The sequence below is a fragment of the Mus caroli genome, unplaced genomic scaffold (assembly GCF_978045245.1).
Source record: "Mus caroli unplaced genomic scaffold, Mus_caroli_1 scaffold_13, whole genome shotgun sequence".
NCBI lineage: Eukaryota > Metazoa > Chordata > Mammalia > Rodentia > Muridae > Mus > Mus caroli.
In genome coordinates, this window is record NW_028227268.1 from 6,517,332 (window position 1) to 6,639,693 (window position 122,362).

A 122,362-nucleotide genomic window follows, 5' to 3' on the forward strand; every position below is an offset into this window, starting at 1 on the left:
GAAAACCAGAGTGAACGCATGATATTATGAGATGCACAGTAGTGCCCTATATGCCACACTCCGACTGACACATTTAACGTGTGTATCTTCGTGTTTGTTCTGTGTCTCTGCCTGTGTCTACTTGTATACACATACAGCATGAATGTGAAGGTTCCCACGGAGAGGAGAAGACATCACACCAGCTGGAACTCAGGTTCCAGGGTGTTTGTGCGCTGCCTGATGGAACGGAACCCAGGTCCTCTGTGAGAGCAGCGCGTTTCTCTCCAGCCGCCCAGCTGTTGCGTTTAAATGGCCACAAGCTTGGTTCTTCCTGCTGACTGCTGTCGGAATCTTAGGTTTCCGGTCTCTTGTAAGTAGAAGGTTGGAAGGAGCTTGCGAACACCATCAGCGCGCGCCTGCAGGCTTCCCACAGGGCCGAGGACCTAGCACTCTGTATTCCTGCAGTGAGGCAGATTGAGGGCCCCACAAGTCAAATATGCCCAGCTAGCATTCATTCACAAGGTGAATTTATTTATACGTGTTTCCAGGCTGGGGTGTGGGGGAGGGGAGGTCAACGCTCTAAATGGGCTAGGTATAACAGTGTGCACATTTAATCTCAGCACTCAAGACAGGAAGCAGAGCCAGGGGAAATCTCTGAATTTGAGGCTAGTCTACAGAGCAGACTGGTCTACTACAGAGAGGCTGGTCTATAGAGTAGGTTCCAGAACTGCCAGAGTTATGGAGAAAAACCCTATCTCGTGTGTGTGTGTGTGTGTGTGTGTGTGTGTGTGAGAGAGAGAGATAGGATATAAATTGTAGCTGGCTGGGGCTGGAGAGATAGCCCGGTAGTTAAGAGCACTGACTGCTCTTCCAAAGATCCTGAGTTCAAATCCCAGCAATCACATGGTGGCTCACAACCATCTGTAATGAAATCTGGTGCCCTTTTCTGGTGTGTCTGAAGATAGCTACAGTGTACTTACATACAATAAATAAATAAGCACTGTGATAAGGCCCGAAGTGAGTAGGGCCTGGAGCAAGATGGGCTGGAGAGAGCAGAGGTCCTGAATTCAATTCCCAGCAACCACATAATGGTCACAACCATCTGTACAGCTACAGTGTACTCACATACATAAAAAATAAACATCTAAAAAAAAATTTGTAGCTGGTCCTTTCTACTTTGTGGGTTCTTCTTTTTCCCACCCTTAATCCCCCCCATTTGCACCCCCTATCATGGGAGAGCAGAGAAAATGGAAGCAAGGGGACAGAGCTAGAGATCCCTGGATCTACTTCTTTCTTCTTATTTCTTTGTTGAGCATGACTACTAACAAATGGCAGCCAACCCTCTTGAACAATCAAAAAACACCACCCAGCTGGGCAGTGGTGGCACGCCCCTTTAATCCCAGCACTTGGGAGATAGAGGCAGGTGGATTTCTGAGTTCGAGGCCAGCCTGATCTACAGAGTGAGTTCCAGGACAGCCAGGGCTACACAGAGAAACCCTATTTCAACCCCCCTCCTCCAAACCAACACCACCACCCACCAATCATTCCTCTCAAGGTCCTAGCATTTATATAGCCTCTGAAAAGTCCACAGCATTCCAAAAGTCACACAATCGTAGAAATTATCTGCAGCTGGCAACACCATGCCTCTGCTAGAGCATGAGGCAAATCATAGTCAGCTGCTGCAGATAGGCCTAATCAGCCTTGCATCTCACACACACTGGGATTAAAACAAAAACATGTTTTTACATTTCTGTGTTTTGTAAGAAACAAAAATTCCAGAATTTTCAAAAATGTCACTACAATAAATGGCTCTGTAATTCTTGTTCTCTGATCTCTTAATTTCCTTTCATTGTATGTATGTAAGCATGTATGTGTGTATGTATGTATTATGCATGTATGCATGTGTGTATGAATGTTCTTAACTTGGTAATTAGTTAATGTCAGCTACTTCTTTTCTTTTCTTTTTTTTTAAAGATTTCTTTATTTCTTTATTTATGTTATGTATAGGAGTACACTGTAGCTGTACTGATGGTTGTGAGCCATCATGTAGTTGCTAGGAATTTGAATTCAGGACCTCTGCTTGCTCTGGTTGGACCCACTCGTTCCTCCTTGGCTCTGCTTGCTTCAACCTAATGATTTATCATTATACCTAAGTACACTGTAGCTGTCTTCGGACACGCCAGAAGAGGGCGTCAGATCTCATTACAGATGGTTGTGAGCCACCATGTGGTTGTGGGATTTGAACTCAGGACTTTCAGAAGAGCAGTCAGTGGTCTTAACCCCTGAGCCACCTCTCCAGCCTTATTCTTTTCTGTCTTAATTTGCTGCACTTCCTTTTTCTTGACTGTTAGATTCTCCTGGAGCTGGAGTTACAGGCGATTGTGAGTGTGGAACTGAACTTCATTCCTCTGCAAGGACAGCGGCATTTTCAACCGCCAATCCACCTCTGTAGCTCTACTGTGTTATTTTTGTTGTTGTTTATTTTGGTTTTGCAACACAGGTTTCCCTTTGTAACCCTGACTGACTGGCAACTCACTTTGTAGACTAGACTGGCCTAGAACACAGAGATCCACTTGTCTGTGCTGGGGTTAAAGACAAGTGCCACCCTGCCTGTTGGTATTTAGGCAATTCCACTGGCCTGCTCTCAGGGACCTAGCAATCTCTTGCGTTATCATCTGCTGCCATCAGCCGCTGCAGTTGGGCCTGGTGTGAGCTGGGGATGAAAGAACCAACTGGTCCCCTGGTCATGGATGACGATTCAATGTACAGCTTATGCACTTATGCATTCTCATTTCCATCTCCCCTGGGTCTCGGAATGCCTCGGACCCAGGCCTGGGACTGCTCTCCTCATCCATGGAAATGCGGAAATGCTTCCTGGTATGCCTAACGACTAAATCTTTCCAACCTGGCCTCAAGATGCTGCACAAGTGATGGGATAAGGGGGGCATGAAAATTTTCTCCCTCCTTTCCTCCTACAAGTCCTGTTTGTTTCTGTCTGGTCTCCATCCCCACACTGTGTAAATGTTGTGCCTGTAAGTTTGTAACAAGTTGGCTCCAGGTAGAACCTGAAGCTACAACTCACTCCACACTGCACTCTATTCCACTGCAGTATCTGCTCTCAGAACCATGACAGAGGTATATGGGATCATTCATCTGTGATTTTTTTTTAAGATTATCTTAAAAAAATAGTTTCTTTCTTTCTTTCTTTACTTATTTATTTATTTTATGCTTATGAATACACTGTTGCTGTCTTCAGACCTGCCACAAGAGGGCATCAGATCCCATTACAGATGGTTGTGAGCCACCATGTGGGTGCTGGAAATTGAACTCAGGACCTCTGGAAGAGCAGTCAGTTGAGCCACCTCTCCAGCCTTATCTGTGAATTTGATTGCAAATTCTATTGTCCAAGTCTTTAGCCCCCTGTGTCCACTAAGTAGCTCTTTCTTGAAATCTGCCCACGTGGACTGCATGCCCTTCACCTTCCTGGCTTTCTGCAGCCAGCCTTTCTTAAGCTAGGCCCTCGCACCCTCTCTTCCTTCACAGATTCAGATTTTATGAAGTTGGCACACCCGATTTTGAGATTCTCACCGCCAAGGACAAACAATTCCCAAATATCTTATATCCAAACTTGCTCTGCTCTGCACTTAAAGTTCCCCTTCCCCACTCTTAATCTTTATCTCTGACTTCTTTGCACTCTGTTTATAATCATAAGTGTAAATATATGATTCAACTTTTTTTTTTGAGACAGGGTTTCTCTTTAGCTGTATCTTTAGCTGTCCTGGAACTCAGTCTATAGACTAAAGCTGGTCTCAGACTCACAGAGATCTGCCTGCCTCCACTCCCCCAGTGTTGTGAATAAAGGCATGCTCTGCAACCACCTGGCTTATCATTCAATTCTTGTTTAGATATACATATATGCATGTGTGTGTAACTCAAATTCAACTCTATATGTGTGTGTGTAACTTGTATTTAGCTTTGTGTGTATATATGCAGGTAACTTGGTATGCAATGCATTTGAAAATATATGTATCAACTAAAAACACAAATGCTTTTAAACAGCAACCATGTGGTTCTCCTTAATCTTGGTTGGTGACCTCACAGGGATGTAAATGGCCACATGGCTTGCAACCTGACATGTGATTTCACCATCTGTCTTAGATAGGGTTTCCTGCTGTGAACAGGCACCATGACCAAGGCAATTCTTTTTTTTTTTTTTTTTTTTTTGTTTTTTTGGTTTTTTCGAGACAGGGTTTCTCTGTGTACCCTTGGCTGTCCTGGCACTCACTCTGTAGACCAGGCTGGCCTTGAACTCAGAAATCCGCCTGCCTCTGCCTCCCGAGTGCTGGGATTAAAGGCATGCGCCACCACGCCCGGCTCTTTTTTTTTTTAAAAAGACTTATTTATTATTATATCTAAGTACACTGTTGCTATCTTCAGACACACCAGAAGAGAGCGTCTGCACAACAGATGGTTGTGAGCCACCATGTGGTTGCTGGGATTTGAACTCAGGACCTTCAGAAGATCAGTCAGTGCTCTTAACTGCTGAGCCACCTCTCCAGCCCCCCAACCTTCTTTTAAGAGTTATTTATTTTATGTATGTGAGTACACTGTAGCTATCTTCAAACACACCAGAAGAGGGTATCAGATCCCATTACAGATGGTTGTTAGCCACTCTGTGGCTGCTGGAGCAATGCAGCATCCAGGCAGACACGGTGCAGGAGGAGCTGAGAGTTCTACATCTTCATCTGAAGGCTGCTAGTGGAAGACTGACTTCCAGGCAGCTAGGATGAGCATCTTTTTTTTTTTTTTTTTTTTTTTTTTGGTTTTTTCGAGACAGGGTTTCTCTGTATAGCCCTGGCTGTCCTGGAACTCACTTTGTAGACCTGGCTGGCCTTGAACTCAGAAATCCGCCTGCCTCTGCCTCTCGAGTGCTGGGATTAAAGGCGTGCGCCACCACGCCCGGTTTAGGATGAGCATCTTAAGGCCATGCTCACAGTGACAAACCTACACCAACAAGGCTACACCTCCTAATAGTGCCACTCCCTGGGCCAAGCACATACACATATACAAATCATTACACGATCTTAAGATGACCACATGATATAAAGCAACAATTGTAAAACTTCTCAGTTTTACCAAACCCTTATTTGGTTATTGAATCTCCTTTTAGACTAGGAGAGCAACAAGTCTCAAATATTTAAAATTGGTATGGATTTTTGTATGATGATAGAAGGTCAAGGTTATATTTGCTACAACATACCTTATACATGACTCAAATCTGGTTTAAAATATTCTGTATATGATGATGTAACTTCAAGGTTATAAAGGTCTATTCAAATTAACAAAAGCTAATTTAAGATGTATGTCTAATTCCTTATGTCTTTGCTAATTGCTCAACACCAAGCTGCTAGAAAATTTAGGTAAGTAACAGTATATGTTCAGGAAATAAAATATGTTTGATAATAAAATCCTAGGGTGCACTCAGGTTCACACTGATATGTGTCTAGCTTCCTCTGTCTTCTAAGCTTGAGCTGTTTGGATAAACTCAGCCATACAGAAACGACAATGGCCTATAATGGTGAAGGATCAGTAATGTTGCCAGTCTCTCTGCAGACTGTTTCTATGATCAAAAGTTTTATTCTGATACTAGAAGAACTTGAATTCAAAATCCTGATTTTTGAGGCTCAAACCTAACAAGTTAAACCTGAAGCCCTAGTCTTAGGAAAGCTACTATTGACATCTGTTGAGGATAACTAAGAAACGAGTGTTGGTAGTGAGTCACTTATAAATAAATAATTCAGTTTGAAGGAGGTTTTTTTTTTTTTTTTTTTTTTAGACAGTGTGAGAGATGGGATTGCTTCTGCTAAGGAGGAGGATCACGTGGGTTCTTTCTCTGGCTTTCTAAACTAGCAGGCTTTCACCCCAGCATCTGATTCCCAAGTCTCCATTGATAAAATTGAATGATTGTGAATATTTTGTTTAAAAAAAAAAACAATATTTTGTGCTTCAACATGTGACATCACCACAGGGACAGAGAAATCATGCCAGCTGTGGACAAACTGAGAAGCCATAAAATTTGGTAAGACACCTGAGAAGCCCTCAAGGAGAGAGTTATGTAGAGAGAATATCTTGTATATTGTACAGATCCCTTGCTTGTCAATAAAAAAAAAAAAAAAACCTATGGCCTGTATGAAAGAGTAGGGCAAAAGGTGGGGCATCTGATAGGAGAAAGGATTCTGGGATAGAACCAGGCACAGGAGGATTTGGCTCCTGGAAAGGAGGATGCATGGAACCTGAGCAGAGTTAACCTGCCATGAGGCAGAATTTAGATCAGAATAAATGGGATATTAATGTATGAGCTAGTTAGAGAATAAGGCAAAGCTTAAGGCTAAGGGATTTGTAAATATATTTTGAGTATCAGAGTCATTATGCCAGGAGCTTGGGGATGGGAGAAAAACTTGGCTTTTACAGAGTTAAGTAATATTAAAAGGAAAAATATTTCCCCCATGTTACAGATGGGAAATATTTTAGATGGTTTGAATATAGAAAATGAAAAGGTGGGGGTGGGTGGGTGGGGGACTGGGGGGGGGAGTGTATTGGGGACTTTTTGGATAGCATTGGAAATGTAATTGAGGAAAATACCTAATTTAAAAAAAAAAGACCGCCGGGCGTGGTGGCACACGCCTTTAATCCCAGCACTCCGGAGGCAGAGGCAGGCGGATTTCTGAGTTCGAGGCCAGCCTGGTCTACAAAGTGAGTTCCAGGACAGCCAGGGCTATACAGAGAAACCCTGTCTCGAAAAACCAAAAAAAAAAAAAAGAAAATGAAAAGGTAAATGGTGTGACTAAAATTGACATATCAATCAAAATTGATCATATACAATCAGTTTGGTAATTCACATTTTACCCATAGTAGCCACAGTAGGCTTTTTTTCTGCCAAACATGAAAAGTGGATTAATATGTTACAAGTCTTAGAGATAAAAATAATAAAAATAATAAAAATGCTCAGACACTGACAGAGTAATTTAGACAAAAAACCTACCATGCCACCACATGATGAAAACTGAAGAGGGGCAGCTCTAGGTTGTTAGAAAAACCAACCGTCGTTTATCCATTTACTATTCAAGGCCTACCTGCGGATGCTAGGCTCCACCAAGGTTATGAAATTAAGGGGAATAATATAGGCATGTACATTAGAGGAGATTTAAGGAAGCTATTATTTCATATGCTGTGCATTCACCCTATGTGAATCAGATATTAAATTCACAGGTAACTCAGATCAGAATCATCCCCTGAGACTGCAAAGATTTGGCAACAGCAATATTGGAACCTGGTCCTCAATTACAATGGAGAACAAGGTGGAAAGTGGAAGCTAGGACCGTAGAACTAGTAAACGGGGCTCGACGTATTAATATCTCCCAAGAGCAGTTGTTAGGTAGAGGTCAATATGCTGAGTTACAAAGGCAGCTTGAATGTGAGTGTCACACCTCGTCCTTCAGCAGCTTTAAATGCTTGAAACAAGGTTGAAAAATCAAGAAATAAGCCTGGTAGTGGTGGCTCACACCTTTAATCCCAGCACTCGGGAGGCAGAGGCAGGCAAATTTCTGAGTTCCAGGCCAGCCTGGTCTACAAAGTGAGTTCCAGGACAGCCAGGGCTACACAGAGAAACCCTGTCTCGAAAAACCAAAAAAGAAAAAAAAAAAAAAAGCCCAAAACAATTAGGCCTTTAAAGACAAGATCATCACCCATAGAGGAATCGATTAGAAATATGAATGATATTTGATCTCAAATTTAATAAGATGCTACTTTCATAAGGGAAATAATTTATAAAAGTTTTAAGACAAATTAAAATGGCAGATGCGCCGGGAGTGGTGGCGCACACCTTTAATCCCAGCACTCGGGAGGCAGAGGCAGGCGGATTTCTGAGTTTGAGGCCAGCCTGGTCTACAAAGTGAGTGCCAGGACAGCCAGGGCTACACAGAGAAACCCTGTCTCGAAAAACCAAAAAAAAAAAAAAAAAAAAAAAATGGCAGATGCTTTAATTGTGGTAAGGGATTGTAGTCAAGGCATTCCTAGAAACACTCTGGTTTTTTTTTTAAGATTTATTTATTTATTATATGTTAGTACACTGTAGCTGTCTTCAGACACACCAGAAGAGAGCATCAGATCTCATTACAGATGGTTGTGAGCCACTATGTGGTTGCTGGGATTTGAACTCAGGACCTCTGGAAGAGCAATCAGTGCTCTTAACCTGTGAGCCATCTCTCCAGCCCCAACAACGTGTTTTTGGGATAATCCAAAAAGAAGGCCCAAGTGTTCTGGAGTATACAGAAAGTATGGCAAAGGCCTGCACTGGATTTTTTTTTTTTTTTCGAGACAGGGTTTCTCTGTATAGCCTTGGCTGTCCTGATTCTCACGTTGTAGACCAGACTGGCCTTGAACTCAGAAATCTGCCTGCCTCTGCCTCCCAAATGCTGGGATTAAAGGTGTGAGGCACCACACCTGTCTGCACTGGATTAATGAATGCAGATCAACAAGGAATAGGCAAGGAAACTCTTTGCTGTCAGGAAATGCCTCTCACAGGTCTGGAGACCAAATTTGACTCAATAGTTCCCAGTCAGCATCTGAGAAGTTCTTTGCGGTGGTTTGAATATGTTTGGCCTAGGGAGTGGCACTATTAGAAGGTATGGCTTTGTTGGAGTAGGTGTATCACTGTGGGTGTGGGCTTTAATACCCTCTTTCTAACTACCTGGAAGCCAGTCTTCTCCTATTTGCCTTTGGAACTCTCAGCTCCTCCTGCACCATGCCTGCCTGGACAGTGCCTTGTTTCTTGCCTTGATGATAATGGACTGAACCTCTGACCCTGTAAGCCAGCCCCAATTAAATGTTGTCCTTTATAAGAGTTGTCTTGGTCATAGTATCTCTTCACAGCAGTAAAACTCTAAGACACTCATCTTCAGAGCAATTAAAAGATTTAATGCCTGTAGTTAAAATCTACTCTGCTCTGAATGTAATTGAGGACAAAACAGCCTCGGTAGATAAAACAAAAATTCAGGAGGGATCAGAAAAGAAATATTTTGGCAAACGTATATAAGTAATCAGAGACCAAAGCTAAAAATACATATAAATAGCTTTGGAATTGAAGGTTTAAGTTGGACAGTGGTGGTGCACACATTTAATCCCAGCACTTGAGAGGCAGAGGCAGGTGGATTTCTGAGTTCTCAGCTATCCTGGTCTACAAAGTGACTTCCAGGACAGCCAGGGCCACACAGAGAAACCCTGTCTCAGAAAACCAAAATAAATAAATAAATAAATAAAAATAAAAAAGGCCACCTGTGGCCTAGTGGCTTATATAGCCATGGATTCATGGGGGGCGTGGTTTGGTGCATCCAATCTCAGAAACAAACCATAAAATAAAGACGTTTATAAGAAAAACAATAAAAGGTATTATTACCAAGGACAATCACAGATGGCTCGGGTTGAAGTCAAAGGCATTCTTAAATAATATTTTTGAATAATAATTTACCAAAGGAACACTTGCCTTATTGGCACGATATGGGCTCTCTCTCTCTCTTTTTCTTTCTTTCTTTCTTTCTTTCATTCAAAGATTTATTCAACTTAAGTATGTAAGTACACAGTTGCTCTCTTCAGACACACCAGAAGAGGGCATCAGATCCCGTTACAGAGGGTTGTGAACCACCATGTGGTTGCTGGGAATTGAACTCAGGACCTCTAGAAGAGTAGTCAGTGCTCTTAACCACTGAGCCATCTCCCCAGCCCCAAAATGGGTTTTCTAAAACCACATGTCTTAATTTCTTTTTTTTAAAGATTTATTTATTATTATTATTATACATAAGTACACTGTAGCTATCTTCAGATGTAACAGAAGAGGGTGTCAGATCTCATTATGGGTGGTTATGAGCCATCATGTGGTTGCAGGGATTTGAACGCAGGACCTTCGAAAGAGCAGTCAGTGCTCTTAACCACTGAGCCATCTCGCCAGCCCCCCATGTCTTAATTTCATGTTAGGCTATAGATTGCCACATGGCCCTCACCATCTTAGCTTTTAAATTTTCTTAGACAAAAAGAATAGTTTTGATGTTTGGTATTAAAAACACATTATATAAATATAGCCCGGCGTGGTGCACGCCTTTAATCCCAGCACTCAGGAGGCAGAGGCAGGTGGATTTCTGAGTTCGAGGCCAGCCTGGTCTACCAAGTGAGTTCCAGGACAGCCAGGGCTAAACAGAGAAACCCTGTCTCGAAAAACAAAACAAAACAAAACAAAAAATTCAAAGGGTTACTATAATTCAAACTTGTTTTATAAATCTCTAAAAGTTGGAGTGATTTTGGAGCTTAGGTAAAATATTTGAGCAGGGTGGTGGTGGCCCATGCCTTTAATTCCAGTGGATCTCCATAAATTACTTGTTTTCTAAATTCTAGAGTTACCGTGGACATGGTGATGGGGATGCATGCTGTGGTTCCCCCCACCCAGGGAGAAACTCAGATACAGTTCCTATGTTGCACACCAGAGAAATCACTTACTTACAGATTAGTGTAAAAACTCTTTACGGGGTTACTAGAAAGGCAGCTCATGTCCAATGGGGACAGGAACAAAGAGCAGCTTTCTAACCACTGGCAAGCTCATCTCCAAGCATCAACCCTGACTAATATTGAACCAGGTGATACCCTTATTATGGGTATCATATTTATTAGTGAATTGGCAAAAAGGAGTCAACCAACATTCGTCTGTTGGGGTCTACTGCAAATGCTTTCCATATACAGAGAATGAATATTTTCCCTTTGAGAAACAAATCTGGACATTTTACGAGTCGTGGAGAACTTGATACTCAGACATTGCCAATACCGTAGGGTCATAAGGGCGCCCTTACGATGATGGTCTGGGATCTGTTCAGAGGCTTAGCTATGCTAGGAAAGGCATTCCAGTGAAACTGGTACTTATCTGAATTCCTTTGTAACTACGACATGGTAGCCAAGGGGTCTGTGCTTTCCCAAACTGAGGAAATATCTCAGTTGCCTAAACTGCTCACCCCTCCCTAAAAAGAGACACCTATTGAACTGTGGGGACTGAATAATCAAATTCTTCAGTGTGTTCAGAACTATGCTTGTAGTCATGCTAAGAACTGATGCAATTAATTACAGGAACAGATCTTTTTTTTTTTAAGATTTATTTATTTATTATATGTAAGTACACTGTAGCTGTCTTCAGACATTCCAGAAGAGGGCACCAGATCTCGTTGCGGATGGTTGTGAGCCACCATGTGGTTGCTGGGATTTGAACTCTGGACCTTCGGAAGAGCAGTCGGGTGCTCTTACCCACTGAGCCATCTCACCAGCCCCCACAGGAACAGATCTTATTAAGCATACTTAGCCGGGCGTGGTGGCACACGCCTTTAATCCCAGCACTCGGGAGGCAGAGGCAGGCGGATTTCTGAGTTCGAGGCCAGCCTGGTCTACAAAGTGAGTGCCAGGACAGCCAGGGCTATACAGAGAAACCCTGTCTCGAAAAAAACCTAAAAAAAAAAAAAAAAAAAAAAAAAAGCATCCTTAATAAGATCTAAAAGTTTTTGAAACCTACTTTTAATAATGGTTGAACCTCCTTCTAGCCCACCACCCAGCAGAGGTAGTGGAAAAGTTGGTAGGATGTAGGGGAAGTGGACCTGTTCAGCAATGGTTCTTTGGGGGCGAGCTGCTTGGTTCATACTTCCTGATTACGCCTGTAGAATTTATCCTTCTCAGGTCTCTGATGGGTTTGAAGACGGGGCTGGTGAAAGATCTATCAGCTTAACAGCAGACACCAATGTTTCTGCTGCCTTCTCAGGCCTCTTCAGGCCTCAAGCCTCACCCTCCTAGAGTTAGTAGGTCTAGACACAGTTTACCTCCTTACCACACTCAGAAAACAGGTTTCAAAGTAACTTTTTACTATTCCTTTATATAAAAGAACTTCCTGGGACTGTTCCCAGTAATCAACCATCCGTGGTGAATAATTAAAGAAGAAAAAAGCCGGGTGTGGTGGCCCACGCCTTTAATCCCAGCACTCAGGAGGCAGAGGCAGAGGCAGGCGGATTTCTGAGTTTAAGGCCAGCCTGGTCTTCAAAGTGAGTTCCAGGACAGCTAGGGCTACACTGAGAAACCCTATCCCGAAAAAAAACAAAAACAAAAACAAAAAAAAAAAAAGAAGAAAAAAGTGTAAAAGTTTATTTAAGGTCTGAGGATATAGAAGCTTGAGTTGTGAGGGTCTAAGAACATGTTTTAGGACCTAAGAAGATGGTTCAAGGCTGGTAGATGCAAATTAAGAAGGTTGGGGGCTGGGAAAGCTTCAATGGTGATAAAGTGATTTATGGTCTTCTCAGTGCTGCCTTCTTACCTTCCTAGAAGGTGTCTGGGTTCGCTGGGCCTCAGAGGAAGTGAGACAGCAAGCACAGAAGCAAAGCAGTGGGAGGCTTGACTTGGGTGTAGACAGGACACAAGAGGACTGATGAGCTGTGCTTGCATGAGGCTGTGGGAGCAGGCTCAGAGCCTGCACGGGTTCAAGCCAGGAGTCCCAGTGCTGAGAGCAGAATGTGGACATGGGCCCCCATCCCTGACGAAGAAACCGAGAACTCCAACTGATGCCTGGCAAGATCATCCCCGCTCCTGATTGCTGAAGTGCTGAAGGAGCAGGCATCCCCACCTGTGGAGTGGAGAGGGCAGTGAGGGTGAAGACTTTGACCTTTGAGGACATGGGTGTGATCTTCACTTTGGATGAGTGGGCTTTGCTGGATGAAAGTCTACAGAGATGTGAGCGAGGAAATTTTGAGGAATCTGCTCTCTACCAAACAAATACAGGGATGCTAGAACCTTGAAGATAATGATACAATCCCTGCAGACTGAGAAGTGAAGTGATGCCCAGTCTAGACAAACATAAAGGCGGTGAAGGTGGAGAACTCTTCAGCCAGATTGTAAGCACAGTTGTGAACAAGAAACCTCTTCCTGGAGGAAGAAGATTTGAGAGAGAAGGAAAAAAAGTGATTTAAGAGACCTTAAGGAATGAAATGCTTCGGACTTCTTCCCCTCGCTACTCTACTGTTGTATTAAGACTTGAAAAGTTCAGAGTTTTAACATTAATCAATGGAGTTCTGATAAGCCATTGGTCTAACTCTGGTAAAACTGTCTGCTACATGATCCACTGTCATCATTATCACAAGGTCAAGATTTGAAATTTCCTTTGGTTGTCTTCTAAATATAGACTTAAAAGTGCTTCTCAATGTGCTAAATTTATGTAATTGAGACGCCTGGATAGAGGGAATAAACCTGTTTGATTTTCATGGTCTGAAAAATCAAGATCAAGTGAGTGTTTGCTCCTTCTGCTCCATGGAAAGTTTCTGTCTGTCTTCCCAGGCAGAGCTCGCCTTAAAGAGTACTCATATTTTATCCCAAAATTATTTCGCAAGTCTCTGCAAGTCTGTCCCGTCTCAGATTACAAACAATGGTGATTGTGACATCTGAATCTTATCTCTTTCTGTAAGCTTAGATTCTTGTAAACTTCAGGGAATCAACTTGAGTCCATCTTTTATGGGTCAAATGGACTCCAGATAAGGCTGTCAATCAACAGCCTAAAGTCCCCCCACTTATTGCCTATTCCAGAGGGTGGGATTCTTCCCCATTTCCCTGGTTTTGGGATTCCTATCTTCTAACTGTCAAGACCATGGGCCTAAAAGAATGGACACCCAGGAAAAAAACTTTTTAAATTAACTTTATCTTCTGCCTCTATGAATGTATGTTTGTATGTATATATACATCCAGCATCCTGCCAAGTCTAGGTGTTCCCTCAAAATCTGCATCCAGTACACCTTCTTCGGTGGCTAGCCTCAGATGGTCCCACAGAGCCTAGATAGCAAGTGAAATGGCCAGCTCTCCCAGGAATTGGCCAGTATCCAAAATCCTTAGGGTCTCCAAAGATGTTGATGCCCCTAGATGGCAAGAGGCAGTCTAAAGAACACAAGACTCTATTCCTCCCCATCACCCCTTCCTCAATTTTTAATTAATCAAAAGGGGAGGAATGCCAGTATATAGGCAACTCCAAGGGCCTTCTCTCAGGGACATAGCGACTGCTTATGTCATCACCTGCCCCAGCAGCCCCTAGGTACACCAGGTGTGTGCTTCGAATAAAAAAGACCAGCCGGGCGTGGTGGCGCACGCCTTTAATCCCAGCACTTGGGAGGCAGAGGCAGGCGGATTTCTGAGTTCGAGGCCAGCCTGGTCTACAAAGTGAGTTCCAGGACAGCCAGGGCTATACAGAGAAACCCTGTCTCGAAAAACCAAAAAAAAAAAAAAAAAAAAAAAAAAGACCAACCCAGCTCTCTCTCTCTGTGTTCTTTGTGTGGGCCTCTTTCTCCTCTCTCTGCTCCCATGGTTCTCTCCTTCTGTCTGTCTCCAAGTCCACTTGTCTGCAACTATCTCTTTTCCAGGTCCCCACACCTCTCCTCTCTCCCAATAAACCTCTTTTACACCAAATCTGTTGCATGGTATAATTTCTCAGGGGTGCACCTTGGCTAAAGCCCACCAAAGATACCCTCCAACCGTGTTATGCTCCATAGCACACTCCAGCCATGTTTTGTTTTTTTTGTTTGCTTGCTTGTTTGTTTATTTATCTTTTTATCAATTAATTGGGCAGTTTGCACATGTGCCAAATGACAACTTGTAGGAATTGGTTCTCTCCTTCCACCAGATGGAATCTATAGAAACTGGGCCATCAGTCGTAGTGACACATACCTTACTTACCTGCTGGGCCATCTCTCCGGCCTTTTGCAGATATTAAATCAGAAGTTTTTCAGAATGCTATTTTATGGTGCTGGAGATGACTCCCTGGGCATAAGCTATGCTAGGAGAGTGTGCATGAGAGACCCTCCTCCCCAGCCCGTTGCCTTCTCTCTCTCTCTCTTTTTTTTTTTTCCTGAGCTAGGCTTTCTCTGAGTTACCTAGAGTGGCCTTATAAACTCACGTGTAGCCAAGGCAGGCCTCAACCATGCGATCCTCTTGCATCCTTTCAAGTACCTAGGATTACAAGACTTCACTGTATGTCCATGCTCTTTGTGTGTGTGTGTGTGTAATTAGTTTATGTTTTTTACCTGTATGTAGGCTGTGCACTAAGGGCATGCAATGCAGTGCCCTCAGAGGCCACGAGAAATTGATGAATCCTCTTAGGTCTGGGGTTACAGACCGTGTGGGTACTTCTAATTGAACCCGGGTCCTTTGGATGCTGGAACCCATTACCAGTGAGAGCCCTTTACCAGAGAGCCATCTCTCCAGCCTCTCTGTGATTTCAGTAGTTCCCTAACTCCATTTTGCAGAATTCTCATAGGTGTTTGTATGTGTTGCTCACACATATAAATATGCATTTTATATAAACTTCCTCTCTCCCTGAAGGTGATTTTGAAGTTTGTCATAACCTTGGTGGGGATGGGTATATTATAAAGAGATTCCCGTCTCTCTGATATTGCATTTAAACAATCTTTGTATGCTAATGAGGGTAAGCTAAACAACATTTGTCTCTGAAGTTTTACAAGATGTTTGGGGGCAAAAGCCTGAAGTTTAGTAGAGCCTCACAGACCAGAGAAACATCTTTTTCCCTTTCCCAGTACCAGTCAGACATCCACCATCTTCACTTTCTGCCGGCTCTTTGATATTGCACAAAGTATTTAACATTTTCAAGACTCAGTAACAAATATTTGCCCTGTTCACTTGGATGTTTCAGGAAAAGATGCCCATGCCTTTAATCCCAGCTCTTGGGAGGCAGAAACAGAGGCAAGCTTATCTCTGACTTTAAGGCCAGTCTGTTCTCTAAGTTAGCCAGGAGGACATAAAGATATCCTGTCTTGCCGGGCAGTGGTGATGCACGCCTTTAATCCCAGAACTTTGGAGGCAGAGGCAGGTGGATTTCTGAGTTCATGGCCAGCCTGGTCTACAGAGTGAGTTCCAGGACAGCCAGGGCTCTACAGAGAAACCTTGTCTCAAAAAACAAAACAAAACAAAACAAACAAACAAAACAACAACAACAAACCAAAACAACAACAACAACAACCCCTCCTATCTTGGGCTGGAGAGATGGCTCAACGGTTAAGAGCATTGACTGCTCTTCCAGAGGTTCTGAGTTCAAATCCCAGCATCCACATGGTGGCTCACAACCATCTGTAATGAGGTCTGATGCTCTCTTCTGGTGTGTGTGAAGACAGCTACAGTGTACTTATATATAATAAATATAAATAAATCTTTAAAAAAAAAAAAATCCTGCCTTGCGGGCTGAAAAGATGGCTCAATGATTAAGAGCACTGACTGCTCTTTCAAAGGTGCTGAGTTCAATTCTTGGCAACCACATGGTGGCTCATAACCATCTGTAATGGGATAAAATGCCCTCTTCTGGTGTGTCTGAGAAGAGCAACAGTGTATACATAAAACAAAGGAAAAAAAAAAGCCTTTGTCTTGAAAAACAGCAAAACAAAACCATTAAGAAAGACCCTCTCTGTGGCTGGTACACAGCAAGCATCAGAGAGTTGTTAGTGACCTTCACTTTTGTTCCTTCTGTAGCCTGCAGGGGGCCCCCCCCCACTGTGAGTTATTAGAACTTTCATCTTTTATTTGCATTTCTTTGTATCTCAAATGCCATAGGATCTTACATATAGTAATAATTTCTTCCTTTTTTTTCTTTACCATATATATATGGTAAATAGACATTAACTTTTTTTTTAGTTCTTTTTTTAAAGATTTATTTATTATTATACATAAGTACACTGTAGCTGGCTTCAGACCCATCAGAAGAGGGTGTCAGATCTCATTATGGGTGGTTGTGAGCCACCATGTGGTTGCTGGGATTTGAACTCAGGACCTTCGGAAGAACAGTCAGTGCTCTGACCCACTGAGTCATCTCACCAGCCCTAACTTTTTTTTTTTTTTAAGTCAGGGTTTATAGCCCTGTAGACCAGGCTGGCCTTGAACTCACAGAGATCTGCCTGCTTCTGCCTTCTAAGTGCTAGCACTAAAGGCAAGCACCATCACTGCCTGGCTCTTATTGTAACTCTTGCTGACCTGGAAGACATTATATAGACCAGAGAGATCCTCACAGAGAATTCTGCTGCCTCTGCTTTGTGAATGCTGGGATTAAAAGAGGATACCTAGAACTATCTAATGTGAAGTTTTTGTTTTGTTTTGTTGGTGTTTCAAGACGGGGTTTTGTTTCGGTAGTTGGTTAATCTGCTCTAATCTCCCTGGCCACTGGTGGCAGGCGTTCCTTGCTTCTGGCCTAATGTGTGGATTCTTGAATGAAAGACAAAGACATACGCACACACATGTATGTAGCCTTATATTTAATATGACTTAATCCCTCAATGGCTGGGCCATTCCCAAACTTCCAAGTTGCTACCCCCCCATATTCCTGAATTAGTAAGATCTATATTCTATCTTTGCTACCCTAGACTCAATGGGGGGCACCCTGGGGCCCCTCTTTCCAAGTGCTTAGATGGCTGTATGCTTTCCCTTCAGCAGCTCTCCAGCCTGGATCTCAACCCCCTCCCCACCATGGCCATTCTGAGATTCTGTCTCTTTGTCTGTCCCCTTACCTGGGAATCCTAAAGAGTTCCTCTCACCTGTCTCTCTCCCCAGCCATTTGCTGCTGGCAACTTTATTCACCAATCAGAACCAGCTGGAGGCAGGGCCCCTTGGTGTCTCACATGCTGGATTCTCATTCCATGTTGGGAACCCATAATGTAAGCATTAATACAAATCAGTGATAGGGTCTCTCTGTGTAGTCCTGGCTGGCCTTGAACTCAGGCATCCACCTATCACTGCTTCCTGAGGGCTGGGATTGAAGGCCTGGGAGGCACCACTGCCCGGCCAAATGAAGTATTTTAGTTAATTAGGATTTACTAAGTTTGATGTGCATCAGGGACATAGGCATAGAGCTATTTAGAAGCCATAGCTTTGGGGGCTGGAGAGATGGCTCAGTGGTAAAGATTACTGACTGCTCTTCCAGAGGTCCTGAGTTCAATTCCCAGAAACCACATGGTGGGCTTTGTGTCTGAAGCTACCGTGTATTCATAAGCATTCATCTTTCTTAAGATTTATTTATTTATCTAAGTACACTGTAGCTGTCTTCAGATGCACCAGAAGAGGGCGTCAGATCTCATTATGGATGGTTGTGAGCCACCATATGGTTGCTGGGACTTGAATTCAAGACCTCTGGAAGAGCAGTCAGTACTCTTTTTTTTTTTTTTTTTTTTTCTCGAGACAGGGTTTTTCTGTATAGCTCTGGCTGTCCTGGAACTCACTTTGTAGACCAGGTTGGCCTCGAACTCAGAAATCGGCCTGTCTCTGCCTCCCGAGTGCTGGGATGCAGTCAGTGCTCTTAACCTCTGAGCCATCTCTATAGTCCAAAATAAATAAATCTTAAAAAAAAAAAAAAAAAAAGAAGCCGGGTGTGGTGGCACACACCTTTAATCCCAGCACTCAGAGGCAGGCGGATTTCTGAGTTCGAGGCCAGCCTGGTCTACAAAGTGAGTTCTAGGACAGCCAGGGCTACTCAGAGAAACCCTGTCACGAGAAACCAAAAAAACCAAAAAACAAAAAAAGGCACAGCTTTGGGGCTGGTGGGTTACTTCCTTGTCAGAAAACCTGATGAGCTGACTTCAGTCCCTAGACCCAACAAGATGGAAGAAAAGACCAATGTCTACAAGTTACCCTCTGACCTCCAGATGGGCACACAAAGACAGGGTCTCACTGTGTAGCCTTGGCTGTCAGCCTATCAGAATACTGGAATACACACAGATCTGTTTATCTTGCTTTCCTAGTGTAGGGATTAAAATGACTTGTGCCAGATGGGTGTGGTGGCACACGCCTTTAATCTCAGCACTTGGAGGCAGAGGCAGGAGGATTTCTGAGTTCGAGGCCAGCCTGGTCTACAGAGTGAGTCCAGGACAGCCAGGGCTACACAGAGAAACCGTGTCTCAAAAAAACAAAAACAAAAAAACCCGACTTGTGCCACTAGGCCCCGCCCAAAAGAAGTATTTTTTAAAAAATTTTTTTGTTTTTGTTTCTCAAAACGGGTTTTCTTTGTGTAGCCCTGGCTTTTCTGGAACTCAATCTGTAGACCTGTATGGCCTAGAACGCAGAGACCCACCTGCCTCTGCCTCCCTAGTGCTGGGATTAAACACCTATGCCACCACAGACATGCAAGGAGGATTTAAAAAAAAAAAGTTAGAAAAGGAGAGTTTAGAAAGTAGATGATATTGGAAGGGATTCATACATCCCTGTAGAGGAAATATAGTAATTTTTTAAAGTCTGTACTAACTGCAGTGGTGGCGCATGCCTTTAATCCCAGCACTTGGGAGGCAGAGGCAGGCGGATTTCTGAGTTCAAGGCCAGCCTGGTCTACAGAGTGAGTTCCAGGACAGCCAGGGCTACACAGAGAAACCCTGTCTTGAAAAACAAAACAAAACAAAACAAAACAAAACAAAACAAAACAAAAAACAAAAAAAGTCTGTACTAAAACTTCAAGAAACAATTAAAGTTTAATAAAGAAAAAAGATTAAGGTGTGTTACTACTGGCCTAAGGTGACAGAAAAAAACCTGTTTTGTGCCAAGTCGAAGGGAGTTGAGTAGGGGTGAGAAACGGGACATATTACTGGTTTCAGCAAAGGTGACCTTGTGGAGTGTTCTAGTGGAGCTATGAGGACAGCAACAGATTGCAGTGGATTGAGGAGTGAGTGGGAGTTGAGGGGGTGGAGCAGCTGGCATGGGCATTTTTTCAAGCTGTTTGGTCGAGAAGGAGCATTATGGTGGTAATGTAATCGTGGTATTTCCCCCTCTGTGGGAACACAGAAGTAGAAGAAAATACAGGGGTACAGGAAATAAAAACACCAAGTGAGAGCCACAGGGTGGGATCCACAGCACAGAGGGCAGGATTTTCTTCAAATGCGAGGATCCTACTCCTATATTGTACTGGATAAAAGGACGAAATGATTGATGGGCCCGTGAGCTTCAGATTGGGTCGGTTCCCCTGATGGACTGTGTTCTCTGGAAGTTGGGAGGCAGGCCACAAGCGAGGAATCTTTTGAATGGTTATAAGAACAATTTTCCACAGCTAGAGTAGGGTTCCCAACAGGTTGAAAGACATTTGAGGCTTCCGGGTGGGAAGCTGGTTGATGGGGAAGGACGAAGGGACCGGGAAGTTTGATGTGCAGGGGGGGTTGCATTTGACCTACTGAACAGGAGTTTTCTCAGAACCCGCTGCTGCTTTTTTGATGGAGGTGCCCCCTTCTACTTGGAGACCTAGGCTCACCCCACGTCTAAGGCCACGCGCCTTCCTGTCCTCGCCGAGGACCAGCTGGAAGCCATTTTGATTATGCTCCACCAAAGAAGGAGGACAATACAGCCCCGCCCAGAGCCAGGCGCGCCCCCGCGGCGGGACTGGTGCGCGTGTCCGCGCCTCTTCCCGCCGACCTGGCGGGCGCCTGGCCGGGGCGGCGGAGGCGCGGGCCGCGGGGGGGGGGAGGAGGAGGGGTGGTTATGTAAGCGTTGCGCGCTCCCGCGAAGCGGCAGCCAATGAGAAGCCCCGGCTGCTCGTGCTCGCGCACGCAGGGCGGGGGGAGGGAAGCGCACGACGTGCGCGCGCCCTCTGCCTCGTCCACCGCTGCCGCCTCCTCCTGCCGCTCCTGGTGCTGCTTGTGTGCTCCCTCAGTGCGGACCCGGTGCCTCTTTTGTGAAGCGGCAGCTGAGGAGACTCCGGCGCTCGCCATGGCCGACGAGAAACCCAAGGTGAGCTCGGGGCGACCGGCTGCGCCTCACCGTGCGGACCGGTGGGTGGCGCGGCCCGGGGTCCGGCCGAAGCCCGCCGCGGGCTTCCCTGCCTGCCCGGGGCCCCCCACGGGGCCAGCGGCGGCTCAGGCCCGGCGCTCCGCGCCATTTTCCTCTCTCGCTCTCTTCCTCCCGCCCGCGCCCGAGGAGGCCCGGCGCCCTCCCCCGCCCCCAGGCCCTCGGAGCGCGCGCGGCGCGGCGCGAGGCGGGCAGGCGGCGCTTCGCGGGAGCCCGCGGCCCCGCGCTGGCTCCTCGGCGGCGCCCGGCGCGTGTAAGGAGAGCGTTGGGCGCGCGGGGTCTGGGGCGGCGGCGAAGGCGGGAGTCGTGCGGCCCGGGGTTTCCCTCTCGGGGCGGGGGCCGCGCCGGATCGGATCGGTGGTGTGTGCTCCGGCAACCCCGACTGGGGGATTCCGGGGTCGGTCCGGCTAGAGGCCCCAGGGGCCCGCGGGGGAGGGGCTGCGCTCTCCGCCGTGCGCCCAGAAACCCGCACCCTGGCGGGAACCATGTGGCTTGTTGTGGTTGGAGGCTTAGGTGCGAGCAGCGAGACACGGGCTCAACTTGAGAACGCGCCCTCGGAGGCACTGGCTACACTCGGCTGTGGACGAGGGGAAGAGCATCAGTCTCCAGGGCAGGGCACCGTTTGGCCCCGACTCTATTTGGAGGGGGACACAGGATGGACGAATCGAATCCTTGGACATAAACATTTGATTTGCTGAACTGCTGTTTGGGTCGCAATGTACGGGAATACTTGCACGAAGACTGTATTGCAGCCATGACAGCAAAGGAGACGGGGGAAAATAAGCTCTGAACTGAAAATGAAGCAGTTATATAGTCGAACGTTAATCGGAAGATGTAAAAAGGGAGACTCGGGATATCCCTCAGTTGAGTGTGTTCGGTTATTTTTTTTTTTTTTAAAAGATATGTTCATTTGATATCATTGAGCAGAGTTTGCTAACTTTTATCAAGAAGGTAGCAGTAAATTTTGAAATAGAAGGTATGGCTTTCCCACTCTCACCCCAAACCGACTCTAGTAGTTGTATTTATAACGCTTTGAAAAGAGAAAGGACACTGGTGTTCATGGAAAGCGACAAATTTGGGCGATGACAGGAAATAATGGCATTTTAGAAAATTTAACCTCAGAAGCATCACAAATTATGGAAGGAGTTTCTACGTGTATTGTTGCCTTGCTAGTATCAGTGTTTCTGTACCAGACTTGTAACACTTTGTGCAGGGTTTCTGATCTTTGAGTTCAGTGGCTGGGAACAGCTGTATGCTGTTGGAGAGCATGAGAGAAACCTGTTGATTCTGAAGCGTTCGGGCCCGCAGCTTCTTTAAAGGTGTTTGTGTTTCAGTTTCCAAATTACACTCTTATTTTTCTTTCAACAGGAAGGAGTCAAGACTGAGAACAACGACCATATTAATTTGAAGGTGGCGGGACAGGATGGTTCTGTGGTGCAGTTTAAGATTAAGAGGCATACACCACTTAGTAAACTAATGAAAGCCTATTGTGAACGGCAGGTGAGGAATTGATAAGTGTACTTCCACTTAATAATCCATGTACACAGCTGAAGCAGTAGAAAATGGACTATCACAGTATTGCATGACTATTTTTGTTAAGATGCATGTGATTATATTGTATGTACATTTGCAGGTAGGTTTAATATTATGATTCTTGTGCTAACCCAGTAATTCCCTCATTAGATCCATAAGACTACAAGTTCCCAAGGAGATGTCTGCACTTAAATGAGGGGGAAAAGTGGATTAATATTTGGTGGGGGTTTTGTTGTTGTTTTTTCCCTTTTATTATTTAGACAATGCATTCTGTCAAAATATTTGGGTGTGGTAGTACACACCTTTATTCCCCAGGACTAGAGGCAGCCTGGAATACACAGAAACACACCCTGTCTCAAAAGAGAATTTGGGTATTGCAGTTTTTCTGAAGTATGTGGTTTCTAGCTCACACACAAACACACTTTTTTTTTCTCTTTTTCCCCAATAATTGTTGAGGTCATAGTATGGTATATGCTAAGCCAGATTACTGTATCCTAAGGAAGTTGCCTACCCAACCCCAGAGGTTAGAAAATTGTAATCATTTTTGAGAAAAGCATGAACACTTTCGTTTTTTACTATGAGGAAAACTCTTACAGGTGTTAAGAAATAGAAAATTCTGTGTGATTTGGGTGTTGGGTTTTTGTCATTGCTTTGCTGGCTGCCTAGAACATGCTATGTAGACTAGACTGGCCTTGAACTCGGGCCGTCCTCCAGCCTCTCCTCAGTGGGACAGCAAGCCAGGCTCCTCTTGATTGGGACAAATATGGAAAGTTGCACAGGGTTTATTAGAGCGTCCCTTGCAATGCTGAGTTACTAAAGCAAGGGCAACTTTGAAGATGACAGCTCTGTTTCCCACACTGCTTCGTTAGCTGTAGTAATAGCAGCAGTAGGATTTTTCTTGTTTTCTAAGATGTGAAAATTGTGGAATTCATTTTGAGTTTCAAGAAGGCCTCATTTGTGGTTAGATTGGCCTGGAAGGCTGTACTGTCATGTTAGGAGTATAGGCATATTTTCTGTTTTATGCCCCCTTTATAGTACAATAAAAAAACTGCCTCCAGACTTGTTTAAGTTCCTGTGTTAGCATTCATTTTATTTATGTCTGGCCTGAAACTCACAGAGATGTACTTATCTCTGCCTCCCAAGTGCTGGGATCAAAGGTGTGTGCCACCACATTGCACATTTTATATTCTATAACTTTTGGTGAAACAATCTCCCTAAAGAATTAGTCAACAAAGAAGTTTTGGGAAGGGTCCTTTTGAGGTGGCTCTGTGAGCCTGATTGTACCCAGTCCTGAAACCCACAGTAGGAGAGAGCCTGACTTAAGAGTTGAAGTTGGGGGCTGGTGAGATGGCTCAGTGGGGAAGAGCACCCGACTGCTCTTCCAGAGGTCCAGAGTTCAAATCCCAGCAACCACATGGTGGCTCACAACCATCCGTAACGAGATCTGGCTCCCTCTTCTGGAGTGTCTGAGGACAGCTACAGTGTACTTACATATAATAAATAAATAAATCTTAAAAAAAAAGAGAGTTGAAGTTGTCCTGGGAGCTGCCTCCACTCCTGTACAAGACTAGAATCTCACATGCCAGGCAAGCAGTCTACTAATGACCTGTTTGCCAGCACTCGACATGCTTCCACATACACACACACTTAGTCAACATGCTTCCACACACACACACACACACACACTTAGTCAAGTTTAGGGATGAGACTGGGGAATAGCCATAGTGTAGTGATAGAGCATTTGCCCACCATGAGGAGGCCCAGGGTTCTGTTCCCAGTTAGAGGTGGTTACCAAAGGGGTTTATTATGTGGCATCTTCCATTGAACATTCATCACCCACAGGTTTGCCTCTGCCTCCCAAGTGCTGGGATTAAAGGCGTGCACCACCATGCCGGACTTCAAATATTATAAAACTTTAAATATTAGGTCTTAGAAAAGTAATGCAAGGTGCGTTAACTCATTTCAACATTCAGCAGGCTGAGACAGGAGAATTACAGAAAAATCAAGGCTAGTCCAAGCTATATAGCAGCAAGGCGTTGTCTGATAAAAAAGAAAGCAGGGGCTGGTGAGATGGCTCAGTGGGTAAGAGCACCCAACTGCTCTTCCGAAGGTCCAGAGTTCAAATCCCAGCAACCACATGGTGGCTCACAACCATCCGTAACAAGATCTGGCGCCCTCTTCTGGAGTGTCTGAAGACAGCTACAGTGTACTCACATGCATAAAATAAATAAAAATAAATCTCTAAAAAAAAAAAAAAAAGAAAGCAGAAGAAACTGGGTATGCTGGCTTACTCTAACCCAGCACTTGAAGGATAAGGTGGTAGAATTGCTTAAAAGTCATTCTGTGCCAAGTGGTTGTGGCACACACCTCTAACCCCAGCACTCAGGAGGCAGAAGAGTTCAAGGCTAGCCTGTTCTATAGTTCTGGAATATCCTAGAGCTGCACAGAGAAACCTTGTCTCAAGAAACCAAAAAAAAAAAAAAAAAAAAAAAAAAACGGTGTCAGGGTGGGGTTAGGGTGAGAATCTCAGTCTTATTATACCTAGATTTTTATTTCTGGGAGTACTGGGTATTGAACCTAAGGCCTCATGCATACAGGGCTATCACTTTAATTTCAATTAAAAGGGAGTTACATGTGTCCCATAACTGGTTTCTTAAAGAGTTAGGGGTAGAGGCTCGGTGTGGTTTTAACCCCTTTAGTCCCAGCACTTGGGAGGCAGAGAGGCAGGCAGATTTCTGTGACAAGAACAGCCATGGCTACACAGAGAAACCCTGTTTTTGAAAAGCCAAAAAAAGAAAAAGAGGGCAGGCTCAATGTATAAGCCAGAGGACCTGGGTGTAGTTCCCAACACCATATGGCAGCCTACAACTTTCCATAACCCCAGTAGCAGATCCAACACCATCAGACATATGCAGCCCAAACACAATGCATACAAAAAAGATGAATTTTTCTTTCTTAATAAGGGTTTGGCCCTGGGGTCTGTTGATAAGAGTTGCCTAATAATGTGCAAAGCCCTGGGTTCTGATGCACTGAACAAATTTGATAAAGCACTAGAGAGGTGCAGAGTGGGTTAGGAAGTAAAATGACATGCTCCACTATAAAGTGAGTTTGAGGGCTTTCTAAGATCCTGCCTCTAAAACCTGAAGTATCAAAAGTCTAATTTTGTGCTGGAGATAAAATTTACTGTGTTTGCCCAGCAGGCACATAGCCTCAACTTTAGTCCTTGCCACTATGGACTAAAAAATGAGAACGCTAAGTTCCAGGCCAACCAAGGCTTTACAGTTACACGGTCTTGTTTTTTGATTGGATTTCTAATGCTCATGATCAAAGGGGCTTCTGTGTTCTCGTCTCCTAACAGTGAGCTGAGCTGAGCTTCATCTTCTGTCAGATTATGCGTCCCATCAGACCCCAAGCTTGTCCATTCTAGCTACTTTTTAGTTTGCTTTTTTTTTTTTTTTTTAATGATTTTTCAGACAGGGTTTCTCTTGTGTAGCCCCAGCTTTCCTGGAACTCACTCTGTAGACCAGGCCAGGGGATGATCTGCTTCTGTGTCCCCAGTGCTGGGACTGTAGGCACCACATCCCTAGCTTGGAGTCAGTTCATCCCATCCACTTTTCCATGGGTCCCAGGGATTGAACATGGGTTGCCAGCTTTCGTGACAAGCCCATTACCTGCTGAGCCATGCTGCCTGTCCACACTTTAATTTTTACCTCTAGAAATCTTTCTGGAATCCCGGTTCTATACTGTTGAATCCAAAATGCTAGAATCCTTGGTACTGTTGTCAGATCTATCAGCAGATACTGACCTGTACTTCATATCTGTGTTGATAATAGCTAGAAGCCATAGGATACAGTGACTACTTTGCTGTAAAAGAGAATACCCACATTTTGAAAATATAGTTTAAGAAATTAAATGCCTTAATTTCCTCATTTTGTTTTCTTTGGTGTGTTTTGTCTTTTATCTTTTATTATATTTATTTATTTTTATTTTTTTGTTTTTTGAGACAGGGTTTCTCTGTATAGCCCTGGCTGTCCTGGAACTCACCCTGTAGACCAGGCTGGCCTCGAACTCAGAAATCCGCCTGCCACTTGCTCCCAAGTGCTGGGATTAAAGGCTTGCACCACCACTGCCTGCTGTGTTTTATTTTCAAGTGGATGGTGTGTATCCTATGCTAGTCTCACATTTGATACTTTCCGGTGCTGGTACTATTATAGGCAAGTGTGTACCATCTTGGTTTTGAAATAGGTTCATTAAGAAACACAATGTTGATCTGCATAGAAAATGTTAGCATGTTGGGGAAGTTTCATAGATACAAGAAGAGAGATTGAGTTTTTAGTGATTATGTGCTGTTTGCTTTTAATCTCTTGTTAGGGTTTGTCAATGAGGCAGATCAGATTCCGGTTTGATGGGCAGCCAATCAACGAAACAGACACACCTGCACAGGTAAAAATATCTCTACTTTTAGGAAAGTTGTGTTTATGTGTGTGTTTGCACATTTTTACGCATGGGCATGTGTGTATGTGCAGAGGCCGTCCTGCTCTATTGCAGTGTGCTTTAATCTTTTGAGACCTTTTGCTGACCCTGGAGGTTGACTCCATTTGACCATCACTGAACGTGTCTGTCTTGTGAATCCAAACTCCAATCCTTCTACTTGCTAAGAAGCTGCTGTTAGCCACTGGTCTATCCAGCCTTGGTTTTATCTTTTTTTTTTTTTTTTTTTTTTTCTTCAGACAGGACTCTTCTGTATAACCTTGGCTGCCCTGGAACTCTGTAGATAGTCTGGCCTAGAGCTAACAGATCTTCCTGCCTCTACACTGGTCTCCCAAGTGCTGGGATTATTTTTAAAGCAGCTTTGTTTATGAATGTCAGTGTTGGAATATTGAATTATGGCCTCTTCTTTTAATTATTGTACCAAGTGGTGGATTTCATTGTATCCCCCCCCCCCTTTTTTTTTTCTTTTTTTTTCTCTTTAGTTGGTTGGTTGGTTGGTTTTTTTCAAGACAGGGTTTCTCTGTGTAGCCCTGGCTGTCCTAGAACTCACTCTGTAGACCAGGCTGGCTTTGAACTCAGAAATCCACCTGCCTCTACCTGGGATTAAAGGCATGCGCCACCATGCCCGAATGTGTGTCCCCTTTTTAAAGAACTTATTTAATGTGTTGAGTATTTCCTTACATGGATGGGTGTGCAGTGTATGTGCTTAGTGTCTGAGGAAGGCAGAAGAAAGGGCATTGGATCTCAGAATAGAGTTATAACCTGTGAACTACCACGTTGGGGCGGGGAATTGAACCTTGGTTCTGCAGGAGCAGCTTAACCTCTGAGTTACCTCTGCAGCCTGTTACCGGCCTTCGCATATGTATTTGTTTTGTTCATTCTTCCTGGTTCCTCTGTTTTTTCCTTTTGTTAAAGCAAAGTCAGGTTTGACTGTTTTTCAGTCAGGGACTCTTGTCTCAAGCTGACCTGGAACTTGTGTGGCTTAGGACAGCATTGGGACTGATTGTCCTGCTTCTCCTTTCAGAAAGCAGAGATATCAGCCTCCAGCTGCATTTTCTATGTGTTGGGGATTGAACCCAAGGCTTCAGATGTGTTAGGCAAGAACTATCACAGCATTTCTGCTTGTTTTGAGACATGTTTTTGCAGAGAGCAAAGCTGTGAAATAGGCCAGAAGGAAAAGGAAGGACTAGAAATATCTTCAGAACATGCAATGGCTTTCAGTTAACCACTTACTACTGTGTAATAGGTATTCAGTTAGTTGATTCAATTTTTTTTTTATTATTAAAATGAGTTATTTGGCTGGGCAGTGATGATGCACACCTTTAATCACAGCAGAGGCAGTCTGGGATCTCTTGAGTTTGAGGCCAGCCTGGTCTACAGATCAAGCCAGAACTACACAGAGAACCATGTCTCAAAACAAAAGACAAAACAACAAAAAAGAATTTTTTTGTTGATAAGTAAAACTGTTTTTCTTTTTATTTATTATATGTAAGTACACTGTAGCTGTCTTCGGGCACACCAGAAGAGGCTTCAGATCTCATTACGGGTGGTTGTGAGCCACCATGTGGTTGCTGGGATTTGAACTCAGGACCTTTGGAAGAAGCCGTCAGTGCTCTTACCTACTGAGCCATCTCTCCAGCCCCTTTATTGTTTTCTAGAGTGTATTTTGGTTTTTGTTTTGTTCTTTGCTGTTGTAATTCTTATCCAGCTTAGACTTACCAGGCCTAGAAGAGTTCTCCATGGGAGCTGACTGTTTAGCCTGACCATTTAGTTCCTATATTGAAGTGAAATTTTAAATTGATTCTTGTGGGGATATTTTTGGTTCTTTTTTAAATTTTTTTGGTTTTTCGAGACAGGGTTTCTCTGTGTAGCCCTGACTGTCCTGGAACTGACTCTGTAGACCAGGCTGGCCTCGAACTCAGAAATCCGCCTGCCTCTGCCTCCCGAGTGCTGGGATTAAAGGTGTGTGCCACCATGCCAGGCTATATTTTTGGTTCTTATTTTAAACTATATATATGGGGGATGTAGTATGTGCACATGAGTGCTGATGTCCTGGATGCCAGAAGAAAGTATCAGATACCCTGGGTTGGAGTTGCAGATGGTTGTGAGCTGTCTGACATGAATGCTGAGAAATGAACTTGGGGTCCTCTGCAAGAGCAGCAAGTGCTCTTAACCACTAAGCCACATCTCCATCTCAGTTTTCATCTATTCTTTTTTTTTTTTTTTTTTTTTAAAGATTTATTTATTTATTTATTTTTATGTAAGTATACTGTAGCTGTCTTCAGATGCACCAGAAGAGGGCATCAGATCTCATTATGGGTGGTTGTGAGTCACCATGTGGTTGCTGGGATTTGAACTTTGGACCTTCGGAAGAGCAGTCTGGTGCTCTTACCAACTGAGCCATCTCACCAGCCCAGTTTTCATCTATTCTTGTCTCAATGTGTCCACTCTGTTGCTCTTGTTAGCTGTATATGTAGATGACTCTTCAAGCAGGAAGTGTTGAAAGGTAATGCTCTAACTCCCCTAGTGTTTTTATAGATAGCATTGTGGGTCGCCTGCCCCTGTGACTGTGTTGTATATGGTTGTCCACCTAAAGCATTGCATCCTTTTCCCTCTATAGCTTCCCTTTACAACTGGAAGGGAAAGGAGCTTTGGTTCACTGAAAAAAATTTTTTTCTCTTAAAATAGGTTTTCTTTGTATATCCTTGGCTGACCTGGAACTAGCTTGAATACCTGCTTCTGCCTTGTGAATGTTAGAACTAACACGGAATTCTTGAGAGTAGAAACTTAACTTTGATCCTGTGAGCTTTTCAGTTGGGCTAATTTTTTCATTTGTTTTTTGGGTTCTATAGTGATCACGCCTTGACCTCCTTGAATTTACAGGAGCATACTACCAAGCCTCACCTTTTTTTTTTTTTTTTTTTTAAAGATTTATTATATGTAAGTACACTGTAGCTGTCTTCAGACACTCCAGAAGAGGGCGCCAGATCTCGTTGCGGATGGTTGTGAGCCACCATGTGGTTGCTGGGATTTGAACTCTGGACCTTCGGAAGAGCAGTCAGGTTCTCTTACCCACTGAGCCATCTCACCAGCCCAAGCCTCACCTTTCTTTGAGTCATAAATCTATGACGTTTCCTAAGCTGGTACTGAAGAACACTGAGGAGGCCTCCAAGGAGTACATGTGTGATCCAATGGCTGAACATAGTGATGTGCACCTTAATTTAATCTCAGTACTTAGGAGGTAGAGGAGGTGGTTCTCTGAGTTCCAGCCCAGCCTGGTCTACATAGTGATTTCTGGGACAGCCAGTGCTAGATATATCGCTGCTTCAAGCTACCCTATGGTTCCCACACACAACACACAAAATGACTAGAGGGGGAGTGGCTGAAGCTGTGCTCAGCAGTTAACAGCACTTGTTAGTCTTGTACAGGAGACAGGGCATTGCTTTGGCTCACAACCTTTTGTAGCTTCAGTTCTGTGCGATCCTTTTTGTTTTGTTTTCAAGACAGGGTTTCTCTGTGTAGCCCTGGCTGTCTAAGTCTTTTATAAATCGGGCTCAGCAGTTAAGCACATTATCTACTCTTGCAGAGAACCTGGGTTCAATTCTCAGCATCCACATGGCAGCTCACAAATCTAGTTCCAGAGGATCCAACACACGTGCAGCATTAAACAAACAAAAACAAACCAATGCACATAAAAGATAAATAAATTGTTGATAAATTTAAAATGCAGTGTTGGAACTAGAGAGATTGCTTAGTGGTTTAAGAATGCCTTTTATCCCAGTACTCGCAAGGCAGAGGCAGGTGAATTTCTGAGTTCAAGGCCAGCCTGGTCTACAAAGTGAGTTCCAGGACACCCAGGGCTATACAGAGAAACCCTGTCTCAAAAAACCAAAAAAAAAAAAAAGAAAGAAGAATGCTAGCTGCTGGTCTGGAGAGATAGCTCAGCGGTTAAGAGCACTGGCTGTTTTTCTAAAGGTCCTGAGTTCAAATCCTAGCAACCACATGGTGGCTCATAACCATCTGTAATGAGATCTGACGCCCTCTTCTGGTGTGTAGCTGAAGACAGCTACAGTGTACTTACATATAATAATAAGTAAATCTTTAAAAGAAAAAAAAATGCTAGCTGCTCTTTCAGAGGTCTTTAGTTACATTCCCAGCAATCACATGGTGGCTCACAACCATCCTGTATTGGGATCTGATGCCCTCTTCTGGCATGCACCATGTATGCACACAGAACACTCATACATAAATACCTTTTATAAAAGGTAGGTGAATCATAGCAATTAAGGGCCATGGTTATTGTTTGAGAGGACCCAGGTTCCTTCCTTTCTGAGCCACCCACATGATGGCTCACATACATCTGTACTTTAATACTTTAATGATGTATATACACATACATGCTGACAAAACATTGATTCTTAGCCGGGGGTGGTAGTATACACCTGTCCTAGCACTTTGTGGGTGGAGGCAGGCAAATCTCAGTTTGAGGCTAACCTGATCAACTCAGGGAGTTCCTGTTTCAAATACACTCTCTCCCCCAAATTATACACAGAGGTTTTTGTTGTTTTTAAATGAAAATAGTGGAGAGGGCTAAAAAACCTAGGAACATAGTTGTTGGGGTGTGATTTTGCAGGTAGTTGGTTTGGTTTGTTTTTTTTTTTTTTTTTTTTTTTCTTTTTTTTGGTTTTTTTCGAGACAGGGTTTCTCTGTATAGCCCTGGCTGTCCTGGAACTCACTTTGTAGATCAGGCTGGCCTTGAACTCAGAAATTTGCCTGCCTGCCTCTGCCTCTGCCTCCCACGTGCTGGGATTAAAGGCGTGCGCCACCACCGCTCGGTAGATTTTAAGACTTGCCATATCCAAGTTGTAGTCAAGGGAGAATGCTGAAGGATTTCTCATGAGCAGCAGTCTCCAGTTATCTGTTTTAACCATAAGGAGGTACTATGCAATGCCTTCTTGTAAATGCAGGCAAAACTGTGATCTCTTACTCTGGAACTTTGTGAAATTTTCAAGTTGAATTTGAAATTCAACTTAGAAGTGTTCTCTTCTGCTGTCATCCTAAGATTTTAGAAAACTTCTTTTACATTTTTGTGTGTATTTCCAGAATTGAGAGCTTTTGCAGAGCAGTATTGGCTCACATCTTTAATCCCAGCACTTCTGAGGTAAAGGCAGGGGTGAACCTCTGCCAAACCTGCTCTACTGAGCAAGTTCCAGGACAGCCAGAGCTACACAGAGAAACCCTGTCTCAAAAAATCAAACCAACAAACAAAAATACTTGTCCTGGAGTGGCGGTACATGCCTTTAATGTCAGGCAGAGGAGCTCCGTGAGTTCAAAGCTAGCCTGGTCTCATTTGTATTCTCAGAATGACTCTGGGGATGCAATTCAGGTTCTCAGACTTGAGATCAAACACCTCTACTCACTCAGCCATCTTATCAGCCCACCATTTTTGAGATAAGGTCTACTTGTATAGCTAAGCTTGCCTTCATCTTTTAACACAGTCCAGTCTAAGTCTTCCATCCATCCTCTGCTTCAGCCTCAGAATACAGGAACACAAGGTGGTTCCACTGATAAACACCACAGTTATGGTAAGACGATACTTTAAAAAGAGACCAGCTGCTTCTTTTTTCAATTAAAAAAAAAATGTTTAGCCAAGTATTGTGGAGTTAATGGAAGAGTTTCTTATGGGCTGACTATGGTGGCCTGAGTAAGTTGTCCTTTTATGGGTGTCCAGAGGATGTGATTTTTATCTTTTACAAGTTTTAGGATGGAATACGTCCCATGTTCCTTCCCCCACACAGCTCCTCTAGAGCAGCTCATGGAGCCCCAGGCTGGTACAAACATGTCTTGTTGAGGATGATCTTAAATTCTTGCTCCTCTTGTCTGTACCTCCCAAAAGCTGGGATTATCAACCTCCATTGGGATTTCTAAAGCCTGTGTGGCAGGGAGTGGGGGTGGGGGAGTCAGGCTAATTTCAGGCTTCAGTTCTCGATTTACATTGTGTTCTGGAAGATTCAACTCATTGTCAGGTAGTTGGACTTGTAGGGCAAGAGCTGCTACCCACTGAGCCGTCCAGCTTGCCATAAAAAGAACTTCTAAAGAGCCAGTTCACTCTCTACAGTGTTGCTTTCTATGTTAAGACCTTACTCTGTGGATGCAGAGGCTGGTGGATCCATGGGAGTGTGAGGTTTGAGATCAGCTTGGTCTATAAAGTGAGTTCCAAGACAAATACAGATGCAAATACAGTACTGTGTAGTTGGGATTTTTGCTTTTTGAGATGGTCTCACTGTATTCCTGGCTAATCTCAGAGATGAGCTGCTGTGCCTAGCTACTGAATAATTTTAAAAATTTGATTGATTTTGGTCTGATAGTTTTGTTTTGCTTTGCTTTTTTTTTTTTTTTTTTGAGACAGGGTTTCTCTGTGTAGCCCTGGCTGTCCTGGGCTACAGAAATCTTCAAACTCAGAAATCCTCCTGCCTCTGCCTCCTGAGTGCTGGGATTGAAGGCGTGGGCTACCACACCTGGCTGGTCTGATAGTTTCTTTTGAGGCTATTTAACAAATATGCTATTTCCTAAGAGTATTGTGCCTTATTTTAAAAGTTTACATTTAAAAGTTTACATTTCTAGAGCAGAGCCAAAAGCTTGGCCTCCAAGATGGGTCAGCCTCATTGCTTCCAGAGCAGCTGCTCTCTGCACCAAAACAGAGAGCTAACAGTCAAAAGCCACGCCCTCCTTCCCCTGTGGCCCCCAGTCCCCTCACACCCACCTCTTCCTCTGTTGATGGAAAGCTACCTGGTGTTGGAAGTCAGCCACAGGAACCAGGACTTGAGAATTCCCACCATGGTCACAAAAGTGCCGAGGTACGAGCTCCGAAAGGCCAAGAAGCTGGAGGAGCTGATGCAGCAGCTGGACGTGCAGGCTGATGAGGAGGCTTTGCAACCAGAGGTGGAGGTTGAGCAGTTGCTTCGGGAACAGGAAGCAGAGGCAGCCAAACAAATGGCTTCTGTAGAGAGGCTGTGTCCGCCTTTTAAAAGTTTACATGCTAGCCTTTTTTTTTTTTCCAGTATTTTTTTTTTATTACATATTTCCTCAATTACATTTCCAATGCTATCCCAAAAGTCCCCCATACACTTCCCTACCCACCCATTCCCACTTTTTGGCCCTGGCATTCCCCTGTACTGGGGCATATAAAGTTTGCAAGTCCAATCGGCCTCTCTTTCCAGTGATGGTCGACTAGGCCATCTTTTGATACATAAGCATCTAGAGTCAAGAGCTCCGGGGTACTGGTTAGTTCATAATGTTGTTCCACCTATTGTTTTTTTTTTAGTTTTAGTTTTTTTCTGGAGACAGGGTTTTCTCTGTAGACCAGGCTGGCCTTGAACTCAGAAATCCACCTGCCTCTGCTTTCCAATTTAAAAAAAAAATTTTATTTTTTGAAGACTGGGTATCACATATGTTGTAGTCTAGGCTGGTGTCAGAGTCTAGAGTCTCAGTACCCTGGAGTGCTGATTGTGTATGTGTGTGTGTGGTGTGTGTGTAGCCATGCGTGATGATGATTGGGCTAATCAAAACTGCTTTCCAATGCAGTGCTTGGCAGATTGAAGGTAGGTTTGTAAGCATTTGAGACCAGCCTATGGCTGTCACTTTATTCATTTCCCTTTCTTGAGCTCCATAATGCTGGGCTTTTAGACAAGTGTGTTTCCCCATGCTTGGTTTTCCTGAAACGGATGTAGTAGAGAAGCCTGGGCTGGTATGGAACATGTACTTAAATTTAATATGAAAAGTAGACATTGAAATTTTTTCCTCACTGGTCTTATTTGTTTTCTTTTCTGTGCTAGTTGGAAATGGAGGATGAAGATACGATTGATGTGTTCCAGCAGCAGACTGGAGGTGTCTACTAAAAAGGGAGCCTGCTACTTTACTCCAGAATTTTGTTATAGACCAAGAATACATTCTCAATTAGAAAGCCACAATTTGGTCCCACCACATCCTGACTACTACAGTATAGTTTTCTCTTCTTTCATTTCCCTGTCCCCATTTCTTTATTGTACATAAAGTAACTGGTGTATGTGCACACGCATAGTGCTCTTTTTTTTTTTCTTTTCCTTTTTTAAACTAAATGGCCGATGTTCTTTTCTGGTTGACATCAGATGGAGATGGTCTGGGGAAAAATACTGGGTTTGTGAAAATACCCCCTTCTCCATTAGTGGCATGCTCATTCAGCTCTTATCTTTATATTCCAGTAAGTTATTTTGCTCTCATTGTTTTAACAAAAAAACCCAACAACACCAAATCCTTGCATACCTTGTTCGATTGGAGAATTTTAATGTTTTTCATTTATCATTGTAAAACCAAGGACAATTTTATAACTTTTTTGTACGTAGCTGTTACATGTAGGGCAATCTGTCTTTAAGTAGGGATAAATTACTCTTGAACAAAATGATCCTAGATAGTTTTCCCTTCAAGTCAAGCGTCTTGTTGTTTAAATAAACTTCTTGTTTAAAATGAGCTGTTCTCTTTATTCTGAAGAATATTAAATTGAAATGTTTTTTTAAGGCCAGGTGTGTTGGCTCACACCTTTAATCCTAGCACTGGGGAGGTAGAGGGAGGTGGATCTTTTTGAATTTGAGGCTATCCTGGTCTATATAGCCAGTTCCACAACAGCCACGACTACATAAAGAGACGTCTAAAAAAAAAAAAAAAAAAAAAAACTAAAGCAAAGTCAGAGGGGGTGCATTTAGTCCCAGCACCTGAAGCAGAGGTGGGCATATATATAACTCAGAAGCAACCTGGTCTACATGGCGTGTTTCCTACCAACTGGGGCAACGCAGTGAGCCCTTATCCCATAAAATAAAGGGCAGGGGAGGGCTCAGGAGTTGAGCATGGGTTTGGTTCCCAGACCCTATTTGGGACCTCACAGTTCTGGTTGCCAAATTAGACTGGCACCCTTCTCTGGGCTCCAAGGACAGAACAAGGAGTGTACACACAAATCTGTACACAAAATAATATACATCAAGTAAGTAAAGCCAGGGATTTAGATGTGGGGAAAAATGAAGCAGAGTGTCGTGCAACTCACTATGTAGACCTGTTGACCAGGCTGGTTCTGGGATGAAACCCAGCCTTTGGGGCACGTGTCCCGCCGAGCCATCTAACTGGTCCATTATCTTCATGTGGTGAATGCACCTGTAGTCCTAGCTCTCAGAAGCAGGTGCAAATTTTAGGGCTGCCAGGGTTAAACCCTCAGATTATGGGGCAGGGAGTAGGCGGGAGAGCATAGAGCTGGCTTTGGCCTTGGCTCATGTTTGTTTTTTGGTTTCTTTTCAAGTCAGGGTTTCTCTGTATAGCCCTGGCTGTCCTGGAACTCACTCTGTAGACCAGGCTGGCCTCGAACTCAGAAATCCGCCTGCCTCTGCCTCCCAAGTGCTGGGATTAAAGGCGTGCGCCACCACTGCCAGGTTTGGCTCATGTTTGTAAGGAGGTTTGAGTTCAGTCAGAATCAGCCTGGGCTATGGAGTGATAATTTTATCACTTTCTAAAAGTTATCACTGGGTGCAATTTTAAATTTGAGATTTGGTCTGTAGTAGATCACTTAGAACAGGAGGGCCTGCCTAGGTTTGAGCCTCTGTGTTGATCCAAGAATTCAAAGTTTATTTATTTTTTGGTTTTTTGAGACAGGGTTTCTCTGTGTAGCCCTGGCTGTCCTGGAACTCACTTTGTAGACCAGGCTGGCCTCGAACTCAGAAATCCACCTGTCTCTGCCTCCCGAGTGCTGGGATTAAAGGCATGTGCCACCACACCCGGCTCAAAGTTTATAATAACCTCCTGAGATACAGTAAAATCCTGTCTCAGAGTTTTCTGTATTCCAAGTTGGTTTGTGGTTTACGATGTAGCCGATGATGACCACAAATGAGATTTTTGTTGTCTTCCCATAGAGCATCATGGATTAAACTATAGTAGACCTGGTGGCACTGGTCTAAGGCAGGCTGTGTATTTAATCCAGTTCTTAGTAAAGGCCAGGCTATCAGCTGATCTACATTCCTAGCCCTTTCTACCTTCCATTAATCCTTGGGAGGGAGAAGGTTGAGGCAGCGTCTAACTACTATGTAACCCTGGATGGCCTGGAGAATAAATACTGTAGAGCAGCTACCCTTGAACTAAGACTGCCTGATGTTGTGTGACAAAACGCAGAACTGGGGAGATAGGGAACCCACAATAGACCAAAGTATGGAAGCCACCAAAGTCCAACTTGGTGTACCTCGTTGAGTTTTATGGGAGTGAGTTATAGGAGTTTTGGTAAGAGGTTACTCACAGGAGCAGAAATGACTGTTGCATCCCCAAAGCCCATCCCAGCTCACAAACCTGAAATAGTGGAGTAGCACAGCCCAGCCTGCCAGCAGGTTCAAAATGTTTTTTCCAGATGCTTCAGTTGATCTACACCTCTGGGCTGTTGGCTGCTTTTTGCAGGTAGCTAGTGAGAAGGATGCTTTGGAAGGGAGGTGACTACAGGGGTTTCCTGAAGCTATTTTTGACTTGCTTACCTTCTAGTTTAAAAAGCTTTCCAGCTGGAGAAAAGGAATCTCAGAAGAAACTGCTTCAGCCTCGATTGAGTTGGGATTACAGGTGTGAGCCGATTTACCTCAATAGACTTCTTGATGCACTACCAACAAGAATGAGGGATACCCTCTGGTGGGATAGGTTGCAAGAGAACTAAAGGGAATGCTAGTCGGATTTGGTTTTTTTAGCTGGAAAGGGTGAAATGAGGACTGTTTTCTGCTCACATTCAGAGAGAGCTCTGCAGTAAGAGGGCTTGCTGGACGACAAACAGTCTGGATCCCAGCATGCACATAACAGGCTGAGTCCCACACATGCCTGTAACCCCAGCAGTGTGTGTCCTGGGGGATGGAGTGGGGTCGGGGCTGGAGATCGGGCCACTGGAGCTTGCTAACTTCTAGCTTAGCCAAGAAAATGGCAAGTCTTTTGTTTAGGGAGAGGACTTCACAGGAATAGGCGGACCGATGCCAAGGAGGTATCCACAGGGTGCTTTAGCTTTCTGACTATTGATGTGGGGCTCAGAAGGTTGGTGCACTATATGTCAGAAGGGCATGTGTTATGGTGAGACTGGTATTAAGAGCTCCTTGGATGAGACATAATTAGAACATAGTGAAACAGGTTGGAATTTAATCTGTTGTTTGGAATGTGGAGTGTTATTTCCCTGTAAGCAGTGACATGTGACTACAAGATCATTTTAGGATTTAGTATGCTCTTGGGACTTTTATGGAACTTCAAAGTCCAAAAATCCTCATTTTTTTTTTGTCTTTATAATCAATTTTCATTTCTTTGGTTTTTTTTTTTTTAGGACTGGGTTTCCCTGTGTAGCCCTGGATATACTGGAACTCACTCTTGTAGACCAGGCTGGCCTGGAACTCAGTGCTGGGATTCAAGGCGTATGTTGCTGCCATCTGGCCTTGACTTGTGTGTGTGTTTTTTTTTAAATGTGTTTGAGTGTGTGCATGCATACATGTATGTGCACCCCATGCATGGAGGAGCCTGTAGAAGACAGAAGCAGTCCTGGATCCCCTTTAATTGTAGTTATAGAAGACTGTGAGCCACCATCTGAGTGTTGGGAAAACTTAGGTCTTCTATAAGAATATGTGTTTTTGACTGCTGAGCCCTCTCTCTGATTCCTATTTTTCCTTATTGCTCTGTTAGAGAACCTGGGTTTAGCTCCCAGATCTCACGACTATCTGTAACTCCAGTTTTAGGGTATCAGTTCCCTTTTCTGACCTCTTTGGGCACTAGGCATACATGCATTGCACAGACGAAAACACTTTTACACATCAAAGATAGATAGATAGATAGATAGATAGATAGATAGATAGATAGATGAAATAAATAAGTCCCAGCTTGGGAAGCAAGAGACTCAAAAATTCAAGGTTGTCAGGCAGTGGTGGTGCACACTTTTAATCTCAGCATTCGGGAGGCAGAGGCAGGTCTACAGCACAACTGTAGGATAGCCAGGATAGCCAGGGCTACACAAAGGAACCCTGTCTCGAAAAAGAGCCCAAGCTAATCATCAACTATAAAGTGAGCCTGTATTCCATGGGGCCCTGTTTCATAAAAGAACCCTTACTTTTGTAAAGCAGGCTAAATCCAGCCATAGAAGTGCAACAAGATGGGAAGGAAAGGGTTGTTTGTTTTGTTTTTGATGACGTTTAACTCCTGCCTCCACCTCCCAAGTTCTGGGACTAGGCAACCCTCCAGTGCCCTCTGCCCTGCAGCTTTCATAGCTGGAGTCTGCCACTGACTTATTTCAGAGGAAACAGTTGAAACAGGGGCAGTACCTAAAAGCATTGATCTCTGCTTTTGGCGAAGACACAGCTAAGAAAAGGACTGACAGATGGCTACTAAATTTGGCTCTAGCAGTGATGTGTGGGACGTGTTTGAGGAGGGGAGGTTAACAAGTGACACATTTAGGAGATGCCCTTAGCGGGGGATCAAGAAGTATAGAGTGCCAGAGTGGTCTGGAAAACAGCACTAGCCAGCCTGCTCTACAGAGCGAGTCCCAGCCCAGCCAGGGCAACAGAGAGAAAAGCAAAATTCAAAACAAGCTGGTGGTGGAGGCACAGTGGGAGGCAGAAGTAGGCAGATCTCTGGGTGTGAGGCCAGCGCTATGCTACACAGAGAAACAAACAAACAAATAAAGAAAAAGAAAAAGAAAACGTCTTTTATAACTTCTGCCATTACACCCTGTTTACGATACTATTTTAAGAGCCAGACCTTTATGGCACCAGAGAGGGAGAGACAGAGGCAGGATCTCCAAGTTCAAGGCCAGCCTGGCCCACATAGTGAGTTCCACAACAGCCTGAGCAACATAGCGAGACCCAGTCTTACAACACACACACAAATAATAATAATCATAATAATAATACTTCATGTTTAAAACCACTACATCCTTTTTTTGTTTGTTTTTTTGAGTCAGGGTTTCTTTGTGTAGCCCTGGCTGTCCTGGAACTCACTCTGTAGACCAGGCTGGCCTTAAAGTCAGATATCCACCTACCTGTGCCTTCCATGTGCTGGGATTAAAGGTGTGTGCCACCACCGCCCGGCTAAACCACCACGTTCTCTAGCCCATCATGTGTCTCTCGATAACCAGGGAGTTAAGAGGAAAATAAGCAGTTGCTGTGTTCTTCATGACTTCTAACTCAGCAACTGTTCAGTTTTCCCTAGAGCCAACTGCTTTCCCAAGTATTCAAGCTGTCATTTGTAGTGCAGAGACTCTAGCTCACCCAGGTGCCTTCTCTTCCCACCCTGGAACCCAGGACCCTAGGCATGGGCTCTCAAGTTTTGTGAACACCACATTTTTTTTTCAACATTTATTACTTTTGTTGTTGTTGTTTTTCCAAGACTGTTTTTCTGTGATCTCTTGCTGCTCTGGGACTTGCTTTGTAGACCAGGCTGCCCTTGAACTCAGAGACTTGCCTGCCTCTGTCCCCAGAGTACTGGGATTAAAGTGTGCTATCAAGCCGAGCTTATGTTTCCGTATTTTATCTGTGTATATATGTGCATGTGTGGCTGAACCCACGTGTGGATGAAAGTCAGAAAACAAGCTCGGGGAGTCGGTTCTCTCCGTCACTTGGTGCCTGGGAAGTGAACTTGAGTTCTCAGGCATGGTAGTGATACCTCTTCCGGAACATTGAGTCATCTTGCCTGACTCTGAACAAATACTCTTCCTATTCCTTACAACTCAAAACACTAGAAGCAGGTGGTAACTTCTCTTCATTGCTCAAAGGATGTCCAGTTGACAGCGGGTAGCCCTCTATAATGCCACCATCCATGCAGGAGGCAGGATGGCAAGAGTCCAGGTTAGACACGAAGTATCCTTTATGCTACTGGGGTTGACCCAGACATGGGAGATCATATTTGGAAGGAGAAGGGAATTCTGGTTCTCTGTGAAAGCCTAGAGGGAGAGTATTTTGGTAAGACGGCTGAAAACACTACCCAATTGCCTGAAGAGGCGACAGGAAGAGGAATATTGAGTTTTATGGAAATACTGAGGGTACCCAGGACGGGAGACATCTACTTTGAGGGGTTAGGTTTGTCATGAGAAAAGGTTGCCCTTCAGCTGCCTACATGCTTTCACCTAAGGCTTTGCCTATGAAGATCTTTATGCCATTCTCCAAGTCCTCCAAGTGTTGCCTGCATTTGTTGCAGGGATAAATTTACCCAGACAGGTGGAAGAGTCATGACTTAAGAGTTGGAAACAGCTGCCAAGTCTCTGGCAGCTCCGATAGTTTTAGACATGAGGCCATCCCCTTACCAGGCATTAGCCAGCTTTAAAACAGCCTCTGAGCGCAAACCATCGTTTGGACTTGCTCATGTGCCAACCATTGATGCTTAAAGAGTAAGATCAAAGTGGTTTTTTGTTTGTCTGTTTTATTATTTTTTTTTTTTTTAAGTTTTTTGAGACAGACTAGGCTGGTCTTGAACTGAGATCCTCCTACTTCTGTCTTCAGAGTGCTGGGATTAAAGGTGGGCTCTATCACTGGCTGAAAGATTAATATTAAAGAGATTCCAGTCTTTCCCAGAAATGTTGGCACGGGCCTTTACTGGGAGTCAGAGGCAGACAGATCTCTATGAGCTTAAAGGAAGCCTGGTCAACAAAGGGAATTCCAGGACAGCAGGGCTACTTAGATAACATAGAGAACAAAACAAAACTCCCCAAATTTCAGCACTTTTTCTGTTACGGACTCTTTGAGATTGCTTCGTTAGGTGTCCCAATGGAACTCATAGTAGGCCTCTTTTTTTTTTTTTTTTTTTCCAAGTCAGGTGGTAGGAGTGATTTCTAACCCCTAAGAAGATTGCCCCAAGCCAGGCGTGGTGGCGCACACATGTTGGTCAGGTTAAAGAGCGGATTTAAGGTTTTTGTTAGCCATCTGCCCTGCATAGTGGCACTGCCCTATACTGCCAGGAGTAGGGAGGAGTGCTGGTGTAACCAAACACTAAAGCATGGGCAGCCGGATGTGGGGTGATGATTAGCACAGGCTAATCCAGTTAGCACAGGCTAATCCAGGAGTTCTTTTCATTTGTTTGTTTCTGTTTTTTTTTTTTTTTTTTCTAGACGGGGTTTCTCTGTGTAACATCTTTGGCTGTCCTAAACTCTTCTGTCTCCTTAGTGCTGGGATTAAAGGTGTGGACCACCACGGCCAGCAGCTTCTTTTTAACTTTTAAAAAGATTTGAAAAACTGTGTAAGCATGTTTTGCCTGAAAGTGCACTCTGTGGTGCCTGGTGCTCCTGAAATTAGGACCCTGTTGCCTCTCTGGAAGAGCTGCCAGGGATATTAACCTTGGAGTAATTTCCCAGCCATTGCCACCCTCCCACTCACCTTTTTAGTTTTTTTAGAGATAGGGTCTCTATGTAGCACTGTGTGTTGTCCTGGGACAAACACTGTACATGAGGCTGGCTTGAATTCACAGAGATCTGCCTGCCTCTGCCTCCCTAGAGCTAGGTTCAAAGGTTTAGACCACTGTGTGCCCCCCCCCTCCACCACCTTTTGAGGCTAAGAAATCTTGCTTCTGCCTCCAGGGTGCTGGGATTAGGGGTGTGCAGCACCCCGACCTCGAACCTTAAAAAAAAAAAAGATTCCCTCCCCAACACGGTACCTCTGTGTAGCTCTGGCTAGCCTAGAACTCAGAGATCTACCTGCCTCCGACTCCTGAGTTGGTGCTGGGACTAAAGGATTAAAGGCATGTGCTATATTGCCTGGCAAAAGATTTATTTTCTGTACATGTGTGTGCCTGCATGTAACTGCCCAGGTCAGGGAACTGCAGCTACAGTTTGGAGCTGCCCTGTGAGTGCTGGCAACTGAACCTAGGTCCTCTGCAGTACTAGCATATATACCCTTAACACTACATCCCCTCTCTCTTTCCTGCTTTCCTTCTCTGCCTCCCCCTCCTTTCTTTTTGACGCGGTCTCACTGTGTAGACCAGACTGGCTTCAAACTCAAAGTGATCCTCCTGCCTCAGTCTCCCAAGTAAAGGCATTTGCAGGGAAGTGCCGACACATCCTGCTGAGGTAGCTTTTTATTTAGGTAGCTAGGTAGTGTGTGTGTGTCTCAGTGCGCACACCTGGAGGTCAGAGGTTCGAGAGTTGGGTATCCGAAATAATCAAACTCAGGGCTGAAATCAACCAAGTAGAAACAAAAAGAACTATACAAAGAATCAACAAAACCAGGAGCTGGTTCGTTGAGAAAATCAACAAGATAGATAAACCCCTGGCCAGACTAACTATAAGGGACAGAGACAGTATCCAAATTAATAAAATCAGAAATGAAAAGGAAGACATAATAACGAAGTATATCTTAAAATAATTATTCTGCTTGTTGAGTATTAACAGTTGAAAATATTAAAATCATGTTCTACAAAAAGAGAGAGAGAGACAGAGAGAGAGAGAGAGAGAGAGAGAGTTGGGTCTCTTACACGTTGTGGGTCCTGGAGATTGAACTCGGGTTGTCATGCTGGGTGGCAAGGGCTTTTCTTTATGAGCCACCTCCACAGCCCCTCAAGTAACTTTTTAAAGTGACAGTGAACACTCGAGCACCACCAGATTGTCGAGGGCATGGAGGAGGGGAGACCACAGCGGCCTTTCTCTGTACAGGAAGGGGGCGGGGCTTAGGCCGAGCCGTCTCCCGCGCAGCCCGTCCTGACGCCGAACTATGATTAGCACTGTGACCAACCAATAGAAATGAAGAGATCTTTTTAAATTGCCCAATGGCGGCATGTGGAGGGTGGGCCCTATTGGCTCTATAAAATGGGAATCCGGCGAACCCCGCGGCGGTAGAAGCTCGTGGAGCCCGGGTGGTTTAGCTTTTGGAGTCGTCTGCGCCGGTTGGTCCCAGTCCCCCTTGGCGTTTTCAGAGCCAGCCTACCTCGCCCCTTGGCGCCATGACCACTACCACTACCTTTAAGGGTGTGGACCCTAACAGCAGGAACAGCTCCCGGTAAGGCGACAGGGTAGGGCTCGAGCCCTCCAGGGCTTGTGGGGACCGCGGGGCGTTGGTGGTAACGGGCCGGGAGCACCGCGCTCGCGCCCGGGGGAGGTGGCAGAGTAAGGAGTGGGCGCCGCTTTGTGCGGCAGGACTGCCTCGGCTTGTGGCCCCGCCCCAGTCGCCCCCTCTATTCAGTTCTCCCCCGTAACGACGGCTGAGGGGGACTGTGGGTGGCGGCCCTTTGCCGCACGGCAGGTTGGAGTCGGTGAGAGTGTGCGGGAGGATCGTCTTTCAGCCACCCGCGGCGACACTGGTCGGGTCCAGGATGGTGGGCTTGGTCTCCCAGGAGCCCAAGGAGCCTGCAGGGCCCTGGGCCCATTGTCCCACATGAGGGCCATGCGCTCCCGCTTCTGGCTCGGGCGTGTGCTGGCCCCGGCCTTGGGCGCTGCGAGCAAATCTGAGCCCTGATCCAGCTGGTCTGCAGGCTCTTTCCTCGTGGTGGCCCGCCCGGGTGTCCGTGTCTGCGCAGCAGGTGCACCTCTGGTAGGGCGGGGCTGGTCATCCCCTCCCTCCACTTCCAGCCCTGGATCGGAGCCCTCTTATCAAAGTGCCTCCCTGCGCCTAACAAAGGAGAGATCGGGTCTCCTCCCCCTCCCCACGCCCACCTCGGAGTGCGCGGGGCCGTGAGCCGGCTCAAGTGGGTTTTCTGCGCTCAGGTACTCGGACCTCTGCCTTTCCATGTCGCCTTCTTTACTTCTCCCATTGACTTTGGCCGAATGAGTTCACCCCAGAGCAGGCTTCTCTTGGAGGAGGCGGTTGTCTGTGCTTGGGCGGGGCTAGGGAGCCATCCATTGTCTCTCCAGTAGTATGTAGTATCCCTTCCTGGAAGCTGGGATCTTGCTTGTCCCCAGCACACTGCATTTTGGGAGGAGCTCTGTGACTGGACTGGGACCCGTTTCCTACCCCTCACTTAACTTGGTGAAAGGATTGTGTTCTGTGGAGGGAGTCCATCTACATCGTCTCAGCTAGTGGCACACAGTTCCTTAAGTTGGCTTTCAGGCATCTCTTTGATCTTCCCAAAGGCTTGGTTCCTTGTTCTCTGACCATGTATTTTCCACTGATGATGACCCACAGTTGAGTGTGACCAAGCCTTGGGGTCCCGACCAAGTGGCACAAAAGGGAGCCATTTTGTGGGGCTAAGAAGGCAGCGTGGAACAGCAGTGTCTCTCACAGGGGCTTGACAACTTGCTGACAAAAAGCAGCCTCCTTGAGTAGTCTTGTGAGGAAGCTGGCAGGAACAGACTGCTTTCAGTTTCGGGAAGTAGTAAAAGAATTGGCGAGATGGAAGGGAACTGAAGGGGTCAGCGATTACAGGGCGGGGCAGAACTGGAGATTAGACCTAGGAGACCGGGTCACTCCCTCTTGTTGTCATCCTTCAAATGAGGTAATTTGTTACAAAGGACACAGGGACAGAATGAGCCCTGGGTTTTTGTTTTGTGTGATGAGGCCAACTTTTCCTTATCTGACACTGGTTCCTGGCAAGATAATGTGTAATCTGGGTTTTATCTTTTGGGACTCGAGCTCAGCTCAAGGCTTTGTAGAGCATTTCAGAGCCCAGGGCCTTTCATGCGTGCTTGACATGAGACAAATACAAAATGTTTGCAGCCTCCTTTGCCACTGCGTGCCCTCCAGTGTTGGTGCTAAGGTTCTCCCCGACTCCTGAAATCTGACCAATTCTCTTCACCCGCTTTCTTCAGTAATGTGCTTGCTCTGCAGCCTCAGTGGTGAATGCTGTGCTGGAGTGACGGGAGTTGGCATGGAAGAAAGGAGTTATTTTTTAAATTGCTGTCTGTGCTATAACATTTTTGGGTCTTAACTCGGCAACCTTGAAGCAGTTACTATCTATGTGATTCAAAAAGAAAGAGTCCAAAGCACAGCTGAAGTACTTTGTCTTGCAAGCAAATCCTTTGTTTGGGAACCGCTCTCTGTTTCAGATGGTCTCTAGAACGCTGACGTCATTGGGGAGGCAGTACCTGCTATCATAGTACCAGTAAAAGTTGGACTAGGCAGGTTTGGCAGATTTGTAAGCTAGCTGGGTGCTAGTGCTCCCCCACCCTTGTTTTTTCTTGGCCAAGTCCACTAGGGTTCTGAAGAATTCCATGGGCTTTTAATTCCACTTAGCGATGAAAGCCTCCCTCTCTGGGGATTGAGGGGAGGACAAAGAGGCACGTTGGGGTTGATTCTAATATTTCAAGTGTCTTCAGTCATTTAAGGTAAAAATTTAAAACAGTTCTACCCAGTAAGAACCTGTAGAGCTGGACATGTGATGGTTTGTCCATAGCCTGGGCAAGATGCTGGGTTCTGCCCCCAGCAGCTCCCCATTTCCCTTCCCCCCCAAAAAAAATCACCCCAGAATTTATCTATACCTTCAGTAGTAATTTAAACAACTTAATTACCTGGGAACCTGGATGGGGGGTGTGAGCCTGTTATACCAGCACTAGGGAGGCAGGAGTGGGAGGGTGGCAAGTATATACCAAAACACATTTATCTTGATTTATATAATGAATAGAGCTGGTTTTGTCTCTGTGTGTGTGTGTCTGTATAGGATCTCAGCCATGTGGCTTTTCACTAGCCTGGATTTAGTATCCAGCCTAGGTTAGCCTCCAACTTGTGCCCTTCTTGAGTCTCCTGAGTGCTGAGATTAAAAGCACCCACAGACATAGTTTTATATGTTTAATGTTTGTTTGTTTTGAGACAGCATCTCACTGTGTAGCCTCAGCTGCTGACCTAGTATGTAGAACAGGCTGGCCTCAATCTCACTGAGATCTACTTGCCTCTGCCTCTGGTGTAGTGGGATTTAAGGCGTGGTCCTCACAGCCAGCAGACAAGCACATGTGTTTATCTTCAGGGACAAACACATGGAGTTACTTTAAGGTTTTCTTGTTTTCTAGCCCTGGACTGTCTTTCTTCTGTAGGCCTCTGCCTTCTTCCTAGGCTGTGACATTAGTGTCTCAGTAAGATGCAATGCTCAGGCCTGGAGAGTATTCGGTGTATGCATGTCTGTGTGTGGATATGTGTACATGAGTTGCAGATACCTGAGAGGGCAGAGGCATCCAATCCTCTGGAGTTACAGGAAGTTAGGAGCCACTTGATGTGCGTCCTAGGATTTGAACTCTGGTCCCCTTACTGCTGAGAACTCCGTTTCTCTAGTTGATGTCATTGTATGCCCCCATTTCTATTAAAAAACATCTTTTTAATTCATTTTTACTTTATGTATATGAGTGTTTTGCCTGAAACCACATGCGTGCCTGGTCCTCAGAGGCCAGAAAAGGGTGTCAAATCCCTTGGAACTGAAGTTGTAGATGCTCGTGAGCCACATGTCAGTGCTGGGAATCGGATCTGAGTCCTGCAAGAGCAGCCAGGCAGCGTTCTTAACCTCCATGCCATCTCTTCTGCCCTTCTCCCTCCTGCAAAAGAGTGGTTCGTTGTATTATCTGGTTGCTGGAGGGGTGTGGCAGAGTCCAGAAGGTGTTGATCCCCTAGAGAGTTCCAGGTGGCTGTGAGCTGCCTGGCACAGGTGCAGGGAGCTGAACAAGGCCCAACTATAGGAGCAGCATGGTCTCTCCAGGCCTAAGCATTGCATCTTAGTGAGACCCTAATGTCACAGTCCAGGGAGAGGGCAGTCCAGGACTAGAAAACAAGAAAACCTAAAATGTGTTTGGCCCTGAAGACAAATATGCCATTCATTGTTTGATTGCCCGTTGATGGATTTGAAGCACTTGCTACAAGTCTGCCAGGCTGAAGACTTTAGGCCTGCTGTCAGTCAGTGGGCAGCTGCTTGGAGTCTCCTCCATTCTCAGGCTCTGCTCTCCTGACAACTAGTAAACTACAGAGCCTAGCCCAAGCCCAGCCTCAGCTGCCTCAGCCTCCCCCGCTTTCCTAGACAGTAAAGGGTGGGTAGTGTGGTGTTGGGAGGTGGTTGTGGAAACCAGGATTGCATGGCTGGGAGAATCCTGACAGTAAACTTGCCGGTCCCTAAGTCAGGTTTGCTGCCTGCGTCGTCTGCAGGGCAGTGAAGATAAGGAAGACATCCAGGAGTACTCGCGGCTTTACTCGGCAGGGGCAGGAGCACTAACTAACCTGCCTGTGCTCCCTGTGGTCTGGCTGTGTCCTGGGCTCATGGAGGAAGCAGGGGTAGGGTGTGGAAGTGGGGTTTAAGAGATCAGCTGAAGACTAAAGGGCACTGAGGGAAAGGGTGGAGCATGCTGGAGCCTGAGGAGATAGTCCAGGAAGGGCTCCAAGTGGAGATAACATGCAACAGTGAAGGAAGTGGAGAGGAGGGTGGCTGGAAGGATCCTGGTTTGTTTGAGAAGAGGCAGAGGAAAGGTCACAGCTTACTGCAGAAATGGCAGTGCCTGAGTCCAGTGAGGAGGGGCAGTTTCTGAGGACTGAGACCAGGAACTAGCCTGAGGGAGCTCAGGAGCCGGGATTTCTATCAAAGGATCCAGTGCAGACCAGAGAGAAAGTGGTGCTGTGAAAAGTAACTCTGGCCTCCCAGCTTGACAGCACACACGTGTAATCCCAGTCTGAGAAAGTAGAATGGCAGTCTCAGGCTGGCAGAGGCTGTATGTTGAGCTCCTCTGTAGAGAGGGAAAGTATTTCAGAGTCTCACTCTAGTCCAGCCTCTACCACAGAGCCCAGCCCTGCCTCCAAGTGGGTGACCTGTCTCTCTTACCTTGTCTCCCTCAGAAGCAGCCCCCTTTTTTTTAAAAGGTTTATTCTTAAATGTGTACATGTTTGTGCAGATGCTCTTGGAGGCCAGAAGCAGGCATTGGATCCTCTGGAGCAGAAGTCCCAGGGCTCTGTGAGCTGCCTGACATGGGGGTTGGGAACTACACTCAGGTCCTCTGCCCCTCACTGAGCCATCTCTCTGCTCCCTTCACCTTAAGTGTGTGCACACATGCACGCACGCACGCACGCATGTGCAGTTTCTCTGGCATGTGTATGGAGGTCAGAGGATAACTTTCAGGAGTCTGTTCTTTTCACTCACTGTAGGCTGCTGGGATCTAACTCAAATTGTCAGGCTTGGTAGCAAGCATCTTTACCCATCTAACCAGACCAGAAGCAGTCTTTAAAATTTTTGGTTAATAGCAATGCAGAAAAATAGGATGTCATTCATCTGAAAGCCATTAGTGAGAGGGAACAGCCGATAGCATCGTGGTGACATGTAGATGGCTTTAATAATAGTCTGCGTACATGATTGTCATGTTCCAGATGATACATATGAATGATGTTCCTATTAATAACAGTCTGATGGGACAGAAACTACTGCGGGCCCTCATTTTATAGAGGAGAAACCTGAAGCATAGAGAGGTTAGGCAAGTCCCACGGTGTCCCTTGGAAAGTTTGTACCCAGCAGGACATGGTGGCTCTTGCTGTAATCCCAGACCTCAGGAGGCTGGGGAGGAGTTCTGTGCACTTGAGGTTTGTTCAAGTTTATACCTTTATTGATTTTTATACCATTTTGCCCTATTGACCCTTTTGTTCTTAACTTCGTTTATTTTCTAGTCTGGGGAAAACCCAGCCATGTGTTTTCCTCTGATTGCAAACCACAGCAGACATCTGTCACTTGAGGTGTGGGGGCCTTGCTGGTGGCAGATGCCACTTGGGTAGGTGTCACAGTAGGCACCTGCTAGTGTTCTCTAATCCAGTTGAGTTGGGACACCTGGAGATAGTGCTTTGCACACATTTGAGGATGCCCTGCACGCCTTGTTTATGCAGTCCTGGGAATTGAACCCAAATCTTCCTCTAGGCAAATGTTCTACCAACTGAACTATACTTGTAATCACTTTCTTTTTTTACAGCAGGATTTTGTTTCTAGCCTAGGGTAACCTTGAGTTCACTTTAGTCCAGGCTGGCTTTAAATTCACAGTAGTCCTTCTATCTCAGCACCCTACTTCCTGGGATTACAGTCATGAGTTAGTGCCTGGCTTTTAGGTCCCCTGGCCCCCTCCCTGTGCTTTTGACCCACTGGCTGCAAAGCAGGATCCCTGTAACCTTCCCCTAGGTTTGATTAATTTGCCATAAAATTCAGGGAAACCTCCTACATTTATGGGTTGATCATGAAGGGTATAATTAGGTACAGAGTAAGCTTAGAGAAAGGTGCAGGGCTTTGGTGGCCACCACAGGTAAATCTCCTCCTGGAACCTCCAGTTTCAGCCTCTCCCTTTTGGTCAAATGTTTATAAAGCCCAGGCAGACCTTGAATTGTAATCTCTCTGCTTCTGCCTGGTAGCGTTTGGGATTAGAAGTGTGTGACCTCCCAGTATCCACCTGTTTTCTTTCTTTCTGGTTTTCAGGGGGTCAAATGCTTTACCAGTGGTTTTGTTGTTTGTTTGTTTGTTCATTTGTTTTTCTTTTGAGACAAGGTCTCTCACTACGTAGACTAGGCTGGCCTCACAGAGCTCTCTGACCTCTGGGGTGCTGGGATCAAAGGCAATATGCACCCCTATGCACAGCTGCTTTGCACTGTTATCTTCCCGCTCCCATGTAGTCTTTGTGACCAGTGTTAGGGTAGGTAGGATACCAGCTGAATTTTTAAAAAGTGTTTTGGGGGCTGGAGAGATAGATGGCTCAGTCTGTAGGAGCTCTGGCTGCTTTTTCAGGACACAGGTTTGATTCTCAGCATCCATAAGGTGGCTCACAACTGTCTGAAGCTCCAGTCCCAGGAGAGATCCAGGACCTCTGTGACCTCCACTAGTGCCAGGCCCACACAGGGTGTGCAGATACACATGCAGATGAAAACACCCACTCACATAGAAAAGATATCTTTTATTTGTTTTGTTTTGTTTTTCGAGACAGGGTTTCTCTGTGTAGCCCTGGCTGTCCTGGAACTCACTCTGTAGACCAGACTGGCCTTGAACTCAGAAACCCACCTGCCTCCACCTCCCAAGTGCTGGGATTAAAGGCGTGCACCACCACTGATCAACCTAGATAATTTTTAAAAACTTTGCTGTTTAGAAAAAGCCCTCCAGCCGGGCGTGGTGGCGCATGCCTTTAATCCCAGCACTCGGGAGGCAGAGGCAGGCGGATTTCTGAGTTCGAGGCCAGCCTGGTCTACAAAGTGAGTGCCAGGCCTCCAGTTTATTGTAGTCCAGCATGGTGTCAGCAGTGGGTGTGGTAGTGACAGACGTGCCTGCCTTGTCAGTGCTTCAGTGGCTTCCCATGGAGAGGGAGCTATGTCCCAGGTACCACAGACACAACCAAGGGACACAGAAGCCATAGCTAATGACACTGTGTATGTTGTCCACGGTGGTATTTACTTTCTGGACTCCTGACTCTCAGGCCTTAGTCTCCCAGGACCTGAGGCTGCAGGCCTGGCTCGCTGGCCAGCTGTCAGGTTGGAACTTTTCTCTTGTGCTCCTTTTTAGCAGCTTTAAGATGATTTTGTATACCTGTGGTACTGCCTTCTGTCCTGTTGTCTCTTTGCCTACTCTCTAGCTTTGTGGCTGGCTTAGGAAGCCTTCCTCACTCTTTTTCTCTCTCCCACCTTGCCTGTAGATCAGGCTGCCTTCTTGTTTCCCTAGGGCTGGGATCACAGGTGCTCACAGTCACGCCTAACTTCCTCTTACACAGTCTGAGGAGACCAAGTTGGCCTTGAATTTAACTGTGGTCCTCCTTCTCTTTGGGCCTCTTAGATTATAGGCATGAGCCACTAAGCCTGTCAAAGAAGCTAGATCTGGAACAAAACAGACACAGCAGGAACTGGTGAATACAGACTCTTCAAGCACACATGGCTTTATAAATTTGGACATATTAATTAAGCCATTAGGCAAATATCAAAGGATTTTTGTCATGGCACATTTTTACCTGTCTGTTGACTTTACAGCTAGAAATGAATAAGCTAGAAAGACTTTTGGAAACACTTTATTTTTTGGTATTTGAGACAGTCTCAGTGTATCCTTGGCTGGCCTGGAACTGAAGAATTCTCCCTCCCTCCCTCCCTCCCTCAGTTTCCCGAGTACTCGGTCAGCAGCAGGAGCTCTGTACTTCATTGTCTTTTTTTTTTTTTTTTTTTGCCATTCAAATGTAAACTTTTTTTAGATTTATTTTTATGTGCCTTGCCTGTATATATGTGCACCACAGGCATGCCTGTGGCTCTGGAGGTCAGAAAGCCGTCGTCCCATCCTTCAGGACATGAATTAAGACTGGCTGTGAAGCCAGGCAGTGGTGACCCACACCTTTAATCTAAGCACTCAGGAGATAGAGACAGGGAATCTGTACAAGTTCAAGGCCACCCTGGTCTACAGACTGAGTTCTAGGACCATAGGGCTACAGGGAGAAACCCTGTCTTAGAAATCAAAACAACACAAAGAATGGTCATGGAGCCACCCACCATGTGAGACCTGAATTGAGCAGATGCAAGTTCACTTCACTGCTGAGCCACCTCCAGGCATGAGGTCAAAACAAAGATATTTGGTGTGTGTTTATTGTACACACTAATGGGTTTCATTAGGACAGACTTTTTTCTGTCTTGGTTTTGGGACAGGTCTCATGTAGGCGAGGCTGGTCTGAATTTGCCGTGGAGCCAAGGATGGCCTTGAGTGCCTTGACCCTCACGAGTATATTTTGTGCTTCCTTCTGCTCTTGTGGTAAAAATGTAGTTTTATGTGTCTGTGATCCAAGGTCTCACCTCATTTCATACGCTGATCTCCACTTTGAACCAACCATTCTTTAGCAGGTCACCCCTCTCAGACCCCTGTGGCCGGCTAAAGCGCCACAGAGCTTGTTTTATTGTCAAGACAGTTTATGTAGCCCTGGCTGTCCTGGAACTTGTTTTGAAGAACAGGCTGGCCTCAAACTCACAGAGATCCCGCTGTCTCTGCCTTCTGAGTGCTGGGATTAAAAGCATGGATCACCACCTCCCAGCAACTGCATATTCTTGTTTTGCATGCTTTGTTTATGGTGATCACCTGAACAGTTGTACAGTAAACCCAGGTACCTATGCATCCCCATCATGCACCAAGCTCATGCCAAGTGTGTTTTTATTTATATTTTATTTTTCTGAGACAGTCTTACTATGTAGCCCTGGCTAGATTGTAGCTCCATATACACACCAGGCCGGTCTTGAACTCTGCTTCCAGAGATCTGCCTGCCTTTGCCTCCAGTGTTGGAATTAAAGGCACACACATGCTACCACACCTGGCTAAGATATCATTTTTATTTCTAATGAACTGTGTATCTGTGTGCTTGTGCATGTGAGTGCAATGTGCAGAGCTAGAGTTTTAAGTGGTTGTGTGCCGCAGCGTGGTTGCTGATAATTTTAGACTTTTGTAAAAGGTGAGTGATAAGGATCTAGTTTCCTTCCGAAGATGTGGATACTCTGGGTTTTCAGCAACATTTGTGTTGATTTCTTACATAAAAAGATCGTATGTGCCTATGTGCACTGTGAACTTGCCTGGTGCTCGTGGAGCCAGAGTGAAAGCATCAGGTTCCTTGCAATCGGAGTCACAGACGGTTGTGAGCTGCTATATGGATGCTGAGCCTTAGACTTAGAAACTGTAGATCCATCCAGTACTAGACTAGGCCAGGCTGCTGCTGAACCCATAAAGACCCAGATAGTTTCACATGTATGAGTGCTCTGCCTGTGTATGTATGTACAGTGCCAGCAGAGGCCAGAAGAGAGTGCCAGAGCCTCCAGAATTGAAGTTCAGATGGTTGTGAAGCACCGTGTAGGTGCTGGGATCCACTTAAATCTTCAGGCTTAGTAGGCATCCCCTTGTCTGCTGAGCATCACTTAGTAGGCGTCCCTTGCCCTCAAGGGAGCTTTTGGGTCTATATGCTTTTTTTTTCTATTTAGTTGAGAATAAAAATGGACGTTCTGCCGGGCGTGGTGGCGCACGCCTTTAATCCCAGCACTCGGAAGGCAGAGGCAGGCGGATTTCTGAGTTCGAGGCCAGCCTGGTCTACAAAGTGAGTTCCAGGACAGCCAAGGCTATCAGAGAAACCCTGTCTCGAAAAACCAAAAAAAAAAAATGGACATTCTTTTTTGGTGACTATGATGCTGTAGTCCATGGGGACTGGCAGTCCTGACTCAGTGTACAAATTCTGATCACAAGTGTAATAGCATGATGTTCTAAACTTCTTTGCAAATACATTTAGCTAAGTCCAGAGAGACAAGGTTCCTTCGGTCACTTAGCTTTGCTCAAAGGGACAGAGTGTTACCTGTGGTGACGCTGAGCTGATGCAGCTTTCTGGTGTGGTCGATGGTCTTAGTGCAGATGGATAAAGCACTGTTGGTACCCTGACCCTCCAACAGTGGGTTTACGGTTGATGATTCAAGTCCTTCTTGTTAGAAGCAGTCTTGGAGGAGGGGAGGGTCAGAGAAGTGAACATATTTATCCAAGGAATGTTCCAGTGTCATCTGAAATTAACGTCTTACTTACTATTGTTTCTAGGGTTTTGCGGCCTCCCGGTGGTGGGTCCAATTTTTCATTAGGCTTTGATGAGCCAACAGAACAGCCTGTGAGGAAGAACAAGATGGCTTCTAACATCTTTGGGACACCTGAAGAGAACCCCCCATCTTGGGCCAAGTCAGCAGGTGCTTGCTTGTTTTTTGGTTCAAGACATGGACTCTCTGTGTAGCTCCAGATCTTGCCCTGTACACAGGCCCAACCTCAAACTCCGATCCTCCTGCCTTTGCTCCGGAGTACTGAGTTAAAGGCGTGCAGCACCAAACTGTCAGCAGGTACTGGTTTTACCAGGCAATCCTTGTTAAAGTCACAGATTCAGCAGGATGTAGTACTGATTAGCAATGCTGAACCCAAACAAGCAAGAAATACAGTACTGGCTGGGTGTGGCCGCCCAGCCTTAATCCAGTACTTAGTAGACTAAGGCGGCTGGGAGTTCCTGGGCTCTGGGGTCTACATGAAGGCTGGAGTAAGGGCCAGAGGCAGAGTAGCCCTCTTCTATTTTGTGATATGAAACACAATTATTATTATTTTTTTTTTTTTAAGATTTATTTATTTATTATATGTGAGTACACTGTAGCTGTCTTAAGACACACCAGAAGAGGGCATCAGATCTCATTACGGATGGTTGTGAGCCACCATGTGGTTGCTGGGATTTGAACTCCGGACCTTTGGAAGAGCAGTCGGGTGCTCTTACCCACTGAGCCATCTCACCAGCCCCCACAATTATTTTTTAAATGATTAATTTTACATGTCTGAGTGTTTTGCCCTCATGTATGTACCATGTGGGTGCTAGGAATGGAACCTGGGTCATCCATGTTCGTTCTTTCTTTCTTTCTTTCTTTCTTTCTTTCTTTCTTTCTTTCTTTTTAATTTATTTTTTGTATATTTGCAGTTTGCCTGTTTTGGGTTTGTTTTTGTGTGTGTGTGTGTGGTTTTTGTTTTTTTTTTTTTTGGTTTTATGAGACAGGGTTTTTCTGTACTGTAGCCCTGGCTGTCCTGGAACTCACTTTGTAGACCAGACTGGCCTGGAACTCAGAAATCCGCCTGCCTCTGCCTCCCAAGTGCTGGGATTAAAGGCGTGCGCCACCATGTCTGGCTTTTTTTTTTTTTTTTGTCTGTATGAGGGTGTCAGATCCCTGGGACAGGAGTTCCAGCTGCCATGTGGGTGCTGGGAATTGAACCCAGGTCCTCTGGAAGAGCAGCGCATCTCCCCAGCGCCTTACTGTGGTATGTATTGGTTTCTAGGTGCCAAGTCTAGTGGTGGCAGGGAAGATTCGGAGTCGCCCGGAACACAGAGAAGTAGCTCTACTGAAGCAAGCTCTGGAGATTTCTTAGACCTCAAGGTCAGTGTGATAACAAGACAGCCTCGCGGGGTTAGCCAAGGGCTCTGTGCGTAAATATGCCTCCTTGTTTTTAAAATTTTTTTTTCCTGGTTTCTTCTTACTTGCTCTCTTCTCCTTAAGAGAATGTGCTGAGGGGACTGGAAAGATGGCTCAGCAGTTAAGAGCACTGCCTGCTCTTCCACAGGTCCTGAGTTCAAATCCCAGCAACCACATGGTGGCTCACAACCATCTGTAATGGGATCTGATGCTCTCTTCTGGTGTGTCTGAAGACAGCAACAGTGTATTTATATTATATGTAAAATAAATAGATCTTAGAAAAAAAGAAAAAAGGGAATGTCCTGAGCAGTCTTGGTGATGGAAATTCAAGTGTGAGGCCAGACAAACAGGCTGAAGGTGGAGCTTGGTTCATGTTTCCTAGCTCGCCAGAAGACCTGGCTCTCCCCCAGCCCTGCTACAAGAGACCAGTGTGCTGGCTCCCACCTATAATCCCAGCACCTGGGAGCTGGGGCAGCAAGCTATGCAGGGAGTTGATCCATGAGACCTACCTACCTCAGAAAAGAAAGGGGGGGGTGGCGCTTAGGAGGGCCAGAAAGTCAGGCTAGTGAGTTAGCCTGACCCAATCACACATCTCTTAGTGTTGGGTTAGTCTTAACCCTTCAGCGGCTTCTGAAACCCTCCTCTTCCTCTGACCCTCATGTATCTAGTCTTGGAGTTGAAGAGCTAAATCAGTGTCTGAATGTGGGAATTGGCAGCGCTGATGTCACAGTGGGATGTGTCTGCAGAAAAAGCTGCCACTGAGTCCCCTGGGCATGTCTGAGAGGGGCTCACCTGGGAGGAATTCTTCCTGACTTGGTACTGCAGTACCCTGAGGCATCAACTTCTAGGTGTAGGGAGGCTATGTAGCGCTATCCAGTGGTCAGCCCCTAGGCTCACCATTCCCTTTTTGAGAAAAGATCCTTAGCCTGTCTGTGTCACTGTTTGGGGCTGGTTACTGTGCTGGACTGCTGGGTAGCATGGCCCCAGATCACATTGAGGTTGTTGCTAGACCCAGCACTTACCAAATAGATTTTCTTTTTTTCGTTTTTGAGTTAGAAAGAGGATTTTTCTGTGTAGCTCTGGCTGTCGTAGAACTCACTCTAGCCCAGACTGACCTTGAATTTAGAGATCCTCTGCCTCCCAAGTGCTAGATTAAAGGTGTGCACCACCACCATCCAGCCCCAAATGAATGAGATTTCACAGGACTTTAATGTCAGTTGGGTTAGCTTCTCTTGAACTATGATCATTTTATGTGTTACAGAATTAAAACAGGAACTAATTCTGAAATTTTCTTTTCCAGGGAGAAGGTGATATGCATGGTGAGTATATCTTAGCACTGATTGCTGTTTTTATAATGCTGTTAGAAGGTCTGAGCTAACATTCTACTTATTTAAAAAATATATACGTACATGTATACGTACATGTATATGTACATGTATATGTAGTCTCTTCCTCTTAGGCCCAGTCAGCAGATGCTTCGTTTTGCTCTGGATCAGCAATTTGGTTTTTTTTTTTTTTGGTTTTTCGAGACAGGGTTTCTCTTTATAGCTCTGGCTGTCCTGGAGCTCACTCTGTAGACCAGGCTGGCCTCGAACTCAGAAATCCGCCTGCCTCTGCCTCCCGAGTGCTGGGATTAAAGGCGTGCGCCACCACGCCCGGCAGCAATTTGTTTTAAAGTCAGGTAGTGCAGGCCTTTAATTCCAGTACTCAGAAGGAGGAAGCCAAGACAGCTCACTAGTATCAAGGTTTAATCTGCTAGAAATGTACTACAAAAAAAAAAAAAAAAAAAGAAGCCGGGTGTGGTGGCGTACACCTTTAATCCCAGCACTCAGAGGCAGGCAGATTTCTGAGTTCGAGGCCAGCCTGGTCTACAGAGTGAGTTCCAGGACAGCCAGGGCTACACAGAGAAACCCTGTCTAGGAAAACCAAAAAAAAAAAAAAAAACAAAACAAAAATAAACAAAAAAAATCAGGGTCTCACTATATGTTCCTGTCTTGCCTGGAACTCACAGAAACCTGTATTCTAGGATTAAGGGGATGTGTCACACTACCTGGACACTTACCGTTTCTGGTTTTGTATTTCATAGTACAAAGGTTGGATTCAAGGTCCATGTAGAGGAAGCGCTGACTCGGACAGTGCAGCTCAGTGCTTTGAGAACTCTGCACTGTTAGACCAGTCCCTCCCACACACAGCCCACCACCTTGTCCACTGAGCTGTACCCTTAGCCAGCTAGTCTGACTGGGAAAGCCTGGAGAGAGACATGTCCTGTCTTGAGTGGTGGCTGCCTCCTTTCGTTCCTCTACCCTCTGCAGCTGCAGAGTATGCAGGAAAGTCCTCTTTAAGTGGTCCGTCAGCAATGGTCTCTGGTTTTTCTGAAACTTTTCAGCCCATTTGCCATAAAATAACAGCTAATGCCTAGTTGGTTGGATTAAAGGCCCGCTCCAATTCTTTCACAATTACCTTCAAGGGGGGGGGTGCATTCAACATCTTCTAAGTAAGGTAGGCTTTGTTTTGATACAAGGCAAAGTGCCAGGACCTTTGGGTAGTCAGATACAATGGCTACAAGGAGGAACTTGGCCCTGCTCTTAGGGGAGTTCAAGGTCCAGTCAAGGATATAGGCTGCAGAAATAGGCGTTGAGGGGGCAGGTGGTGGCTATGAGCTAGCTCAGGAGCTGGGCGTGTTAGCTTAAGTCTTTAATCAATCAGACTACCTTTATTTAATTTTGGTTTTTAATGAATTGGGTGTGCTAGCCTGTATTTAATCATTTTTCTATATAACAACCCTCTGGCTGTCCTAGAGTTGCTTTGTAGAGCTAGCTGGCCTTGACCTCACAGATCTGCCTGCCTCTGCACCCTGAGTGCTGTGATTAAAGGTGTGCACCACCACGCCTAACTATGTCTTTAATTTTTAGCACCAACACTTGGGAGACAGGCAGGAGGATCTCTCCTAGTTCCAGGCTAGCCAGAGCTTTGTAGTCAAATGCTGTCTCAAAAAAAAAAAAAAGGAAAAAAAGGGGGGGAGGTCAGGGAGTTGAGTCTGGAGGCTCAAGGGTAGTGTTGGCCTGGCCATTGCAGCAAACCACAGGGAGAAAGGACATTTAGGCAGCAGTCTTCCCTCTGCAGGCTAGGCAGAGGTAGTTACAGTCCTACTGTTTTGACTCTGCAGCTTCCTTTTTTTTTTTTTTTTTAATAATTAAAAAAATTTTTTTTTAAGATTAATTCTTGCTTTTTTTTTAAGATTTATTTATTTATTATATGTAAGTTCATTGTAACTGTCTTCAGACACTCAAGAAGAAGGCGTCAGATCTTGTTACAGGTGGTTGTGAGCCACCATGTGGTTGCTGGGACTTGAACTCCAGACCTTCGGAAGAGCAGTCGGGTGCTCTTACCCACTGAGCCATCTCTCCAGCCCAACTCTGCAGCTTCTTAATATGAATCATTCTTTTCACTAGTATCTTGATCAGTTATCTTGTTGATGGGCAGAATAGCAAGTTAGTATACAGTGTTTATTTTGATGTACCAAGGTTTGTTTGTTTGATCTTCAGTGTTACAAAGAAGTATTCATTCCCCTTTAGAATTACTAGTTTGAGCACTGGTATTTATTTTCTTTTTCTTTCTTTCTTTTTTTTTTTTTTAAAGATTTATTTATTGTATGTAAGTACATTGTAGCTGTCTTCAGATGCACCAGAAGAGGGCATCAGATCTCATTACAGGTGGTTGTGAGCCACCGTGTGGTTGCTGGGATTTGAACTCAGGTCCTTTGGAAGAGCAGTCAGTGCTCTTAACCTCTGAGCCATCTCTCCAGCCTCTATTTTCTTTTTCTTTTCTTTTTTTTTTTTTTTTTTTGAGGCAGGGTTTCTCTATGTAGCCCTGACTATCCTGGAACTCACTCTGTAGACCAGGCTGGCCTCGAACTCAGAAATTTTCTGCCTCTGCCTCCCAAGCGCTGGGATTAAAGGTGTGCGCCACCACGCCCAGCTGGTATTTTCAAATTGCCATAGAAGTAATACCTTATGCTTGCTTTTAGTTCCTCCTCTTTTTAATTTTTTAAATGATTTTTAAATTTTATGTACATGGGTGTTTTAGCCACATGCATGGCTATGCACAATGTGTATGCGTGTGGTTCAAGGAGGCCTGGTGCCCTGGAGCTGGAGTAAGAGATGGTTGTGAGCAGCTGTGTGGGCGCTAATCTGAACTGAACCTGAAGAACAGCCCATGCTTTTATTTGTTTTTTGTTTTTTTTTGTTTTTCGAGACAGGGTTTCTCTGTATAGCCCTGGCTGTCCTGGAGCTCACTTTGTAGACCAGGCTGGCCTCGAACTCAGAAATCCACCTGCCTCTGCTTCCTTTTTTTTTTTTTAATGATGTTGGGACTGGATGTCAATTTTGAATTGGCGTCAAATGTGGCCATCTCGAGTGTGCATTGCCACACCTGGCTCTGCAGCTCCTTAACTTCCTTTCATTCTTTTGTTTTTATATTTTTAATTTTATTTTTGGTTGAGACAGGGTTTCTCTGTGTAGCCCTGGCTGTCCTGGAACTCACTCTGTAAACCAGGCTGGCCTCAGACTCAGAGATCTGCCTGCCTCTGCGTCTGAAGCACTGTGTATGCCACTATTGCTTCGTGTTTATACTTCATTTCTGAGGCAAGGTCTTAGGTGACCCAGGCTGACCTTCACCGTTATCTGCTCCCCACTTCCCACGTCACACCTGTCTGTGGCAGCGTGCTTCACCACGGTGACCAACAGCACACCTGGCTCCTGCCACTGCCTGGTTAGTGTTTAGTCCGTAGAATTATTTGCTTTTGTTCTTTTTGCTTTTTGGCTTTGTCTGTTGTGACACACGGCAAGCGTAAATGGTGGGAATGAGTAGTCTGTGAGAATTTCCTGCCACAGAGTTGCCGGAAAATATTTTATTTAGGTTTTGGGTTTGTTTTTTGTTTTTTTTGTGACGGGCTTTCTCTGTATAGATAGCTCTGGCTGTCCTGGAACTCAGAGATCCGCCTGCCTCTGCCTCCCAAGCTGAGATTAAAGGCGTGCACCACCACTGGCTTGCTTAGTTCGTTTTTTTGAGACATGGTTTCTGTATGTAGCCTTGGCTCTCCTGGGACTCTGTATAGACCAGGTGGCCTACAGAGCCACCCCCTCTGCCTCCTGAGTGCTGGGGTTAACGATGTGCATCATAGAGCTCCAGGACCGCTCAGACTACACACACAGTGAGATCCTGACTCGAAAAGGAAAACAGCACAGGGTGGCAGTGGCACGCACTGTTAATTCCAGCACAGAGGCAGAAGCAGGCCAGTCTCTAAGAGTCTGGGGCAGAGTGAGTTCTGAGACATCCATGGCATCCATGGTTTCATCCAGTGAAACCCTGCCTCAAAAAAAACAAAACCAAACAAAAACAGGTGTTGTCCGTCTGATCCTGTTTCTTGGATAATGGAATCTTGGGCTTTAAAAAAACCACATACATACACGACGTGAGGAGGTGACACCCCGACAGGTTCCATTTCTGGGTACAATTACCTCAGTTGGTGACTGTTGATATTTTTTTTTCCACTTGTTTGAACTATTTTGAAACTTTGTTTTCCTAGAAAATGTGGACACAGACTTCCAAGCCAACCTGGCGCAGATGGAGGAGAAGCCGGTGCCTGCTGCTCCTGTGCCCAGCCCAGTGGCTCCAGCCCCAGTGCCATCCAGGAGAAACCCCCCTGGTGGCAAGTCCAGCCTGGTCTTGGGTTAGCTTCTTGTGTTGGAACTCTGTCCTTCTGTCTGTCTGTTTGTTGTCCCATGCTTGGGAACTGCACAGCGTGAGCTGACTGTACATCTCTCGGATTGGTTTCATTAAAGGAGAAGCACTTTATGTACCGCTGTCTTTCCCTGCTTCCTCTCTTCCTTTCCTTCTGTCTGTCTGACTCCTGGGTCTGTGTGCCATGGCATGAGTGTTTTCTAGTAGTAGACTGGAGTAGTAGACTGTTTGTAAGAACAGATGATCTGGTTCCTGATGTGTAGAGACTCTTATGTACCAGGGTTTTTGACGATGTCCTTGGCTTCATGTTATGGGACCGACAGCAGCCTCAGGCACTGCCCTGCTCCCAGCTCCACAGGGTGGGCACCACTGGGCTTGTCTTGCTGTTGCCCCACCATCGGTGTCCTTTGCTAAGTGCACCTTCCTGTGCCATGTGGAGTGATCAAAGCAGCTGTAGTGATCAAAGCAGCTGTACCTCACATCCCGCTGCCTGCAGAGCAGACAAGCTGCCTTCTGTACCCTGAAGATGGCAGTGGCCACTGTGGCTGGCCAGCTGCTGGGCAGAGCCACCCAGCACAGAGAATGGCTTCGGGTACACAAGCAAGCTCCCTGGAATTACAAGGTGAAGCATACAAGGCCATGTGTCCCAGAGTGGGACTGTGGGTGCAGGTCCCACAGGGACCTCCTGACGGAAGAAGTGCCATGTGCATGATGCTGATGCCTGACCATGGAGAAAGTCTCACCCTTGACACTGTACTCCTTAGTCCTGGACTGTTGCTTAAAGTAAACAATACCCACCTTTTGAAGCACCGTGTTTTGTCTTTCTTTTTTTTGGAGGGAGGGAGGGAGAGAGAGTGAGTGTGTGTGCTGTGTAGCTGAAGCTGCCCTTGGACTGCACCACCATGGCCAGTTTATGTAGAGGTAGAACCCACCGAGGGTTTCCGACAGTTCCCTGCACGCCAGTGGAGTTGCTGGAAAGATGGCTCAGTGGTTAAGGGTCCTGGGATTCTCATCCAGAGACTCTGAGTTCAAGTCCCAGCACCTCGTCAGGTGGCTCACTTCTGCTTGCCACCCATCAGGAGGTCCAGGTGCCATCCTCCCCCTACTCTACCCCCCCCCCCATATACATCGCATACACTCATTTGTTCTGTTTTGTTGTTTGTTTTTTCGAGACAGGGTTTCTCTGTGTAGCCCTGGCTGTCCTGGAACTCACTTTGTAGACCAGGGTGGCCTTGAACTCAGAAATCCACCTGCCTCTGCCTCCCGAGTGCTGGGATTAAAGGTGTGCGCCACCACGCCCGGCTTTAGCATACACTCATAAAGACACATGTCTGGGTAAATAAGTTAAAATTGTTGAACAAAAAGTTGAGCAGTGTAATGAAAGTCCAAGGGGAAGTGGAATTTTCTTCAAAAATGCAGGTTAGATTTTTTTTCTTTTGAGACAGATTGTCGGGCTGGAGAGATGACTCAGTGGTTAAGAGCACCGATTGCTCTTCCAGAGGTCCTGAGTTCAATCCCCAGCAACCACATGGTGGCTCACAGCCATCTGTAATGGGATCCAATGCCTTCTGCTGTGTTTGAGACAGATTGTCACCCTGTAGCTCTTGACTTGCTTTGAGTTAATGTCAACATTCCACAGCTGTAGTACAGGGCTGTGCACCACCATAGCTGTCCAGGATGCGCTTTTCTACCTCTGATCCTTTGTGTAGCATCAGACTAACATTTAACACTGTCTTGGCACCGGGGCAGATGTAGGAGGCTCTGACTTTGAACCCCTGCAGCCAGTCTTTTCTGTTCCCTTGTCACCTTCACTGTCATCCCATCCCATCATGTGTTCCCACCCCCAATACCAAAGTAGGTTTCTACCTTGAGATCGATAATGGCTAGTGTTCAGTGATGCAGGCTGCAAAGGGAGAGCCCACATAACTACAACAGCTGCCCCACAAACAAGGTGACGGGAAACTTTCTGAGGTGGATGGACAGGAAGGTTCAGATTAACTGTCACAATGTCCACTTGTGTTTCTGACAGGCTGGGCTCCCTTGCTGGTTATTTGAGCCTAGTACTCACTGGCAAAGCCAGACCTTGGAACTGCTAGGTGTATCTTTAAGAGTAGAGATTACAGGGCCGGAGAGATGGCTAGCAGTTAAGACTTTACTGCAGGGCAGGAGCAAAAGAGTGCTAGAGGTTCTTCTAGAGGTCCCAAGTTCAATTCCCAGCAACCGTATGGTTGCTCACAACCATCCTGTAATGGGATCTGATATGTGTGTCTGAAGAGATGGACACATACATAAATCTTTTTTTTTTTTTTTTTTTGGTTTTTTTTTGAGACAGGGTTTCTCTGTGTAGCCCTGGCTGTCCTGGAACTCACTCTGTAGACCAGGCTGGCCTCGAACTCAGAAATCCACCTGCCTCTGCCTCCCAAGTGCTGGGATTAAAGGCGTGCGCCACCACCGCCCGGCTCATAAATCTTTTAAGAAAGCATAAACTAGGTTGTTCTAAAACATTTTACTTGTTTGACTGACAGCTGTAGCCTACAATCATTTCTATGTACTGCAACAGGCTAGCTTCCTGAATGGGTGGGCCATGGCTTTTAAAGGCCTGATTTTCCACTATGAATCTCAGGGAGTAAACCTGTACCCATCCTTCTCAGCCTCTGAGCAAGGGTGGGGCTCCTGGGAAGGGCGTTACCTGGTGGTTGGTGTTCTAACTTGATATTTGGCCTTAACTTTTATTATCGAGATAAGCACCTGGTGGCAGGTGTTTTGAGGGCGTGGAGGTTCAGCCAGACTCCATTATTGGACCAGATTTTAGGGAACTGTCTGGAAACATTTGCAGGAGGGGGTTTAACACCCCAAGATAGAAAAGAATCTGTAAAGTCAGATCTTCAAACCATTTTATAAATGGGGTTGGTACGCTTGCTTGGAGGATCGCTTAGTGCTAAAGAACATTTGTTGGGCCAGGCAGTGGTAGCACACATTTAATCCCAGCATTCAGGAAGCAAAGGCAGGTGGATCTCTTGTGAGTTTAAGGCTAGCCTGGTCTACAAAGGGAGATCCAGGACAGCCAGGGCTATGCAGAGAAACGCTGTCTCAAGACAAGAGCATTCACTGTCTTGCAGAAGACCCAGGTTCAGTTCTCAGCACCCACTTAGCAGCTCACAGCTGGTTCTAACTCTCGCTCCATGGCCTAGGAATGCTTGCATGTGGTGCACATATATCCACGTGAGGAGGTTGAGGTGGAGGCAGGGGTACCTGGGATTACTGGCAAGCCCAGGTAGGGAGTGAATTTGAGGCAAACTTGGATGCATAAAACCCTGTTGCAAAAAAAGTAAGTGGGGTGTATGTCCAGGAGATGTTGGGGGAAGTCTGGGTTAAATAGGGCAAAGATACATTATATACATGTATGGGATTCTCAGAATATTTTAAAAGTTACTGAAAGGGCAGGAGAGAAAAAACAGCAGATGAACTTTGACTCAGTTTATGTGAAAATTGGCTTGGCTTAGTGAAAATTCAGTGCCCAAGTAAGAATTTACCGGGATATGTTGTTGATGTTGGTTTGTTTTACCGGTTTTGTTTGCTTTTTTTTGTGTTTTTTTTTAAAAATTGTTTATTTTATTTTTTGAAAGGTTCTATATTTTATTACTGGACAAACACCCTAACTTAAGACATGAGCAAGTCTCCAGGTTAAAAATGTTGAAATCCGGGCTGGTGAGATGGCTCAGTGGGTAAGAGCACCCGACTGTTCTTCCGAAGGTCCAGAGTTCAAATCCCAGCAACCACATGGTGGCTAACAACCATCCGTAACGAGATCTGGTGCCCTCTTCTGGAGTGTCTGAAGACAGCTACAGTGTACTTACATATAATAAATAAATAAATCTTTAAAAAAAAAAATGTTGAAATCCGTCTGGTAGGACTGATTGCTGTCCACAACTCAGTATAAACCCTCAGTCTTGCCATTGTGTGAATCCTTACAGACCCAGCTTCGTTCTCCTCCATTGTCTTCTCTTAGAGTTGTACCTGACTTTGTTACCAGTTTTCATCTGCATCCACTGAGGAATGGGGCGATTTTGCTTTTGTTTCTTGGCCAGGAATCTCTTGATTCGTAAAGTCTTGTGAGAAGACATGGCAAGAAGCCAAGTCAGGCATAATGCGCACAATGGCGGAGGAAAGGAGAAGAGCTATTTTTTTTTTTAATTTCATTTATATGAGTACACTGTAGCTGTCTTTAGACACACACGAAGAAGGCATCAGATCCCATTACAGATGGTTGTGAGCCACCATGTGGTTGCTGGGATTTGAACTCAGAACCTCTGGAAGAGCAGTCTGTACTCTTAACCGATGCTGAGCCATCTCTCCAGCCCAAATTTGTTTAAGATAGGGTCTTCACTATGTAGCTCTGGCTGTCTTGGAACTCAGAGGTCTGCCTGCCTCTGCCTCCTGGGTGTTAGGATTAAAAATGTGCGCCACTACACTCTGCTCCTTTGTTGTTTTAAACTGGCTTTTCTTCAAGTGAGATGTTGGGCTCCATGCTGACAAACTTCTGCCATGGGTTAGAAGTCATGTCATATCGGGGTGTAGCAGCGCCCACCTTTAAACCCAGCACACGGAAGGCAGAAGCAGGCAAACCTCTGGGAGTTTGAAGCCAGCCTGGTTCAGAGAGTTTCAGGACAGCCAGGGCTATGTGGAGAAACCCTGAGTCGGGGGTGGGGGGGGTGGGGGGGGGAAGTCATTACTCAAATCTGCATTTAGAGGTTGGAAAATTGATGTGATGTCACCATTGACTCTGAAATCTACAAGAACAAGTTGTGTGTGTGTTTGTGTGTGTGTCTGTGTATGAACGCTTAACATTTTCTAGAGGGACATAGAAGTTTTCGATTCTACCGGAGACCTCGGGTCCACAGGAAAAAGTAGTGGACTCAGATTGAAAACAATGTTACTGTTTCAAACCAAGACTGGCTTATGAGTCGGGTCTCTTGAGAGCCCAGCTCATGCCCACAGTTGTCTTTAAGGGGTCCTTCTCATCCCTTGAACTGGGAGACTCACGATCCTGTCAGCTTCCAGCCTGGACAAACATGGGAGAGGCAAAGGATGCATTCAGCATGCGAAGCAGTTTCCCCATTGCCAAGAAAGTATTTCGGATCTTGGAGGTTATGGGTGAGGGATTCTGATGCTGCACATGAGCGGCAGCCCCGTAAGGGACGCAATGCCATCCTGGGCACCTGGTTGGCCACTCTTGCAAATGAACAGAGTCCGGCCCGCCCCTACCCCGGTCCCGGAAGCTTGTTTCCGGGTCTGGCATCTTCCGTGCTTGCTGCTGTGCTCTGCGGAGACACCGGGCGTGGCAATGGCGGTGAAGCGGCCCGTGCGCGTGCTGGTGGACATGGACGGCGTGCTAGCTGACTTCGAGTCCGGCCTCCTGCAGGGTTTTCGCCGCCGCTTTCCCGAGGAACCGCACGTGCCGCTGGAACAGCGCCGGGGCTTTCTCGCCAACGAGCAGTACGGAGCCCTGAGGCCGGACCTGGCGGTAGGAGACCCGATGGGGAACCTCTAGGCTGAGTTCTCTTCTAGGCAGCCAAGCTGTGCGAATCCACAGTTCACCCCCGAAACAGAAAGCCTGAAAGGGTACACACACACACACACACACACTCACTAGAACCGAGGTCTCCTGCAGAATCTTTTTTTGTGTGTGTGTCCTCTCTGGGGCTCCCCCTACTGGAAAGCAGGAGCGGAACCAAGATCTCTCTCTTTCAGGAAAAAGTGGCCAGTGTGTATGAATCTCCAGGCTTTTTCCTAAACTTGGAGCCCATCCCTGGGGCCTTGGACGCTTTGCGAGAGATGAACAACATGCAGGAGTAAGGAGGGTGAGGAGGGGGCGGCGGGAAGACGGCCAGTGCCCCAGGCCTAACTGCACCCCTTCTCTGCAGCACCGAGGTCTTCATCTGCACCACCCCACTGCTGAAGTATGACCACTGTGTGGGCGAGAAGGTGCCGGCGCCTGCGCTGATTTGGCTTTCCAATCTTGATTTAAAAAATAAGCTTCAGAACACGGGGGCTGGGTGAAAGGGCTCCCGCGTGTTTAAGGGCTAGTCCCACTTAAGCCCCATGCCTTACTACCTTGCATTCTGAGCCTAGCAAGTTCCACTGACCTCTCCCCACCCCTCCCGCCCATACAGTACCGCTGGGTGGAGCAGAACCTGGGGCCAGAGTTTGTGGAGCGGATTATCCTGACTAGGGACAAGACAGTGGTCATGGGAGACCTGCTCATTGATGACAATGACGACATTCAAGGTTGGGCCAGTTAACCTTGACAACCCCCAGGCATCTGGCCTGCTGGGATTAAGGAGTAGTAAAAATGACCAGATTACCGAGCGCATGCTGTCTTTACTGCCCAGGCCTAGAGGAGACCCCAAGCTGGGAGCACATCTTGTTCACCTGCTGCCACAATCAGCACCTGGCCCTGCCCCCCACCAGGAGACGGCTGCTTTCCTGGAGTGACAACTGGAGGGGGATCATAGAGAGCAAGCGAGCCAGCCTGTGAAGGACCCTGAGGTGGACAGGACCCTGCCTGGACAGGTGACTTTCTTTAATCAGGGAGCCACCTGAACAGACTGCCTTCCGGCTCCTCCCAGGATGCCTACACCGGAAAGAAGGAGACTAGCACACAAATACGGTGGAGAAAATCAGGAGGCTTTTAATAAAAATAAAAACCAAACTCAAGGCTTTGGTTCTTTGATGCTCCTTTTCCTGGGACAGGAGAGGGCTAGGGTCTGGGGGAGACAGCCCACCGAGAAAGGTTCCCACCCTTCCTTCATCCAGTGGCTGTACGACAGCCCTTCTCCAGCCCTTGTAGATCTCCTTCCTCAGCTTTCATTGTCCATCTGAGGGGGGACAATGCTGAGTGATCAGGGCCCCCATTTTTTCTAAACTCTACTTCCTGTCAGGACTGCTCTTCACTTATCCCCTAATTCCATTTTTTTTCTTCTCAGTTGGCAGAGGAGGGCGGGGTAACCAGTTACAGGAGCTTGCTGTCCCTTAGACTCTATCGGACCTTTGTGGTTGGGAACTCACTAGGTAGGCTGGACCAGACTCATCGCTATCCTGCTCCTGTCTCTCAAGGGATTAGATTAGAGGTTGGGCCGCCGTGGTCCCCTGACATCTAGTTTCTAGGTGTCTTTACGGAAGGTCTGCATCTGAGTTCTGAGGGGTTGACCGGCTTGTGGCTCCTGAGAGAATGGCAGGAAGCAGACTGGGATAGCCCATGAAAGGTTCATGTTCAGGGCTCCCACCCAAGTGTCAGAAGATCTGACCCATAGGCAAAGGGGGCCAGAGCAACTCTTTTGAAAAGACAGAGATGCCACACTTGGCAGCTGGCACATGAGAGGTCCACAGCCTGGTAAAACAGAGCTGAAGTCCCTGTCTTGCTGTCTAACCCAAGGATCCTATGTAGGGCCTCTCCAGAGAGACAAGGCATGCCCAGGTGCCCTCAGTTCTCCTTCATTCTGCTCTCACACCTGCAGGGCCTTGTTCTTCATGCCCAATGGTCACTTAGTTAACACTCATTGAGCTGTGACACCCAAGGGAAGACACTTCACCCCTGCGTTCCTCATAGGATGCCTCGCAGAGAGCAGGGCTGTGTGGACAGACAGTGGTTTCTGTCTCTCCAAGTCAATGCTACCATGCCCAGATACTCAGCCTCAACACTGGAGGAGTCAACCCACGGCATTTTCCCAGACAATAAGGCTGATTGATCTCTAGCCATCAAAATTACTCTGGACACTCATGGTACTGGCCACTCTCCCAGGGGCACAGCTTCTTACACGAGGGCATTAGCTGGGCACTGGGGGCAGCAGAGGTGGTGGTCTGTCTGTAATTTATTGATTGCCAGTCCATGAAAGCCATACCAGCTTTGGTTTTCTCCTCTAAGCATCTCAAGTCTGGCTTCGTCCCTCCTCCTGTTTTCCCTAGATGCAAATGCCTGTCATGCCAAGACTGCAGCTTGCATGCAGCTGAACAAACACCTCTTTGCGCAGGATGGGCTCAGGATGCTATTAGCCTTCTGCTTCCTATACCTGTGGCAGGATCTTTAAGTGTCCTTGGATCAGGGCTGCTGTGGGGCCTCAGTCTTTGGCAGTGGGATCCCCAGGGCAGAATGGGCCTGCTGGCTGTGGGCCTCAGCCACCTGGCTCGGCGAGCAGAAGTCCTCTAGGAATATCTGGGCCAGGTTACGGAGCCGTGTGCTGGCAGAGAGAGAGAAGCGCAGCATGCACTGGACCACGGGCAGGGAGGTCAGCTCAGGATGCGAGCGGGAGCCTGGCGAGTTCAGGTACATAAGTGTGGTGACAGCAGACAGCACCGTCTCCTCGTTAGGACTGGACAGGCAGCCGATGATGAGCGGGAGGCCCCCTGCCTGCAGGATGTGCTCCTTGTTGGCCTTGTCCGGGCACAGGTTGCAGAGCCCCCCTGGAGAAAGGCAAAGATGGATGAGCCAGGTGCCTGGGTCCTGGCTTCCTCTGTCTCGCCTCCCAGCCTCCCTCTGGCTAGTGAGCCTTGAGGAAGCACTTGGGCTGGGGAGAAGACTGCCTGTGGACAGGGACTGCAAGGTCACCAAGCCCCAGTCCTCTGCCAAGGCTTCAGGAGTCCACCCTGGGAGTCGCCCTGACTTCTGTCCCCAGCATCAGCCCTCCCCCAAAAGGATAGTGAGAAAGAAAAAGAAATCAGAAACCTCATGACATGCTAAGTCTAAGTAGCAAACCCATTCAGTAAGTAAATTACAGCAAGCTTATTGGATAAGAAATACCATATAGAGCTTAAAAATAATGTCTCCAGGCTAAATGGCTCAACAGCTAAGACAGTGTGGCCCTTGCAGAGGACCTGAGTTTGATCCCCAGGACCCCCAGTGGGTGGCATGAATTCCAGCTTCAGGGGATATTAAACCCCTTCTGGCCACTGTGGACACACACACACTATTAAAATGAAAGGTAGTGTCTTCAGGAGAGTTTTGGGGGCTAGCTTTGAGAAAGACTTGCTCTGAAGCCTAGTTTTGCCTGGAATAGTGTCCCACCATGGCCTCCTGAGGGCTGGGTTATATATAGGCTTGCCCTAAAACAACATAAAAGTCTGCTTTCACCGATAGGCATGGCTACAGCCCTGTCTCAAAGACAAAACAAGCGGGGTAGAGAGATGGCTCAGTGTCTAAGAATACTTCCTGCTCTCCTTGAGGTCACAAGTTCTGTTCCCAGGACCCACACCAGGCATCTGTGAACCATTGTTAACTCCAGTTCCAGGGAATCCAAAAACCTGGCCTCCGTAGGACCCCATGGTGTACAGGCAGCACTCACACACAGATAGGCCTCATATATGAATAGAAACAAACAGACAAACCCCACAAAGACTGGAGAGACGGCTCAGCACATCCTGCTCTTCTGCCTGTAACTACAGCTTCATAGGATATGACGTCCCTCTTTGGCCTTCATCAGCACCTGTGTCCACATGAACCTTGCCCCCCCCCACGCCACATACACACATATGCACCTGTGTCCACATGAACCTAGCCCCCCCCCCATGCCACATACACACATACATTAAAATTTTAGAAATCCTAAAGATAAACAAAACAAAAATATAAATTTTAGAGTTTGGGAAATGGCTCAATTGTTAAAAGTACTTGGCTAAGTTTGATCCTAGCACCAATATAAATAAGCCAGACATAATTATGTGGGTCTGTAACGTCTTCACGGTGGGGGTAGAGACAGGAATGTGTGTGTGTGTGTGTATGCGTGATTGGTGAGCTCCAGATTCAATGAGAAACCCTGACTTCAAAACCCACAGCCGGGTGTGGTGGCGCATGCCTTTAATTCCAGAACTCAGGAGGCAGAGGCAGGCGGATTTCTGAGTTCAAGGCCAGCCTGGTCTACAAAGTGAGTTCCAGGACACAGAGTGCAGTGCCACAGAAGATAACCCTCAGCGTTCACCCCTGGCCTCTGTACTCAAGAACACACACACATAGAAAGAATTAACTTTTGTGTGTGGGGGTGTATGTGACAGTGTCTCACAGTGTAGCTCTAGCTGGTCTGGAACTTGCTATGTAGACCAGGCTGGCCTTGAGCTCATAGAGAGCCACCTGCCTCTGCCTCCCAAGTGCCTGGGCCACCATGCTTCCCTACAACCAGATTTAGTGGAGGCGGAAGGAGAGAAAATACTGGGAGAAAGGACTGAAACTGGAGGAGGGCATTTCCAGAGGCCAGGTAGACAAGTAGTGCAATGAAAGTCCAAGGGACCTAGGTGAGAAACCTAGCAAAGTCTCCCAGACACAGAGACTGGACTTCTGTAACCAGGCAAGGCCTCAAGGATAGGGACTGGGACACCAACCCAGCCAACACATCTTCAACCTTCAGTTTGCCCTGCCTGCAGTGTGTTCTGGGACAAGAGTCTAGCAGAATCACCCCAAGAGAGCAAGGAGACTTCATGCAGAGTCTCCCAGGCAAGCGTTAGGTGGAGCCCAGAGGCACACAGAGATCAGGGAGCCTGCAGGCTCTGACCTAGGTCCTCTACAGATGTTTGGCTGAGCAGCCTGGTGCTCCTGTAGGAATCCTAGGGGGAGAAGCAGGGCTTGCCCCTGACTCTTGCCTACCGTGGGACCCTTTTTTGTCCTAGGGCTGCCTTGCCCAGCCTTGCCATGATGGTGTGTGCCTGCTCTTACTGCAGCTTGTTATGCTGTGTTTGGTTGATGTCCCTAGGAGGCCTGCTCTTTTCTGAGAGGAGACACAGAAGGGGTGGATCTGGGAGAGAGAGAAGGTGGGAGGGAGAGAGAGGGGAGAGGGGAGGGAGAGAAGGGAGAGAGAGGGGAGAGGGGAGGGAGGGAAAACTGCCATAGGGATGAGAATATATAAAAGAATTTTTTAAGATTTAAAATGTATTTTTAAAAGCTAGCTTTAGGATAGATCTTGCATGATCTCACTTAAATAAAGACCGAGACCATGTGAAAGCAATCCACAGGGACAAAGCTAAGAGCTGTGCCCGCCTGGGGCGTGTGGGAGAAACATGACACAGCTTGACCAAGGAGCTGCTGGTGCACGTGGGAGCACACCTTAATGGACTCAAGGATTAATTAAACTGCCACTTGTGTCCATTCATCAGACTCCCAGATAGTTACAAACCAGAAAGGGTGGACCGGGCGTGGCTGCGGTGGACGCTTGCGAGGGCTCCTGGGCTCCATCCTAGTACCACCAAAAAGAAAGAAGAGAGGAGAGCAAGCCCTGACTAGCTGAAGAATTTGCTTTGGGTGGACAGAGATGGGGGGCGGGGTGGAAGAGCTAGAGGCAAGAGGCAAAGGCTGGGCTCTGTTGGACACCAGTATCCATAGAAACCCCTGAAAGATGGAACCTGAGATGAGAGAGCTGGACTTGGAGAAACAAGCAACGTGGAGTCACAAAGTAGGAGCTGGTGCTGGGAAGGGCTCAAAGGGATTTCCTGGGGGTTAAAACGGTGGGCAGGCGGTGGGAGTGCATGGCTTTCATCCCAGCACTTGGGAGATAGATAGATAGATGCAGGCAGATCCCTGAGTTCAAGGCCAGCCTGGGCTACACAGAGAGACAAGAAAGTAAAAACAAAAATAAGAAGGTGTCAGTGAGATTGCAGGTAAGGGTACCTGAGCATGCCTGGTAACCAAAGTCCAACCTCAGGGACCCACGTTAGGGTGGGAGGAGAACACTGACTCTGCACAGTTGTCCTGTGACACTCACATACATGCAATGGCATGTATACACGCCCCTCCCACATTACATGCACAATCATAATGCAATACATTTTTATAAAAAATAAACAAAAAAGCCTCACTGGGCACTAATCTGTTCTTAGGTTTTACTTCAGCACCCTGAAAATGCTTGTGAGTAAGAGGAAAATACACACGCAACGTACTTTTATTCATGTATATGTGCATGTATGCACATGATAAGGCCTTCCTGTGTAGCCCTGGAGGGCCTGGAATTCCCCCATGTAGACTAGGCTGGTCTTGAACTTCTGGAGATCCACTAGCCTCTGTCTCCCAATGCTGGGATTACATCATGGACCACCATGCTGGGATGACTTTCTTGAAATCTGTAAATCCTGTACCATACGTCAGCTGTGTGTCGCATAATTAAAACATAAAATAACTGTTAGGCCTAAAATAAACCTGCTTTATCTCAAACTAGAAGAGACACTCTGCCTAGGGCTCCCAAGTAGCTGGGACTGTGCACACCTGACATTATACTTTACTGGAAAAGAAAACGACAGGGGCGGAGAGGTGCTTCAGAGGTTAAGACTGACTGATATTTAAGGACCCAGGTTCAATTCAGCACCAACATGGCAGCTCACAACTGTCTACAGTACCAGTTCCAGGGGATCCAACACCCTCACACAGACACACACGCAGGCCAAACACCAAGCACACACACACAAATAAATGAATAAATGAATGAATGAATGAATAAATGAGAAAAACAACTCTTTTAAATGTCAAAGATATTATTAATTACAAGAGAAATACTTTGGGAGGCAAAGGCAGGCAGATCCCTGAGTTCAAGGCCAGCCTGGTCTACTGAGTGAGTTCCAGGACAGCTAGGGCTACACAGAGAAACCCTGTCTCAAAAAAATAAACAAACAAACAAAAGAGAAATACACTGTTGCTTTCCAAAGAGGCTGTAGAGGATTTAGCCATTGAGCACTGCTGCCCCCTGGTGGCAGTGTCTGTATTGCAAGATCTAGGAAGTCAATTTAACCAGACTTCTCAGAGGAATGAATCCCACTTTAGCAACAAATCTGTCAAAGTGCCCTGTGGCACCCTAAGGATCAGTTTCAGAGAAGCAAAATCCTCCTGTGGTCTTTGCATCTCCATGTTGGCCTGGGATGGACAGGAGTACAGGATGTTTTTAACCAGAGCTTCTGCTCCGTTCTTTCATTCACTCTTGAGTGTTACCCCTGGCTTTAGAGCTGGTGTCTCAATCCATCCCCTTCTCAGCCAAAGTCGCACTCACCAGCAGCTTTCTCGTGACTAAGACCACTGCCCAGTTCCTCTGTGACTAAATGTGACCCTGAGCTTTGGGCACCACCAGGTGCAGCAGGCAAACTCCTAACTGCAGAGATGGACGCAGCCAGGCTTCTCAGGGAGATCAGCACGGCAAGTGCTCCCACCAGGAGCTCCAAGGCGGACAGTGCTCTCAGCAGCAGAACAGGTGCTTGGCAGTGCTCCCCTCTCAGTGCCAGAGGCAGTCCAAGGTCGGAAATGACAACGGCCATCGAATCTGCATCCAGCTCCCACTGGGACTCGCCTCTTAAGTCGAATATGACAAATACAAGAGCAGCGAGATCAACACAGCGCCCCAGAGACGCAAGGCTGAGAGCTGGAGCTGCACTTGCACTTGAAACCTGAGACTTAGGCTGTGTGAAGACGGCAGGACAAGGAAAAAAACAAAACAAAAAAACAGTTGGTGAAACAGACAGATCCTGGGGGCAACTCCCAGTCTCCCATGGCGCCTCCAAGCTGGCAGAGGAGCATCTGAGGTGCTCTGTGCTGGCAACACTGCCTTCTGGGGCTGTCTGGAACCTGTTCATCTCTGTGACTGGGCAGTTTTCTCCAGAGTCAGCAGCCTACTGTAGAGGAGTTCCATGACTCGCTCCCCGGCAGAAGCATGGCCACTGTCACCACTCAGAGGGCAACAACAGTGGGGCAGACTTGCTTTTAAGACAGGATTCCTCTGTGTAGCCTTGGCTGTCCTGGAACTCAGTCTGTAGACCAGGCTGGCCTTGAACTCACAAAAATCCAACTTTCTGTTTCCCAAGTGCTATGATTAAAGATATGCACCACACAACCACCTGGCTTATTTGTTTATTTATTTAATGTATACGAGTACACTGTATCTCTCTTCAGACACACCAGAAGAGGGCTTTGGATTCCATTAGATGGTTGTGAGCCACCACATAGTTGCTGGGAATTAAACTCAAGACCTCTGGAAAAACAGACAGTGCTCTTAATTGGTGAGCCATCTCTCCAACACCCTCCTTTTTTGTTTTTTTAAACCACTGTACTCATTATGTAGATCCTAGCTAGCCTGGAACCTACAGAGATCCTCTGGCTCTGCACCCTGAGTGCTGGGACCACAGGGGTGCACTTGCAGAGGGTTCTAAGAAGGGGTCCTGTAAACTGAGGCTTGCCTCAGACTCATTATATAACCGAGGCTGACCTTGAACTCCCGATCCTACTTCCTCCTACTCTGGGACAGATTATTTAGAATAGCATGCCTCTAGAAGAGCGGGGATTCAGAGCCAGTGATGCCCAGACAACTGGGCTCCCTTAGCCCAGGTACAGAGGCCCCATAGGGATGTTCTGAAGTCCCCTAGATTCCACCCAGAGCCCACCAATCTCCTTTCATCTGAGGCTCCATCCCTCAGCCTACAGCTGCACCAGCCTCTTCCGGGTCCTGCCACCTACAGTGAATTCCCTCAGCATTGCACTTAACAGAGCATCTGCTGGTGGAGGCTGAGGACAGCTGGAATTTTTTTTCTGTCTTTGGTTTTTTTAAGACAGGGTTTCTCCATGTAGTCCCAGCTGGCCTTGAACTCATGGAGATCCACCTGTCTTTATCTCCCAAGTGCCAGGATTAAAGACTTGGGCTCCCAGCCATAGCTGGGATTTCCATGTGTCTCAGAGCTCCTGCACTGAGAAAAGATGGGAGGCTCTGTATTCCAATCCTGTATTCCACAAACATCAGGAAGAGTGGGGTGTCTCTAAAAAATCTAAATCACACTGTCATGTATTCAGAGATAAAAAGCGACACTGAGCCGGGCGTGGTGGCGCACGCCTTTAATCCCAGCACTCGGGAGGCAGAGGCAGGTGGATTTCTGAGTTCGAGGCCAGCCTGGTCTACAGAGTGAGTTCCAGGATCAGCCAGGGCTACACAGAGAAACCCTGTCTCGAAAAACCAAAAAAAAAAAAAAAAAAAAAAAAAAAAAAAAAAAGTGACACTGAGCTGAGAAGCTATTCAACTGAGTCTCTGGGTTATAGGAAGTGGAGGAGACAGAAGGAGGAGCTAAGTCACGGCTGCCCACACTGTGGGGCTCCCACCACGCTGTGGCTCCCACAACTCGGGAGGCTCTAACACAGGGGAGGGCTGGATGTGCTATGCACAGCCTACACATACACCTACCATTGTCACTTTATATTTCTGTGAGTCAGGGTTCTCTCCGAAAACCACTGAGGATGGTCTATGTCCCACAGTATCAGCATTCAGCCAGGTTCGCGTGTATGAAAAATGAACCATCCATCTTCTTAGTATGAAAACACTGTCCTTAATAAATAGTAAAATCATACATGCACCAGATCCCTGCCCCCTTGGACAGGGAGGGTCTCATGCAACTCAGGCTGGCCTCAAAGTTGTCTTTTTTTTTTTTGGTTTTTCGAGACAGGGTTTCTCTGTGTAGCCCCGGTTGTCCTGGAACTCACTCTGTAGACCAGGCTTGCCTCGAACTCAGAAATCCGCCTGCCTCTACCTCCTGAGTGCTGGGATTAAAGGCGTGCCCCACCACGCCCAGCCAAAGTTGTTAATTAGCTGAAAATCATCCAAGATTCTTGGTTCTCTTGCCTCCACCTCCTTATTTTATATAGCTCTGTGTGTGTGTGTGTGTGTGTGTGTGTGCGTGTGTGTGCGTGTGCGCGCGCGCTAGCGTACGTGCATGCATGTAAATTTTTCTCAGGCAGCTAAGTAGTGGCATAGGCCTTTAATCCCAGTACTCAGGACAGAAGCAAGTGGATCTGTAAGTTTGAGTTTGGCTTGGTTTACATTGAGAATCCCAGGACAGCCAGGGCTACATAGAGAAACCCTGTCTTGTACACTGCCCCACAATTTTTATTCTCATGCAAAAAGGGCTCCTGAGTGGGAAAAGTCTGAGAAGCCCTGAGCTAAATGATATCTTTGAGAGGAAGGAGACATACAGGGAAGAGGGACATCCTACAGATGGGTAGACCATGCAACCATCAGTGTTACGGACGGATGGGTCATCTGTGAAGGTACTGTAATCATTACCCTCCAAACAGCACAGCCCGAGGTCATGTTCCTTTTTACTTTTTTATTTTTTTGGTTTTATGAGACAGGGTTTCTCTGTGTAGCCCTGGCTGATCCTGGAACTCACTCTGTAGACCAGGCTGGCCTCGAACTCAGAAATCCGCCTGCCTCTGCCTCCCAAGTGCTGGGATTAAAGGTGTGCGCCACCACTGCCTGGCACGAGGTCATGTTCTTTTTGCCTCCTGAGTGCCAGAACTGAAGAAGACACATGGCAACACCCAGGGCCCAGAGTTGTCACTTTCATCAGTACGGCTGTGACTGTAAGAGACATGCCCACCGTGCTCTCTGATGAGTGATGCTCCCTCAGGAGGGGACAGGGAGACCATTAGACCTCTCTGAATTCCTAAGGATCCCTCTTGCGTCTCAGTTGTTGTATGCGACTGTGTGCTAACTGCTTGTGGCCGTGGAGGTGCTCCGGTCTGTAGTGGTGGAAAGTTACTGAGAGGGTAGGGTTCCATTTCTGCAGCTAGAGGGAAACCATCCTATGTGCTGGGCAAGGCTTTTAGTAGGATAGCTGCTATCGGGTCACCCACGTTCTGTAAGCAGGCCCAATAAAACCAGTGGTTACGCGAGACACACTTTGGTGGGATCTAAGTTTGGTTGCTGCTTGTGCCCTACAGGGAAGGCAGGTGTCTGCTTACACCTCCCCTGCCACAGACTCTCCAAACCTAAGGATTCCAGGAGGTTTAAGGTGCTGGTTAAGGCTCACTGGGGAAGGACCCTTGCTGCCAAGCCGCGCAACCTGAGCTTCACTCCCTGATCCCCCATGGTGGAAGAGGAGAACTCACCCCTCCACGTTCCTATCACGACACACACATAAACACAGACACATACTAAATAAATGTAAAAACAATTTTTTAAAAGAGATTTAAGATAATTTATGTAATAACCTCTGTCCCAAGAGTATACTACGGAAGGGGAGGGGGCCAGCTTCATAATGGAGACTTCTGATAAACAGTCGCTCACCAGGTCATGAAGGTGAATCGAGAGGTACGTCACACTGGTGCTAAATGATCCTAACAGGAGTTCCAGGCTAGCCAGAGCTACAGTGAGACCCTGTGTCAGACACAACAACAAAAACACCCAAATAAGGCCTGATGATAAGCCACGTATGTCATGTGGGGTCTTGGGCCAGAAAAAAACTGTATCAGGAAAAAAATCGAAGGTCATATGAATAATATGAATAAAGATTGGCTAGTGGTGATGTATCAATGCCAGCTCATTAACTATAGCAGATGAACCAGACAGTGCGAGGAGTTAAGAACAGGAAAAAGAGGATGTGAATGTGTGGGAATTCTTTATCTTTGGAATTTTTTGGTTTTCTTTCTTCTTTGCTGAGAAAGAGTCTTGAGTGGCTCAGAACTGGACTCGCTATGTGGCTGAAGGTGGCTCTTGAGCTCTCTGTCTGCCTGTCCCTACCTCCAGCATGCTGGGATTACAGGCACAGACCACCACACACTCTATTGAGTTACACTCCCAGTCTCTTCAAGTTTTCTCAACTTGCTATAAAATAAAATGTTTATTTGGAACATAAAGAGGTCTCTGTAAGGAACAAAGTCAGATGAAATACGCAGGTCCTGCAGTGGATCCTAGTTACAAACCAACCATCAAAAAATATCCCTTTGGGCCTGCAGGTTGCCTCAATGGGTAAAGGACCTGCCCCCAAGCTTCACCACCTGACCGCCATCCTCAGGAGCCACATGGCAGAGGAACTTACTCTACAAAGTATCCTCTGAAAGCCAGGGATGGTGGAACAACCTTTAATCCCAGCACCCATGAGGCAGACAAGTTTCAGACTAGCCAGGGCTACACAGTGAGACCTCAAATGCCCTGTCCTTTCTCATTAATAAAAAAGAATGTTCTTTAGGGCACTGTTAGGAAATTTTGCATAGCTAAATATTAAACAACATTGGAATTATCTCCTTGCAATGCTGAGGATGGACGCACAGAGCCTCAGACATGTGGTACATGCATCATGATACAGGTCCTCCATCACTGAGCCCTGAGTTACTCTTACGGACAGTTTCCTTCTCAGTGCACCGAGGGTTCCTTTCGAACTACACGGGGAAAGGCTATTTTTAAAAGATATGTGCTGAAAGAACTTGTTTGTTCTTAAATTCTCAACTTCTTCCCACGACCTAGACCCAAAGCTCCTGTGCCAACCCCTCTAATTTCTAGTTTCTGTTCCATCCGCCTCTTCACTTAAAATATTCCTAACACATCAGCCTTCCCTCTAACACATCGGCTTTCCCTCTAACACATCAGCCTCCCTCTAACACATCAGCTTTCCCTCTAACACATCAGCTTTCCCTCTAACACATCAGCCTCCCTCTAACACATTGGCCTCCCTCTAACACATTGGCCTCCCTCTAACACATCAGCCTCCCTCTAACACATCCGGCCTCCCTCTAACACATCGGCCTCCCTCTAACACATCCGGCCTCCCTCTAACACATCGGCCTCCCTCTAACACGTCAGCTTTCCCTCTAACACATCAGCCTCCCTCTAACACATCGGCCTCCCTCTAACACACCAGCTTTCCCTCTAACACATCAGCCTCCCTCTAACACATCCGGCCTCCCTTTAACACATCAGCTTTCCCTCTAACACATCGGCCTCCCTCTAACACATCAGCCTCCCTCTAACACATCAGCCTCCCTCTAACACATCGGCCTCCCTCTAACAAACAGCTTCCTGCTTAGCTGCTTTGTCTACATCGCATATCCAAGATGGCTGAAATGGAAGTGGAGTAAGTAGCGTGAGTGACACACCTCCTATGGCCCCATCTGAGTTCGCTGTTTATCTCTACTTTGCTTGTTTATTTGCCACCTAGCTCCCCTTCCAGAATACAATCCCCACCCTGTTCACCATCTCCGCAGAACCTGGGCCAGTACCTGCCTTATAGAGTACCCAATAATGACTAGCTATCATGGGGCAGAGGAGATGGCTCAGTGGGTAAAAGAGCTTGCCACACAATTCTGATGACCTGAGTTTGGTGCCAGGCACCTACATAAGAAAACCAGATGCAGCGTCGAGAATCTGGAACCCCAGCACTCTGTCCCCATTAGCTGGAGGCGCGTGGCCCAGCTATGGAGTGCACTGCCCTACTCTGAAGGCACAGAGATCTTGCCTTAGCTACTGGAAGAGGAGAACACAATGACAACGACTACCATAGATTTTAGAGACGACATCTTACCACAGAGCCCTAGATGGTCCAGAACTCAGTACTCACGCTAGGCTGGCCTGGAACGCGGAAAGATCTGCCTACCTCTGTCTTCCCAGTGCTGGGGATGAAAGGTTTGTACCACTGTACTCGGGGAGAACTGACTCGAGAAATTTCATGCATACAGCCTGGTGCACATGCATACCCACACTCATCCACACACACATGCAAACACACACCTACACAGAACATGTAAAAGAGTCTCTCTTGAATAATTCACACGGCCTTACAATAACCCAACTGCAGGAGTTCTAGGCTACCTTTGCATCTCTTGACAGTAAACAATACAAGGGCAAGCTCCAGCCGGGCAGTGGTGGCGCACACCTTTAATCCCAGCATTTGGGAGGCAGAGAGGCAGGCAGATTTCTGAGTTCAAGGCCAGCCTGGTCTACAGAGTGAGTTTCAGGATAGCCAGGGTTACACAGAGAAATCCTGTCTCAAAAAGTCAAAATCAAAGCCGGGCGTGGTGGCGCATGCCTTTAATCCCAGCACTCGGGAGGCAGAGGCAGGCGGATTTCTGAGTTCGAGGCCAGCCTGGTCTACAAAGTGAGTGCCAGGACAGCCAGGGCTACACAGAGAAACCCTGTCTCGAAAAACAAAAAACAAAAAACAAAAAACAAAAAACAAACAAACAAAAAAGTCAAAATCAATTAATCACACAAACAAACAAAAAACTAAACTTCTTTCAAAGAGGTTTCACCCCCATTTCCTCGCTTATTATCTCTTTTCTAAGAGGAAGAAAGACGATAATGTGTGGAGGAGGAGGAGGTAGGTGGTCCACACACGGCAGGTCTGCCCTAGAAGATGAGATCCCATCCCAAAGACTAGTTTGTTTAGTGACAGTGTCTTACTCTGAATCCCAGGCTGGCCCCCAAGTCGCAACCATCCTCCTGCTTCAGCCTCCCGTAATGCTGGTTTTATAGGCGAGTGGCATGCCTGACTCTCAAGTCGCTCTAGTCCATAACTTGGGGGAAGGCGCGCGGGCGCAGGGTGGGGTGGGGTGGGGCAGCCTAACTCTTACCAATAGCAAACTTGATTAGGGTTTCATTCTCTTCCGACAGAGAATCAAGGAATAAGTCCAGGACTTGTAGTTGCCGTAGGTACTGGTAGTTGCCCGGGTCATAAGCGAAGTTGGCGAGGTTGGCGAGGACTTGCTCCTTGGCATCTGCAATGGGAAGCAGCCCTGGGGTCGGACCTGTGCGGCGGCGGCTGCTGTCAGAACCCTGCTGGGTCCCTCCTGCCCACCCTACACCTCTCACCTTGGCTCTCGGTTTCCTGGAACTCTGTGACCAGCGCCTGCAAGTAGCCTAGCCGCCCGACGTGGGGGTCTATCTTGGGTTTCTGTGCCATGGCTGGGGCGGCGGAGTTGGGAGCTCGGGTAGAGGCCACAAGGCCTGGATCCTGCCCTGTCCCGGCGGCGACAGAGCGGCAGCAAACCCAGTCTTGTCCTGAGATCCGCGTCTGCAGCTGGGGATGACCTGTGGGGGTGGCCAGGGGTCTCAGGATCCTGTCTGAGCCGGGTTTGAAAACCAAAATTCAACCCGGGCGGAACCGAAGGCAGGCACGCCCCTTATCGCGCTCCCTGCACTGCTTCCGGGTTCAGGGCGGAAGTCTCTCTAGCCCCGCCCCAGGAAACAGAGTGGGCGGAACTAGGACGGGATTGGGCGTGGTTACTGGGCGCCTCCTGGGCTTCCCTCCCGATTTCTAGAGCTGGAGGCTTTAACCATCCGCTGCGCAGCCGCCGCAGCGGGGATGCGTCGAAGGAGAGAGGAAGGGAGAGGGGAGGGAAAGAGGAGAAAAGGAGAGAGAGAATGGTGGATGGATTGACAGCCGGGCAGACGGATCTTCAGGCCATCTAGACATGATAGTAGTTTAAGAACGGTTTAGTCTACAGGGCAAGCCAGAGCTACATGGCAAGACCCTGTTAACAAAACAGAACATCCGTCAAACCCCAAAGTCTTAGGATCACAAGGAGCGTCAGGGAGGGGGCCAGCTTTGCCGTGCTGTGGTGGAGGTGGAGGATGGAGGCAGTAAGGGTTTTTTAGGGCAAGGGTCAGGGGTCAGGTACTTAGCTCTATGTTTGGTACCAGGGACCTGAATCACAGCAGAATGGTTTGTGTACTTCACCTTTCCCTGGCCCCCACCTCTGGGGTTCAAGTCCCTGTGATCAATCCATGCCCAACATCGACCAGGAGCAAGAGTTTTAATCTTAGTTTGGATGCTTGAGAACCAAGGTTGCTCCGTGAGAACTCTGTGCCCTTTAGGTTTTATAAGAAGCCAGGCTAGGCAGGCTTCTTACATCTCAGCTCAAGATGGCCAAGCGTCTGACTAGTCAGAGCATCAAAGACCTGGGGACCTGGAGCCTTTGAGATTCCAGAACAAATACTTTGCAGACTCCCCTCAAAATCTTCCAGGGATGGTCCAAAGCAGATCCTGGCTACAAAAGAGTAGACTTTGCTTCCATCTTGTCTCCAAGCCCCAGGCTCCAGAGAACTGGGATTACAGCACACCTGGGCATGGGTGGGGCTGGAGATGGAAGTGAAGGTTTGATGTACGTGACTAAACTACATTTGCACCCTCATTTCTTCGTTGCTTATTGCCCTCAGATTAATGCCATTATTACCAACGGGCAAGTGTGATGAAAATTTCCTAGCTGGAGGATCACAGATTCTATTTTTCCTGGAGTGTTTCCTGGACGTGGGCCTGTTAGCCAGCCCCAACTCTGTTTTTCGTTAGAATGAAAAATAGGTCCCTGGCATTTGCCCTTCAGCGTAGAAACTGCCTTGGGGGTGGGGGTGGGGTCAAGCTCAGTTCTGAGTTGGGATCCGGAAAGCAGTGGGGGACATTAGACATAGAGGCAGACTTCAATTGGAAGATGGCATCTCATATAGGCCAAAAAAATTTTTTTAATAACATTTATTTGTATGTGTGTGTGGTGTGCGCACATGGGCACACCACAGAACAGCTTGTGGTAGTGGGGCCTCTCCTTCCCCATGTGGGTCCCAGGAATCAAACTCAAGTTGTCGGCATGGCAGCCAGCACCTTTACCTACTCAGCCTTCTCCACCCAAGGTCTAGAGACAGTGAACATAAGCAACTCAGCAAATGCACTTCTGCAGTACTTCCTTTGACCATGAGGGGGCACTCGTGACAGCACCTTAGAGGAACCGATCGACTCCTAAAGATGCTTATTCATGCCAGATGGACTTGTGGAGGAGGAAGGCTGGCTGGCGTCAGTCATGAAAATAAAATCATTTTTCTGATAAGGTTTTCTTGCTGGAGCCTGGTGGAGCCTGAACCAACAAACAACCCCAAGAAGTTCCTGCCAGCCTGAGGGAATGGAGGAAATTTACTCAGGCCTGGTTTCCGCTTTTCTTAGTCCAGAGTTCATGACCCGTGTGGCAGGGAATGTTTTTGTATATAATTCAGACTGTTTTCCTCTTCCCTGGAGTACCCTCCTGCGACAAGCCTGGGCTGATGACAGCTAGCCTTAAGAGATGACCTCAGAGACCAGCACCAGAAGTGAATAAGTGGACATAGTTCCAGGCCATGGGCTCAGGCTAGCAGCAGCTGCCGACTTAGACAGTTACTGCCTCAGCGTTGATACCTCCAACACATACCGGAGAAAGGGGAACCTCAGAGGCCAAGAGCAGAGCACAGACTACGGTTTGCACATATAAGCCAGTTTTTATAATGTTCCTTAAGTTACCTAGCCTGTCTTCTTCTTCTTCTTCTTCTTCTTTTTTTTTTTTTTTTTTTTTTGGTTTTTTGAGACAGGATTTCTCTGTGTAGCCCTGGCTGTCCTGGCACTCATTTCGTAGACCAGGCTGGCCTCGAACTCAGAAATCCGCCTGCCTCTGCCTCCCAAGTGCTGGGATTAAAGGCGTGCGCCACCATGCCCGGCTCTAGCCTGTCTTCTTGTCTCCTGGTTAGTCAAGGTCTGCCTACTCCTACGTGGATAGAGTCGGATAAAAGGAGATTCTGGCTCAGGCCCTGCTCAATGGCAGAAGACCTCTTCAGACTGTATAACTTCTGAGACCCAAGCAAAAGGGCTCCTTCCAGGACAGCAGAGAAGTTTCTTTCCCTGCTCTCTGCAGAGGCGCCAGGACCAGTATTCCTGGTTCTTTCTTCATCTGTGCCTGCTATGGCTCCAGTTAGCATAAGACTCAGCTTCTTGAAGCAGCACTCTTCACCTTCCTGACCTGAGGGGGTCATGGTTGGTTGTTTGGGAAGAGAAGAAGAGGAAGTAAGTTCTTGGAAGAAAGGCAAATTTGTCAAAATAGTCTGAGGCCAAGAAGGATGAAGACAGTCCACATGGGAAGGATGAATGAGACGCCCCAGAGTGTTGGGTTGTAGGAGCAGCTGGGAGGAGCCAATCCAAGGTAGCTAGCCATGACTTCGCTTCCTTCCTAGTCTCGCTTCCTGCGAGACTCTGGACCAATCTTCTTGGGACCCAAGGAAGAAAGCCAGGAAGGCCCACTTCTATTCCCTACTTCCTGGAAGGAAGGCTTCCCCCACTGACTTCAGAGCGCAGAGATAGGTCACATGGGATCTCTGGAGTTCAGACATTGGTCATATAGATGCTTTCAGGGTACGGTTGCTTCTTGGCGCTGCCCTTGTTTTCTGAGGCGAGGCCGTGCATTGAGGTCATCTCTGAGGTAGCGTTCTCCATTTTGGCTTGCCCATCTTGCTTCAGCTTCTTCTTCTCTGCAGCGTAGAAGCCCACACCCAGGATAAGAGAGCCTGAGACGAGGAAGCCGCTCGACATGTAGAAAACGTAGCTGAAGTTGTTGGTCTTGTCCAGCAGCAATCCTGGGGGGGGGGGACAGAGAATGAATTAATCCGCCATGCAAGCCCTACAGGCTCCTCCTACCAGCTTGTGCATTCGAGGAGAGCGGAGATTTTAGCTTTGTCTCCACTCAATAGGAAATCATGGCTGGCCCCGCCGGAAGTCACAACAGATACTTGTGGGGTGAGAGGAGGGAAGAGACCTTTGGCTTCTGGTCTAGGCAGATATCCTCCTCAGGAGAGAGCCTGAGGGCCTGTGTTACTCTTGGAGGCCGGAGAAACAGACAGAAGGGCTGGTGGAGTCCAAGCCATATGCTCAGCCCTGACCCTGCCTCAGGCCCTGGCCCCGCCTATCTCTTTCTGAATAATTTGGGATTCATTTGCTAGTAGGGCTTCCTTGGAAACTGGAACTCAAATTTAGGAAAAAGGCTCAGTGACTTGATGGGGACAAAGCACACCTTTAATCCTAGCACTCAGGAGGTAGACGCAGGTGGGTCTATGAGTTCGAGGACAGCCTAGTCTACACAGAGAAACCCTGTCATGAGAAACCAACCAACCAACCAACCAAACAACAACAAAAACCCCTCACACAGCTGAGCTTCAAGGTCTGACCATAGTGACCACAGCACTTACCTTACGCCCCTAGCACCAGACTCCTCCCACCCATGCTGAAGCCCCCTCTCTCTGTTGTGTAGTACCCCTACAGGTCTTACAAATCCTGCTTGTTTTCTTCCTAGCACGAATGAATCCCCATATCCACGCCCCCCTCCACCCCAAGGTAAGCCTCAACAGTGTCGGGCTTTGTTTTGGCTTGGGTTTTTTGGTTTTTCAAGACAGGGTTTCTCTTTGTAGCACTGCACTCAGTGACTGGGCTGGGTGGATGTCATGACGCATGCTCTCTTCTGCACTTTGTAGTTGGCATTCTAGCTTAGGGAAGAATAGTGATTTTCCTGGGACCCACAGGTGGGAACTAGGAGGGCCAAGGTGTGAATTACAGTTAACACAGGTGGAGCTCTTATCACGAGTCCCGCTCTTTGCTTGAGACACTTACAGCAAGGCCCCTTATCACCACGCTTTGATGATAGGAGCAGAGGTCCAGACAGGAAGATGACAGATTCATGTAGCCTGGAGTGCAAAGCTTTTCTCTCTTTCTCTCCTTCCTTCTTTCCTTCCCTGCCCCTTAAAAATCTTTTACTTAAGTGTATGAGTATTTTATCTTCATGTATGTATATGTGCCACATGAATGTGGTACCTAGGGAGACCAGAGGTGGGCATTGGTGCCTCTAAAACTGGAGTTACGGATGGCTGTGAGCCACTCTGTGGGTGCTAGGAACTGAACTCAGATCCTCTGTAAGAGCAAAAGGCAAAAGTGCTATTAGCCGGGCTGGAGAGATGGCTCAGTGGTTGAGAGCACCGACTGCTCTTCCAAAGGTTCTGAGTTCAAGTTCAAGCAACCACATGGTGGCTCTCAACCATCTGTAATGTAATGAGATCTGACTCCCTCTTCTGGTGCATCTGAAGACAGCTACAGTTGTACTTACATATAATATATATGTACTTACATATAATCTTTAAAAAAAGTGCCACTTCTCCAGTCCTTCTTCCCTTCCTTCTTATTTTTCTTATTAAAGATTTATTTATTATTATACATAAGTACACTGTAGCTGTCTTCATTTGCACCAGAAGGGGGCATCAAATCTCATTTGGTGGTTGTGAGCCACCATGTGGTTGCTGGAATTTGAACTCAGGACCTTTGGAAGAGCAGTCAATGCTCTTACCTGCTGAGCCATCTCACCAGCCCCCCTTCTTCCCTTCCTTAAACAAGATTTATTTATTTTATGTATAAGATTGTTTTGCCTGCATGTATGTAAGTGTATTGTGAAGGCCTGAAGAAGGTGATATATTCCAGGGAGCTGGAGTTATGAACAGTTGTGAACCACCACGTGGGTGCTGAGAACAAACCAGGGTCCTCTGTAAGGGCAGCAAGTATTCTTTGTGCTCTCTCTCTCTCTCTCTGTCTCTCTGTCTCTCTCTCTGTGTCTCTGTCTCTCTCTGATAGTAAGATTGAGACAAGGTCTTGTAGGCTCATATAGCCCAAGTTGGCTCTCAACTTGCTACATAGCCAAAGATCTTCCTGTCTCCATTTCCCAACTGGCAGAATTACAGGCCTGTACCACCATGCCTGGCCAAGCAAATACCACACTGTAGCATGGTCACTGAAAGCTGCTGGGAAAAGAGAAGGATCACAGATTCCAAGGCCCTTGTGACAATGGTATACTGGGCTCAAATCTGTCCAGATGGTCTCCTTTGCCCAACCTATATAGACCCCACTTGGGCATGCCTGGCTGCCTTCCCTCCCAGGCTCTCACCAGCCAATGGTGGAGAGATGAGAGAAGCCATGCCACACAGGATGGTGAAGAGGCCCAGGGCACTGGGGAACCGATCCATTGGGACAATGTCCATTAGAACCTGGAAGACGAGGATCCCGACTCCACACATGGACAGGCTGTACACCAGGCAATAGCCCAGGAGCACCCGGAAGTCTGCTGACACCGCGCATATTAGATTGGTGAGCCCGTTGATGAGGATCGCCACAGCAAACAGGTACTTCCGGTAGGCAGCCAAGCTCTTCCTGCCTGCCAGCAGCAGCCCTGCCACTGGCCGTAAGAAGATGTTGCAGAAGCCAACAATAGACATGAGCATGGCTGCCCAATAGTCGTCCACCCCATGATGCATAGCGTACGGCACTAGGAAGATATGTGGCAATGCAAAACCCAGGTTCATCCACATCACACCCGTGACGTATATGCAGAAGCCCATATTGTGCCGAAGGATGTCAAAGGCCAGGTGGTACCGAATGGTTGAGACACATGTTGCCAGGCAGCTGCGTGTAGGTATCTTGGGAGGTAGAAGGGGATCTTCTTTGGGCTCGGGGACCTCGTTGGTGGCAACAGGCCTCAGCAAAGCTCCACATACACAACAGTGGAGTAAGATGCCACCGAAGATGAGGAAGGCGCCCCTCCAGCCCAGGGTTTCCAGAAGATATCGGGCCAGCAGTGGCCAGAGGGTGACGCCCATGGAGAGTCCCATGGAAGCCAGTGCATTGGCTAGCGGCCGCCGGCGGACAAAATACAAGCCCAGTACCGTGATGCTCGACTGGAAGCTGAAACACATGCCCATGCCTGCAGTGCGAGAGGGGACATCAGCTCAGGGACTTGGTAGGACTTTCCACCTCCGCGTGGAGTAGGGCTCTTGGCTCATGTTCCGTGTCTGTCGCCTTTGGCCCTAGGACAGACACACTTCCAAGTTTTCATGATGGAAGGTACCTGACTACCTCCCTATCAGCATCTCACCCGGCTCCTCCTACCAGCTCCCCTCTGCAAGCACTACAATTACAATGACCTTTCTTTCTTTCTCTCTCTCTCTCTCTCTGTTTCTTCTTCCTTCCTTCCTTTTATTCTCTCCCACCTTTCTTCCTTTTTTTCTTTTTTCATTTTGATTTTTCGAGACAGGGTTTCCCTGTGTAGCCCTGGCTGTCCTGGAACTCACTCTGTAGACCAGGATGGCCTCGAACTCAGAAATCTGCCTGCCTCTGCCTCCCAAGTGCTGGAATTGCAAGCATGCGCCACCACTGGCTGGCCCTTTTTTTTTTCTTGCCAGGTATTATTGTGCCAAATGACTTTAATCCCAGAACTCAGGAGGCAGAGGCCTAGAGGCCTATAATTCCAGGCCAGCTTGGCTTTCACAGTGAGTTCTAGGCCAGCCAGGACTACATAGTGAGAACTTGTCACAGAAAAATTTTTTCAGAGTTATTCATTTTATGTGTATAAGTGTTTTGCCTACATGTTACGTATATGCACCATGTTCATGTCTGACACCCACGGAGGTCCTTCTGAAAGTGGAGTTGCAGATGGTTGTGAGCCAGTCGCTCACCTGCCCTCGAGGCAGTTGTTTAGGCTTCCTTCCTCTCTCTACTCCAGCACCTCTCTCCTAAGTCCTCACTCAGCTGTCCATCAGGACAGAGGCCCACCCAGGCCTTCAGGGGAAAACTTCCTACTTCAGGCTGTCTCCTCAATTTCTCCATCTTGTATTGTTCTTTCCCCTTCTTTCCTGGGCCATTCTTTATGGTGCCGAATGAACCCAGGAGCTGGCTATTCAGGCCCAGCTCTGTGAGCCTGGTCTCTGGAACCAGTTCCAAACCAGCAGCAAAGGATACCATGTCCAAAAAAAAAAAAAAAAAAAAAAAAAAAGAAAGAAAAGAAAAGAAAAGAAAAAGGGAGGGGGGCTTGTCTCAAAAATACAATCATAAGCAAAACAACAAATTAAAGTCCCTAAGAATGCAAACAAACAAATAAAAACAAGTCTCTTAACACCACAATTTCTGGTTACTAGTCCATTTCGCTGCTTCTTTTACCCGGGAGCTGCGGATGTGTCATGGGTAGACTACAGGTGTAACTTGCCTATGGCTCTGGGTTTGAATCCTAGCACCAGGAGGGGAAGGAACTGGATGTGGTATATGTCTGTAATCCCAGCACTCAGGCAGCTGAGGCAGGGGACTTGCTATGAGTTCAAAGCCAGGCTGAAGGACAAAAGTGAGACCCTGTTTAAACCCTTGCAACGGAAAGAATGAACGAAGTGGGGACAAGAGATGAGAAAGGGGAGGGGAGGAGGGAGGGGAGGATGGAAAGAGGATGAGAGGGAGGTTAGCAGAGGAAGGGAGAGAGGCAGAGGGACAGAGGGGAATGCTGGGTCCCAGATTTTGTTCTTGTACATTCTCTCCTCCAGACAGTAACGGGGACTTCATCCCTTCTGGTCACTGCTGAAATGAACTTGTTCCCTCCTCCTGCACCTCTGCCCCAGGCTCCTCCTCATCCACACCTCAGTGCCGAAGGGCAAGCACAGCACTGTGCCCCCTGCCTCCCTTAGCTCAGCACACTGCATCCCTCCCTCTCCTGAACATCAGCTTCCAGCTCTTCCTTCTGGCTGACCTTTGTCAGGCTCAGCTCTCCTCAGCTGTCACCTGAATCCCCCCAGAGGCAGCAGGGATTCCTCATCTCAACATCTGGCTCCCATTTGTCTCCCGAGTCTGGAGCTATCTGCTCCTCTCTCTCTCTCTCTCTCTCTCTCTCTCTCTCTCTCTCTCTCTCTCTCTCTCTCTCTCTCTCTCTCTCTCTCTCTCTCTCTCTCTCTCTCTCTCTCTCTCTCTCTCTCCCAGGACCTCAGCCTATCTAAGCCTGAGATCCACATCTCTTCCAAACCCAGTCCTCCTGTCTTCCCACCACAGAGGATGGTGACCCCATCCTTCAGGTGGCTTTGTGGACGTCTTGACTCAGAGCACCCTGGATTATCTTAACCCTTCATTCTGAGCCCAGCCTCCTCTACACATACATCATCCCACCCTGTTCAAACTACAAACCCCAGGGACCTGAATGTGTTCTGCCTGCTCCATCACCCCAGAGTCACCACAGCCAGAGTGACACTCTAGCCTCTGAGATAATGTCATTCATCCCTCTCCTCAAGTGATTTCTTATCTCAGTACAAAGCCATTTATAAATTAAGCCCCCAGTGGTCCTCTGCCCACTTGGACCCTTGATCCTACATCTCTAGCCTATGACCATTTCCTCCTGTGTATGTTGTGTGTGTGCGTATGTGTGTATGTATGTGTGTATGTGTGTATGTGTGTCTATGTATATGTATGTGTTCAGAGAGCCTCATTCTCTCCTCACAAGTGTTTTGTTTGCTGTGGTTTTAATAAGTGTCCCTGAAAAGCTCACATAGTACCTGGGTATGGTGGCAAATGTCTTTAATCCCAGCACCCAGCAAGCAGAGGCAAATGGATCTCTGAGTTGAGGCCAGCCTGTTCTATAGGGCTACACAGAGAAACCCTGTCTTGAAAACCCAAAAACCAAACCAACGAACCAACCAACCAAACAAACAAACAACAGGTTCTCCTAGCAAAGCCTTGGTTCCTAGCACAGAGCTATTGGCAGAGTGAAAACTTTAAGACACAGGGCCTAGGAACTAGAGCCAATACTCAGTGGTCAAGAGCACTGACTGCTCTTCCAGAGGCCTTGGGCTGAAGCCCCGGAACCCACATGGTGGTTTACAACTCTCTGTAACTTCAGTTCTAGAGGATCTGATGCTCTAAGTTTGGCCTCCTAGGGTACCAGACACGAGTGTGATGTACAGACACACATACTGGTACACAGAAAATGAAAATAAATAAGTATATTTTTTAAGTAAACAAAAGAGAGAGTTGGGGTGTTAATGGGAGATCTTTGGGGCGGTGGTGTTATGTCCTCACTGTCCCCAAAGGGCTACTGGGACCCTCTGTTTTTCCTCTCTCTTGCTCCCTGGCCATGCAGTGAGTAGGCCTTTTTCATTGGCTTGTTTGCTTGAGACAGGGTTTGATTCTATAGATCAAGCTGGTTTGGAACTTACATAGTCCGGTCTGGCCTCCAACTCACAATGATCCTGAAAGATGGATCTCATTGTATAGCCCTAGACTGCTTTCTTTAAGACTTCTTTAAACTTGTTGCTATTCTCTCAGGCAGGGATGCTGTCACACTCTCAGCCCTGGCCTCTCCTATACTCTCAAGTATCTAAACATTCTTAATAAAAAAAAAAAAGAAGACTTATTTTTTTATGTATGTGAGTACACCGTCGCTGTCTTCAGACACACCAGAAGAGGGCATCGGATCCCACTGGTTGTGAGCCACCATGTGGTTGCTGGGAATTGAACTCAGGACCTGGGGAAGAGCAGTCAGTGCTCTTAACTGCTGAGCCATCTCTCCAGCCCGTATCTCACCATTCTTATGTACCCAGCCCCCACACCTGACTTCTCCTCTAGACTATAAGCAGTTCCACCCACCCGGCACTTTTGAGAGAGCCATGGTTACCTGTGATCACTCCTGCGGTGAGGAAGAGATGGGTGAGGGAGCCAGAGAAGGTGCTGACTACCATGCCCAGGCTGGCCAGCACACCCCCCAGCATCATGGTCACTCGGCAGCCGAAATGTTTGACCAAGATGCTGCACAGGGGTCCTGTAGGCAAGAAAGGTAGCAGTGGGTGAGGAGGTGTGGAGTCAGATCACAGTAGGGCTGGGTGAGAGGTGCTCAGAGGAACTAGCCGGGGGCTTAAGCGATAACTAAAATCTGCTAGCATGGCTTCTGGTCACCACCTTGCCACAGTCTGGCCAGGTGGTCCCAGCAAAGCTGCCTCAGTTTCCTCCCGCTACAGTATGAGTGGTCAAACTAGCTGTTGAGTGGTGTAACCAGGATAAGGACATCTGGAGGGCATAGCCAGCCCTTCACTAACCTAAGCCGAGAACAATTGCAGTTTGGGATCGCGGCCTACGTGAACATCCACCCCGGCTTGTGGTTTGCTCCAGAAAGAACCTCCTAGAACATTTGATCTCAGCATTCCCCTCCAGCCTTCCCTTCCGCCCACCCCACAATCTTCCAACCTCATACATCTGACCTGGGTCCTGGACCCCTCTGCACCTCCTCACTCTGACCTTTGGAGTGCTAGGGAGAACATCAGACCAGATGTCTGCTTCCCTTGCTTGCTGGTTCCAGCCACCGCCCAATCCTTGCATCTAGGGCTGGAGATGGAGCTCAGATGTAGAGAGCGTGTTCAGTATGTAGGCCTTTGGCTCTTTTGGAGAGAGAGAGAGAGAGAGAGAGAGAGAGAGAGAGAGAGAGAGAGAGAGAGAGAGAGAGAGAGAGAGAGAGAGAGAGATTGAAAGGAGTGACAGAAAGATTGAGATTTGGAGAGGGAGAAAGAATAACACAGGGAGAGATTCTAAGAGGGAGAAATACAGAGACAGAAGCTGGAAGAGTGAGAGTCTGAGAGATACTGAAGGGAGAAGACTGAGAGAAAAAGAAGGAAGGAAGGAAGGAAGGAAGGAAGGCAGGAAGGAAGGAAGGAAGGAAGGAAGGAAGCCACTAAAGCAAGCCAACCTGAAGCTTCCTGAATCCAAACTTAAACATTTGGCTCAATGTAGAGCAGGGCCTGTCTCACCCCAGTGACTTTCTCACTAGTCCCACATTCTGGCCAGTAGAAACCAGTCGGACTGGCCAACTGCTCTTAGATATCTCACAGGCTCACATTCACGAGCATCCTGCTCCCAGGAAACACATACAATGGAGTTTCCCCTGGTTACTTTGCCAGAGGGCAGAGAAAGTGTGTGCACACAGAGCAGCACACTCATGTGTGTCTTTGACGACGGGAGGAAGCACAGTGTGAACCAGTGTAGATCTGAGAACATCAAAGGGAGAGAGAATAACTGTCTTGGTGCTCACACGCAGTCTTGCCGACTCTGCTGCTGAGCGGCCCTCTCTGTCTGGCTACTGCAGAGTGAAAGGAGGCTTTGGTTGGGTGTGACGGCAGCTACACACAGTCTTCCCCGCCTCTGAGACTTCACCTTCCTCAGGAAGGTGACCTTGGGAAGAGCTCTGAGTCACAGGGAGGGAGTGGAGTTGGGGCGGGGATCTTGAGCCACCTGTGCTCTGTGCTTTCAGTCCCCTCCCCGGTCTCCACAGGCACTTGGTGCCTGCTGGCCTCTGCTCTCCAACCCTCTGGGCGAGCAATGGGCTCAACATGTTCCTGAAGCTCCAACAGGGTAGTGAGCCCGAAGCTGGCTGGTAAGTTGGGGTTTTCACAGGATGCCTAGTCTCCAGTCTCTCACTGAGGCCCCTCTCAGCCTGAGCAACAAAATCCTTCTAAGATACCCAACTGTACTCTCCAGCCCTGAAGGCCACACATTCTGGGCCAGACTTGGCTTTTCCTTCTTACCCTAAGTCCACACTTCCAGTGGTCAATTCATGGGTCACCGTGGAGGCTGACAATTCTCCTCCCCCCAATTTTCCTTTTTCCTGGTGTGAGGGAAGTATCTGGAACCATCATCAGGCTGCTGCTACCGGGGAATGGCACAAAGGTAGCTGCAGAGCTGGAATCAGCAGAGCCAAACGTGTGTGTGTGTGTGTGTGTGTGTGTGTGTGTGTGTGTGTGTAGCCTATGGATAGATGGCTGTGGCTCTCATTGACCCAGTCACCATTTGTGGTCTCTGTCTACCGAGTCCTCTCCCAGTTGCTGAGAAGAGGTCACTAACTCAGGGCATAGACACCTGGGACTCTGATCATTGGGGTTGCTGGTGCCAACTGGTGTTGCTGGACAGTAAGGAGAAGGCAGGATGGAGCCTGTCTTCTCTCTGAGCTCCAGACTCTGGAGAACGCTCAGGGGGAGATGGGGCTTTCCCTGTAGCCCCTCTTTCTGGCTTGTCCTTTCCTCTTCTGAAGCCATGGTGAGAATCTCTAACTGGCTAATAATTGACACCCCCACGTATTTCCTAATTGCTCCTAGTTCCAGGACCCACAAGGTCTCTGTCACCACATAACACAGGAGCTGGACAGGGTGCTGGCTGTTGTCTCCTTACTGTAGGATAGAAGACAACAATGGCCCAGCCTGGGTCTGATGGTCCCAGTACCAGCTGTCACTCAGAGCGTCATTGAATGCCTCTGCTCCAGATCAGTCACCAAGAGGACTCTGGGATCACGGATTGGATTTGTGCCTCAGGTGGCCCTCTGTCTCCCATCCCTAATGCAAAACAGCCCTCCCCGGACAGGACTCAGTGTAGCTGGGACTCTAGCCAGGTGGGCCAGGCCCTGCTCAGCTCAAGTAGATCTCAGGAAGCCTATGACTTCAGAGAGAGGGATGTGGTAAGTCAGGAAGATCACGCCCTCCCCAACCCCCCAACAGACCCTTCTTCCCATGCCTTCTCCTCAAGCTACTCACCCCCACCGTGGACCATGGCCCCCAGGATGGAAGGAAACCAAGAGGTCTCACTGTTGCTGGCCTGAAAGTCGCGCTGCAGATCAGTGAAGAAGACACCGATGCAGGCAGGGAAGCCCAAGGTGAGGGCCTGTGTCACCAGGGAGGATAGGAGGACCACCCAGGCCCATCTGCCATCTGCTTGTTCCAGGGCCTGGGCCATTCTCAGCGACTGGTATTGCCACAGCCTTACTGGTTCTTTGTGACCGCAGCCTGGAAGGGAAGAGAATGCCCCTTGTGGTTGGCAGGCTGCCAGCTCTCCTCTGGTCCACCTGCCGCACCACCTGGGTGACTGAAACTGGCTTCTTCCTTATGCTCCAGCCCTAAGTATCAAGGAGGGGCACCGCCTCCTGGGAGGTGACAAGAAGTTTTCACAGTAGCCTTGGCGTTTCCTTTACCCCAATTTCCAGGGACAGCCTGGCTGGAGGTGGCAGGGGTGGGGCAGGCAGTGACCAATGGTACAGGTAGGGCAGCAGAATTCTCTCTAGGGATTACATCATCTGACGAGCACCTTCGAAACCATTTGATAACTATTCCAGGAGGATCAGACCGTGGGCCGGCAAAATGCTGGTGTTTCCCAAAGGGGACATGGACCTGTCTCCCTCCAAACTTCCATTATGAGCTGCCTGTGTACCAGCACCAACTTTCCTACCACTGGGAGATCAACCTGAGCTCACCACCAGCGAGCAAGCTGGCACAGAAGGCACAGATGCCAGCTCAGCAAGGACAGCCGAGCTTCAGGCTTGCAGAGAGAAGCCTTTGAAACCACCTTACCACACTCCCTTTACAAGGTGTGGAAGATCAAGAGTGGGGCTCCACAGCTGTGCTGAATCTTGTTGCCTGCAAGGGACTTTTTCTGAGCATACACACACACACACACACACACACACACACACACACATTTACACAGGTACAGAGACAGGCACAGATACATACACAGTCCCACACTGGCATATAGACTCACTCCAGGATACACACACACACACACACACACACACACACACACACACACACACTATCTACCCCCTCAACCCCCACCCCAATCACACAAAATCTATGCAGATACAGTCAGGCCTATCTCAGTTAGATACCACCACCCAGGCCCCATACCCAGTCCAGATGCAGAACCCCCAGCAGTTTTAAGCCCGCCCCCTCTCTCCCCTCCCCCGCCCCGCCCCGCCCAGTGACATTCCCTTTCTGAGTCCCCTATCCCCAGATCTCCTCAGTCCCTTCAAACTCTGGGTGGTGGGCAGGCTGTGAGTGGAAAGAGACTTTGTCTAGGTTTAAAGCGATAGACTGTATCAGCTGCTGTTCCCACAAGACCCCCTCTCTACCTTTTTGTTTTCGGAATCTGGGAACTTCAGACACCCTTAGAAATAGGACACTCTCTCTCTGTTCCTCTGTTCCCTTTGCTCTTTCTTCCTTCCTTCCTTCCTTCCTTCCTTCCTTCCTTCCTTCCTTCCTTCCTTCCTCCCTCCCTCCCTCCCTCCCTCCCTCTCTCTCTCTTTTTCTTTCTTTCTTTCTTTCTTTCTTTCTTTCTTTCTTTCTTTCTTTCTTTCTTTCTTTCCTTCTGATTTACTTATATGTAAGCACACTGTAGCTGTCTTCAGACAGAAGGGAGCATGAGATCTCACTACGGATGGTGGCCCGCCCGGGTATGGGATTCTTGTTCACTCCCGCTAGTCTTCCCCTCAGCCTCCTGTACCACTGGGGCACCAGATGGTCCCGGAATTTTAAAACAGAGAAGCAGACCAGGCCCTGTTCTGAGCTCTGCGTTCTACGTAACACCCAACTTTGGAGTACAGATGCTCAGGTGGGGTCTGGAGATGAGATACAGTTCGGGGGGGCAGCATGTGCCATGCAGTGTGAGGCTCTGGGCACAGTCACCAGCACCCCATAAGATTTTTAAAACACGCTGAGCTGGGGTGATTCAGCACCCTGGTCAGAGCTCGAGGCTGTGTGTGCCCTTGGTTTTGGTCTCTTATTAAAATTTATTTTTATTTTATATGTATGGGCTGTTTTGCTTATGGGTATGTCTGTACACCACGTATGCCTGCTGCCCTTGAAGGCTGGAAGATGGTGTCAGAACCCTTGGAACTAGAGTTCCAGCAGGCTATATGGCATCATATGAAGTCTGGAAATTGAACCTGGCTTCTCTAAAAGAGCAGCTAGTGCTCATAACTGCTAAGACATCTCTCCAGGCCTCTCTTTTCTTTTCTTTTCTCTTCTTTTCTTTTCTTTTCTCTTCTTTTCTTTTCTTTTCTTTTCTTTTCTTTTCATTTCTTCCTTTTTTTTTTTTTTTTTTTTTTCCCTTTGGAGACAGAACCTGCCTTGTATCCCTCATTGGTCTGGAACTTGCTTTGAAGACCAGGGAGGCCTCAAACTCTCAGAGATTCATTTGCCTCTGTGTCCTGAGTGCTGGGATTAAAGGTGTGATCACTATGCCTGGATTTGTTATTAAATAATTAGTTAATTAATTAAAATAATTTAAAGGGAGAAGAGGAGGGAGAGGAGACAGGAAGAGGGAAAAGAAGAGGAGGGGGAAGGGGAGGGGGAGAAAGGAAGGGAGGAAGAGAGAGAGAGAGAGAGAGCAAGAACACCTGCCTTTCTGTCTCCTGTTGGTTGCTGACTCAATACCTGATTGCCGCCATAACCACTCAGTATATTGCCCTGCTGATTGGCTTTATGCTGTGACTCTCGATTGCTGTGACTGATTTGTTAAATCTTACAGCCTGTTTACTTTCTCTTTAATACCTTCTGTGACCTGTATGTTATATGAGATATGCTGTTCAACTTGAATCTTTTTTTTTTTTAAAAAAGATTCATTTGCATTCTTTTAAAGTGTGTGTCTGTACACATGAATGGAGGTGTCCATAGTGGCCAGAGGCATGGGGTTCCCTAGAGCTTGAGATATAGACAATTGTACCAGACCAATGAGGGATACATAGCAGGTTCTGTCTCAAAAGAGACTGATAAAGTAAAAAAATCCTATCCAAGTAGATGGAGGTGGGGGATGGCTCAGTGGGTAAAGTGTTTTCTGAGCAAGCATGAGGGCCACGGTTCAAATCCCCAGAAACCCAGGTAAATCTCAGATTGTGCCAGTGGCAAGGCCTGTAAGTCCAGCCTCAGAAAGCTGAGACCAGCTATCCCCGGGGGCAAGCTGGCTATCAAGAGTAGCCTTATCAGTGAGCTCTGGATCTGCTGAGCAGAGCCTGTCCCAGTGAATAAGATGATTCTGACATCACCCTCAGGCATCACCATGTGTGCACAAGTTCAAGAGCACCCAACACAGGCGTGTAAAAAACATGTAAAAAACATGCATACAAATACACACATGCTCCGGTAGCTCTAGCCCCTGGGGTTCTGGCACAGCTCTGAGGCCAGGCTCAGACGTCCCTGAGAGCTGATGTTGATCAGACAGCTCCCTTGGCTCAACCTCCTCCACACTTAGAGACGGTGAGAACGAGAGTCTTGACTCTTTCCTCCATTTCCTGGCGAGTATTTACCAGAGGGAGTCCATGATCTGTGAACAGGAAAGGAAGCCAGATCACCTTTGATCTCAGACTCTTTTGTCACCTGGGAAACACAGATGGGCCACATTAGTAATGTCTCTGTGTCAGCCAAGGGCTTGTGGGGGTGGGATGGGTGGATGGAAGAAACAAGCCCCTGTTCCAAGTTTAGATGGGGGTGGGAGGGGCAAGAGGAGTTAAAATGACCCTTTCCGGTTTAGAGCGCTGGCTGCTCTTCCAGGTGACCCCGGTTCAGTTCCCAGCTCCCACACAGCAGGCAGCTCACAACTGTAACTCCACTTCCAGGAGACCTGACACCCTAATGCAGACATACATGCCGGCAAAACACCAATGCACATAAAATAAAAAAATAAATAACTTATAAAAAGAAAAGTAAAAGAGAACCCAGTGAGTCTTCTCAGAGGCTAAGAACTTCAGAACCAGGACAACCAAGGTCCTGAGAGTGGGCCAGATGGAGCAGAGAGGGGACCGAAAAATCAGCTCCCTACAAATGGCTCCAAAGGACACTGGGGTGTGTGTGTGTGTGTGTGTGTGTGTGTGTGTGTGTGTGTGTGTCTCAGAGCTCACACACAAAGACCCCTGTGTACAGAGCAGAGATCCTGGTTCTAACAGACCTGGAGGTTACTGGCCCCTGGCACAGTGATGACCTAAGTTCTGTAGGAAGGGAAGGCCAGGGAGAGATAACCCTCACCGCGGACAGATCTGAGGATGGCAGAGAGCAGAGTAAAGGTCACAGGCTCCTGTGCAAAGTCCCCCAATAATGCCATCAAGGCATGAGAAGGGCACTGAAAGTGACTTCTCTACCTAGAGGCCTGGTCGAAGAAGAGCAAGAAGGAATGGAAACGAGTCAGTGAGGAGAGGGACTGTGGAGAGCGGGAGAATGTGAGCAAGGAAGATCTCCGAGTTCAAGGCCAGCCTGGTCTACAAATCGAGTTCCAGGACAGCCATGGCTACACAGAGAAACCCTGTCTCGAAAAACCAAAACTCGTTAGGGTCTGCAGAAAAGACTCAGCAGTTAAGAGCACCTGCTGCTCTTGCAGAGGGCCAGAATCCAGTTCACAGAACCCACATCAAGCAGCAGGGTCTCTAACTGTATTATCAGGGATAGTCACTTTCTACAAGGTAGGAAGGATACTTTGGAAGTGGAGGCTCCAGCCTGCCTACTCATCTTCTCCTAAGGCCTAAGGAGATGAGAGGCTGCCCCACTTCCTGTAAGTCTATTGCCAGCTGCCCCACCCTCCTGCTACGGGGACTTTGGGTTATGGGGAGGGTTAGGCAAGGATACAAGTTGAATCCTTTGATGGGTGAGGCAGGGACAGGTGGAGAATCACGATTGGGAGGGCCGAGCTACAAGTTATAGTGGGCAGAACCTACCTTCCAACCACCCCAGGAAGTTCCGATGGGATTTCTGGAGGAGATTTGGTCTTATGGGGATTTGGGGGGGTGGGGAGGGGGCAATAGCCAGGGACCCTGGTAACTTTGACTGTCCAATGTCCAGATCAAGCACATCTGCATCTCACTATAATTTGCGTACTCCAGAGGCACCCTTCCTGGCTTCTGTATGTCTCTCTCCTTTCTGGCTTCAGGGCCCCAGAAGTAAGAGTGAGAAAGCCCTGAAGAGACAGCTCTCGGGGCTGCTAAGATGGCTCCAAGGGAAAAATGTGCCGCTAAGCCTGCTGACCTAACTTCCGATCTCACGTCTGACATGAGAGACCTGAGACCTAAGGTCTGAGAAGAGAGAACGAGATCCCAAAATTCTCTAACCCCGACATACGCTGCGCTTCCAGAGCATTCTAGCATCTGCGGATCTGACGCCCTCTTCTGGCCTCCACTGGCATTGCATTTATAGTGTGCTTACTGAAAAGCACGCACATGCGCATACACAAAACTTGGAACCCGTGGGAAGAGTCAGACGATGAGGAGGGAGAACGCAAAATAAATGTGGTAGAAGGTGACCTCGGGTCCAACCTTTGATAGAGGAAGGGAAAAAAAATCCATGGTTCACCGTGTGGGCAGAGATCTTAACTAACGACAGGAAACATTCAACAGGGAGCTGCTGGGCTTGGGGAAGGTATGTAAACCCGAAAGATCTTCTTACAGCCTGATGTGTGAGGTTGTGGAATAAGGGGTTGGGGGACTCAGCCTGAGTGCGCAGAAGCAAAGGAACTGGGTAATAGAACCACACATCCTTTCTTGGGACAATGATTGTAGAAGCTCAGGCAATATGAAGAAATTCTCTGGTGGACTGGCTTAGGTGACGTAGGTTATTGAAAGCTGAGGTCCCCATGAATGTCGGGGACTGGAAGACAATAGCAGAAGAGGCAGCGTGTGTGGTGCTCAATTCACTAGGCCAGATAGGACTGTGCTCACATGACGATTAAGAAAAAGCTGGCCAGGCAGTGGTGGCACACGCCTTTAATTCCAGCACATGGGAGGCAGAGGCAGGCGGATTTCTGAGTTCGAGGCCAGCCTGGTCTACATAGTGAGTTCCAGGACAGCCAGGGCTACACAGAGAAACCATGTATTGGCCACTCCCCCGCCAAAAAAAAAAAAAAAAAAAGTTAGTTTAGGTCGTTCGGGACCTGTAGAGATGGCTCAGAGGTTAAGAGCACTGGCCCTCTTCTGGCCGTCACAGTTACTGCACCCGTGTGGTACATATACACATGTGCAGGCAAAACACACAGGCACATTAAATCAATAAATCTAAAAACATCCTTTTTTTTTTTTTTTTCCAAGACAGGGTTTCTGAATCCATCTGCCGCCACCTGCCTAGAAATTCCTGATAGTGACCTTCTCCGTGACACTGGCAGGGTTCTGAAACAGACTGAAGGTCTCCTGGGGATGGGAATAACCCATGTCTTTCAGACACCAAAATCCTGCTTTAAATACCACCCCTTCCCCCACCCCCATCGGCAACCCTTGCCTCTCAGGCCCATCCCTGTCACTTCCTACTCTTTAGACTGGGCAAGGCCTGAGTCAAGCTGACTTCTCTCTCCAGATGGCCATTCTGTGAAGTCCCACTGGACAGACAGGAGGGTTGGCAGAGTTCTTTTGCTTATCTAAGGACTGCAAAGTTGGGGCTGAGGAACTCAGCCCTGCCTCAGATCTAAGACTGGTAGGCTGAGGTCCAGGTTAATTAGAGGTGGTAGGCAGAACATCTAAACTCAGTAAAGTGTCTAGCTCGGTGTTTTGCAGCGTGGAAGGCTACGGATGCCGCATGGGTAAACAATGCCTTCTACCCTCATCTGTATGGTTTGTATAAGTGATTCCCTGCCTTCAGTGATGAGCTCACTCCACTCATGGGAGTGGGTATGGAGCGGGAGAGGAGGTGCTAGGACACCCAGGCCTTTATAATCTCATTTGCCCAGTGTGGGTCCTGGAAGTCTGTATTTCAGCTTCGTCCCTGGCCAGGCTCGGGCCCCTGCTTGAAGCCCTGCCCACCCTCAAGCCAGAGGTTCCTGTCCAGTGGGAAAGTATTCTGAATTTCCAGACTCAGCCGGCCACAGTTCCTGTGGGTTTAAAGCAGGGCCCCAGCCAAGTTAATAATCCACAAACTGATAAAGGTCACAGGAGAGAAAGCCCCTAAGGCAAGGCAGCTGGCTAGGAGGTTCCCCACGCCAGGGCACTTGGGAACTCGACCCCTGCCCTGCCCGTTCCTGGAGAAATTAGTAACCCTGTTTTCTCCTTGAGGTACTCCTGTTGGGGTAGGGAGAGCAATGCCGCTGTACTTTGAAGATCTCCTGAGGTGCCCTCTGAGCAAACCCTGGCTGTGACCAAATGGTGACCAAATTCTCCCTAGGGTCTTCTGAGGACAGCTCTGCATTGATTTCCCATGGGCTTCTATTCCTGTAGGGGACAAGGCTATGAAACTCTTTCCTCACACTGGGGAGAGAGCCTTCTCTTCTTCCTAAGACCTCACACCTGACTCTTCTGGGTCAAGAAGAGAGCCAGCTTGGGGGGGGGGCGGGGAGGTCATCCCTGTAACTCTGTCATTCAGGAGGCTGACGCAGGAGAGTGGCTGCAAGTTCTAGAGGCAGGTCTGGGCTTACATAATACCCTCCAAAAAGGCAGGGCGGGGGAGGGCTGGGAGCCAGGCCTTGGTACCACATGGAGTAATCCCAGGGCTCTAGCCAACGTAGGAAAGCCAAAGTCATCAATGACACAGCAAGTTCAAGGAATGAAAGGAAATGAAACAAGCGTGGAGGACTAGAGGAGGGCTAAGTGTCCTTCCCAGCTGTGCTGAGGGCAGGGATAGCGAAGGTGATATCTGTGCAACCCGCATAGAGAGTGGGATAACAAAGTCTTCCCCTCTAGGGAGCTGACCAACTGTGTTGCCAACCCTGCTGGCTCCCCAGGACATAGAGCTAGCAACAGGATGGTGCGGGACAGGCCATGGTGTCCTGGGACAGACATCCAAAGATACAAGGGTGTTACTTTCTTAAACTGTTGCTCTTTCTGTTGGGACTCCTTAGGAGTATCACAGGTGCGAGTGTCCCCAAACCAGTAAAGCGAACCTCTGAGGTCCCTTTGGTCACAGCTCAGCACCTGCTTCACAGGGGAAAGTGTCACACACAGGTTAGGGATAAGATTGGAGAAATTATTGGGCCTTGGGATTCCTTCTGTTTGATCAGTGTGCATTGTGCAAGTGCCAGGCTTGGGGTGTGACACAACAGTAGAGTATTTTCCTAGAGCGCTCAAGGTCCTAAATTCAATCTCCAGCCCAGGAAAAATAAATCACTGAGGATGAATGACTGTATTATATCCAGTAGGAGAGGACCAACACGTGAACCAAGTTAATCATGTGTTACAGAAGAAGACTTGCAGGGATGACGTCAGAAAATGCTCTAGGGTGACCGTGTTTCCCCCTCCAACCCTATTCCCGCTCCAGGTGAAAGAGCCAGGGTGGGAGCTCGATTTGGAACGCCCTCCCCCAGATTTCCCTCCGGGAAAATGCAGCGGAGACTTTGTCCTTACCATGCTAGGAAGGACCTCTACCAGGACCTTGAAATAGCCAGCTCCTCCTTTGGTAGAGGGAGGGGTGAAAGGCTCTGGTCCAGACTCTGATCTTCTAGTTCTGATTCTTTCTCCTTTTCCACCTATGGGAGCTGCCACTAGCATCTTTTGTCCCTTCTTGACTCTGGCTACATTGTAGTAACATTACAAAACAAAGCCTGGCTGGGTGGTGGTAGCATGCGCTTTAAATCCCAGCACTCGGGAAGCAAAAGCAAGTAGATCTATGGGTTCAAGGCCAGCCTGGTCTACAGAACAAGTTCCAGGACAGCCAGGGCTGCATAGAGAAATCCTGTCTGGAAAAACCAAAAGCCAAAAATACAAGAACAAAAAAAAATAAAGTCTGGGTCCGAGAGATGGCTTAACTGGTAAGCCATCCAAGCCTGACAACCTGAGATGTCTGCCTGTCACCATTCCCACCTTCCCTGAACCTGAAGAACCATCGGACTGTGTCCATCAGCAGGTGGTGTGGGCGATATCCTTCTCAGCCCTTCTCCCCATCTACAGAACAGCATGCATGGGGATAGCATGTGTATCTGCTGAGGAATCCAGACTTGCAGGGCTTCCCAGGTCAGGAAGTGGGCAAGGACTTTGACTAAGGCGCACTAACCATGAGACAAGGAGTATCATCAGCTCAGTAACCAAGCCGCACAATACTTTATTGTAACATTCCCTAACATCAGTGCAAACCCCACCATAGTCAGACTGTCAAAATGGTAACTAAAGAGCAGATCTACCACAGTGTTTCCATCCGTCTCCCTCTTTAACCTCAGCCCGGAGGCCAAGAAAATTGTATTCCCAAAACTAGGTAAATTACACCACGGGCCATAGTTCATGGGTCATATTCTCTAAAAATACTTTATTAAACTTTTACCTAAATGGTTGAGCTTTTTGCCTTTTCTTAAGGTTTTTTGTTTGTCTGTTTTGAAACAAAGTCTCACTTTGAGCCCTGGCTAACCTGAAGTTGGCTATGGAGAGGCTGGGCTGGACTTGAACTCACAGAGATCTTATTTCTGCCTTTCCAATACATGGGTGTGTGCCACCCAACTCAGGTGACTACCCCCAGCTCCTCACTAGAGGATTCTAGGCAGGGGCGCTACCACTAAGCCACACCCCCAGCTCCTCATTGGGGGATTCTAAGCAGAGCCCACTAAGCCACGCCCCCAGCTCCTCACTGGGGAATCTAGGCAGGGGCTCTAACAGTGCTGCAAGCCACCAGCTCCTCATTGGGAGATTCTAGGCAGGAGCTCTAACACTGAGCCACGCCCCAGGCTCCTCCCCAAGCTGGTCTAGTCACCTCACCCCCTTCGAAAGTGTCCTAGGTGTGGAGGTTGCAGAGGGAATGTCTTCAGTTCTTAGAAGCCAGGCTGAGACCCTGACATGCCTGCTGCTCAGGTAACCAGTGCTCGCAGAATGAAGTGTTAAAGGGCACCTGTTTAGTGGCTCAGCCTTGCCAAATAAGTAATAAACTCCCAGAAGCACAAGGCCACCAGTTAAATGGCTTCGGGCTTCCTGCCAGGTGTTTCTAGAAGCCACATCTTCACATCTTATTTGTGGCTATGAGACTCTTCCTGCCTGGAGGATGAGGCCCGTGATGCTTTTGTCTCCCATAGCAAGCCGCGCAGCTGGAGGTGTCATAGGCGTTAGATTACTGCTCAGTTTGTTCCATAGATTCACACATATCCATGTGCCCTAGGTGGCTTCTGGGCCCGTGACTCTTAGATGGCCCAAGGTTTAGCACAACAGGCTTGTTTTCTGCCCTGGCACAAGTCGAATGGGTGAGGCACTGATACAACTTGAATGGGGGTGGGGCTCAGGGAGCTTCCACTTTAATTAGCTTAGTTGCAGCATGATCTCTCGATACCCTGAATCAAAATCCCGTGGTATCTTTAGTAATGGAATTGTAATATCTGGTTCTGGTGTGCAACCAACGGCTTTGGTAGTAGTGTGGTTTGTGGGGCCTCAAGCACTTTCCTGACCAACAACTGTGATGGGGTAACTCAGGTTTGGTTTATAAAAATGTATAGAAGCATATGACATTTTAAGAAAGTAACACTTGGCAGCCAATGGTGGTGCCCACCTTTAAGCCCAACACTCCAGAGGCAGAGAGGCAGAGAGGCAGAGAGGCAGAGAGGCAGAGAGGCAGAGAGGCAGAGAGGCAGAGAGGCAGAGAGGCAGAGAGGCAGAGAGGCACAGAGGCACAGAGGCACAGAGGCACAGAGGCAGAGGCAGGCAGATAGATCTCTGAGTTCAAGGCCAGCCTGATCTTCAGAGTGAGTTCCAGGACAGTTACCCAAAGAAACCCTGTCTCAAAAACCAAACCAAACCAAACCAAACAAAAAAAAGCAAAAAAAAAAAAAAAAAAAAAAAAAAAGGAAGGAAGGAGAGAACATTATCTGGGCGTGGTGGCACACATCCATAATGCCAGCATTTGAGAGAAAGAGGCAGGTGGATTTCTATGAGTTTGAGGTTATCCCAGTCTACATAGGCTAGCCAGACCTACAGAATTAGACCTTGTTTTTTAAAAAGGGGTGGGGGGAGGAAGAGAAGAGGAGGAGGAGGAAAAGAAGAGGAAGAGGAAGAAGAAGAAAGAAGAAGAAAGGGGAAAATGTTAGCAACAATATAGCACAAAAAGATCCCATCTTTTGTCTCAATTGTTCCATCAAAACAGCAACATTGGATATAGTTGCATGGACAGGAAGCTAGCCGGTCTAATCCTCCACAAGGCACCCAGGTATCCCTAGCCACCCCCTGTGGGCACTCTGGTGCTTCCATGGCCAGCAGCGTACCTCCTGACCCCAGTAGGCAAGGCAGAGCAGGTTTGTCCTTGTCTGAGTGGCAGGAATGGAAAATATTTGTGTGCTTTTGCTTGCTGCACCTGCTGCTCAAGCTGGCTTCCCAGATCTGACAGACTCTGTGCTGGGGCCGTGACCCTTGCCTCTCCATTAGCTACACCTGATTGTTGATGGGGGCCCTGGGCTGGAAAAGCCTTCTCCAGCCCCTAAGAACTTTCTCTCTGGGGAGAAGCGTACACAGCAGACTCTGAACTGTACCCAGTGACTGCTTACCCAGAGGACAAGCTTAGCCCTTTTCCCCTGCACCATGATGTCATGCTCGCCTTCATTCACACTGGTGGCCTTCAGTTGCTCAGGCTTTGACAACTTCCAAAGACTTGCAAGCACTTTGCCCTGGTCCTGCGACATTTGCTTTTAAGCAACTGAGACCCATCACCTGCCTTGGCACCTTTCCACCTGATTGACACGCTAGCCTATGTCATTCTGATCTCTGAGATCCTCTTTTATCTCAGGAAGATAATGTTTCAACAGAGAGCTCAGCAAAGCCCCCATCCAAAGGTGCCTGTTTGTCTTAGCCAGTGTTCTGCAGAGTAACAGAACTCACAGAAAGAATCTCACTTAAATATATAAAAGGGAGATCTACTAGAATGACTTCCAAGCTGCAGACCAGCTAGTACAATTGTGCTGCCTAGTCTTATGTCAACTAGACACATAAACTACAGGTATCTGAAAGGGGGAATCTATTGTTGTTATTATCATTATTATTTTTTTTTAAAGATTTATTTATTTATTATATGTAAGTACACTGTAGCTGTCTTCAGACACTCCAGAAGAGGGCGCCAGATCTCGTTACGGATGGTTGTGAGCCACCATGTGGTTGCTGGGATTTGAACTCTGGACCTTCGGAAGAGCAGTCGGGTGCTCTTACCCACTGAGCCATCTCACCAGCCCCCTATCATTATTATTTTATGTATTCACCATTGCTGTCTTCAGACACACCAGAAGAAGGCATCAGATCCCATTACAGATGGTTGTGAGCCACCATGTGGTTGCTGGGAGTTGAACTCAGGATCTCTGGAAGAGCAGCCAGTGCTCTTAACCTCTGAGCCATCTTTCCAGTCCGAAAGGGGGGAATCTTAATTGAGAAAATGCTTCTATAAGATCCAGCTGTAGGGCATTTTCTTAATTAGTGATTGATGGGGAGGGCCCAGCTTATTGTAGATGGAGGCATCCCTGAGCTGGAGGTCCTGGGTTCTATAAGAAAGCAGGCTGAGAGCCGGGTGTGGTGGCGCACACCTTTAATTCCAGCACTTGGGAGACAGAGGCAGGCGGATTTCTGAGTTCGAGGCCACCCTGGTCTACAGAGTGAGTTCTGGGACAGCCAGGGCTACACGGAGAAACCCTGTCTCGAAAAACCAAAAAAAAAAAAAAAAAAAACAAAAAAAAAAACAAAAAAAAAACCTGTCTCAAAAAACTAAAAAAAAAAAAAAAATGATCTGGATCAAAATGTGCCTTCCTACACCCAAGATCCAGATTAGAATTGGATCTTCCTACTTCAAACTAAGCAAAAAGCCTCTTCTTTTTTTTTTTTTTAATTTTAGTTCATTTAAGATATAGTCAAGTTGACAACCAAGGATAATCACCACACTGCTAAACTAACTTCAAAAATGTTTTTAGAGCCGGGCAGTGGTGGCACATGCCTTTAATTCCACCACTTGGGGGGCAGAGGCAGGCAGATTTCTGAGTTTGAGGTTGGGAAGCAGGTGGGCCACTGACTTTCATTCTTGGCGCATAGGACCATGCCGAGAGCCACCCCCTCCGCACTACTGCCCTGGGAACAATGACCCTAGCTCCCTTGTGCCTCTATCCCTAACCCCAGATTACTGCAACCTGAACTTTGACCCCTGCACGGCAGTACGTAGAGTCTAACTTTATTGGCAGCAAGCCTGGGCCTGCGGGCGCTACCTATGCCTCAGGATACTGCTTGAGTGTGAGCGAGGCTCCACTGCTGACCATGACCGCGGGGTACAGGGGTTCGAGGAAGGAAGTGAGGAAGCGGTAGAGGAGGCTCACATCGCCCGCCACGCCGTAGAAGGACAGGCAGCCGGTCCCGAAGTCCAGCGCCACGCCGAGCGTGTGGTGGTAGGATCCGTGTAGCACCGTCTGTGTGTTGTCGTGCCACACGGAGAACTTGAGCGAATCCCACTCCAGACACCACGAGTAGGGGTTGCGGCCCAGCAGGTAGACGATGTTGCGACGGTGGCGACCGCTCAGGGGAGGGCTGCGACGGTAGGTGACTCCCAGGCACATCCACGAGTTGGACACCTCAGCCTCCCAGTAGTGACAGCCTTCGGACAGGCCTGGGCAGCACAGAACCTGGGGCCACTGCTTGAAGCCTGGTAACGGGCTGTTGATGGTCGAGGGCTCCAGAAGGATGCCCAAGTTCAACACCGAGTGTGTTTCTTTGAACAAGAACAGCTCTTCGCTGGCCGTGCAGGGGTCAAAGTTCAGGTTGCAGTAATCTGGGGTTGGAGAAGAGGCACAAGGGAGCCAGGGTCATTGTTCCTAAAGCAGGGCGCTGGCTAAGAGCAGATTTTTGCAACGATGTTTGCAAAGATCTCACTGGATGCTTCTACCCCAGGTTCTTAGAAGCTGTATCCTCTGTACCTACTGGTTTATTTTCATTGACTTTATTTTGTTGAGCCCAGGTTAGCCCAGGCTGACCTTAAACTTGTGGCAGCCCAGGTTAGCCCAGGCTGACCTTGAACTTGTAGCAGCCATCCAGTCTCAGCCTCTCAATTGCTAGATTACCACACCTGGCTTTATCTACTTCTTAAAATAGCGGAGCCCTGGCAGGGCTGCACCAGACAGCCTGGAGGAAGTAAGCCCCTGTATGATGCTGGACTTTTGTGGAGGGGCTGGGGCATAGGGGTCCCCTTCCTCCTTCCCCACCAGATCCTAACACAATCAATCACCTTTCTTATTTATTCAGGACAAGTTTGAATGAGACTTGGGGAGAGTGAAGGGTTCCTGGCTGAGGTGAACCAGAGGTCAAAAATGTTCCACATCTGACTCTCAGTATCTCGGAAACCTTGGGATCTGGTCCTAGAGCCAAGGCCAGGGAGAGGGCTTATAGGGAGGAATAAATAAAACCTAGTCTGGCTGACTTGGCTAACTACGGAAGTTGGCAGTCATCCAGATAAGGGCAGAAGCTACTATACCCAAGGTCCTGAGAGCCATGGAAGAGCTGTCTCTGAAGTAGGAAGGGACAGGGGGCTCCCCCTCTCCCTAACAGCCTCTGGAACCCAGGCTAAGTCTCTCTGGGGTCCCCAGTCTGCAGTGAGAGACCAGGAAAATGAACAAGTAGTGCCCTGGAGACCAGAATGCAGGTGAGGCGGGAAGTCCAGCCACCGAGGCTTCCTCCCTCCTCTCCTCCCCCAGGGTTGGCCTCTGGTTTGAGAACTCACTCTGGAGCAGTGTCTTTCTATCCACAGTTGCGGGCAGCACCTCATAGGAGCTCATCCTGATTCCTGGGGGGGATGGACAAACTTTGCTGAGGCTACTCTTACAGCCCAGCCTCCTTCCAGACAGAGGCTTGGCCCATCCGGAGCCCATGCGACCTGGGAAGGGTGGTACACAGGTGGGTGGGGCGCCACAGCCACTGGAGGTGAGGAGGGCCCACTCCCAAGTTACAGACTGCAGACCTCGCAGAGACTGACCCTTCAGGAGAAGCTGATTAATGAAGCTAAGACCGATGTCCATCAGCCTGATCCGGAGCTGTGACAGGGTCTCTGGCAGCTGAAGGAAGCTCTGTGTCTCCTCACAGTTGGTGCCTAGCAAGGGTTCCACGCAGGCAGGGAAGTGCTTCAGTTTGGGGAACTCCTGGTATGCAGAGATGGGCAGCTAGTACCCCCTTAGCCGGGGGTCAGGCACCTGCCAAGGGCACCCACCTCCATGGGCAAGGGGAAGGAAAAGTCCCATTTTCAGATGTGAGCATTTCTCTCCTAGTTGTTTGGATAGCTTAGGTTAGGGTTTCAATGGTAGCCTGACTGCTTTAGAAAACAACAGGGGGGTTTGAGTCCAGCCTTTAATCATAAAGGTCATTGCTAAGTCCATCCTGTTGTCCAGAGAGGTAAGCAACGATCTTTGAAATTGGCCCAGGGAGCCTGGCGTGGTGGCGCTCGCTTTTAATCCCAGCACTTGAGCCGGGCGTGGTGGAGCACGCCTTTAATCCCAGCACTCGGGAGGCAGAGGCAGGCGGATTTCTGAGTTCGGGCCAGCCTGGTCTACAAAGTGAGTTCCAGGACAGCCAGAGCTATACAGAGAAACCCTGTCTCGAAAAAAACAAAACAAAACAAAACAAAAACAAACAAACAAACAAAAATCCCAGCACTTGGGAGGCAGAGACAGGCGGATTTCTGAGTTCGAAGTCAGCCTGGTCTACAGAGTGAGTTCCAGGACAGCCAGGGCTACACAGAGAAACCCTGTCTTGGAAAACCAAAAAAAAAAAAAAAAAAGGAAATCTGTCTAGGGGTACAAGGGCAGTTGAAGTAAGGAGGTCGGTGGTAGAAGGTCCCTGGGCATAGAGAAAGTCACTGCCATTTTCTGGTCAGCCACTGTGCCTTGGCTTCCCATCCCCACCCTTCAGTAACACCAGGAACATGGCTGAAGAGGAATATAGGTTTCCACACATAGACTGCCTTTGCCTCACTCCTGCCTCTGGTTTGGGGGAGGGGGGGAGACTGAATTACACACTCAGAATCCCAGGGCACTGCTCCATCCTTTCCTGAGGAAAAAGAAGGGATGGATGATTTCTGCAGACAGTACAATAAAAGCAGCAGGTGCCGATGAAAGTCTAACTGGGGCTCTCAGTTGGAGAGTGGGCAAGGTGATGCAGGCCCTGATTTTTTTGTCCCGGGCCTGGTACATCTCTCTTTTTCTCACTCTGGAGGGGGGCTCTTGCCTGTAGGAACTGCTCATCACTCCTATTGGCGAGCAGGCTGTGGAGCCAGACGCTGTCCCCCTCCAACTTGAGCAGCCGGTTGTGGCTTTGCTGGATAGAGTTGCCCAGCTTTCCCAGGGCGGCCGCCTCCTCCTTCTCCACAAAATCCAAGACCTTCATCTGCAGCTGTTTAATCTCATGGAGGATCTCGGAGAAGCAGGTGTCCACCTCGTCTCGCATGGTCTGAATCAGTTTCTGAGGTAGATGTGCAGGGAGGGAGGCATCCCTGAACCCTACTCCTGTACTCCACTATACTGGTCCAAAGATATCTCAAGCATCCTGTTTCTGCCCACTGCTCTTCCTCCCGTAATCCCCTGTGGCTTCTGGGAGGTCCCAGGGGCCCCGTGGAAGATGCCGGGATAAGCCTGGGTCGAGGCAGTGGTAGCTCGCCTTACCGAGAGAAAACTCACTCGTCCCTGGTGTTTCTGACTGTCAGAGGCAATGATCAGCATCTGGTTCTCCACATTGGCCTGAATCTTCCGAACTTCCACCTGGAAGGGGCGGGGCAGAAGTGAGTGAGCGCTGGAAGGGGCGGGGCAGAAGTGAGTGAGCGCCCCCACTCAGAGAGTGGCTTGCAGAGATCTGACTGTCAATTCACAGGCTTTAGTGAGCCCAAGACCAGGGTAGAAGAGCAAGTGTATCTCCTTTTTTCTTTTCTTTCCCTTCTTTTCTTTTTAAAGATTTAATTTATTTATATGAATACACTGTAGCTGTCTTCAGACACCAGAAGAGGGCATCAGATCCCATTACAGATGGTTGTGAGCCACCATGTGGTTGCTGGGAATTGAATTCAGGACCTCTATAGAGTAGTCAGTGCTCTTAACTGCTGAGCCATCTCTCCAACCCCTTTCTTTTCTTAAAGATTTATTTATTATATGTGTAGTACACTGTAGCTGTCTTCAGACACTCCAGAAGAGGGCATCAGATCTCGTTACGGATGGTTGTGAGCCACCATGTGGTTGCTGGGATTTGAACTCTGGACCTTCAGAAGAGCAGTCGGGTGCTCTTACTCACTGAGCCATCTCACCAGCCCTTCTTTTCTTTTCTTTTTTCTTTTTTCTTTTTTCTTTTTTCTTTTTCTTTTCTTTCTTTCTTTCTTTCTTTCTTTCTTTCTTTTTTTTTTTTTTTAGACACTGTTTCTCTGTGGAACATTCCTGGCTAGCCTGGAACTGGCTTTGTAGACCAGGCTGGCCTCTAACTCAAGAGATCTGCCTGCCTCTGCATCCCAAGTGCTGGGATTAAAGGTATGCGCCATTATGCCTGGCTGTTTTGTTCTGTCACAGCCTGAGATTCTGGCTCCTCTTTCCTAGGAATCAGGATAGCAAGGTTATCTAATGTACTTGATGGAGTAACTGAAATATAATGAGCTCAGCCAGGCAGTGGGGCACACGCCTTTAATGCCAGCGCTCGGGAGGTAGAGCAAGTGGATCTCTGTGAGTTCGAGACCAGCCTGGACTACAGGGTGAGTTTCAGAACAGCCAGGGCTACACAGAGAAACCTTGTCTTGAAAATGTGCTCTCTCTTCCTTATTTTCTGAGACAGGCTCTCTCACTGAACCTAGAACTCACTGCTTCCGCTAGACTAGGCTGGCAGCGAGCCCTGGGGATCCTCTTGGCTCTACCTCCCCAGTGCCAGGATTAGAGTGTGCAAGCATGGTGCCTGGCTGGCTGGGTTGTTTTGTTTTGTTCTGTTTTTCCGAGACAGGGTTTCTCTGTGTAGCCCTGGCTGTCCTCGAACTCACTTTGTAGACCAGGCTGGCCTCAAACTCAGAAATCCGCCTGCCTCTGCCTCCCAAGGGCTGGGATCAAAGGCGTGTGCCACCACCATCTATCCTGGCTGGCTGTTTTAACTTGGGGGTTAAACTCAGGTTCTCGTGCCATAGAATCAAGCACTTTGCTTACTGAGCAACCTCCTAAACCTGTTTGTTTGTTTGTTTTTAATGTGGGGGGAAGGAGGAGCAAGTTTATGTAGCCGAGATGACCTTGAACTTGGGGTCCTCTTGCCTAAGCTATTTACTGCTAATGCTTCAGGCACGTACCACTATGCCCAGTTTTGGCTTTGTTTCATTTTATTGTAATTTTTTTTTTATGTCTTTGCCTAGATGTAATGTCTGTGTACCCTGTGCGTGCCGGTGGAGGCCAGAAAAGTGTTTTGGATCCCCTAGGGCTAGAGTTGTGAGCCACATAACTGAACCCAGGTCTCTTAATGACCCAGCCATTCTCCAGGCCCTTGTCCTGTTTTTGAAATGAGGTTCCGCTATGTAGCCCTTCAGCTTGAAACTAGCTACGTAGACCAGGCTAGCCTTGAACCCAAAGCCATCTCCCTGCTTCAAGTCCCAAATGTTGCAAACAGATTTACTACAGGGGCATGCATATTATGTTTAAGCCTTGATAGCCTGGAAATCCTATTTTTTAAAAAATGCTTCTTTTTGTTTTCATAATAACCTGTTGCTATACAACCATTGAGGCTAATTTCTCAGAAGCCATGCCTGTTGTAGAACACCCTCCACTGCCTTCCTCTGAGGACTGCCACACAAGCGCTTGGGATCCGGGAGTGATGCTTAATGAAGGGTTGTGAGGATTGTGGTGAGCTACACGTGGTGATGGGCAGGGAGAACTGTTTGAAACAAAACCAAGAAAAGGAATTTAAAAATTAGAAAGCAGCCAGGCAGTGGTGGCACATGCCTTTAATCTCAGCACTTGGGAGGCAGAGACAGGTGAATTTCTGAGTTTAAGGCCAGTCTGGTCTACAGAATGAGTTCCAGGACAGCCAGAGCTATACAGAGAAACCCTGTCTTGAAAAAAACCAAAAAAAAAAAAAAATTTTTTTTTTTGTCTATTATTTGATGTGTATGTCCCAGGGAACTGGAGTTACAGTTGTGAGCTAACATGTGGGTGGTGGGAGTCAAAGCCGGGTCTTCTGGTTTGTGGTCCTAGCTGCTGAGCCATCTCTCCAGCTACTGTCTTCTGCGGCTTCTTGGGGGGAGAAAGGCGCAGGCGCGTCCTGCACAGGTGTTTCTTGGATGCATTTCTTTTTTTTTTTTTTTTTTTTGGTTTTTCGAGACAGGGTTTCTCTGTATAGCCCTAGCTGTCCTGGAACTCACTTTGTAGACCAGGCTGGCCTCGAACTCAGAAATCCACCTGCCTCTGCCTCCCGAGTGCTGGGATTAAAGGCGTGCGCCACCATGCCCGACCTTTGGATGCATTTCTAAGGGAGACTTGTAAACAATCTTTCCTATCCATAACAAGGCTCATTCACTACAGATAGAGATTTCTGACCAGCAGTTCTGCAACCTTCCTTATTAACTTACCAATGCTTTCCCGTGCCATAACATAACCCATCACGCTAGCAGCTGCCTAACTTCAAAAAAGTATTATTATTGTAGGGGCATGTGTGGGCACCAATAGCTTTAAGGAGTTGGGTCTCGGCCTGGAGAGATGGCTCGGTGATTAAGAGCATTGACTGCTCTTCTGAAGGTCCTGAGTTCAATTTCCAGCAACCATATGATGGCTCACAACCATCTGTACAGCTACAGTGTACTCACATATACATAAAATAAATAAATCTTAAAAACTCACTATGCAGCTTTGATTATCCTGAAACTCACTCCATAGCAGAGGCTGGCCTCAAACTCACAACCATCTGCTTCTGCTTTCCACAGGCTGGGATTAAAGACGCGCGTCTCCACGCCCCACTTTCCTTCCACTTACATGTAGATTCTGAGGATGGAACTTAGGGTAGAAAGCATCCGTCTATGTCGCCGGCCCTGCCTAAGCATCTTTTCAGACAGGTTCTCCTCTCAAACTCCTGCCTTCGGCATATTAGGTGCCAGAAAACCTGGCTTCAACAGTGTTCATTCCCCCCCCCCCCGAAATGTGACAGATTCTCAGAGCCTGGAGCGCGCCCTTTCCTCAGCCCACCTCACCTCTTTGCGGGCCCGTTCATCCTCCAGGGGGGTGGTGTCGTGGTTCTTGTGCTCCTCCAATAGGCAGGCTCCGCACACGCAGCTGCCCTCCGTGCGGCAATACAGCTGCCGGAGCTTGCGATGCTTGCGGCACAAGCGGTTCGTGAGGTCCCACACTGGGTCCAACAGCTGGTGGTCCTGGAACAGCTGGTCCTCAAAGTGGCTGCGCAGATGTTTCTCACACAAGGAAGCCACACACTGCAGGCATGACTTGGCTGCCCTCAGCTTCTGCTGAGAGCAAAAGTCACAGGGCACATCTGTGGGGCCAGCCAGGCCCCACAAGGACCCTGAGGTCTGGCTCTTGGCCTGGGTGAAGCAAGCCACCATCTCCCCGAGGATGACGTTCTTGCAGAGGCGGGGCCTGCTGGAGAAGGCCTCTCTGCACTGGGGGCAATAGTGAGTCTCCCCAATGGCAGCCTGGTGGTCCCAGAAACTCTGAAGGCAAGTCATGCAGAAGTTATGGCCGCAGGCGGTAGTGACTGGGTTGCGGAACACCTCCAGGCAAATGGGACAGAGGACTTGGTCTTCCAACATGTGCTGACTGCTGTTGCTGCCCATCAGGAGATGGAGCGGGGTTCTGGAGGGCTGGGAAGAGAGCTGTGAGGGGGGTTTGTCCTGGGCTGATCCTGAGAAGACAGAGAAAAATCCGGGCATGGCAGGGGGCCAGGGCATGGCCCTTTACACCAGGGACATGCTTTTGCACATCAGGGGCATGTTCTTTATGTCATAGGCATACTCCTTTTTACATCTTTCTTTTGGAAGCAGATGTCTGAACATAGGGAACCAGGTCTGCATAGGCAGCCAACCCCCATGTGGGTGGGCACTGAGCATCTTACTTCCTGGTCTCAGCCCCAGTTGTGGGGGAGGTGGTGAAAGGCAGAAGGAAGGACAAGATGGTCTGGGGGAAGGGCCACTCCCTTGGCACTTAGGAGGGAAGGTCAGGAGCTTGAACTCACTTGATATCTTCTGCATGTCCATGAGAGCCAGATATTTTGTTGCCCTGTGCCAAGAAGGAAAAGACCCACAGAGACTCAGGTACCAGGACCTACGGCAGCCTCCCTCACCAGCTTCTGAGGGCATCCCTCATCCTCTTATACCTACCTGTGGACCGATGATTGCCGTCTTCTCTCCTTTCTCTGTGGCCGCTGTTTCATGGTCTCTCTGTCCGGATGCCTTTTCCTTGAGGATAAACCAAGTTTTGCTGATGTCATAATTCAGGTGCGGCCAGTCCCTGCATCCTGCCTGTGATGTCATCCGGACACAGGTGTCCCATGGGGCAGACTACAGTGCTATGCAGTACCAACACACTCTACTCTACTGAGAAGCTGCTAGCACCTAGGGCCGCTTACAATTGATGTTCATATTTCTGACCAGAGAGGGAAAGCGGCCAATGAGCAGCAGGAAGATCTGGGCTAACTTATGACCCAAGCATCATGCATCATTCTGGTATTCTTCCTCCTCCTCCTCTCCTTTTCTTCAAAGATTTATTTATTTCTACTATGCATGTTTTGTCTGTCCATTAGTGTATGTGCACCATGTGCATGCAGTTCCTGAGGAGGCCAGAAGATGGCATCAGATCCCCTGGAGCTGGAGTTACAGATGGCTATGAGTCCCTTGGACTGGAACCTAGGTCCTTTGCAAAAGCATCAAATGCTTTTTTTGTTTGTTTGTTTTGTCTTGTTTTTGTTTTTGGTCGAGACAGGATTTCTCTGGGTAGCCCTGGCTGTCCTCTGGAACTCACTCTGTAGACCAGGCTGGACTTGAACTCAGAAATCTGCCTGCCTCTGCCTCCCAAGTGCTGGGCTTAGAGGTGTGCACCACTACTGCCCAGCACACCAAATGCTCTTAATCCATCTCTCCAGCATCTCCCTTTCCTTCTCTTCCTCCTCCTTCTCCAGGCAGGTGATCAAAGCCAGGGCCTTACACACAGCAGGCAAACGCTGTACCACTGAGTTACATCCCCACGATAGCCCAGAGCATGGTCTTTTGGGAGATTCTATCTGTTGCTGTTACTTTGTTTCTAACCCTTAGAAAGAGAAGTCAGGGATTGGGGAGCTGGTGAGTCACCATTGCTCTGATTTAGTGGCTTGTGGCTTATTTCCTGTCCTTCTGAACCCCACAGAAAAAAGCTTCTAAAAAGTTTCAGGCTGTCAAGTCAATCTGCTTCAAAAGACTAGCCTGGCTTCTCTTCTTGATCAGTAGCAGGGAACAGAAGGCAGCCTTTTCTTGTCGTGGGGATGGGAGGAGGCATCTTCCACTAACTACAGTGTCTGCTGCAAGCTCCGTGTGGAAAGCTTGTGTGAGAGCAATGGAGTTCCTTTTCTTTGAGGTTCTGAGCACCAAACCCAGGGTACTAAAACCCAGCTTTTCGCCCTCTGGATATTGAAAAGCTTCTGGACTCCCACCTATTAAAAATTAATCTAAAATCAAGTGCAGAGTGTGTCCAGGGTGTGTTGCATCAGCAATAGCGACCTCACCGCTGTCTGAACACACCATGTGCAGTTTGCCTGCTGCACAGAGCCACACCACATAAACACAAACAAGACCTCCTGCCTCTGCTCCGGCTGGCTGGAGATGGTATATGTTGGGAACTGCTGCAGTGTTTAGACTGTACATATGACGTTGTTCTGCTCTTATGGAAACATAATGGTTTAATTACAAAAATACAAAGTTTTAACTACTGCATTCGTCATTGTGTATCAAATCAGGATTCCACTAGAGCCTGGTGTTGAGGTTTGAAACTGTGATCTTGTGTACCCTGGGCAAGCCCGGGTCAGCTGAGCTTTCTCCTCAGTGGGTTACTTAAGCTGCCCAGACTGGCCTTGAGCTTGTTGCTTATCTAAAGATGACCTTAATCCATGATCCTTCTGCCTTAGCCTCCCAAGTACATAGGATTAAAAGTACGCCTAGCTCCCCCATCCCCTTACCCCATAGTTTGTCTCACTGTGCTATCTGGTCAGATCGTCCTGCCTTAGTTTGGCCTGGACAGACTTGTCATCTTTAGGGCCTTTTGTTTTCCAAGGGGATTAAAAAATTAAAGTACACTGATTTTCATGTGTATAAACATTTTGCCTGCATGTGTATATGTGTATGTTTGTATATGTACTGTGTGTGTATGTATGTGGTGTGTGTGTGTGTGTGTGTGTGTGTGTGTTACCTAGAGGGAGCAGAAGCCATCAGATCCCCTGGAACTGGAGTTAAAGCTAGTGTAAGCTGCCTTGGGGCTGGGAATCAAACCTGAGTCCTCTGGAAGAGCAGTCAGTGCTCTTAACTGCTGAGCCATCTCTCTAACCCCAGCTTTAGGTTTTTGTTTGTTCCTTTTGCCATTTCAAACTCTGCAAGAGGATGCTGAAGACAGAAGGATCTCAGGTTCCAAATGAAATCCTGCCAAAGGGGAAAAGTCAGCACACACTACAAATTTATATATATATAATTTTTTGTGTGTGTATCCGGTGTTTTGTCTGCACTGTGTGCCACGTGCCTGTAGAGGCCAGAAGTGAGTGTCAGATTCCCTGGAACTAGAATTACAGGTGGTTGCCAGGCACCATGTGGATGCTGGAAATCAAGCACAGACCACTGGAAGAGCAGCCACCAGTGCTCTTAACTGCTGAGCCATCTCTCCAGTCCCCATTATAGATTTTTTTAAAAAGATTTATTTATTATTATATCTAAGTACACTGTAGCTGTCTTCCGATGCACCAGAAGAGGGTGTCAGATCTCATTACGGATGGTTGTGAGCCACCATGTGGTTGCTGGGATTTGAACTCAGGACCTTCGGAAGAGCAGTCGGTGCTCTTAACCACTGAGCCATCTCTCCAGCCCCCCATTATAGATTTTTAAAAAGCAAAGGCAACAAACAAAAATCAAGGGCTGGAGACATGACTCAGCAGTTAGTGTTGGAGACATGACACAGCAGTTAAGGCTGGAGAGATGGCTCAGCAGTTAAGGCTGGGGATATGACATGGCAGTTAAAAACATTGGCTGCTCTTCCACAGGACCTGGGTTGGCTCTCTGTACCCTCACATCTGGATGGAACTGTAGTTCCAGAGGATTTGAGTCCTGCTTCCCCTGGCACCAGGCATGCACAGGATGCACAGATAAACAGACAGGCAAAACTTCCATGCACATAAAATGATGTGTATCTCAGTTTCTAAGAACTTCTGAGGCTGGAGCAATGGCTCAGAGATTTAGAGGCCATATTGCTCTTGCAGAGGACCTAGGACTGGTTCCTGGCCCCCAAATCAGGCCACTCACCACTGTCTGTCTGTAACTTCAATGGCAAGGATTCAGCAACTCTCTGACATCCTCATACACAGACACGCATGAGTGTGTGTGCACACACACTTCAACAGAGCATGGAGCCTTTAATCCCAGCACCGGGGAGGCAGGTGCAGGCAGATCTCTGAGCTCCAGGGCAGCATGAGTTCTAGGACAGCCTGGGCTACATAAACCCTTAAAGTAATTTAAAAGATTCAAGGGGATAGAAATGCATGTACAAGTACTTAGCCAGTATGTGTGAGGGTCTCATTTTCTCATTACCACGGAAGAAGAGAAAAAAAACCATGTTCAGGTTTTCAGGAAGCATCTCTCATACACTGCTGTATTGTTCTTATGGCTAGGCTGTAAGCGGCCCACTGTGGCTGGCTGGCTCTGTCTAGGTCATGGTCATTGTGTATTGAGCACGGTGAGGGAGAAATGGTGAGGCTCATTTGAATCTGAGGACCTGGATTAAATTCCTAACACCCACATTAGGCTGCTCATAACTACCTGTAACTCCAGGGGATTCCAATTCCCTCTTCAGTCACTGCGGGCACAGAGCACACACGGTGCACAGACAGATATGTGGATATGTGTGTGTGTGTGTATGTGTGTGTGTGTGTGTGAGCGCACGCGCGCTCGCAAAAAATTAAAAAACAAAACAAGGGCTGGTGAGATGGCTCAGTGGGTAAGAGCACCCGACTGCTCTTCCGAAGGTCCAGAGTTCAAATCCCAGCAACCACATGGTGGCTCACAACCATCCGTAACAAGATCTGGCGCCCTCTTCTGGAGTGTCTGAAGACAGCTACAGTGTACTTACAAATAATAAATAAATAAAATCTTTAAAAAACAAACAAAAAAAAAAAACAAAAAAACAAAACAAAACAAAAAAGGCCAGGGGAACAGGGAGTCCGAGGCACCTTGGTCCAGCAGACGCCCAAGCCTCTCCAGCCCTGGCAAAGACCTCACATCCTTTTCGGCCTCTATCTGTCTCAGCCTCGCTGCCCGAGGATCTCACCCTACAGCAGAGGCTTTTACCGTGGCTCTGACCCTGCACACGTGGGCCTCCAGCGTCTCTCTCTATATCCGTGAGAGCTAAGGAAAGTTTTGTAGGAAAGTTTTGTTAGTCCTGTGTTAGAGTCTGCAGACTCCCGCTAGAAACTGGGGCTCTCACTACAGGGTGTGTCGCTAAGTTCTCTTGGACTGAGACCTTGTTTGCTAGACCAAGTGTAAGCATACATAGCCCCCCTCCCTGTAACAGCCGCTGTTTCCAGAATGAATCTGGTCAGGATCATCTGGTCCTTGGTTATCAGTACCTCCGCATCGCGTCACTGCCTGTTTAAATCCACACTGAGCGCCTCCCAGCTCTGCAGATGGTTTGCTCTTCCCGCTGGGAGCCGGCACAGCGTCTGCGCCATCGCTTTGAATGCGCTTCCCAGCGCGCAGCTTACTGTTTGTTTTCCGTTCCCGACCACTTCTCGGGCTCCTGTTGCTGCTTCCTTCTTTTTCTTACAGGTTTCTGTCCTCTCAGAATTTCATCCTGGGGAGCCACACACACATCTCCCTCGATAGCGCCAGTCTGTGGGGTAGGGCTGGTGTCCTGGTTGAGGATTTCAAACCCTCCCACTTGAGAGGTTGATAGTGAACTGCAGCCAGACCCAGGGCACCTGGCGTGCCCCCTATCACCGTGCAGAGAAATGAGAATTGCATCAACGGTTCCAGGACCCTTTAACGACAGATTCAGGGCTGTTCATGAGCCAGCACTCGGCTAACCTCCACGGAAGATTTGGTTGTGTGACTAACCAGGAATTTGGGGACTAAATCCTGAAAAAAAAAAAAAAACCGCATTTCCTCAAAAACTCCATTTCCTCCCCGCTTCCTGCGGGTGCACAGAAGAACCTCGACCTCCCCGGTCTTAAGAAAGTTCTGTTTGGGGCCTGGTGAGACGATGGGGAAGGGGTGGGGGCGAGGCGGGCTGGTGCAGCGGTGCAGGGCCTTGGCAGCCTAGTCTGAGGTTGATTCCTGGAACCTTCATGTTGGAAGGAGAGAGCTGACTCCTGCAGGTCCTGTGACCTCACATGGGTACCCAGGCATGAGCGCTCCTCCCCCAAACAACACTGTCAGATAAACAAGTGTCAATCTGATAGTCTGTCTCCAAAGGCTTTTTTTTTTTTTTTTTTTTTTGGTGATCAAAGGCAGGAATTTGCTTGGATTTTTTAGTGACATGGGTTTATGTAGCCCAGGCTGGCTTCAAACCTTCTATACAGGGGACACTGGTTTTGATCTCTTTGGAAAGAGAGGCAGAAGGAAAGAGGGGCAGGAGCAATATCACAGCTATAAAAAATAAAACTTCCGCAGTATTTGGGCCTGGGGATAGAGCTGCATCAGGAGACACTTGCCTAGCATGCAGGAAGCCCTGGGTCT

The 122,362-nt window shown here is 47.6% G+C and overlaps 7 protein-coding genes and 1 long non-coding RNA gene across 14 annotated transcripts; 4 read left to right on the plus strand and 4 right to left on the minus strand.

Annotated features, from left to right (window-relative positions):
- Positions 1-20,597: 20,597 nt before the first annotated feature.
- On the plus strand, positions 20,598-34,964 carry Sumo2 (small ubiquitin like modifier 2). Its single transcript, XM_085829427.1, has 4 exons — positions 20,598-20,787; positions 22,213-22,344; positions 26,749-26,820; positions 34,704-34,964. The coding sequence occupies exons 1-4, from the start codon at positions 20,767-20,769 to the stop codon at positions 34,764-34,766; spliced, it is 288 nt and encodes a 95-aa protein (XP_085685553.1). The 5' UTR covers positions 20,598-20,766; the 3' UTR covers positions 34,767-34,964.
- An 8,713-nt stretch (positions 34,965-43,677) lies between these two features.
- On the plus strand, positions 43,678-62,248 carry Jpt1 (Jupiter microtubule associated homolog 1). 2 transcript variants are annotated; one of them, XM_021176698.3, is made up of 5 exons: positions 43,678-43,862; positions 54,307-54,449; positions 55,567-55,664; positions 57,001-57,019; positions 61,288-62,248. In XM_021176698.3, the coding sequence occupies exons 1-5, from the start codon at positions 43,807-43,809 to the stop codon at positions 61,434-61,436; spliced, it is 465 nt and encodes a 154-aa protein (XP_021032357.2). In that variant the 5' UTR covers positions 43,678-43,806; the 3' UTR covers positions 61,437-62,248. The 2 variants fall into 2 exon arrangements, with proteins under 2 accessions (XP_021032357.2, XP_021032358.1); XM_021176699.3 differs by lacking the exon at positions 43,678-43,862 and adding an exon at positions 43,961-44,566.
- A 3,162-nt stretch (positions 62,249-65,410) lies between these two features.
- On the minus strand, positions 65,411-65,566 carry LOC110306262 (large ribosomal subunit protein eL39-like). The gene has a single exon (XM_085829210.1). It carries the CDS (start codon positions 65,564-65,566, stop codon positions 65,411-65,413), a length of 156 nt encoding a protein of 51 aa, XP_085685336.1.
- Positions 65,567-66,721: 1,155 nt separating this feature from the next.
- Nt5c (5', 3'-nucleotidase, cytosolic) lies at positions 66,722-68,159 on the plus strand. Of its 2 annotated transcripts, none has more exons than XM_085829428.1 (5): positions 66,722-66,966; positions 67,194-67,294; positions 67,367-67,427; positions 67,616-67,735; positions 67,803-68,159. In XM_085829428.1, exons 1-5 carry the CDS (start codon positions 66,787-66,789, stop codon positions 67,935-67,937), a joined length of 597 nt encoding a protein of 198 aa, XP_085685554.1. In that variant the 5' UTR covers positions 66,722-66,786; the 3' UTR covers positions 67,938-68,159. The 2 variants fall into 2 exon arrangements, with proteins under 2 accessions (XP_085685554.1, XP_021032025.1); XM_021176366.2 differs by having other exon boundaries at positions 67,616-67,730; positions 67,835-68,159.
- Positions 68,109-82,352, minus strand: Armc7 (armadillo repeat containing 7). The gene is made up of 3 exons (XM_021176368.3): positions 82,022-82,352; positions 81,784-81,927; positions 68,109-69,902 (listed from the first exon to the last, which is right to left on the minus strand). The coding sequence occupies exons 1-3, from the start codon at positions 82,110-82,112 to the stop codon at positions 69,541-69,543; spliced, it is 597 nt and encodes a 198-aa protein (XP_021032027.1). The 5' UTR covers positions 82,113-82,352; the 3' UTR covers positions 68,109-69,540.
- Positions 82,353-83,648: 1,296 nt separating this feature from the next.
- Slc16a5 (solute carrier family 16 member 5) lies at positions 83,649-95,808 on the minus strand. Of its 4 annotated transcripts, XM_021178134.2 has the most exons (4): positions 95,345-95,808; positions 92,449-92,592; positions 87,919-88,731; positions 83,649-85,573 (listed from the first exon to the last, which is right to left on the minus strand). In XM_021178134.2, exons 1-4 carry the CDS (start codon positions 95,541-95,543, stop codon positions 85,323-85,325), a joined length of 1,407 nt encoding a protein of 468 aa, XP_021033793.1. In that variant the 5' UTR covers positions 95,544-95,808; the 3' UTR covers positions 83,649-85,322. The 4 variants fall into 4 exon arrangements, with proteins under 4 accessions (XP_021033793.1, XP_029339908.1, XP_029339907.1 ...); XM_029484048.2 differs by lacking the exon at positions 87,919-88,731 and having other exon boundaries at positions 95,345-95,807; XM_029484047.2 differs by lacking the exon at positions 95,345-95,808 and having other exon boundaries at positions 87,919-88,834; positions 92,449-92,565.
- LOC115032474 (uncharacterized) lies at positions 94,040-96,864 on the plus strand. The gene is made up of 3 exons (XR_003838147.2): positions 94,040-94,194; positions 95,337-95,463; positions 95,920-96,864. It is a non-coding gene; the product is annotated as an uncharacterized LOC115032474 (long non-coding RNA).
- An 11,464-nt stretch (positions 96,865-108,328) lies between these two features.
- On the minus strand, positions 108,329-121,617 carry LOC110305277 (E3 ubiquitin-protein ligase TRIM65-like). Of its 2 annotated transcripts, XM_021177178.3 has the most exons (9): positions 121,255-121,617; positions 116,783-116,860; positions 116,638-116,681; positions 115,643-116,307; positions 112,113-112,208; positions 111,679-111,912; positions 110,435-110,597; positions 110,183-110,245; positions 108,330-109,237 (listed from the first exon to the last, which is right to left on the minus strand). In XM_021177178.3, exons 1-9 carry the CDS (start codon positions 121,260-121,262, stop codon positions 108,681-108,683), a joined length of 1,908 nt encoding a protein of 635 aa, XP_021032837.1. In that variant the 5' UTR covers positions 121,263-121,617; the 3' UTR covers positions 108,330-108,680. The 2 variants fall into 2 exon arrangements, with proteins under 2 accessions (XP_085685555.1, XP_021032837.1); XM_085829429.1 differs by lacking the exon at positions 121,255-121,617 and having other exon boundaries at positions 108,329-109,237; positions 116,783-116,892.
- Between the last annotated feature and the right edge of the window lie 745 nt (positions 121,618-122,362).

Coding starts and splice junctions, on each gene's coding strand:
- Sumo2 (XM_085829427.1), top strand. CDS start 20,767: ATGGCCGACGAGAAACCCAAG. Junction 22,345..26,748: donor AAGCCTATTGTGAACGGCAG/GTGAGGAATTGA, acceptor ATCTCTTGTTAG/GGTTTGTCAATGAGGCAGAT. Junction 26,821..34,703: donor AAACAGACACACCTGCACAG/GTAAAAATATCT, acceptor TTTCTGTGCTAG/TTGGAAATGGAGGATGAAGA.
- Jpt1 (XM_021176698.3), top strand. CDS start 43,807: ATGACCACTACCACTACCTTTAAGGGTGTGGACCCTAACAGCAGGAAC. Junction 43,863..54,306: donor AACAGCAGGAACAGCTCCCG/GTAAGGCGACAG, acceptor TATTGTTTCTAG/GGTTTTGCGGCCTCCCGGTG. Junction 54,450..55,566: donor ATCTTGGGCCAAGTCAGCAG/GTGCTTGCTTGT, acceptor ATTGGTTTCTAG/GTGCCAAGTCTAGTGGTGGC.
- LOC110306262 (XM_085829210.1), bottom strand. CDS start 65,566: ATGTCTTCTCACAAGACTTTACGAATCAAGAGATTCCTGGCCAAGAAA.
- Nt5c (XM_021176366.2), top strand. CDS start 66,787: ATGGCGGTGAAGCGGCCCGTGCGCGTGCTGGTGGACATGGACGGCGTG. Junction 67,295..67,366: donor GAGATGAACAACATGCAGGA/GTAAGGAGGGTG, acceptor CCTTCTCTGCAG/CACCGAGGTCTTCATCTGCA. Junction 67,731..67,834: donor TGACAATGACGACATTCAAG/GTTGGGCCAGTT, acceptor TTTACTGCCCAG/GCCTAGAGGAGACCCCAAGC.
- Armc7 (XM_021176368.3), bottom strand. CDS start 82,112: ATGGCACAGAAACCCAAGATAGACCCCCACGTCGGGCGGCTAGGCTAC. Junction 81,928..82,021: donor CCAGGAAACCGAGAGCCAAG/GTGAGAGGTGTA, acceptor TTCCCATTGCAG/ATGCCAAGGAGCAAGTCCTC. Junction 69,903..81,783: donor CCTAATCAAGTTTGCTATTG/GTAAGAGTTAGG, acceptor GCCTTTCTCCAG/GGGGGCTCTGCAACCTGTGC.
- Slc16a5 (XM_021178134.2), bottom strand. CDS start 95,543: ATGGCCCAGGCCCTGGAACAAGCAGATGGCAGATGGGCCTGGGTGGTC. Junction 92,593..95,344: donor GGCCATGGTCCACGGTGGGG/GTGAGTAGCTTG, acceptor TCTTGCCTACAG/GACCCCTGTGCAGCATCTTG. Junction 85,574..87,918: donor CATCTCTCCACCATTGGCTG/GTGAGAGCCTGG, acceptor CCCCCCCCCCAG/GATTGCTGCTGGACAAGACC.
- LOC110305277 (XM_085829429.1), bottom strand. CDS start 116,892: ATGACATCAGCAAAACTTGGTTTATCCTCAAGGAAAAGGCATCCGGAC. Junction 116,308..116,637: donor GGACATGCAGAAGATATCAA/GTGAGTTCAAGC, acceptor CTGTCTTCTCAG/GATCAGCCCAGGACAAACCC. Junction 110,598..111,678: donor GTGATGAGCAGTTCCTACAG/GCAAGAGCCCCC, acceptor TCTGCATACCAG/GAGTTCCCCAAACTGAAGCA.